This window comes from Diplotaxodon limnothrissa, linkage group LG11 (assembly GCF_057381915.1).
Source record: "Diplotaxodon limnothrissa isolate DT_005_m linkage group LG11, D_limnothrissa_male_GT1.1, whole genome shotgun sequence".
NCBI classification, from domain to species: Eukaryota; Metazoa; Chordata; class Actinopteri; order Cichliformes; family Cichlidae; genus Diplotaxodon; species Diplotaxodon limnothrissa.
Window position 1 is genome coordinate 32,651,949 of NC_140606.1, and position 139,107 is coordinate 32,791,055.

Here is a 139,107-nt window from a genome sequence, read left to right on the forward strand (position 1 = left end):
AAAGTGGGCTGAAACAGGGAAGGGAGTGGCAGTGGAGTTTGCTATGACCAGAAAGACAGCCAAAGGACCCAAAAGACATGAAAAAATACAGCGTGAGAATCACAAAGTGGACACTTTTCATTGTTTTTAACATTTAGCATCACTTCAGTTCTTTGTAAGTTATAATTTCACTCTTCATCAACAAGCAACAGTAGTCTACAGAGATGTTATTTGTGAGGCTGCCCTCTGGTTAACATGAACAGCTACAACATGTAGATCACAGTGTGCAAAGCAGTCAGTAGGCTGTGCGTAGGACCACCATATAACCATGTGCAGTGATCAATACTGTAGACCACAATAAGATTAGAGCTAAGATTAGAGCGTGTTGTAGTTGGGGCTTCTTCTTCACATGCTAAGGGTAATTATGGAGCTCCAAAGGGTTCTGTGCTCTATATATGGTTTTGTCCCTTAGGCACCTTAGAAACACGATGTCTAACCAGATACATACTCTGGATGGCATTACCTTGCGCCTTCAGTAACGATGTGAGGAATCTTGGAGTCAATTTTGACCAGGATATGTTCTTCAAAATGCATATTAAACAAATATATTGGACTGCTTTCTAACAATTTTGCAATATTTCTAAAATTAGAAACTTGCTGTCTCAGAGTAATGCTGCAAAACTAGTTCATGCATTTATCACTTCTAGGCTAGACTACTGTAATTAGCCATTATCAGGATTTCCTAAAAGCTCCCCGAAAAGCCTTCATTTTTTATTAAAAATGTTGTATTGAGAGAAATGACTGGGACTACAAAGACAGCAAATTTCGCCCATACTGGCTTCTCTTCATTGGCTGCCTGTTAAAATCGCTGAATCAAATTTAAAATCCTTCTCTTCAAATGCAAGCTCTTGAATAATCAGGCCTCATCTTATCTTTAATACCTTATAGTACCTTATCACCCCAATAGAGCTCTTTAATCTCTGACTGCTGCCTTACTTTGGGGGTCTTACGATATTTAAAACAAGAATGGGAGGCAGAGACTTCAGCCTCTTCATGCCCCTCTTCTGTGGAACCAGCTCCCAGTTGCAATTTGGGAAACAGCCACCCATTTTTTTTTAAAATTAAATTTGCACTTTCCTTTTTGATAAAGCATATATTTATAGCTAGATCGAATGATCCTGAACTCTCCCTTAGTTATGCTGCAGTAGGCGCGCTGGGGGCTTCCCATGATGAATGAATTGTTTCTTCTTTACCCACATCTTCTCACTTTCCTTGTGCTTATACACCACTTTGCATTCAGTCATTAGTTCCACTGGGTTGACACAGATGGCTGCCGCTTTCTGAGCTTGGTTCTGCCAGAGGTCTCTTCCTGTTAAAAGGGAGTTTTTCCTTCCCATTGTCACAGGGGGTCATTTGATTGTTGGGATCTTGAGGTGCTCGATATTGTTGTTTGATTTGACACTATATTAATAAAACTGAAAAGAATTTAACCAAAACGAATGAATGAATTCAATCAAAATAAGTTGATGATGATTAATGACTGAATATATGTGATGACTGTGTAACTTTTTTGGGATCACTCATTTTTTCAACGATTTGGAACAATTTATTTGAATGACAAAAGCATTACAATTGTAAGATTGCTTCTTAAATCGAAATGTAAAAACTTGCAGAAAGAATTAACTAAGAATAGATCAAACAAGAATACAAACCGATGCATTGAAGGATATAAACACACACATGCACACACACACAGCAGATCTGTGGTAATGATATAGCATTTGGTTGACGGTATCCGCTCTGTCCAGCCATCCTCCTCTATTGAGAGCTTTGACTCAGACTCACTGTGTGTGTGTGTGTGTGTGTGTGTGTGTGTGTGTGTGTGTGTGTGTGTGTGTGCATGCGCCCTTGCACTGTCTTTCAGAGAACCCGTTAGAACTTCAGATCTTTTGAGTGATGACATTTTTAGAAAGTGATGACATTTCGTCCAGTCCTAACTTCTTCAAAGGGCTGTTTGAGGTTTGGTTGAGAAGACTTGGTTATAGGGTTACGGTTTAGATTTAGGTTTAAGGTTAAGGGCTATGATGTGTTTTGTCAATGAGAGTCTCCACAACTGCAGAGGTACAAATGCGCTGCCAAGTGTATGTGTGTGTGCGTCTGTGTGGGGGTGCAGGATGTCTGAATTTTCCTTTTTCCTTTTTGCTTTGAAGTTTCAGCAAAATCATCCCACTTCTCAGCTGCACCAACACACACAAACACAAACATGCAGATGTTGTGAACATAGTCATTCATCAGGACGATCAAAAGACACAAGCACACACGCTCACACATGTACATCCACACATGCACAAAATTCATCCATCACACTGTAGAAAGCACACACAGACACACAACAAAATCTGCGTGTGTGTCTCTAATACGAAGGCCTATAAATAACATGAGAAGATGAGACACACTACATTTCTGTTGTGGTTTCATGTTTTGTCGCTGGAGGATCCTGCAGACACACAAACATCCCCAAAAGTAATTACTGACTCCATGGACAATGTTGACTGATGAAACCCCCCCCCCCCCCCCCCCCCCCCCCACACACACACACACACTTGTGCAAATCGCAGGCCTAAGAGTGGATGAAAAAATTTCTAACGTTGCCTGCCGCAGGTGGGTCTACTATCTGTCAGAGTTTACATGAATGTCAACTTAAAAAAAATCCTCGAAGTTAGTTAATACTTGTAAAGTTAATTTTGGTATCCATCAGTTAAATTACACACAACGCATGCAAGTTTTTCTTGACATGTTATCTTAATCTAACTTTCCCAGGAGAACTGGACATGCTCAAGATGATTATACTTATCACTAATTCACAAAAATCTTTACTATCAATTTCAGAAACATTAATGTAAAAAAAGTAAATCTAACACAATAGCATATACTGTTATGGTGAGAACTTAAACTTCTTCAAGCTTCTTCAGCTTAAACAGTTTCATATTTTGATAATCTGAAGGAACAAGGCCAAAGCTGTGTTAGTCCGCAGAGGTATGAGGGACAGAAATTCATGCAGGTGTACACGTGCAACCTAAAATTTGAGACCACACAGGGAGCACATTAAACACACCAACTGCCGCTTTCACCAAATCATATCGGTCTGCTAACACATCATCACATCAGCCTGGAAGGGGATGACTGATCTTAACGTAGGAGAGAGTGTCGATGGGATACAATGACCTGAGAAAGAGGGGGTTCTTTGTTTATATAGGTAAACAGGAAACACACATGCACTCGCACACAATGAAAGAAAAAATGAATTCCTTTGATTGTTAAGGGCTTGTGAGAAAAGCTGGCTTTAGAGCTTCGAGCTTTACGTGTCTGTGCTGGTATTGTTGCAATTAAGCACCTGCTGCTGTAAGTTATTAAGATGTAGTTTATGTTTTGATAGTTTGATATTTGCGAACACAGACACACATGAGCTACAAAGAGGAATGTATTTATATGTAGGGATGTGCATTTAATGTGTGTGTGTGTGAGGGGGCGAGAGAGAGTGTGTGTGCTCTGAGAATAGCTCCAAGCAGGAAGTCTAAATCTAGCCTGGACCAGGAAGAAAAGTGTGTGAGAGGAACAAACAAATCTGGATACCCTACTCCCCACCCCCCATCTATGCTGCACACACACACACACACACACACACACACACACACACACAAACAGTTATTAGTTTATTACATAAAGTAATATCTAATAACCTAATAATGTAGAATGGAAAGGTTTTTGTGATGAACATTTGTACATGTACGACAACTGTCACCAGATTGGATCTCCACAAAACGGGTAATACCTGGACCATGAATGAAACATAGTGAAACATGAAAAAGTCCAAGACAAGTTCATGGAATTTAGTGCTTGAGATCTTTGGATTTCTCAAGGTCAGTTGGAGATTTTGGGGGACTTTCCCTTTGTCCAACATCTGTGTTTTTTAGAATGATCAAGACAAAGCATATTTGCATAACAAATCAAAAGAAAGTTGCAGTGGAATGGCATGTGAATTTAAACCCAAAATTTCAGGTTCGTGTTTGTTCTGGCATTTAAAATAACTGGTGAGTTCTGACATCAGTTACTACAGTGAGTGTGTGTGTTATTAAGTGCGCCAGCCTGATTTAGCCTCGTAGTTGTTTAATATGTAAATAAATTTGGAAAAACACATATCTGTAAAATGGCCTGTATTTGTATAGCGCTTTACTAGTCCCTAAGGACCCCAAAGCACTTTACACATCCAGTCATCCACTCAGTCACACACTGGTGATGGTAAGCTACATGTAGCCACAGCCACCCTGGGGCGCACTGACAGAGGTGAGGCCGCCAGACACTGGCACCACCGGGCCAGTAGGCAACGGGTGAAGTGTCTTGCCCAAGGACACAACGACCGAGCCTGTCCAAGCCGGGGCTTGAACCGGCAACCTTCCAATTACAAGGCGAACTCCCAACTCTTGAGCCACGATCGCCCCATCTGTATCTGTAACACTAGCCTGATATTTTTAAAAATTGTGTATGCAACTAAGCTTAATCCAAACACACACACATTCACACACACACATGCACACACAGGAGGAAGTAGGATTCAATTTTTCCCTGAGGAAGCCTGCATGTGTGTATGAGACAGGTTCTCAGGCTGGCCGGTACTTCCTCCTTCTCCTCCTCCTCCACCTCTTCTTCTTCTTTTGTCGTTTGTTCCACCTCCAGCTGGACCCCAGACAGGAAACAGATGCTGTCCCCCTCTCTTCCTTCTTTCTCCCTTTTCTCTTCCTCCTCTTTTAATCTCTCTTCCTCACTTTTTCTATCGTCCGTTTTTGTTACTTTTTTCCTAGCCATTATTTATTCTCTCTCCATTTCAAAATCCCTACATATTTTTCCCCATTTTTATTATATGTTGTCTCACACTCCTTTCACTCCTTTCCTCCATTTCTTCTATACTGCGTCTTGTTTTTCCTCTTTTCCTCCTCTTTCCCTTCCTCTAACTCTTTCCTTTCCTCATCCATTTCTCCTTTTAGCACTTTTCCCCAATTTTTCTGATCTGTTTGGTCATTTACACTTTTCACGCTAAAAATTGAGATTTAATTCAGTGCTATAAATCTATAGCATTAAATAAATGTACTGAAAATGAACCAATAAAACAAATAAAGTAAATTTAAAATACTTTATGATTTTGTATATGAGTCTTTGTGTGTGTTTGAGTGAGTATTTGTGTATGTGTGAAGTAGGGAGACAATGAGAGGTTTTGTGTTTATAACTGTGTGTCACCACCTAGTGTTCATTCTGTGTCTGCTCTGTTCAAAATATGAATTTTCCCTTTCAGAAATTTTGGATTATTTATAACATACCATCAAAGCAGTATCTTTCCAACAAACCATGCTTGTGAGCCAATATCTGTCATATCAGGACTGTGCAATGATAAAAAAAAGAAAGAGATTAATGAATGCAGTTGTTCTTGATGACTTTATTGCAGTGCAATAGTGTAACCAAAAGTGAACATAGTTTAAGAAGATTCTTTCCTGGCCCTCCTTTTCTCTATCTATGTGCTGATCTTGTCATCTAAATGAACACACTTTTATATTTATACACATTTCTGGCAAATCTCGTGATATCACTTGGTTGAGCATGCAAAAAGAATATGATATGAAAAGAATGCTTACACAATTCAGTTTTAATGAGTGTAAAACAAGATATTACTTTTTTAAAATTTTAGAAACTACTAATATGCTTGAGTTAGTTTATTCATGCACGCAAATATGTAAAACATTAATCTCTTGTTTCTCTCTTTTAGAGAGTGGATACATACACATACAGTTTCTCTACTTTTGCCTTTAAGACAACATCATTAATAATAAAGATCCAGCTCAACCTTTTTTTCACATCTGTTCAAAAATTTGTTTATTTGAATAAACTCAACTTTCTTATTTTTATAGGCACACAGGTCAGGCTCTCTACTGAGCTACGCTGAGGTCATACAACCTTTGTTTACAGACACAAGTTGCCTGAAGTGAACATAGAACACAGTGTTGTGAGATGTGGGGGGTGTCTTCTGGTTTTATGATGCCATGTTACCCTTCCAGTAAAACCAGTCCACTGTAACTGCTGTAACTTCAATCTGAATGAATCAGAGTTTCCAAGCATCCTGCTCAAATGAACCCCTCCCCTTCTCTCAAAAGCACACACAGTCATGCCCTCTTCTTAAGCACCACAGCAGTGAGAGGAAGTAGCCTGTGGCTCATGGCTGTGGTGAATTATCATCTAGTGGTGACCATACTCTGTGGGATATTCTGATGGGATGCTTCTCTGTTGGTACCTTCTTTAACTTTCCTCTACCTTAATTAATTTTCTTCCTGTTCTTCCTGCCTCCTTCCCTTCTTTTTCCAACTAGTTTTTTCCACTGCACAAACACAAAAATGCTGCATGCATCAAACAAACCCTAGTGAATGTTTGTCAGTGGATGTAGTGCAGTCAAATTAGAGTAGAATAGAATAGAATAGCCTTTATTGTCATTGTACAGAGTACAACGAAATTGGAGTGCCACTCCCTTGGTGCAAGTTTCAATAATAAATATAAATTAAAATGGACACTATTATTCCATCAATTGAATTTTTTCAGCTTGTTTTGTTCATTTAAATTTCAGTTTGCTTTCATATTGCCTGCATATATATAATACAATTTTAACTTAAGCGGGGTTATTTTCTTCGTGTATTTCACCTGATCTCATGGGTTAACTGCTGGTCAGGGGCTGATCACAGAACTCATACATCACGTCTTTATTTGGAGGAAGTCATTAGGTTTCTGTGTGGTGTCCCAGCCTTGACCCTGCTGAAGCTGCATTAAAATCCCAGACTTAGAGGTCAGGGCATGGGATCGTCAGACCATGCATCAGCCAATCGCATATGATCTGGAAAGACATCCAGTACTTTCCAAGTTTTTCTGTGCATGTCTATGTGACTTTGTGTCTATACATGTCTTCTAGCGCTGTTGAAGTTTGGCAGCCAAATCTTGCATTTCATCTGGCTTAGATATTCAAGTATTTGCAGTAAGTTCCACCCCACAGTGACCAAAAATTACAGGACAGCCTGCTGAAGCACACTGAGTACATTCATTCAGTGACAGGAAAACCTTCCCAGGAAGCATTTATTCTTTCACTTTCACTGCCACAGTTCTGCTTGAATTGTGGGTAGTTCAATTCTAAGACTTTTAAAATGCTCTGCGTTCAGTTCATGATAACCTTTGATGGAAAGTTTGGCTGGGAACTGCTCAAGTCACATTTAAATCCTGTTCTTTACTAACAAGGAAAATGTCTGTTGAAAAACCTGCTGCACAAACACTGTACAAAAATACTGCAAATATTTTAAACTGGCCTTTGCCTATTATTCCTTTAAAGGTTCAGATTTCTTTGAGAAAATATTGGCTAGATAAATAACTAAATAACTGTGTGCTGAATGTGCTGAACGGTTTGTGTGTTGACAAGTTGCAAAATATACTCCTGATGATATATTCTGTCTAGACAGTCAACTAAATGTTCAACTTCTAAACTAAGCTGGTATAAAAAGATGGATGTAGCCACCATGACTTCACTCATCGGTTTTGGACATGTTGAAGCTTCAGTGTTAGTGTTTTATCTATACATGACTTTATATGAATGATGCAATGCCCTTTTATCATCTAACGCTGCCTGGCTACGTTAGCTGCATGGGGGAAACACACACACATGCAAATAGGCTAATTAGTGCTAAATAACTGACTATTAAAATAGCAAAACTGAAGCAAAAACTAATTGGATGGTCTATCACACACAGCAAGTCTTAATATTAGCCATGTAATGGTGAGGAAGTCCAGTTAAGTTTTGCTTGAAGTATTGGATGAAGCCTAGTTGCCTAAATGTTAGGACAACCTGTGAATTAGTGCAGCCACATCCCTAAATCAGTTACATAGGGAATAAGGTACAAACAAAATTGGTCCAATGCAGAGTTGTTATGAAGAAGGAAGCTATCCACATAGGACAAAAGTGCATTTTGTACCCATCTGTAAATATATCTCCACTTATTCTTAATGCTTAACTCGTCAGCTCAAGAAACTGCCCCTTGCTTTTAACATGAATGCATCTATGATCTAATCAAATTTACAATGTAAGAAATGCCTTTGTGGAAATGCTTTTTTTCATTTTTATTTTATTTTACAATTAGTTTCTACGTGACCTGAAAAAAACATTTCGGGACAGTGACCTTTAAACTCCAGTGTATTTTTTTTTAAAGCATCTTTTCTAAGGTTGGTGGTTCTCACTTTCAGTGGATGATCCCTCATGAGTGGGGCAGCAGTGGGTGTCTGTTTGACTGACAGGAGGTATAATGTGGCGCCTGGCGCCCCCTTAGCCTCCATCTCCCCTCTTCACCTCTCCCCTGAACTTCCTCTGTCCGGTTCCCCTTTCTGGTGGTCAAAGGCCATTCATTAGGATGCCCTCCATTTCTGATAATACACACACACACACACACACACACACACACACACACACACACACACACACACACACACACACATATATATATATATATATATATATATATATATATATATATATATTATATATATTATATATAATAATAATAAAAAATATTCTTTTGTGGTATACATATATATATATGGAGAGAGAGAGAGGAGAGAGAGACAGACACAGCTTGTGTGATAGTTATAACCAGCAGTGGACTCTGCCAGGGGTGGTGAGGGTAGCAAGGGGTGACAGCCACCATCAGTCTTTAAACAACTCTGCAAAACCAACTCTTTAACACACACACACACACACACACACACACACACACACACACACACACACACACACACACACACACACACACACACACGGACTTCTCCCTGAGGGGTATTAGTGTCCTCACTTTGCCCTGACCAAGAGTTGTACTGACCGGTCACAACGATGACAGAAAACGTAATGGTCCTTTGGCTTGGTGCTGCTGCTTCAAACTGCAGAACAATTTTAAGCTTAACAGCTGTTTGGTAATGTTCTTCACCTTAAATACACACAATAAATTAAAATTGAGTCCTTTAGTTAACCAAAATTCACATTCAGTTAATTTGTTGCCACAGTTAGATTGGACTCACAGCATTTCAAATTAATAGCCAAAGGGTGACAGAAGCATACTTTGAAACAGGGTGGTGCTGCTGGAAACAAGTTCAGTGTTTGTCCACAGTGAGTCTTTGCTTATTAAACAAAAGTCAGGTATTGTATGTTTACAAAATCACTTTTTTCATTACATTAGAAAAGTTTTTACTGTTTGGTAATGTGTTGCTGTAGTTACTGATTTAGCACCCACTGGTGACTCTTGGTACTGGACAAACTGGAACTCAGTAAAGTCATGGCAATGTATTTATTTATCTGTAATTATTATCCACACAAAGGAGGACACTAAAGATTAGATTTGATATTTGTCAAACAAAAGCAACTTTTCATTTCTTCTCTTTTCTTCTTCTGGTCTCTGCCTTTTTGTTTGTTTGTTTGTTTGCTTGTTTGTTTTGTTTAAGAACTTTATTTTCCTTTGATTGGTTCCACTGATTTGTCCTATCTTTACAGTACTGTGGTGCATGTTCAGCATGTTTAACATTTTCTGTAAACTCTATAAATGAGCAATTTCCTATCACCTATACTTTCCAAACCAAAGGAAAATGACAAAAAAAATCTCCTGAACCCATAAAAAAGATCTTCCTTGTTTATAATCGAGTTTTCAGTTATTTGCAGATGTATTATAATCAACCATACCATACAGTACACAGTAGGTACTAATGTAAAGGAGCTAATAGTGTACATTCATAAGGGACTGCCAGTATTTGCACATGAAACTAACTAACTAACTAACTAACTAACTAACTAACTAACTAACTAACTAACTAACTAACTAACTAACTAACTAACGAACTAACTAACGAACTAACTCACTCCATACATAAATAAATACAAATAAATAATGAATGATGCCCTTCCAGTGACTGATGACTCTTGGATGGTCTGGGAAGGTCTGATAGTCAGGCTGGAAGAACACACTCACTATATAGCTGAAAATTTTCAGTCTTTCCAACTGGGGGAGTTTGAGAAAAGCAGGCTTTAGTGACATATCTCAAGAATATGTTTCTCGAGAAATGTCTCCAGCTGGGCTACATCCTAACACAGATTTGTAATGCAGAAGGCGAGTCTGGCTTAAATGAATCTTAAATAAGACTACACAAACCCTGGTTTGTCTCCATCATCTAGGGAATATTGCCTTTATTATGATGGATATATACAGTAAGTGTGATGTTTGCACATGAAAGTTAAATGATTTGTATTAAGGAAACATTAATTTGGTCCATTGGTTCTCACAATATAAAAGTGTAAACAGATTTATATCCAAACAAACTGATCAACTTCTGCATGTAAATTCATTCTGTTCTTTCTACACAAATGTGTTTGCAATTATGAAAACTGGCCCAGGTAGTGATTCAAGTTCTACAGAGCTTCCAGTTCTATGGAAATCCTACACACAACCTCTGTGGGTACAATTTCCATGAATTATCATGCATAATACTAGTGTAAAAGGTTTTATAAGGACTCAGTAGAGGAGGAACTGCTGCATTGTTAACCTAGAAATTTTTTTTGCATTTTCTTACCTGATTATTTAACAGTTTTACTAAAATCTTCTAACTAATTTGTCGTAAACTACTTCTTTACATGATGTGAGCCCCCAGCCAAGATACTAGTATATTGTTGCAGTCTGTTTATAAGCCGAATAAAGAAGAGAAAGTTCACACTGTTGACCTTAGCTGTTTTGAATACCATCAAATGACAACCTTCATGTCCTGCAGTCAGATATCAGGAGACAAAAAATATACATTCTGTAGTGCTAGTAGAGCTTAAATTACAAAGTATAAGTTAACCAGTCAAAACATTTCAGAGCAGCACATTACTGAGGACATTTCTAAAACGAAAATAGTTTAACATAATTGTAAATGCTAAAAGATATCTTGCTAACGCAAAGCCGGCCATGACCTAAAGGGTTGTGGCCAAGGAGGTGCGACAGTCATAAATGGCTGAAAGACTATTACAAGTACAGAAGCTATTCTTATTCAGGGTTTCATTTTAAAGCTGGAGGCAATTCTCAAAGAATTTACTTAAACTTAATAAACACCTACTAAAATAATAATGTATAAAGTTCACTAGTTGATCTAAGGGGTGGAAAATGTCACCTCGATGGACCTCCTCTACTTGATAGTCACTGTAAATACATTGGATTCAGGTGCACCATCGTTATTCAATTAGAGGAAATTAAAGTATTTATGTATGTAAACTTTCTGCAAACCCAAACGAGGCTAATATCTCTACTGCAAAGAGCTTCCTCTGTTTTTGTTTTGTGCAGTCTATACATTGACACATACAGTCTTACATGTTAATCACTGAGTGAGGGAAGCCTGTACATGCTTTCTCTTTGAGCAATTCTGAGTGACACACATCCGCCAGTTTAAGTATAGTCTTCCTTTTGCTTCTGTGTTATCTTATTATTATTCTGGAGTTGGACAGTGCTGCGTGCATTGTCTTGGCTCAGCGTGACAGTTTGATGAGCCATTAGTCGACATAATTTATCTCTGTGTTCTCTCTAGCTGCAGACTCTCTGTCTGCTGTGGGATGGCATGCCTTTGTCCTGACTGCTGCATTGGCGAAGGCCAAGGTTTGTCACGCACACACACGGATCCATACACACAGAGTCACGACTGACGTAAAAAATATATTGCCATTTGGCGTGTCTGTCGACATGGTGATGTTGCAACCTATGAGTACTCAGTAGTCACAGGTCTGAGTACTCATAACTAAAGGGTTTTATGAAACACACCTTTAAACTTGGCCTTAATTTCGATCTTAGCAATGGATCTGTAGAGTTTTATGACTGTATCTCGCATAGTTGTGATACCGGTGTGGTGACAATATCTATCCATAGGGAAAATAAAGCCAGGTAACCATAAAAAGATCTACTAAAGCTCTACCAAAGAATGGCTGCCTTTGTAGTTATTCCTGCAACCACAGAAGGATCACATTTTACCATCTCTCTCTCTCTCACACACACACACACACACACACACACACACACACACACACACACACACACACACACACACACACACACACACACACACACACACACACAGTTAGAAAGAATACCATCTATGCTATTGTTCATTGTAAGAACACAGAGCAAAGACTTTGCAAACACTAAAAGAAGCAAACACTAATAAATTACCAGTCATAGTTAATAGCTACTTTCAGCTCCTCCTTGTCATAGGGGGTCAAAATGGCAGGTCACTCCACATGGTTGATTGGGAAGTCTAATATTCATGTTCATATGGTTCATATGAACATCACAGAACATAGTTTACATTAGAGTAATACATGTTTCTGGCCACCTCATGACTGCAACACACTCATCACCGCATCCTGGCTATTACCCCCAGTAGCTAATAAAAAATATCTAACTCCAGTAATCCCAAATTTGGATCATTTTCTGAGCAGTGGCAAATATGAGTGGTAATAACTGGATGCTGGTGGGCTTTGAGATCAAGCAGTTATCCAATTACAATAAATCTAATCTAAAATAATTTATGAAGTCCTGTCATTTTAGAACAACCTGTTTTCTTTTAGCTGTTTTCTTTTCTTTTGGTTTTCTCAATATATGTATGGATTTCTCTTTTGTACTAAAAAAGATAAGAAGTAAATGTTATGGATTAAGGTTAAACTCCCAGAAAAAGGTTAATAGTTGACAACACAATGCGCAATCTTTCAAGTTCATAATACACATTCTTCCACTGTGCCCTTTAGTCTGTTTTCCACCTGCCGTAGTTAAACATAAAATCACTGATATCTCCTGTTTTTGTGGTTTTGGTTCTCATATGTCTCACTGTGTTAGTGTTCTAATCACACTGTTGCTCAATAGTTGGACATGCAACGAAGAGAAGAGAGGAAAGGCTGAGGGTAGAGTCAAGGAGCTTTAAGCCTGGGTGGAGTGCAAACTTCCAGCCTGATAAGAAAGGTGAGAGGTAAACATTGACCTGAGTCATATCACTGCTTGTCCAAGTCCATCTTTTACTAGAGAAACTATGCAAACAGCAAGGATGCATTGATAATTCTCTTTCACTCCAAATAGTAAACTTTAAGTATGGTCTGATTATGAGAACTAGACCCCCAGAACCTACCTTTTTGTGTGTTTTATTATTAGGCATTCAATCAAAAAAAGTTTTGTTCAGATAAAGTGTTTCTGCTGGTGCTCTTCATGTTTCCATTTATGAATGCACAGGTGAGTAAATGGCTTGGGCTGCCAAGATACCTGAGCAGAATACAAATGTATGGGAATGGATCCTCCTCCTTTTCAATATCAAGTCCTGTGGAGGCATTTAACTGTACATAAGCACTGGAGGTGACACTCAAAGGATCCATAGATCTCTTCAGAAGAGATTTTGCACCAGCCCTGGTAACCTGGAGGAAAAGGGTTTCAGCTTTAACAGTAGTGGAAGCAATGTTCCTTCAGACATCGCAAGTCCAACATGCCAGCAGAGGATTTTGGCAGGGAACAACAGTACCACCTAGCAAAGGGCCACACCAAGTGAACTAGACCATCTGGTGTGTTGATTGGACGAGGCATCAAGATGTGCCACAACAGTTTCTCAAGCCTGACATGGTTGCAGGGGCAAGTGAGAAGGAAAGGAGGCACTTTGATTATGAGTTCCTTTATCAGGGCTGTGTGTTATTTATGTGCAACTCCAAACCGTTTATGGTAGGTAGCAAAATGATTCTAACAGAAAAAAAATTGGACCCTGGCTCACCTTGGAAATGGAGAAAGAGCATGCCAAACTCCATCTGAAAGAGGCCTACTGCAGTCAGCCAGAGATTGGGAAATGAGGGGTGATCTCAATAAAAACCTTACCTTTTCACCTGAAATCATAGTTACCAACCTCCACCCACATCTGGTGCTCTGGTTCATTTCCTGCTGGAGGAGGCATACGAAAGGATGAATACTGCAATTATAAGAGGTGAAGTAAGAAGACAGGCGAAAAAGACAGGCAAAGAAAAGTAAAAGTCTGTTCAGTGGAAATGGTCTGCAGGGGCTTTTTAGCCAGCTGTAAGGCTGCTGAAAGAGGTTGGTATCAGAGGGCATGTCCCACTGAAGGAAACAGGGTCAGCAGCTAATTTAACCCACCTAGAAGGCTTCCCCAATCCACTCAAGGCAAGTGCTGTGGTATACTGATAGGGATTGTAACATATAGATCGACTAATAAGCTGAAATAAAGTGAATGTTTCTCCTTAACTAAAAGGCACTAAAGTAAGTTGTGGTTGTTTGAATAATTTGAATAATAACCGCCCCTTTCCCTGACACAGGAAAATAATAGAGATATGGCTATGCTATATATTAAAGAGTTCATTACTGTTACTATAGCATCTATATATTATTATGACTGATTATTATGACTCATTAAAAAAGAGGGCTTCCAGTGTAATTATAAAGTCTTCCAGGTTAGAGCTGCTCCAGTGTGCAGTAAAAGGTAAGCAGCAAGCAGAGAGCACATGCAAACTAAAATGAGAGGTTGAGCAGTAAAACCAGGGGTTTACTTCAAACAAAAGAAGGAAGGTAATACAAGATGACCCAGTGTGTCTGTTAATAGGTAACTGGATCAGTACACACTCTGCCCTTCTTCATGAGCCCAATGCAAACTTGTAAGCAAATAAATGAATGTGCACATAAAAATACATTTGTACACAATTTTATCACCCAAAGAGTAAAACAGCCACAATGTAATTTTCCAATTACATGATTTACAACCAATATGTTAGGATGAATTTAGTGTTTCTCTGAAATCTCACCTTAGTTGATTTTTTTTTCCAGAGAATTGTGTTCAATCTAAATATTTCATTAGGTTCACTTTAGTAGTATTAGGTTGGACCACCTTTTGCATTCAGCACAGTCTTAAATCTTGTGGCATAGATTCAACAAGGTGCTAGAAACAATCCTCATAGAGTTTGGTCCATATTGACATGAAAGCTTCATGCAATTGCTGCATATTTGACATGGGTGCATATTCATGTTGTTCTATTCCAAGATATTCTAACAGTGCATACCTTGATTTTAATGAATGTTTATTTAAGTTATAAAACCCTTGTTTGCTCACATATACATAGAAATCCATTAGTTTTATGGAACTTTGTATTTATGTGTCTACACTGCTGCTGCACATATACAGCTCCTTGTTTTGTTTTATTGCAACCTGATGTCAGAGAGCTAGCATTCATATATGCATGTGCAAACACTTTCTAACAACCATTGCTCCACATATGCAGTCAGGATATTGAATTTTCATTGACTCTTTCTGTTAATAACGCAGCACATTTCCTGTCTTTTTCAGTTGTAAACCTGCTAGTTGTGTATAATTTAATGGCACTTGAAACAAACTGGAAGTGAATAAAAATAGACAATTTACCTAAATGCTCTTACTGTGTGTTATTGTAATATCTCTTGGATTTTGTAAAATTAGAATGCGTCGGACCAATTACACAGCAAAACTGTATTCTGTGAACTTTCAATCAGTGACAATTTGGTAACAGCCCTGTGAGCAGAGCAGATCATCATGAAGTCTTTGTCTCCATCTGCTGGTCCATCTGCAGGCTTTTTGGTTTTCCCCACTCAGTTTAAAAAGTACCCACAAAACAAACAAATTGTATTAAAATATAAGTAAATTAAAGTAAATATAATAAAAACAATATTAATAATATTAATGAATTGTCCACCTATACATTTTCTGCTCATTCAACAACAATACACAACTATATACTGACAGGTACCAATGGTCCAGAGGTTAGATGGTTGATACAAGTGGGTGTTTCAAAGGACAACATAACACCCTCTAAAACTGGTTTTGGTTTAGCTAAAGCAGACTAATGAAAGGTTGGAATAGCCTTCCCAAAGCCCTGACCTCATCTCTACTGAAAATGTGCGTGCTACAGCTAAAGGCCAGGTACAAGTAACCACAAAACAGGAAACCGATTTAAATGAAAACTTCTAATTTTTGCCAAGAACAGTGGTTTAATATCCAGGCAGAATTTTGCCAAAAGTGTCTGGTCAATGTGCAACTTCCCAAGAGACATTTAACCAAATATTAGTGAGGATGTATGTATATATTTGCGCCTGCATCTTTCTGACCCTATGTGGATTTGAAAACATGGTAAATACATTAAACTTCTGCACCCAATGCTTGTTTCTTCTTCTTTCAGTCATTAAAGACTGTGCAGTCATTCATAGAAAAAAAAAGGTAAAAGCCCTAAATGACCATGACATTAATGCCCATGATAAGTATAAACTTCTGACCTAACCTTTGGTTTCATATCTTTGTGGGGACATCTAATTGACACAATGCTTTCCCTAGCTGCTTGCCTTAACCCTAACAATCAAAAATGAATGGCTAAGCCTAACCATAATTGTAACCCCGACACTAAAACCACATTTTGAGTTTCAAAAATGCCTTCAAATTCATGGACAGGCATTTTGTCCACATAAGGACTCTTCGTTCCCACAGGTGTAGTGAAATTCCAATTTTTGGTCCCCACAAAGATATGTAAACATGGCACACACACACACACACACACACACGCAAACTTCAGTCCACCAGGCTACCCATATTCTGGGTACTATTACTGACCATAATCTTTGCTGCTGCTTAAAGGTCCCAGTTGGCCTTTATAAAAATGCAACAGTAATCAGACTACTTGCTACAAGTCGTGAGTAGACCTAATCAGAAAAAACTAAGCTATATGGTAACAGATGAACCAGAACTGCTGAACAGAACAATGCTATAAATGATTATGTCACATGTAAAAAATTTACTCCAACAGTCACTAGGTGGTGCTCATGACTATCTTGCAGGGACGTTTTTTGTTTGAAACATTACTAATATTATCAAATTATTTTTTAAAGACTTTTGTAAAATGAACCATTACATTTATTACATATACCAGTATCTTTGGGCCATAAAATGTTAGAGAACAGCTTTAGAAAGAGGATCGCTTTGAGACAATAACTTATTTCCCCTAGAAATAATGGCCCTACCTTTTAGTCAGCCTATTAGCCAGTTATAAGCAGGGCCATGCAGAGATAGTTGAAGGGGCAGGTGCTCAAAGTTAAGGGGCACTTAGAACCAGGCTGAATAACAACAACCCATATTCATCAAGAATCTAATATGTATCCGCATCATGCTATATCGTTGTTATAGGGTGAGGACAATGCAAAGCAAATGGAGCCTATGTTTTACTGATGGGGTGCAATGTTGCTGTTGAGGGGTTGCTGCTGCTCCTGCTGCTGTTAGTGCTGGAGGGCAGGGCTGTGTTGATCTGAGACTGTAGACATTAAAAAGTTCATAGGAGAGATAGTAGCTGATTAAGCAAGTATTATGAGATAATAATAAAATGCAAAGATTGGTAGCAGCGCTTGTAATCACAAGTCAAGCGATCAAATAAACTGACTCACTCTTTGCCTCTCTTCCTCCTTTCATCTCCTCATCTCATCTATTACTCTCCACTTGCTGTCCAACTGAGAACAAGGCACAATTTGCTATTGCATCAACCCCCTAGGACCTGGCGTTCATATATGTGGACATCACATTTTGGGTTATTTAGACCAAAATACTCAATTTTGCTCTACAAGGGCCTGATATCCACTTACGAGGACATTATACTGCTACTGTTCTATCAAAATTTTAAAATTCTGGCCTCACAGGCATGTCTGGCACACACATGCACATACAGTGACATTGTATACCTTCTCCAGAATACTGTATATACTGTGGTGCTGATCCAGAGTCCTTCCCTTATTACTTATTCCTCGTACTATAATAATAAAGTAAAGAGAATGAGTAATCCTCTACCAGAGGTATACTCAGGAACAACATCGGAGAGCTCCGATGTTGTTCCTGGGATCTGCTGGAACCACTCGCCTAGTTTGGGAGTCACCGCACCTAGTGCTCCGATTACCACTGGGACCACTGTTACCTTCACCCTCCACATTTTCTCGAGCTCTTCTCTGAGCCTTCGTGTGTGTGTGTGTGTGTGTGTATGTGTGTATATATATATATATATATATATATAAAACACCCAGCACGCCCCTGCGGGCGGTTTATCCTTCAAGCTCGGGTCCTCTACCAGAGGCCTGGGAGCTTGAGGGTCCTGCGCAGTATCTTAGCTGTTCCCAGGACTGCGCTCTTCTGGACAGAGATCTCCGATGTTGTTCCTGGGATCTGCTGGAGCCACTCGCCTAGCTTGGGAGTCACCGCACCTAGTGCTCCGATTACCACGGGGACCACCGTTACCTTCACCCTCCACATCCTCTCGAGCTCTTCTCTGAGCCCTTGGTATTTCTCCAGCTTCTCGTGTTCCTTCTTCCTGATATTGCTGTCATTCGGAACCGCTACATCGATCACTACGGCCATCTTCTTCTGTTTGTCTACCACCACTATGTCCGGTTGGTTAGCCACCACCATTTTGTCCGTCTGTATCTGGAAGTCCCACAGGATCTTAGCTCGGTCATTCTCCACCACCCTTGGGGGCATCTCACATTTTGACCTCGGGACTTCCAGGTTATACTCGGCACAGATGTTCCTGTACACTATGCCGGCCACTTGGTTATGGCGTTCCATGTATGCCTTGCCTGCTAGCATCTTGCACCCTGCTGTTATGTGCTGGATTGTCTCTGGGGCATCTTTACACAGCCTGCACCTGGGGTCTTGCCTGGTGTGATAGACCCCAGCCTCTATGGATCTTGTGCTCAGAGCTTGTTCTTGTGCTGCCATGATTAGTGCCTCTGTGCTGTCTTTCAGTCCAGCTTTGTCCAGCCACTGGTAGGATTTCTGGATATCAGCCACCTCCTCTATCTGCCGGTGGTACATACCGTGCAGGGGCCTGTCCTTCCATGATGGTTCCTCGTTTCCCTCCTCTTTCTTGGGTTTCTGCTGCCTGAGGTATTCACTGAGCACTCGGTCAGTTGGGGCCATCCAATGTATTCTTGGATGTTCCTTGTCTCATCCTGGACTGTGGTGCTGACACTCACCAGTCCCCGGCCCCCTTCCTTCCGCTTAGCGTACAGCCTCAGGGTGCTGGACTTGGGGTGAAACCCTCCATGCATGGTAAGGAGCTTTCTTGTCTTTATGTCAGTGGCTTCTATCTCCTCCTTTGGCCAGCCTATTACCCCAGCAGGGTACCTGATCACGGGCAGGGCGTACGTGTTGATGGCCCGGATCTTGTTCTTACCATTCAGCTGACTCCTCAGGACTTGCCTGACCCTCTGCAGGTACTTGGTGGTTGCAGCTTTTCTAGCGGCCTCTTCATGGTTCCCATTCGCCTGTGGGATCCCCAAGTACTTGTAACTGTCCTCTATGTCTGCAATGTTGCCTTCTGGTAGTTCAATCCCCTCAGTTCTGACTACCTTCCCTCTCTTTGTTACCATCCGACTACACTTCTCCAGTCCGAACGACATTCCAATGTCATTGCTGTATAGCCTGGTAGTGTGGATCAGTGAATCGATGTCTCGTTCACTCTTGGCATACAGCTTGATGTCATCCATGTACAGGAGGTGGCTGACAACTGCTCCGTTCTGTAGTCGGTATCCGTAGCCAGTCTTGTTAATGATCTCACTGAGGGGGTTCAGGCCTATGCAGAACAGCAGTGGGGACAGAGCATCTCCTTGGTAGATCCCGCACTTGATGGTGACTTGTGCTATGGGCTTGGAGTTGGCCTCTAGTGTTGTACGCCACATCCCCATTGAGTTCCTGATGAAGGCTCTTAGGGTCCCATTGATCTTGTACAATTCTAGGCATTCCAGTATCCAGCTGTGGGGCATTGAGTCATAGGCCTTCTTGTAATCAATCCAGGCAGTGCACAGGTTGGTCAGTCTGGTCTTGCAGTCTCGGCTGATTGTTCTGTCTACCAGTAGCTGGTGTTTTGCGCCTCTGGTATTCTTGCAAATTCCTTTCTGTGTCCCGCTCATGTATTGACCCATGTGCCTGTTCATCTTAGCCGATATGATGCCTGACAGGAGCTTCCATGTAGTACTGAGGCAGGTTATTGGTCGGTAGTTGGAGGGGACCGGTCCCTTCTTGGGGTCCTTGGGGATCAGGACCGTCCGGCCTTCAGTTAGCCATTCCGGGTGTCTCTCGTTAACTAGCAGCTGGTTCATTTGTGCTGCCAGACGCTCGTGGAGTGCAGTCAGCTTCTTCAGCCAGTAGGCGTGAACCATGTCGGGCCCTGGTGCTGTCCAACTCTTCATACTGGAGACCCTTTCTTGGATATCTGCCACTGTGATGGTTACTGGACCCTGTTCAGGGAGGTCGCTGTGGTCAGCCCTCAGATCCTCTAGCCACTGAGCATTGCCGTTATGGGTTGCATCCTTCTCCCATATGCTCTTCCAGTATTGCTCCGTCTCCAGCCTTGGTGGTGCTGTTCTCTTATTGTTCCCTTGCCACTGAGAGTACACCTTTGCTGGTTCTGTGGAGAACAGCTGGTTTATTCTCCTGCCTTCTATCTCTCTGGTGTACCTCCTCAAGCGGCTGGCCAAGGCTGTGAGTCTTTGCTTGGCAGTATCCAAGGCCTCAGGTATGGACAGCTTGCTGTATTTCTTAGGCACCTTATTTGTCGCACCTTTCTGCAACTCCGTTAGTTGGCTAACCTCCCTCCGTGCTACTTTGATCTTGCCCTCTAGCCTCCTTCTCCATGGAGGGTACTGCCCCTTGTCGCTGTTCAACTTGTAGCCAAGCATCTCACTGATCACTGTTGCCGTATTGTAGATCAGCTTGTTAGTGTCGGTAATCGTGGTTGTAGGTATTGCCCGTAGTGCTGCATTAACATCATCTAGCAGACCTTCTGAGGGAACTTCACGTAATCTTGGTAACCGGCTACGCGGGATCCAGGTTTCAAGCTTGGCCATGATCCTATTTTTCAGGTCAGTTCCTCTCGCACTCAACGATCCTTCTCCTATCGCACTTGGGGCTATGTACCCAATCTCGGGTGGGGGTGATGATATCTCCCCCCTGACCTGGCGTCCTGACTCCTCCTTGCCGTAGCATTTGTGTTGTACCTCGTCAATCTCTAGCTGTGAGAGCAGTCCCTTCTTTCGAATGTTGGAACACTGAGCTACTAGTTGTTTCGCCGTCATTGTGGATGTTGGGTATCGAAGAATCCATAGGTCCCTCATCCTATTCATGTAGCCCCTTCCGCCAGGGTTACTTGCGTAGTAGCATTCCAACAACGCCCTGTTTTCGTCTCTAGCCTTAGGACCCTTACTGGATACAGACGCCCCAGGCAGGAATCGAACTTGCGATCCTCTGTTCCAAAGGCGTGTAGTCTAACCACTACGCTATCTATATATATATATATATATATATAGATATATATATAAGGCTTGTGTGCATAAGGCTAAGGCTAGACCCCCTATGCTAAGCGAGCCTACCGCAGACATGAGCGAGACAGATAAATATGAAGGCATGCCGGCTCGGACGTCGCCCGGATCAACAAGGTCCGCGTCAGGTGTTGAGGAACCAGGGCACCCTGACGAAAAGTGGGCTACTGGAACAAGAAGGCATCGGTGGGCAAGAGACGAAAACAGGGCGTTGTTGGAATGCTACTACGCAAGTAACCCCGGCGGAAGGGGCTACATGAATAGGATGAGGGACCTATGGATTCTTCGATACCCAACATCCACAATGACGGCGAAACAACTAGTAGCTCACTGTTCCAACATTCGAAAGAAGGGACTGCTCTCACAGCTAGAGATTGACGAGGTACAACACAAATGCTACGGCAAGGAGGAGTCAGGACGCCAGGTCAGGGGGGCGATATCATCACCCCCACCCGAGATTGGGTACATAGCCCGAAGTGCGATAGGAGAAGGATCGTTGAGTGCGAGAGGAACTGACCTGAAAAATAGGATCATGGCCAAGCTTGAAACCTGTATCCCCCGTAGCCGGTTACCAAGATTACGTGAAGTACCCTCAGAAGGTCTGCTAGATGATGTTAATGCAGCACTACGGGCAATACCTACAACCACGATTACCGACACTAACAAGCTGATCTACAATACGGCAGCAGTGATCAGTGAGATGCTTGGCTACAAGTTGAACAGCGACAAGGGGCAGTACCCTCCATGGAGAAGGAGGCTAGAGGGCAAGATCAAAGTAGCACGGAGGGAGGTTAGCCAACTAACGGAGTTGCAGAAAGGTGCGACAAATAAGGTGCCTAAGAAATACAGCAAGCTGTCCATACCTGAGGCCTTGGAAACTGCCAAGCAAAGACTCACAGCCTTGGCCAGCCGCTTGAGGAGGTACACCAGAGAGATAGAAGGCAGGAGAATAAACCAGCTGTTCTCCACAGAACCAGCAAAGGTGTACTCTCAGTGGCAAGGGAACAATAAGAGAACAGCACCACCAAGGCTGGAGACGGAGCAATACTGGAAGAGCATATGGGAGAAGGATGCAACCCATAACGGCAATGCTCAGTGGCTAGAGGATCTGAGGGCAGACCACAGCGACCTCCCTGAACAGGGTCCAGTAACCATCACAGTGGCAGATATCCAAGAAAGGGTCTCCAGTATGAAGAGTTGGACAGCACCAGGGCCCGACATGGTTCACGCCTACTGGCTGAAGAAGCTGACTGCACTCCACGAGCGTCTGGCAGCACAAATGAACCAGCTGCTAGTTAACGAGAGACACCCGGAATGGCTAACTGAAGGCCGGACGGTCCTGATCCCCAAGGACCCCAAGAAGGGACCGGTCCCCTCCAACTACCGACCAATAACCTGCCTCAGTACTACATGGAAGCTCCTGTCAGGCATCATATCGGCTAAGATGAACAGGCACATGGGTCAATACATGAGCGGGACACAGAAAGGAATTTGCAAGAATACCAGAGGCGCAAAACACCAGCTACTGGTAGACAGAACAATCAGCCGAGACTGCAAGACCAGACTGACCAACCTGTGCACTGCCTGGATTGATTACAAGAAGGCCTATGACTCAATGCCCCACAGCTGGATACTGGAATGCCTAGAATTGTACAAGATCAATGGGACCCTAAGAGCCTTCATCAGGAACTCAATGGGGATGTGGCGTACAACACTAGAGGCCAACTCCAAGCCCATAGCACAAGTCACCATCAAGTGCGGGATCTACCAAGGAGATGCTCTGTCCCCACTGCTGTTCTGCATAGGCCTGAACCCCCTCAGTGAGATCATTAACAAGACTGGCTACGGATACCGACTACGGAACGGAGCAGTTGTCAGCCACCTCCTGTACATGGATGACATCAAGCTGTATGCCAAGAGTGAACGAGACATCGATTCACTGATCCACACTACCAGGCTATACAGCAATGACATTGGAATGTCGTTCGGACTGGAGAAGTGTAGTCGGATGGTATCAAAGAGAGGGAAGGTAGTCAGAACTGAGGGGATTGAACTACCAGAAGGCAACATTGCAGACATAGAGGACAGTTACAAGTACCTGGGGATCCCGCAGGCAAATGGGAACCATGAAGAGGCCGCTAGAAAGGCTGCAACCACCAAGTACCTGCAGAGGGTCAGGCAAGTCCTGAGGAGTCAGCTGAATGGTAAGAACAAGATCCGGGCCATCAACACGTACGCCCTGCCCGTGATCAGGTACCCTGCTGGGGTAATAGGCTGGCCAAAGGAGGAGATAGAAGCCACTGACATAAAGACAAGAAAGCTCCTTACCATGCATGGAGGGTTTCACCCCAAGTCCAGCACCCTGAGGCTGTACGCTAAGCGGAAGGAAGGGGGCCGGGGACTGGTGAGTGTCAGCACCACAGTCCAGGATGAGACAAGGAACATCCAAGAATACATTGGATGGCCCCAACTGACCGAGTGCTCAGTGAATACCTCAGGCAGCAGAAACCCAAGAAAGAGGAGGGAAACGAGGAACCATCATGGAAGGACAGGCCCCTGCACGGTATGTACCACCGGCAGATAGAGGAGGTGGCTGATATCCAGAAATCCTACCAGTGGCTGGACAAAGCTGGACTGAAAGACAGCACAGAGGCACTAATCATGGCAGCACAAGAACAAGCTCTGAGCACAAGATCCATAGAGGCTGGGGTCTATCACACCAGGCAAGACCCCAGGTGCAGGCTGTGTAAAGATGCCCCAGAGACAATCCAGCACATAACAGCAGGGTGCAAGATGCTAGCAGGCAAGGCATACATGGAACGCCATAACCAAGTGGCCGGCATAGTGTACAGGAACATCTGTGCCGAGTATAACCTGGAAGTCCCGAGGTCAAAATGTGAGATGCCCCCAAGGGTGGTGGAGAATGACCGAGCTAAGATCCTGTGGGACTTCCAGATACAGACGGACAAAATGGTGGTGGCTAACCAACCGGACATAGTGGTGGTAGACAAACAGAAGAAGACGGCCGTAGTGATCGATGTAGCGGTTCCAAATGACAGCAATATCAGGAAGAAGGAACACGAGTAGCTGGAGAAATACCAAGGGCTCAGAGAAGAGCTCGAGAGGATGTGGAGGGTGAAGGTAATGGTGGTCCCCGTGGTAATCGGAGCACTAGGTGCGGTGACTCCCAAGCTAGGCGAGTGGCTCCAGCAGATCCCGGGAATAACATCGGAGATCTCTGTCCAGAAGAGCGCAGTCCTGGGAACAGCTAAGATACTGCGCAGGACCCTCAAGCTCCCAGGCCTCTGGTAGAGGACCCGAGCTTGAAGGATAAACCGCCCGCAGGGGTGTGCTGGGTGTTTTTTTTTTATATATATATATATATATATATATATATATATATATATATATATATATATATATATAGTTATTATTATTATTATTATTTTATTTATATAAAGCGGAAACTGAAATTACAGTTTGGGAATTCTGCTGCATTCACTGTTTCAGAACACTGTATAGAAAGGGTGGGTAGATTGTGTGAAATTATATCTTGACATTTTCCAAAAAATTTGTTTAGCTTCATCAGTTATGAAGCTGCATTTGTAGCTTAATCCACTGCCACCACGTGGCAGCAGGGTGGACCTTGACAGTATAGACAAACCTGCCTTGTCTGCTAGCAGCAGTGTCATGAAACTCGAGCTTGTGCTTCCGAGGAGAATGTCAGTTAACCAACCTGCTCTTACAATATAAATGAAGCTTTACAGCTTTATAAGGAGCTGTATTGAGTTTCTTTAGACTTCATTGTGTGCAGTTTCATTGTGTTTAACCTTAAATGGTTGTCTGACCTACTTGTGTCAGTGTGAACAAAGGAGGCAAAGCTAGCTTTGCTAGGATAGGCAGGGCAAAGCAAAGCTTCTTTTTTGAGGAAAATCAGATTTAATTGTTCAGATTTACCTAAAAACGTAGGTCTATTGATCTGTATACATTTTTGGCTACGTGTCAGGCTAAACAAATCACTCAATTTATTTAAATTGAATAACATAAAAATGAAGCAATCTTGAAAGCTATTTCTTGATTCATGCTTGAAAAGAAATTTCTAGTGGAACACTGCTGTGCTGAGCCAAAGTGAAGCAGTGATTGTTTTTCTATCAAAGGGTATTATGCTAATTCAAACACTTTTTTCTGTGTGAATTTTTTTTCTACATGTTTAGTGCTTCAGCTGCAGAAGTGAGGACAAAGTCAAATTTTAGGAGTCAAACACCCATTAACCTTGCACCTGTTCAGGGACACACATGCATTCATGGATAGCACACCTTGACTTTTTGCCTAGATGAATGTTTATCAGTTTCACAATCTTCCTCATTTGAAAAGGCATGCAGCCATGTAATGAAAAGCCCCCTGGAATAATGCCATTTACTATCCCTGATCCGGATAATCCTTTCAGAACAAAAAGAGACCAGCGCTTGTAAGCCCATAGTTAAGGGCACTAAACACAAAACGGATTAAATAAACTAGAGTCAGTGTTGAGGCTAAAAACAGCAGTGTTGTTTTACGCTAAATTATCATTGGTAACTAGAGCCGCATTCCTATTGGTTTAAGTACAAGTAAGTCATGGCAGCTATCACGACCTGCCCCCCCCCCATTTACTAAACTGCACAACCTCAACTCCCCATCTCGCGTGTTTGTTGCTCCTATGATGATGAAGCGAAGAAGAGACATGAGAGTATTAAAGTACGAACCAAGATAACCTGTCATTTAGAAGCTATAACAGTTCAGTATGACATGTAACACCACTTCATTCCAAGTAGTGTCTTTATAGTCCACTTTTGGCTCAGGTGTAACAATGCTCTTGGTGTGTTTTATAAGGCCACTTTACATTCACAACATGATACAGCATCTCTTTATTCACAGAAACCTGAGCTGAGGTTACGCACAAATTTCCCCGCTGGGGGGGGATCTATGAAGTCCAAATCAAAGGGCAGAAGATTGATAATCTAAATGAAAGATGTGAATGAGAAGGACATGCTGTTAAGGAGCCCCCCTTCCCTCACAGTTCGTAGGTTTCTTTGTATTGAAGGTAGAAATACTTCTGTGCATCCTCGATAGTGCAGATTTATTTTAGGATGAGACGCACATGAAATGCTTACCCTACTGAGATGGATTCCAGATATCAGAGAGTGGAGGATAGACCCCGCCCAACACTCCAATTTAAAAGATGATAAAGCCCATTGTGGCACAGCCATTATAAGTTTTTAAACCCCGTCATAATTTCTTTCCAGGCTATTTTTTATTTTTAAATATGGGAGAGATACAAAAGCCAACTTTAAAATTACTTTCTAGGACCAATGCTTTTCCTAGCCAAGATTTAGCCATTAGGTGGTGCTTGAAGTTGCTAGAAAGCTCATGAAGCCAATTAAACCTGTTGAAAGGTTTTATTATACTTAAATTATGTGGGTAAACTTATTGAGCCATTACAAATGCTTCCCAAGGACAACACACACATTTAATTACTTTATTGGATGGAAGCATTTCCAAGGACAGAACAAAAACATTTATTAGCAGTAGTGGATCTTCTGCAACATTCTAGTGTCCAAAATGATTGAACCCTCCGAACCCCTGACCAACTCTGCCGTAAAAGTTATTTAGTAATAAGCATTTATTTCCCCCCTTTTTAAGAGGAATCACTTTTAAAGAATTCATTGCAGGCGACAGTCAGCGCAGCGACCAGACCAACAAACTCCTGGAAATCCACCACACCATCCTTATTGTCATCCAGTTCACGCATAATCTTCTCCACCACGCAAGCATCATTGGGGCCCTAAAAGGGGAGCAACAAGTTTAGTTTCCCCAAGTGCAAATCTTAATGATGGAGCTGGTCGTCTTTAATTTGCATAGTCTGGAAATAACTTCTACTTTAGACAGAGGCATGTTCTCCTCATTTGCCCAGGTATCAACTTGTTGGCCAACATTATAGAGTTAAAAAAAGCAAATAAAATACTTTTTCCTCAAAATATAGCTGAAACTGAGAAACCATCAGGTTCTTTTGGAAATTACCATGGTGATTTACCTTTGTTAAAACTTAAAATACATTAAAATTATACATTATTCAGGTCAGCTTCAGAAGGAGAAAAAAAAAATTGATTAAGCAACAGATACTTACTTCCAGAAACTCTCCAAGTTCATTCTTCAACAAATTCTTCAGCTCCAATTTAGTGAGCGTGTACTTGTCACCTTCTTTTCCAGAATACTTGTGGAACACATCAATGAGGTCCACCATTGCTCCTTTCAGATTGGCACTCATTTTGCAATTCTAAAAATCAGAAAGGGAAGGATAAATTAACCACAAAAGAGATTTATTCCAAACATGGAATATACCATTTAGATTTAGAGCAGGGTGACCAGCATCATTTGATATACAGATACAAAGAGGGACTAAAAGTCATTCAGTTTCTATAAAAGCTTAAGAGAAACCTTTCATTACAATTGTTTTAATACACTGGCACACAGATTGGGATGATTCTAGCAAAACCAAATTAGAAAAGGAATGAGGATGCAAAACTGTTTCACACACTTACCATGTATTCATAGAAAAACTCAGGTTACATGACAGTGTTTCACTTCCCTCCCTGCATTTTTATTTCTCAATGACAGAAAGATTGGCGCTGATGGTGGTATGGACAGTTTTTGGCAGAGCATGGCTTACGGTTATTTGTACAGTGGACTATAGCCAGAATCAGATTACATTTTGTAGATTAAAGGGCAAGTACTCACTTTTGCTCACTTTTCTGAAGACATTTAAATAATAATTAAAAACAAAACAAGGTAAAACACACGCGATGAGGGACCACTTCTTGGTTAGGCGTGTTGATTCTATATAATATGGCACTGCCGGGGAAGCATGTTGTCTCATGAAACAAATAGATTTCAATTGCTGAAGCCTGCTAATAATGGTGCCAAACAGAATACATAGAGGAGAATGCAGCATGGTAACCAGACAGGTCTAGTGTCTAACCTTATACCAGCCTTTCACTATCAGACACCCGAGAAGCCTATACAAGAGAGCAGTTTCATTTCACACACCCCTCCTCACAAACCAGTAGAAGACAAAAGCCAGACCCCCTCCAGGACAGGTCGCACATACAGTAAGATAAGTATAGATTTTGCTCTTTGTTGCATTACATTATATAAATACCCTTTAACCTCAGATTAATTTTAGAGTATGGTCTTATTTCCATCAAAGCTATTAGATGATAGTTTAGCCTATATGAAGAGCAACATGTATCTAATGATCTATAGTGTATGTGAGAGATTGTGTGAATATCTACAGTTTGCAAAATCACTTCTCCAAATGATGTGGCATCAGATTCCCCTAATTATTCTCAATGATTGCTGTTAATCATTTATTCCCAGCGTGATCAGGGAGCTAATTAAGTCTTTGAATGTCAAATGAGAAGCTGGTGTTAATTAACTGTGACTCCAACTACAGCACAAGTAGTTCTACCAAAAAAAAAAAAAAAAAAAATCCTTCACACTACCACTGCACATCAAAACAATGGAGGGAAAAAGAAAAGCAAAAGATCAGTAACTCACCTGGACAGTGACACCTAACCGGTTCTGTTGAAAGTAGATCAAATTGAGCTCTCACCACAGCTCTCACCTCATTACTTATAGCGACTCTCACCTGTGTGCAAATGAACCTTAATCAGATAGGCACCTCCCTCTGAACGGCATCATCAGCGCTTTCACCATTGAACTGGATTGCCATTAAAGGCAACAACCTCAGCTCTTAGAACTTTGCAGGACAAACACCACTCACTCTTTTTCCTAACCTTATATAGTTATGTTGCAACAGGGATTAGTTACAAATTAAGTAGATACTCAGATGGTTAGTGAGGGTACATGTGTTTATATGTAATTCAGGGTATGCTACATTATATATACCAGTTATGTATTAATGTTGCATTAGAAGCACAAATATTACTCAAGTGCAACTTGAAAAATCTATAGAAAAGGTTTTTCAATTTCCATTTTAAAGTGCCTACAAATATCCCTGATTTCAGCCTAAAAGCTGAAAATTTGTTAATCTGAAACAACCAAAATTAAAATCAGCAACATAAAGAATAAAGCAAATTGGCTGAAGTATTCCTCCTCTTTTCCTCTCCGAGGTCTTGTGTAAGCTTATCAAGCATGACTAATGCTTTTTTAAATATCATTTGCAAGTCAGATATTGATTGTATTTGAATGACAGCTCGACTTTTGCAGAAATACAAATTAAATGCGGGTCAGGTTGTTAAGAGTTGATTTGCATCAGTATCTCCTGGTAGCCTGTGTAATGCCAATGCTTTTTGCATGCTAGTTAAAAATTTACCAAACCGACTTGCATTTGGTATCTACAGCAACAGTTTTTAAAAAAAATGTCCTCTCTGGTCTGAGACAGCAGGTGAGACCAGACTGGCCTTTTATTTTTGGTGTGGGGAACATACTTGGAGATTAAACACTCTGTGTTTCGTGTGGGGGAATAAAACCATTCATTGTCGATTACTCATAAAAGCTGTTCTAAACAATGTGCCTATGGTGATCACTCTTTTGCCAAATGAAACTAAATATGTTTTTATTCATTCATTTCAACATCTGCACAGTATGAATTATGAATGACCAGCATTATACAAGACAATAAAATAAGGCACTGCATTATTTTAGAGAATGTATAATATGACTCTTCATGAAAAACAAACATGTCCTTCATTTGCGGTTTAATACAAAAACACTTGAAGTCTATAGACTGCATGTTAACATTACTTATACACATATGCAGAGGGAAGTAAAATATATGAGCTTACTCCCCTTACTACCAAAAACTGGTAAATGGGTGCACATCACACCTTAGCTGTGTGGTGTCACATTTCTGCCTAAGTTCAAGGGTGTCATCTACTGGCCATTTTCAAACTTTGTTATTGCCCACATATGTAAGTAAGCAAGGCTGCACACTTACCATTAATAGCAAAACCCATATCAGTTAAGTCATTTTTTAAATAAAAGTTAAATTAATTAAAAAAAACAGTTTTAAAAAAGTTAAATTTAAAATGGCCCAACATGAATCAAGTCAGAGCACAGCAAAAAGAAATAACGCTGCTTTTTTTTTATTTTATCAAAGTATTACATTACTGAATCCAAATGATTAAAAATAGTAGTAAGGTAGACATAATGACTCAATATTTAGAACAAAAACCTTCCATCACAAACAATATGTAACAAACGTACATTCACATTTATCAACTGGCAAAACCATTTTTCTTAATCATACAACAGCTTTTATTTTATTTAAAGCATGTGTAAAGACAACTAAATCTAACTTCATTCAGGCACTGGACATGTATCTGCTATCTGTCTGTATAACTCATTCTAATTCCCTTAGTTATATTATACCTGGTGACAATGATAACACTGAAAACTGAACAAATATTTGATAAACATTAACTATTATATGAAACAGTGATTCATAGAGGACCCAGTGAAAGTATGACATGTGTCAAGTGAGCAATCTCTGTGAGTGTGCTTTTGCAATGTATGCCAACAGCAAAGCTAATAGTAACTCATGAGGGATGGCTTTAGGAATAAACAAACAGCAAGCACACAAGTTCAGACTGACATTTGGCAGTAACTTAAATTGGTGACTACCTGTGTGCAGTATTCACTAAAATAGGAATAGTATTCAGCTTGAAACACATTGAATATTGCACCGAAAACTTCAAAATGACTAGTGCTGATACAAACACTGATTGATGGAGCATTACCATTCTCCAGTTTCTAAGCTTTTGCTCTACAACTTGATATCGCTTGTATTTTTACTATATGGTTTCATTTGACTCGGCTTGATCTGAGTTTGAACATTCATGATCTCATACCTCTGAGGGCCAAGAATGTAACAGTGCACAGTCCTTTCACAGTGTGGCACCTGTCACCATGGTTTGCTGGGACCTTGCTTGTTATCCAGAGTGCAACATGGGAGATCTCATGTGAGCCGGCCTTTCAGCGCCTGTCAGCAGGGCACCTGGCCTGAGACACTGAGGGAAAGTGAAGCAGAGGCCATCAGCTCAGCTGTCAGGGATGACATGACAGACTGCCTTGGGCAGACAGATTGTTGGGCAGGGGTTGTTTGTTTTTCTTTGTTATCACAATGAGATGCTGTATTTTGCTCCCTTGTTGGCATAGCCTAAACAAAAAGGTTACTTGAGGGGAGGTCTTTACTGAGAAAATACTGAGAAAGGCATTTGTTTAATAGTTCTTTTTAATTTAATGGCTAAAATGCCACCAGTGGTATCTGATTTAATGGCTCTTCATTTGCTTCGTTTGTGGGTTCTGCTTCTTTTTCCACAGTCATCTTATCTTCTTCTGGCACCCTTTCCTCAATAGGGGGACCAATCACAGATATTCTTCCCGCAGATAGGGTTCTTCTCTTAACACTGTTTGCCCGCTCTTGGGTTGTTGGCTTTCCCAGGACACTCCTCAGCTGTGCCCAGAAAAATGCCTGCTGGTTAACCTGCTGGGGCCACTCCAGGTATGTCTTTGTACTCAGCATCTTCTTGAGCTTGCAATACTTGCTGGGTAAGGAGTTTGGATCAATAGGCTCCTTAACCACTAAGATGACATCACTGAAGGTTTTTCCCATTGCTCTCTGCTGAGCAAAGTACAGCTCATAGTTGCACCACTCACTGTTAACGAAGTGCCGTGAGAGAATAAACATTACCTAGGAATAAAGAAAACAACAGAAAGGAAATTATTATAGGGTCTCTACCTTATGCTTTCCTACCAATTTCCAAACAACAATGATGAGATGCTGAATAACAGGGCAACTATATTCATCAACCATTTAGCATAACTCATATCACCATTACTTACTTTTTTAGACTTTTAAGACTCGGTATTCCAACAGTCAACAAATTGTCAGGCAAGTTTTGAGATGATGTTTTCATCATTTATAATTGCAATGTAGTTTAAAAAATGAGAAGTGCCAAGAAGAAGTGGCATCTACTGAACCAGGTGACTATAAGCTATTTTGTTTTGCCTTTGAATGAACAAAATTATGTGAAAATGACACACACTGAGTGACGTTGCTATAGATCAACTGACTAAAACTGTAGCTCCTAAAAAAAAATTGTCCAAAATAATTAGGTTTTGCTGTGTGTTGTTTCTCATTTTGCAAGACTTTAATTTACTGTAACTTTTAATGTGCTGGTGTATAGTGGGGTGCTTTTACTACATAATACATTTTAGTACCTTACGACTGCTTTCAATATTCTCAATGATGTTATCAATGATCCACTTTCCAGGCATGAAGTCCCTCTCATGAATGCATAGACGATAGGGGTTCGTGTTGTTCTCCAAACAGGGTAAGAGCTGGTGCCTCACCCAGTCAGCATCTGAGTGACTGTAGGATATGAAGGCATGGTAGGTAAAAGTTTCCAGATCACCAGCTGCTTTCTCCTTGTGAGCTCTGTATTTAGCCCTGATGATCTGGTATGTTGCTTTAGTGTACCATGGGAGGTCAAAAATATAGCAAATCAGCATAAGTATTAAGATCACTGCTGTGGTGGTTGCAACACAGATAATGATAACCAGTCTGATGTCACATGCTACATGACCCGGAAAGTATTTGGCTATGACTGTGTTGAGCAAAGCCTCTGGGTGGTAACACTTGTAGTTCTCAGGCCAGTTTGTGAGGTTTACCTTTCCTTTTGAAATTGTGTCCTGGATGAAAGCATGAAGCTCACATGTGCAATGATAAGGATTGTTCCCTGCCTGAAGTTGAGACAACTGAGGCATATCTTCAAAGGATTTTTTGCTAATTAGGCCAAATGAATTCCCATCCAAAGCTAGCGATTGCAGTGATGCACTTTCCCATTTAGATGGGATGAATTTAATTTTATTCCCACTCAGTAGAAGGGTTTTGAGGTTGGTGGTTTTCTCAAAGTAGTTCATGTCCAGCTGGTCCAGATCACAGTAGGACAGATCCAAGTACTGTACTGTGGTTGGTAGACAACTGAGAGCTTCACCTACAAAGTTATTATGGTGAGCAATAAACTTGGTGATATTTTGTTTCCAGACACAATTTTGGCTATCTTTAGCAGATCCTAATTTGTTGTAGCTGAAATCCAAAACCTTTAGCTCCTGGAATTCTTTTGTGAGGGATGATAAGTCTTTTAAGCTGGTCAACTCATTGTTGCTTGTGTTGAATGTATGAAGATTCGGCATGGTGTTCTTGTAATCGCATCGCTGGTTGAATACAAACTCATTTTTTAGTCGATTATTGGAGACATCTAGTAATTCCACACCGTTCATCTCAACCCATGAATCACAGGGTGCAGAGTTGAAATACACATGTTGAATAGACAGTTGCTTAACTTTCTTGAACCAGGTGAAACGCCAATCAAATCGTAGCACATCAGGATTGCTGATGTACCTACAAGAAACAGAGATATTTAGTTTGCGTATTTTTATATGACCTTAGTAGTGAGCTTCACATTCATGTAATTTCACTTTGTAACAAGGTATTGAATTATAACTATAACAAAATACTTGTCAAACCCACTATTTCATAGCATCATCTTCTTGTGCAGCTCTACCGTATTTAGTGCAGCTGCTGTTTTTGGATCATTAATTTAAAGCCCTGGTATGTTCCTTTATAGTCATGCCCTATGTTGCGCTGCACAACCTTGTGACTAAAATTGCTTGTTTAAGTATAACCATAATTTACAAGATGAAAATCACAAAATCACATTTTACGGTCCATTAGAATAGAATAGAATTCAACTTTATTGTCATTGCACATGTCACACGTACAAGGCAACGAAATGCAGTTTGCATTCATCCAGAAAGTGCTTAGTAATAAAATACATATATTACAAAAATGGGTCTATTATGGGTATGTTGCAATGTACACGGTATGAAGGTATGTTATGAATATGCTATAACTATAAGTATGTACAGGCTGTAGACTCAAACACAGCTGTTATCCAACTGCAATAACACATCTGAATACTACAAAAAAATGTCCATCACGCCACTCTTGTGTTAATCTATGCACGGTCTGAAGCATGTGTGTGGGAATGTATGTGAATGTTTTACTGTTATATCTTATTAGTATTTTAAGTATTCTATCTATTTTATTTATTGAATTTTATTGTTTTATTTATATGTTGATATTGCTAGGGATGATGCAATGATCGGGGACCATTCTTAATTTCGTTGTTCTCATGACAATGACAATAAAGTTTCTGATTCTGATTCTGATTAGTGAGTGTACAAGCTATGTACAGGCTACGAACAGGATATAAATATGAAACTATACAGAAATATGAACTATACAAGTTATAAACAGTTGTTAACAGTTGTAGAACTATAGTTATTATTGTACAGAATTATTCAGTAGTGCAGTTTAGATCAGTGAGATGTGTAAACTACTGTTAGAGCAATCTTGTAGGACACCAAAATACTCACCAAAGATCCAGTTTATCCAGTACAAGATCTGTGATGCTGGAACTTGCACCACTATCAACAAATGTTGGCGAACGGGCAAAGTCAATGTACTGAAGTCTTAATCTTTTGATGCTGGTTGCTTGTAAATTGATTAAAGCCATCCTTATAAGGTTCTCATTGAATTTTCCTCTGTGAAAGATGAGTTGCTTGGCTTTAATGTGTTTTAAACCCTGAAAAATGTCCTCCTGTCCCATGTAGTATGTGAATTCAAAGAGGTTACGAAATTGAATGACTGTGAATGTTTTGTTAGCTAGGTCCTGTAGCATATGAACAAGAGCATTTGGGTGTTGGTCTATAGCCATGTCAAAGCCCATCTGACTTGTCTGAATGACTTCTAAACTTCCAGGCTCATAGTAATGGAGGTGGGAGGAACATTTAATAGCAAATCCTTGGAGCTTAAGGTTCTTCAGGGGTTGGAAATCTTTTTTTTTTAGGCCCATCACCAAAGGGCCGCCCATGGAGAGAACCTGGAGTCTGGAAAGTTTGGAGAAGCAGTCAGCCAAAGTTGCATTTATATAAAGGTTATTAGACATGTAGAGCTCTTTTAGATTAACGAGAGGTGTCAGAGCTCTGGCAGGAATTTCCTGCAGGGAGTTATTGAAGATGTCAAGATACTCCAAGAGTGTGTTGTTTCTGAAGGCATCATTGTCAATGTATGAAATGTTATTGTACTGAAGCTTGAGGATACGAAGCTTAGGGAGGTGGAAAAGGTCATCAGCATAAACAGCTTGAAGTTTATTATAGGAGAGGTCTATTTCTTCAAGTGTGGGTGGAAATTGTCTCCATGGGATACTGTCAAGCTGTCTTCCCAGACAATCTGCAGATCGGTCAGAGTTGTAGATCTGACAGGGTCTTTCCTCAGTGTTGGTAGTGGGGAGTGAAGATGGAGTTGGGAGTGTGAGAGCTCCAAGAAAGACACCACTGAAATGGATCAACTTCCAAATCATTGTTTTAGACCTGGAAATGAACAAGATCAGGCAAGATTATCAAAACATTTTATTGATTTTCGTAGACAGTAAATGCCAGATACACGTAATAGTTTGATTAACATTTCATTAAACATTAACATTAATGCTCATTCAGATTTTATTCTGTGTTTGAGTGCTCTTTTAGGCTCCCTGCTTTCCCTCAATCCCCTTTCCTGTATTTCTTAGACTTCTTCTGTACTTTAAAAAAAAATCTATTTCATGGCTTCAGATCTCTTTGCAATTTTCCTTGTGTTCACTTAACTGAATTGAGGGCATAAAAAATCAAAGTAAACTGAATCCAAAAATTTTAGATGTGATTGAGTAGTAAGCATAACAAAAATGCCATCAAACTCGTGGGGACAACCGTTTCTCCCCATAAGTGACTGTTGGTCCCGACAAGTACAGTGGCATGCCAATTTTTCTGTCCTCACAAAGACGTCTAAACATTTACACACACACATGCAAGTATATAAATCAGAGAAAAATGTGTACTTTTGAAATTGCATTATCAATGTTGGGCAAAATTGTGACACGTAACAGTACACCACTTCTACAAAACAGTAAACAAAACCAATGTTTAATTCCTGTAAGATGCATGAATGCAACACTTTTTTCTGATATATTTAATTTCATAATTTCCTGTTGGGTTATAAGTGTGTCTGGTAGTCACTGATTTCTAGCTTCTTTTCAGGTTAAGTTGACCTAGAAACCGCACACATCACCGCATTTATTGAATGCACTCAGGCAGCAAACCTGCATTTAAAAAGACATTAGTTTCATCCATTTACAATATACATTTCCACTGGTCCCTCAGTAAACATCAACAACGGCAACTTTGTCATTACACAGCACTTACCCTGTGAAGTCTACCTTTCTGCTAAGGGCTGGTAATGCAGACACTTTCAAATTCTCCTCCCCTTTTATAGTAGTAGCTCAAGGTTACACATTGTTTGTGCCCTTACGTGAAAGCTTTATAACGCTCATAAAACAATGTTGTTTTATCTATTCCAGAATTGATGTGAGTCGAATAAACAATTCTGCATGGATATGGCTAGAGTAGAAAAACATTGTTGCCCTGTTTATTTTAGATAATTGTAGGTCATTATACTGTATTAGAGCACTGTCTGTTCATTTGTGACAGTCTGGATAGGAAAAAAATATATATATCATCATCCTGTCAAACATAATTTTTGTTTAATTCATTGACTCAGCTACATCTAACAGATTGATGGTACATGATAAACTGATGTGTTAATTTCTGAATTATAATTCAGAAACATAAATAAAAAATACATAAATAGATAAAAAATACAAATATATAATTTATCCACAAATATATTCATTGGGGAAATGTAATTTCTCATAACATTCCACTGACATTTGAGTCAGTTACTCATCATTTCTAATTATTCATGTGAATGAGTGAATTAACGTATTGTTCTAGGGGAAAAAGTGTCACATGACAGATGAGTTCTTTGAATCAATATCTGTGTTTGTTACTTTGGCAATCTTCTTCCTTATTTGTCAGTTAAACATTGTATGGGAAGTAACACAACAGTAATACTGTTTAGCTATATGACTTGGGCCTCAGTGGACAGCTGTTCCTGGAAATTGACAGTAGATTAGAAAAACATCAATAACATTTACTTAGTAAGACACGTCACATAAAGGCACTGTTGTAAAGTAATGTTTTCCATGTAAAGCAGCTGTGGTACTTTGCATTATCAATATTATACTAATATTATAACTAGAGATGGACCGATCCGATATTACGTATCGGTATCGGTCCGATACTGACCTAAATTACTGGATCGGATATCGGAGAAAAATAAAAAATGTAATCCAATCCATTAAATATCAGGAAAGCACCTCACAAAACTTGCAACACGCCGTAACTCACCTCAGAACGTTAGCACGTTGGAGCAGTATGCATCACGTGATAGAGCGGCTGTGGCATGCGGGACCTGTCGGTGGTCTAGATAGCATGTGGAGTTTTGCTAGCAACCCGGCATTTCATCTCCGACAAAGTTATCCCGAGAGAAGTAAAGCAAGTGTGTAAGTCCATCTCTGAATGTTTGTAAAGCATTCCTGCGTTAAGCTTAACAAACGACTGCCTCTCGCTCTCCGGCTGCTACTTCAATCATGAAACTGCTTAATGATCAGCTGATCGGCTTTTCTGTCGCGAGTCCGTGTCTCTTGTTTGCTTTTGGCCCACTTTGCACCAGACAGAGGAAACCAGCGGCTGAACAACAGCAGCACGTTTAAGCTTGATCAGCTGTTGTTAGAATGTATTTAATATTACTTTCTACTCGAGGATCTTTTTCTACGTAGCTGACGCTGGTAACTGTGCAGGGGCGCATCTAGCAAAGTTTAGCCAGGGGGGCCGATAGGGCATTAACAGGGAAAAGGGGGCACAAAGACATACTTTTCTTTCTTATTCTCATTTAAAATGTCTAGCTTTTAATTATTTAATATTTATCCGAATCTTACACCCAAAGTTTTAATCTGATGTAAAATGTATAGAAGTCCATTATTGTATATAGTGACTATTAAGTCTAATATATATACCCTAGTAAGCTATAGTACTTTTTCCTTTGGGAAGGTACCATCTGTGCAGTCTGCAATTTTGTTGAAGAAAGATGTTGAATCTATTTAATATTTCTTGAAAAATAATTGATTTCTGTGCATTTATTTTTTCACACTGCATCAAATTAAGGTTGATTACGTCGATTAAGCATCATGAGGTGGCGCGTGAGGGGTGGTTCCCTATTTTTTATTTATTTATTTTTGTTGTTGCTGGGAGTTGGAACCCTGTTAGTTAGGTTGCTTAATATTTATGCTAAGTACTCTTTAAAATACCAGTATAGGGAGGATGGTGTAGGTTTAAGTTTATTAGATTGATCAGTATTGCTGAACTATGAAATTTTTTTTGCATATAGGTATAACAGAATAGCTTTAGTGTAGTTGTTGTTTTAAACTTGAGTATGAACATATACAAAATGCAGCAAGATATTTAAAAAAAAACAGTTTTGTTGATTAAAACACACTATATCGGATTCATATCGGTATCGGCAGATATCCAAATTTATGATATCGGTATCGGTATCGGACATAAAAAAGTGGTATCGTGCCATCTCTAATTATAACAATGCTAATTTTGTCTTAAATGATTTGAAATGCAATTATATTTCAAGCCACGAGACAATGTTTTCATTTTCCATTTATTTTGGTCATTTTAGTGCCAAGTTCAAGTTTAACCCCAAGTTGGCACCAAGTCTTTCAGATCATTTGCCAGATATCACTAAAAAATATTGATAGTGTTAACATTTTCATTTCAATTTTGATCTTAATAGTGTTAAATTGTGAAATACAATTTTTACTTTAAGTGGACATGGTTAATGAATACCCATTCATGGTATGTGAACATGAAAGACCTGCCTGTTGCAGGACTATTAATAGGTAACTGTTTAACCCTGCACGGCACCGCAGACCACGCCACACCACACGGACCATGCAAGATCTTTCTTTGATCCCATGTGTTGTCTTGTGATAACTCCATCAGGGTTCAGAAGCACCTATCTGCATTCCTCTTGCTTTTTCTCTTTACATTTATATTTTGGTTTGTAGGCCTGCCTGTGTGATACATAAGTGGTGAATAGTAATGCTAAAATGTGAAAACAATGCTAATCCAGACAAAACATAAACTCATGTCATTCACCAGCTGCTCTTGTATATAATGGAGCAAAAACAAATTTTGACTGTACATGCAATTTAGTTTAGTTTAGTTACACTGGCCATACTTTATATTGATTGCCTAGATGCAGATATAGAACACAGCAGCAGAAGTCATGAGTAGATCTGATGAATCATTTCTATTGCTTATTGTAAGTTGACCTTTCAAGTTGTGGGACTGATGTTTTGTTGGTGGCAAAGATTTCATTTACACATAGCAGCAATTTAAATCTGATTGTTACCAAATATAATCTGGCTGGTGTGACTGTGTGCCAAGCATTAGGTTAAGAATTGCCCTTCCTCAGATTACTCATCCAGATACAGATCAGTGCACCAGTTGTAAAAGGGGATAAGTTTGCAAAAACATTAGAGTAGTCAGCAACTCCCACAGTGTAGTCTCAGATAGCTTTATCTTGTGGTTGTTAGGCATAAATCTAAACAACAACAGGTCATTTTGCAGTCAATAGGATGGTTTAATCAAGTTTTTTTTTAATTAGAAAAACTTAAAGGTCAAGACTTTTTGATCTGTGTGACCTGTTGTACTGTGATCTTCACACATTGCTTTGCATCATTTTCTCCCTCACAAACCTGATAAATTCACTGCTTCTTTAAGCATTTTCTTTTGGTTTCTGTCACTTCCGTAGCTATTCTGCTGTCTCCTACAGAACACTTCTGCTTTGTAAAGTTTTATTTTTTTTCTACTGCTGTTGTGTTTTATTCAGCTTCCTTTGCTTTTTATTCAACATCTATTACATTTTGTGTGCCTTTGCAGCATTTTTCTTTTTGTTAGTGTTTCCTCAAGTTCCACTGCATTTGATCTCTCAGGGCCACCACAGAAAACTAAAACCTTTTACCTCAGGCAAATTCCTCATTAATGTTTCCAACAGAGGTAAGCCAAATTGCCACATTCCTGCAAACACTGAGAGCTTTTAAGTTATGTCTATCAGATTTTATATTAACCAGCAGGTTATGAGCTTCTGTGTTTAACTCCTCTTATGAACCGTACTTTTGTTCTCTGTGACCTCTTGCTGAATTTTTTGTGGTTCTCATGAATGTACAATTCCCACAAGAGAAATGTTTTCTGTTCTGCGGTGTACAGTCTTATCGGTTAAAGGAATCTGCACAAACATGTTGGCAAAGCTGCAGACTTCTCTGTTCAAATTTTTAGTATTATTTTCATTTGTTTAACAAAGTCATGTGGTGTGTCAAAATAGAGTTGTACGTAGTGCAGTCAAAACACCTACACATAATCTCTTTTGTGTACACAGTATACTATACAAAATCTTTTCAGAGTTAATTATTCTCCCCAGGCTGGCTCACTGCCAAATTCATATAAGACAAGCTGGAATCTCCCCAAGCATGTGAGAAAAAAAAAGAAAGATAATTTGTTATCACTGTTTGTGTCACGTTTAAATTTTACAACTATGACACTGTTTGCATTCTAACTATGACCAAGTGGAAGTGCTCAAATTATCATGGATAACCAAATAAGAAATAAGATGAGTGAATGCTTTTTTCTTTTTTTTTCTTTGCTTTTGCTCCATAATTGCTGATAGAGGACACCATGTAGCTGCACTGGCTCATCCGGTATCTAAAACAGGTAACAACAGATAAGAGCATAACAAGGACAAGGTTTCCATTTGTTGTTACAAGAAGAGCAAAATTTGAATGGTCTACTTTTTAAAAGATCTTTTGGAAATACTTTAAAGACTAGGATCCAATTGTGTACAGTAATTGAAAGGAGAAATGAGGTTAGTATAAAACTCCTGGAAGAATAAAACCAACAGAAAATACACAAAGATGTGCTCACAACACGCCAAACAACTCTATTTAGGACTTGATTGATGATATAGAGGGCCTCACATCAGATGGTTGCTTCAGTGGGGTAAATAAATTTCTGATTATTAAGGTTGAGAAGCAGATCAGATATGATATATATATATATATATATATATATATATATATATATATATATATATATATATATATATATGTGTATATATATATATGTGTATATATATATATATATATATATATATATATATATATATATATATATATATATATATATATATATATATATATATATATATATATATATATATATATATATATATATATATATATATATATATATGTATATATATATATATATATATATATGTATATGTGTGTATATATATATATATATATATATATATATATATATGTATATGTGTGTATATATATATATATATATATATATATATATATATGTATATGTGTGTATATATATATATATATATATATATATATATATATATATATATATATATATATATATATATATATATATATGAATATCAACAAGTCAGTCTTCTCCTGGTAATATATAATTTCTATAATACAATGTAAGTTTTTGACAAGGGTAGCTATGCACTAAATTAGTAACCAGGTTGTGAAAGACACAGCAAACAGTTCTATCATTCATTAAGTCGCGATATCTCTCTGATATGCATGGAAAGCGTCATCCAGTAAGTGTAAAGATCTATTACTGCATCTGATATTTACCCAGCAGTCAATAGTTGGTGGCAAACAGTTCTTTCATTGACATGTGTTGGCAGTGCTGGGCCCACTGCACTGATATGACAAATGTATCTGGCAGCAGACTTTTTTCACTAATGAGTGTTCTTTACTCTGGTTTAATGAGGCTGTTTACATGCTATGCACAAACACAGCTGCACTTGGTTGATGATTCTGTTTAAGTTATCATGTTCATCCTCCGCAGGGACAGATGCTACACATGTTTATGCGCACAGGTTGTTTTTCTATCATATATCAAATGTTCTTTACCAGCACTGTTGCTGTATAGACAAAGAGCAGTAAGATAAATACATTAAATGAAATTAAGTTGCTGTTATCTAAACTATCATCAAAAGCACTTGCTTATCGTCTTCTCGCTTTGACTCTGACAGTTACTTTTTTAAAGAAACCGCTTACTGTGAAAGTTGTTTTCAAGAATCACGACTTTCCTGTAAGAATTTCCAATAAAAGCCTTCTACCATAAGGGAGACAGATAGGAAAACTTGAACAAATACCAGCAAAAACAGCTTACTAACTAGACACTTCTAGAGGGAGAAATGCCAAAGAAGGGTGAGCTGAAGAACTAAATCACAAATTATACAAACAGTGAAAAACATCCAATCCATTAACAGATGACTGGGTATAAAAATGGCAGGAATGACTCTTTCTGAAGGGAAATGTCAAGTTAAATCACAAAGCCTTTGTATATTCCCATCAGCATCCCTCAAACTAGGAAAAGAAAAGTAATAACAACAATTATTCAAACTTAATACAGCTTTGTTACAACAGACATTTAGATTTAGAAGAACAGAAAAAGCATTCTAGTAAATGTTAAATATTTGATAGTCACAATTTGATAGAAGTAACACCTGTGCTTGATGAGACAAATTCTTTCTATTACCACACGACAAGTAAAGAAAAGAAAGAGTGTGATACTATATTGGGGCGTTAGAGCAAAACAGAACAAAAGTATTCTGGAGAGTCTTGAATAATTACTAAATCATTACAGTCTGCTCTGTTCAAATCAATACTCTGGTCAGGAAAGCATTAAAGAAAACAATACGAACTTTAAATTCTGCTTCCGTGTTTCACTGCTAGTGCTCTCCAGTTGCACATGCTCACTCAATGTTGTGGTAAAATACTACATTCAAGTGGAACATAACAATTGCAGATGTTATTAGTCACACCCAACAAATCAAAGCATCCACCACGTAAAAGCTCTATTAAACAGGATAGTGTGGGTAGATTTGTGTTTTGTTTAAGTGCTTTGGTTTCAGGCATTTTAAGGAGGAGTTTACAAACAAAGAGCAAGAGGGATTTAAAATGAATTCTGTCTTATTGCAAAACCCAAAAGGAAAAACTACTCAGCAAAGAGAAATGTGTGCTGTCTCAGTGGCACTTGACTCCACCTATAAGCCCTTGTTTTGTGTCCTATTAATGCTGCCAGAGAATGAGTAATCAATGAATGGTCATATTCAGTGACTGACTAAAACCAGGCACTGAATATGACATGAAACATATGAAAAAAATATCAAAGTAATGTCACTAACTAGCAAAGGACTGATGAAAATCTTATTATTTACTAAAGAAGCTTCCTTTTAACTGAAGTAGCCCTAGAGTGATCCAGCACTCTGGGGATTCAGGGGTTCACTTTAGTTCATTGAGCAGCCTCCATTGTTGCTTTCTAAAGCCATAAATGTGTGTATATGTATGTGTGTGACAACAACACACAAGCACAGAAGGCTGCTTTGTAGTAAATGTTCCCTGTTGAGAAACATGATAATTGTGTTCTTGTCAAACATCTTGATCATATCTTTATATAAGTCATAAAATATGCAATAACATTTTAGATATTGCCATGAAAATTGACATTAATTATAAAGATAAAATAGTAGCTATGTGATAATTTTATTTTCCCCCATAGAGATAAAATCTGATTACAATGAAAAACTAATTAGATACAGTGGGAAAAGGGAGGCAGCTGCAGTAGGGCAGAGCTGCAGCACTCACATGTACTGCATTCATCGTCTCTAAGCTGCTGCAGTATCAGTGGGCACAGGTCCACTACTGCATCAACTATTATATCTGCTCAGGATGAGCTTCTCTGGACATCTTCTCAGTTAAAAGATAAGAAGATTAACTGGGTTGGCTTCTGAGCATTCAGCATTACAGTTAAATAATAACCGAAGGTTCAACATAAGTTGAAGCATTAAAGAACTAAAATAAATCACACAGGGAAAAGTAAAACTGTTTGAAAAACATTTAAGAGGGCAGAGCAGCAGGAGACATCCAGTGAGTTCAGTATACAAACAAATCCCTGAATAATCACCACATCCTGGACACTCCTTCTACTTTCTCTAAATATACCTTAAAACCTGTAATCTCAAAATGACTAAGCCGCTCAGATCTTTAGAGAAGACTTTACATACACCATCAGGCAGGCAACATAGACACCAGCAGCTGTTCAAATCTCCCCAATGTTAGCTTATTTACCACAGGGGCTTCACAGGTGCCAGCAATTAAGGAGGCTGCTTGCCTTAGGAGTGTCTCTAAGCATACAGTAAACCTGAAATCTTTATCTTTTTATAATTATCAACACAACTCATTAAAAGATGAAAAACGGATATAAGCAGAGATACTCCAAGCCATCTTACCTGTAGCCTGTGTAGTGAAAGCTGAAATAGTGAATGCCTCCAGGCCAACATACTCCAGATGTCTCAAAAACTTAATTTTCATTGTGATGAACAATTGTTCCACCCAAGAAAGTCATATTTTAATGCTATTTTGTGATTTAAATATCCTATTTGTTACAAAACAAGATGCTCTGTGTTATATCACTTCCTTCCTAACACAAGAGCTTATACACCTTTCATAGCACTGAAATACCCTTTTCATTCCTTTCTAACACAGCTGAGGTATTGGAAAGAGGGATTTTCAGTGTTTTTCTATGCTCAGTGAATAACTGGATAAATACATCTCTTTAGGATCTTTAGCCATGCTACCAGCTGTGTGAGGCTGTACATAAAAACAATAGAGGAAGTGAAAAATGCACACCTTCCTGCTTTCCTATACTAAGGAAACCTTAAGCAATGCAACCTTTAAAAAGGAAAGAAAACTCAGTTTCCAACTCCAGCATGTCGGTCTGGGTGAACAACCTGTCACATGACTTAAACAGGCTCTTCCACACTTATCTTATTCATAATGTGGTTTAAAACAATGAACATTACAGCAAACACATGGATTTTCCTGTTTGAATGCAGCTAGCCATCAAACATTAGAGCCAATTATTGCTTGACATAAAACTTATTGTTGCAGCCAGGGGCAGCCCAAAAGTGATCCCTTTAGACTGGTTTTTGGTTTTAGTGTCCTGATTTTCCTCAGAGTTATCCATTCTGTCACTAGCTAGCAAACATAAACATACTGACAGAAGATGGCACTAAACATGTTTAAAAACTTGTTTAAACGTGTTTAAAAAATTCACAGACAGTGTTACATCTATGTCAGTTTGAGTTTCATTTCCTCTTTAACCCCCATTTATCCAGGGAAGCTACTGCATGACCACTGGAAGAGATTGTTTTTGTTAGTTAGTTATTTTTGTTTGATTTATTTATTTATTTTTTGTAGTAAAGTAAAAAGTGTGCGTGTTAGTCCCCATGGGGAAATAGTTCCTCTGCATTTAACCCATTCACCCAGTGAAGCAGTGGGCAGCCACCAATGCAGCGCCCGGGGAGCAGTGTGTAGGGACGGTACCTTGCTCAGGGGTACCTCAGGGTAGCCGTTCAGTGGAGTCGAACCCCCGACCTTCCGATCATGGGGCCACTACTCTACCTACTGAACTATCCCTGAACTAGTGGACAACTACAGCTGTGTCTGGGCTCAAATATTTAAGCCAAGATAGAGTCAATATGTCAAACAACCTACAAAATGTTACTACTGGGCATTGAAACCTGCCACTTTTCCCACTTCCTGTCTAACTGGTGTACTGTTAAATGATAAGTATGGGACGCTATTTTGTCTGGAACACTGTATTGAATTAGAATTACTATCAAGTAGAGGAAGTCCATCAAGTTAACATTTTCCACCCCTTAGATCAACTAGTGAATTTTATGTGCCTCCACAATAAACTACATCTCTTTAGGATCTTGAGCCATGCTACCATTCTAATATATTCTAATTCAAATATAGCAATTAGAATTATTATTCAACATTTAGAATGTGCTGAAAGATTGGAACTACAAGTGATCCAGGTAGATTGTTTTAAATGTTAAGAGACAAAACAAGCTTGAAATAGACATGAAAACAATATGTTTACACTCACCTCATGTTGGACAGGCTCAGGTCTTCCTTAGCTGGACTTTTCATAACACATTCTAACCTGTTCTGTTGTCAGTGCTTAGTGAGAAGTGACTCACCACTGGATCTGTAAGCTTATGGGCACTCTGTTAGCTCTGCTAGTCTGTACGTGTTTTTGGCCCTCCCTCTCTGTCTGATTCTTTTTCTCTCTCACTCACTCTTCAGTCTTTGTGCATGAGCACGTGTGTGTGTGTGTGTGTGTGTGTGTGTGTGTGTGTGTGTGTGTGTCGCTCAGGAATGTGGAAAGTAGTTTTTTTTTTTGCCTCAGAGGCTCCACATATTTTTAATCATGTTTGCTATTCTGTAACACAAACATTAGAGCCAGAACTGTTGGGAAATATCAGTTTCATCATAGCCATTACTCTGGTCATGCACATACATTTGATTTTATTTTGTTAAAACCTTGAGATATTGTTTTTTTTTTTTTTTGTTTTTTTTGTTTTTTTAAATCTAACCCAATAAAACCCACTTAAAAATAAAGGTTGAGTATGTGCTAAGACTATTTTGATAGCAAAAACAAAAAAGTTAAAAATAACAACTGCTGAAAAAAGAAGAAGCATGTCCACGCTGTTCCAAGTTTCAGTGAACACCTCTGCCAAAAACTGCCTGTGTAATTAGACAGGCCCATGAAGATAATCTGTTGGGTGGAGGAATTTCAGTTCATCTCTGCCCTCGGGCCATTTTCACAGTTTGGTTGTCTTATTCATTTGTATATTTTATTAGTTATTATGTCATTTCCTCTGTGGGTTTACATCCCTATAAAACTATGAGTGAGGTTTTGTCTCTAAATACATCAACAAACTGAGAAATATAGGAAATTAGAGCGTGTCCAGAAAGTATTCACAGCACATCACTCATTCCACATCATGTTAAAGCCTTGTTCTACACTGTAAAAAAAAACGTGCTGTTTTTACAGGAAAACCCTGGCAGCTGGGGTTACCAGGGACTTCCTGTAAAAACGCTTTACAGATGCAACTTGTAAATTGATTTACAGTGAATGAATCTCAGATTAAAACTGTTAAATCTACAGGAAAAAGAAGTTAATTTCACACATAGATGTGATATATAAATACACTATTTCCTGTATCTTTTACAAGTAATAAATGCTTTTTGTGGATCCATAAACTGCAAAATTAACAGGGAAATATCGTACAAAGAACTAATTTAAAATGGTAGAACTACGGTGAAACTGTGCATATTAAATGGAGCTGCTCTGTAAATTATACATAAAATCTATGCTGAATATTATATGTTTTAATGTAAAATTTTAACCATAACCCAGCAAATTTCTTACTGCTACGCCTACACCCAAACATGCAAAAATACACATGAGAAAACACAAGAGAGGAAAATATCACTTTTGGGAAATTTATTTTGCAGCCACATTAGCAAAATGACAGCAAATGGATCCATTTTTCCAACTAACACAATATGCAAGGCACACAGCAACTACACAATTCAATCAAAATATAGGCTATAAAAGCTGTGGAACATTCCTGCAAAGCAAGAACCATGTTCATGAAACAAGCATTTGTTAGACCCTCCACCAGAAAAAGTTAAATAACCTGTTAAGACTTTAAAACAAAAAACACATATTGTGCCAAAAATGATCATAATCACCGTGCAACGCAACACGCACCCTGCTGTCACCACAACCATGGCCCTGGTCAGAAAACATCAGCAAAACCACGTGGTGAAACAAACCTACACATGTGGTCTAGAAACACTGCAGTAGCAGCATGTTGTTTTTTTCTTTTCTTATGTAAATAAAGAACATTCCTACAAAGAAAGAACATCTTCATGAATTGGCTTCATGCATTCGACCAGTAAAAGGTTCCAGTACACATTGTGGAACAAAATTAACAAAGTAAAACTAACAGTCCACAGAGAGTCAAGATTTAGGCTTAGCGCCACTCGTGGTCGGCGAGATCCTAAATCAGGGTGAGGACTCGAGGGTTCACACTGAGACGACGCTTTGAGTTTTTGTTCTCTACTTTGGTTCCTTTTTCTGGGTTTATGGAGAAGAAACACCTGTAGAATAACAATCATATAAAAGTTTATTAAGCATTTTTATAATTGATCAGTTAAAATACACATACAAAGTAAGTAAAAATTAAGTATATACATATATATACACAGTCATGGCCATGACCACGTTCAAGACAAAGTATAACCAAAATGCTGTGGGGAAGTGAACAATGCATGGTCAAAAGTATTGGCACCCTTCACGAGTGTCTTCTGCAGTGATATGTCACACTTTAGCATTGTTAAAATCCAAAGCAAAGGTTATAGGTAGTCAGACGTCAGTTGACGCTTGGTCTAGCCCTGAGTCTCGGCCAGGCTTGGACCCAGATTCAGACTGTTAATGTATTTAAAAAAACCAAACAAACAAAAAAAACAACAACAAAAAACAGAAAAAACAACTGAAACCGGCTCCAAAGCCGACCGAGACTCAGAGCCAGACCTGGACTCGAACCACATCAAAGCCAGACTCCAGATCCCAGAGTCTCAGTTATAAGAAATAACAAAGCCATATTTGTTCACCTCTGAAGAAACTCTAAAGTGGAAGCCAGCTCAGATGGATAATGGATGTTGAAATTGTAGTAGCTCCCGAACATGAGGCACAGTGCAGAAATGAAGGAGGATATGTTTGTGCTGACGAGGTTCCGATCAACACTCAGCATGTATCTTCTTGAGGAATAGCAGGACTGTCCTGTGAAGAAATTATTTAACAGGTTATATCAATAAACACGGCAGTCACATGACATTCTATAAAAAATGCACTTAAAAAAAAAAAGAGAGAGAGAGAGCTATGAAACAGACTTACCACACATGATAATAGTGGGTGTCAGAGGCACTTGCTCCAGTTGTACCTCATCTGCCAGACATGTATCTTCAACACAGAGAAGCATGGACTCCTCCTTCTCTTCAAAGTAGCTGAGTAGCTGTTTAAGGTAAAAGAGACACATGTTTCTGAGATAAGAATGACTATCCTTCTCTAGCATATCACTGGCTGAACTAGCAGATGCCATGGTTTCATGTGTGTTTTCTGAATATTCTGTACTGTCATTTGGGGGCTGAGGACGAGATTCCTTGTACATGTCATCAATACCATCTGGGGAACAAGCTTTATGCTTCCTACACATGTGAGAAGTAAATGATGACTTTTTTGTAAACATATGCTTACAACCACTTACTGGACATGACACAGACCTGCCCCCTGCAATATGATCATTTAAGTGAGACACTAGCTCTTTCACTGTTTGAAAATGGCGGGCACATAATGAAACTGCACATTTTAAATCTGCAACAAGAGCTTTAGGAGTAGCTTGAAGTGCAGGTGCATTGTGCACACGATAAACATGCCCCTTGAAAGCAGAGTACGTGGTGAATGTTTGGCTGCAATTGGCGCCAACACATTTAAAAATACAACAAGGCTCATTCTTATGCACTCTGCAATGTAGTACATAGCCTCTTAATGTGACCAATACCTTTTTACAAAAGACGCAGATGATCATTTTTAGTATTTCTAAAGTTTGCCTGTGCTTTTCAGCTGAACTAGCATGCTAGCGCTAGGTTATGAGCCTTGGTCTAAATATCAACTGGTGCTTTTATCTCGAAAAAACGTCGCCAAGATATTGAACTTACCGTGCAGACTTTCTGACGAACAAACACAGATCCTCAAAAAACACTTGAAATCGTATGTTTGTAATTTGTCCTAACAACGTAGTTGCTGAAAGTTCGATGTTTTCTTCTCCCGTCTTCTCTCTCGTGCTGGCTCTTAGCTATAGTCGTGAACTAGGCGCTCTTCTCCTCCCGCCCTCACGTCATTATCCAATCAGAGACGAGCTTCAGATGCACATTCAAAATTAGGCGCGCTCAGTGCAACTGTGAGTGGCCTGAAGTAGCTTACAGCTCTGTGGAGATGAGGCACCATAGAGATCCTATGGGAGGCACTGTAAGTTTGTTTAGCCTTTAATAATGAGACATTGCTGACCTAACCCAAAAAAGTATTCTAGTCTAAGTATCACATTGCAATTAAAAGAAACATAAAGAATACAAGCATTATGACAGAAGCATTACTTAGTCGTTAAATAATAATTTCTTATTGGTTACCCTACAATAGGCTGCAAATGATTTAAGAAAAAAACATGATGTAAACAATTTTAATTGTATATTTTTATATAGCCTATAAATGGAGAGGCAACCTCTCAGGTTCACAATGACATCTTCTGTGAAAACATTTTTATTAGTCCTATCCATGACTTTGCATCATTTCATGAATCATGTTAAAAGTAGGCCCAGTACATCCATGCAGTTGTAAAGTGACTTACATATACGTCATGTGTTTTTAAGAAAAACTGACTAAAACTGTGATTTTTACAGTATTTGCATGTCAAATTAACATGATTGTTTGGTTATGAGTATTACGGTGTTTCACTGTTTTTATTCACAGTATTTGTAGTTTTAACCAATAAATTTGATTATAATCACACATTCATGTTGTAAATATAACAGGAACATTCTGTTTAAAGGTTTACAATAATTCACTGTGATCAAAACAGGAAAGTTGTGTTTTGGGGTTTACTATACATTTCTGTAGGGGTTTTACATGGTTTTTATGTCAATTTCACTGCCCTTTTTTACAGTGTAGAATGGAAGTCACCGCACCTAGTGCTCCGATTACCATAGGGACCACCGTCACCTTCACCCTCCACATCTTTTCGAGCTCTCCTCTGAGCCCTTGGTATTTCTCGAGCTTCTCGTGTTCCTTCTTCCTGATGTTGCTGTCATTCGGAACCGCTACATCGATCACTACATCTGTCTTCTCATGTTTGTCTACCACCACTATGTCCGGTTGGTTAGCCACCACCATTTTGTCCGTCTGTATCTGGAAGTCCCACAGGATCTTAGCTCGGTCATTCTCCACCACCCTTGGGGGCGTCTCCCATTTTGACCTCGGCACTTCCAGGCCATATTCGGCACAGATGTTTCTGAATACCATGCTGGCCACTTGGTTATGGCGTTCCATGTATGCCTTGCCTGCTAGCATCTTGCACCCTGCTGTTATGTGCTGGATTGTCTCTGGGGCATCTTTACACAGCCTGCACCTGGGGTCTTGCCTGGTGTGATAGACCCCAGCCTCTATGGATCTTGTACTCAGAGCTTGTTCTTGTGCTGCCATGATTAGTGCCTCTGTGCTGTCTTTCAGTCCAGCTTTGTCCAGCCACTGGTAGGATTTCTGGATATCAGCCACCTCCTCTATCTGCCGGTGGTACATACCGTGCAGGGGCCTGTCCTTCCATGATGGTTCCTCGTTTCCCTCCTCTTTCTTGGGTTTCTGCTGCCTGAGGTATTCACTGAGCACTCGGTCAGTTGGGGCCATCCAATGTATTCTTGGATGTTCCTTGTCTCATCCTGGACTGTGGTGCTGACACTCACCAGTCCCCGGCCCCCTTCCTTCCGCTTAGCGTACAGCCTCAGGGTGCTGGACTTGGGGTGAAACCCTCCATGCATGGTAAGGAGCTTTCTTGTCTTTATGTCAGTGGCTTCTATCTCCTCCTTTGGCCAGCCTATTACCCCAGCAGGGTACCTGATCACGGGCAGGGCGTACGTGTTGATGGCCCGGATCTTGTTCTTACCATTCAGCTGACTCCTCAGGACTTGCCTGACCCTCTGCAGGTACTTGGTGGTTGCAGCCTTTCTAGCGGCCTCTTCATGGTTCCCATTTGCCTGCGGGATCCCCAGGTACTTGTAACTTGAACAATTAAATCTGATTTTCCTCAAAAAAGAAGCTTTGCTTTGCCCTGCCTATCCTAGCAAAGCTAGCTTTGCCTCCTTTTTTCACACTGACACAAGTAGGTCAGACAACCATTTAAGGTTAAACACAATGAAACTGCACACAATGAAGTCTAAAGAAACTCAATACAGCTCCTTATAAAGCTGTAAAGCTTCATTTATATTGTAAGAGCAGGTTGGTTAACTGACATTCTCCTCGGAAGCACAAGCTCGAGTTTCGTGACACTGCTGCTAGCAGACAAGGCAGGTTTGTCTATACTGTCAAGGTCCACCCTGCTGCCACATGGTGGCAGTGGATTAAGCTACAAATGCAGCTTCATAACTGATGAAGCTAAACAAATTTTTTGGAAAATGTCAAGATATAATTTCACACAATCTACCCACCCTTTCTATACAGTGTTCTGAAACAGTGAATGCAGCAGAATTCCCAAACTGTAATTTCAGTTTCCGCTTTATTGCAATGAAATGTGAAATGAAAATAATAATAATAATAATAATAAATAAATAAATAAATAAAATAATAATAATAATAATAATAACTATATATATATATATAAAACACCCAGCACACCCCTGCGGGCGGTTTATCCTTCAAGCTCGGGTCCTCTACCAGAGGCCTGGGAGCTTGAGGGTCCTGCGCAGTATCTTAGCTGTTCCCAGGACTGCGCTCTTCTGGACAGAGATCTCCGATGTTATTCCCGGGATCTGCTGGAGCCACTCGCCTAGCTTGGGAGTCACCGCACCTAGTGCTCCGATTACCACGGGGACCACCATTACCTTCACCCTCCACATCCTCTCGAGCTCTTCTCTGAGCCCTTGGTATTTCTCCAGCTACTCGTGTTCCTTCTTCCTGATATTGCTGTCATTCGGAACCGCTACATCGATCACTACGGCCGTCTTCTTCTGTTTGTCTACCACCACTATGTCCGGTTGGTTAGCCACCACCATTTTGTCCATCTGTATCTGGAAGTCCCACAGGATCTTAGCTCGGTCATTCTCCACCACCCTTGGGGGCATCTCCCATTTTGACCTCGGGACTTCCAGGTTATACTCGGCACAGATGTTCCTGTACACTATGCCGGCCACTTGGTTATGGCGTTCCATGTATGCCTTGCCTGCTAGCATCTTGCACCCTGCTGTTATGTGCTGGATTGTCTCTGGGGCATCTTTACACAGCCTGCACCTGGGGTCTTGCCTGGTGTGATAGACCCCAGCCTCTATGGATCTTGTGCTCAGAGCTTGTTCTTGTGCTGCCATGATTAGTGCCTCTGTGCTGTCTTTCAGTCCAGCTTTGTCCAGCCACTGGTAGGATTTCTGGATATCAGCCACCTCCTCTATCTGCCGGTGGTACATACCGTGCAGGGGCCTGTCCTTCCATGATGGTTCCTTGCCTTCCTCCACTTTCTTGGGTTTCTGCTGCCTGAGGTATTCACTGAGCACGCTGTCAGTTAAAGGAGGAATCCAGGCAGTGAAGAAGGAACAGTGAGGATTGAGCAAGTGAGCAGGCTGGCAATGTCACCTGAGAGGAGGAAGAGTGGGGTTGTTATTTTCTTTTCCAGTGGTAAACGATCCAGAGATGGTAAGAGATAGCTGGGCAGAGACCGACTGACTAACACAATGAGTAATAATAAAACAAGTGCTAACTCAATCACTAAGCATGGAAGATTTTTACCACAAATATGGCAGCAGTGGTGAAAAATGGATGCTATGACAAATCCTTAAATACGCTGCAAACTAGTGAGCTGGGTAGCAGGTGCACCTGTTAGAAACCTTGTTGAGACTGGTATGCAGCCACACCTTCCAGGGATCTAGGAAGGTGGTAAGAACCTGCTTACTAAAAATCAGTGGAAAGAACAGGAAGAATAGAGAAGGAAAAGAGAGAAAAAGGTGGACCTCAGAAGGACTGCAGACCATGACAGACTTATGTTTTATTTAATGGCTATTTGTGGCTATTAATGACTATTGGTTTTCCTTGTTTTATGAAATTAGAGCTTTTTATGAAAATAGGTTGTCGATGGAGAAAGATTTGCATAGCGAGTTTCTGGAATAAGACAGCAATTCATATTCAAGATTCTTGATGATAGTGTCTCTTTGTTCTCAAGTGGAAAGTCTAAAAACTAATTGACCTGTGGGAAAAAGAAAGTCCCCTTTTAGCTGTGGAAGATCTCAAGTGGTTTATATTCATTTTAAAAAGAAGACCGAAGCATGAGCCAAATTATTGCTAAAATCAAAGGTGTGCCCTTAAGGCTGCCTTAAAGGGTCTTCGGTTGAGGAGACATATGCTCATTTTACTGCACACTTAGGCCCATTATCTTTTATTATTTCACATAGCTAAGCAAGAAAAATAACTTCAGGTCAAAGGGGGTTCTGCAAAGCTTTACTCCAGCATAGGCATAGACATTATTACAAAGAATTCACCAGGGAATTCCTACAAAATTTGATGGCAATCCATCCAGTAATTGCTGAGATTCACAAAGGAAATGCCACAGTGGAAAGTTAGATAATCAAAGTCAACACCATAATTCCTCCGTGGAAGATAAATGTCTGTACACAATTTTATTGCAGTCCATCCAACATTATTTCTCTCTGGATTACAATAATGAGCTGATTGATCAGCTGATTGATGATGAGTCCTTCTTGAGCCATTCTGCTGCAGGTGTGACTTAATGTGGCACAGCTGGTTTGACAGTATTGTGTTTGGTATTAAAGCTACTTTAAAGGTATTTCCAGTAGATGCCATTTATTATGCTTTTTTAATAGCTTTGTTCATTTACTGTGCTTCCTCTCCTTTTACAAGGTCACTGCTGTATGCTGACTCATTTGCTTTCATTGTAATAACTTCTGTTTTATGGTATGACTCAGACATTGCAGACATTTTCCAGAGGTTTCAGTGAGACTGATTCAGCCCTGCTTTTGCTCTCATCATACACTACCAACTGTAGTACTGTCTGCCTGTTCAGCTCACTGAGGCTGTGCTTAGTCACAGGTTTTCTGAGCCTTTTGTGAGTTTAATGGTTTGAAGTCTGTGATGATGCACATTCCAAAAGTAATCGGGAATTGTTTGTAATGGAAAGCTCAGCTTCTCTACTGACCTAATTTTTGTTTTATAGTTAGTTTTGGCCATGGGAGGGAGTTTACTGCTTATAAAAACCTTAATTTTTGCCTTTATGTACATGCTTTAGTTAGACTTACTGTTCCTTAATGATTGCAGTCTATTAGAGAATGCAGTGTTGGAGACAATTCATCGGTGGCCTTCAGTGAGAAACCTTCGGTGAACATTTTATTTTCATCTTTCAGCACTAGACATTTATTTTTTTATCCCCTTTCCCCTCTAATATTTGTAGTAGTTCAAATATGGAGTTTAAAGCTGTATAGTAATGTAAAAGTTATATATAATTACATGTACATTTATTTTTCATAAGTCAGACTCAGAGGTCTTGAAAATTAACAATGAAACGTCATTATTTATGTGTGCCTATCATGCACATGCCAAGGTGTTAATGCAGCGCAACATCGCCTCACTGTTCATTGTTTGTTTACATAATGGCCCACTGTGATGAGGAAATGAAGTTATGAGAAATCAAAACAAAGCCTCTGTGCTCTTTTCCGGCAAATACTTTACTTCCTGACTCACCTAAATACCAGCCCACACAAACAATGAAGCACTTGAGGTTTTTATGGGAGAAATGACCTGTTTCATTGCTGATTACTGCCGAAGTCAGGTTTGACCTGCAGATTATTGTTTTGTTGATTTAAGGATTTTAGCTGAATGCTTTGAAGGTACATGGAAGCAACCTAATAAAATTAAACGGCATGGAAACAAAAAACAAAGAAGGAAATAAATACTATAGACTGGTTTTATGAATCCTTTAGGGCTGTAAAGCCTTTGTAATACTCTTGTCAATATGCCAAATATTGGGCAACAGATGACAAAACCTGCTTGTCTTGACAGGCAAATCCAAATGAGTGGCAACCTCTTGTGAACTGTAAAATGTGGTGTAAACAACAAGTAGATTTTGAATGAACTTGAACAAAATGCAAACATCTATCAAATAAGTAGTAATGGTAGCATAAAACAATTAAGACCTTTGTAAAAGAAATGTATAAAATATATGTAAAAATAATTATTATGCTTCCTACATCAATTATTTATATTTATACTTGTTGCTTTCGAATAAAAACAATACATCATTTATTTATACTTATATTTTATTAATGTTCACCACACATGTTCAGGGAAACACATGTCAAATATGGATTTGTTACATGAATATCTATTGTACTATAGATATCATTTATTTAAAAATACATGTTATGAGATGACGTTATGTAGACTGGCATGGCACCAATATAAATCTCTTTTTTATATAATAGAGTTTGGCATGTTACTTTTAAAATTAGATATATTAAGACACAGAATCATGGGCACACATCATGTACAGTACAGTGTACTCAAAACCCCAGAGCAGACAAAACAGCGACCCGCCTCGCTCATTTACAGCAAACAGCATGATCTAACCAAAAATGGTTTCCTGACGCAAATCAAGTGCTTGATTTGAAGGATATTAGCCTTGATCAAACTGGCTCCAATGACAGTTATGAGTGTGAAATAACCTAATTTCAGCATTTGTATGAGCATCCATATTAAAGCAAGACCTAAAATAAACTGCAGATGTCGTCTCAAGATGCTATTTGGGTTTAAATGCTGTACTACCTTCATTGTGGATATTTGAATAAAGGAAGCCTGAAGAGGGGAATCAGCTCCATTGAACAACAAATCACTAACCATATTTAACACAGCGTAACAAGGTAATCACTCCTGCTAGGTAAGTGAACCCTGTGTCCCAAATCCATACAAAAGCAAAGTTGTGAGCAGTCTAGTATACTCTAGAAAAACTAAAGGCTGAGAATGAGAGACTTAACAACCTCTCAGACTTGAACATAAAAGTGTGGTCAACAATCTCTTGACTTTTTTCTTTTTATCCTATTCTCAGATGCAATGATTATATATACTGAATTCCTATGTAGTCACAATTGTAGTCACCAGTCTATCAGAAGAAGTCATTGGTTAGGTAAGTAACTATTGTGAATGCATCTACTGCAGTACTGTATTTATTTTTGAGTTATTATGCTCGTTTAGAAACTGTTGTTACAATTTACCTAGCAAACTATGAGGAAAAATATCACTGCAGGATCAAAAGCTTGTATACAAGGTTTGCACCTGACTACAACAATACGAATAAAAGAAGAATACATTTAACAAAGTAGATTTTAACAGTAAAAGAGCTAGCAGTTACACATAAACCAGTCTTCACTAAGAAGATTAAAAAATTTTCATTCTCATAACGATTTTTCAGAAGTTTAATTTGACACTTTTCATCCACAACTTCCTCTGAAAATGATATCTGCCACCTTAGATCTTCACATTCATCTTAAAATTAACCACTTCTTCGCTCTCACAGTGACATGAACCATATGCCATGCTCTAGTAGCAATGTAATGCTACGTCAGTCTATGCTACTTGTAAAGGAAAGCAATTATCCATAAGGTAAGGTAAATTTGAGAATATAAACTGATTCTTAAGCATCAGAACAAATGACTAAAGCTTTTCTTTATCTGTTGCTTTCAGTAAGTAGATTGTATGGACAAGGGGCGCAGTGATGAAGCTTAAGATATCAGGATCATTTGGCTTGTTAGAACTGGACAGAATAGGCAATTCTTCTTAAAGTGTCCTGCAAAACAACTATCTGGATGAAATTACATCGACCCATACAGTACTTATTAGTCGAAATATAGATAAGGTTATCGAGGAAATTATTTTAACACATCTTTGTATGCCGAGTTAGTTTGATGCCAAAATTCTCTGGCAGGATAAAAGTTGTTAACAGCCTCTACTAACAGTTTACCAGGCTGGTGGCTGGTGTTATATTCCAAACCTGGTGTTAACACAGAGACACAACTAATATGCATGTTAGACCTGCAGTATATCTGTGTATGTTGTTTGGCTGAGAGGAAGACCGATGTTGTACATGTGCTCAGGGTTTGTCTGACAGGAAACATTATGCATGGTATGGAGCACGGGACTTCACAAATAAGCATAAGAGGAAGCGGTAAGTGCCAGGCGGATGAGGCTCAACACAGCTTTGTTTTTTTTCAATTGTTTTTTTTTCCTTTTTAGCACAGTCAATAGGCTGCATCAGTGCAAGGCATAAAATAAGCAGATCCCTGAGCAGCAACACACAACCAAGAAAAGTGAGAAATGTAAGTCTGTCTCACAATTTTCACATTTGGGAACATGTCTGCTGGCCCTATCCCTCATGATATAAAATGAGTTCTTTAATACAGGACATGACAAGCCAGCTCTATTGTCTAATTAGCTATTAATGACATTTCTGCCACTGTGGAAAGCTCGGCATGGCTAGATTTATGTACCATTAGTGAATGATAATTCTCAAAGCTCTGGAGGACATGCTAATCCACTGCATAATTCATTACCACACAAGTCTACTTCTTTAGTCAGCTGATCAGTATTCATAAGGTTGGGCATAGTTTTGGGCACTTCAGTACCGCTCAACTGCAGCTACATTGACAAATCATTCATTTTGCATTTGGCTTTAATTTGTTTTCCTTATAATTCCACCCCAATGTTATCAGAAAAAATTAAAAGACGATGCACTAGGTGCATTTCAAGTGAGACGTTTTGTTCTAAGCCCATTGTTCTCACCCTTGGTAGTGGTTGCTGCTGTACATTAGTAAAGAATACTTTTTGAATATGTCCAATAAGCCTTTTGTTTCACAGCATACAAGTGTGGAAAAATAACAGTTGTCTTGTCTGTTTGCTCTGATGTCCCTTGGAAAGAGGTAAAGCAATCAATGGTCACATTTCACATTCTAACTATGGTATAAAAACCCAAACCATCAAGACAAATTATCACATATGTAGGCAGCAATGGTAGAAATCAGCATTTGCAGAACAATAAAATATAGAACATATATCTCACATCTAAGTACAAGCCTTTATTTCTGCTGAAAAACAACTGAATGCAACTCTGTTATGCTTTCCTTTTAGCTTCATCTGCCCCTATGATAATGTAAGTATGTCATTCTTAAAGTTGCAATACTGTAACACCTTGTTCACATCTTTACACATTGCCAGGCTGGAAGATGTTGTATTTAATGTGCAGCACATTAGCTTGACTTTAGAAGAAATAGCTCTGTTTCCAAAAACCTAATGGACACAGGAGACTAATGACCTCCAGACAGCATACCCAAAACCAGCTCAATGATGATTGTTAACATAACTTTCACACAGCTTTTAGTTATTTATGCAGCTTTGCAGAGATTAATGTCTTTACTGAATACTTATATTTAAGATTTAAGATTTTTCGGTTAAAAGCTTGTAAATTGCAGTTTGCTTTGCAGTTCTCACAAAGTAACCCTTGTATGCTAGAAACAATGTTGTGATACTTCTCACATTCTGATGTTTAGGGCATCAAAAGAAAACAAACCAAAAAATGGACAAAGCTGTGAACAAGGCGTAATAATGTCTGATAAAATCTTCTTAAAAGATGCAAGAACTGCTTTGTCAGAAGAGGAGGTGCAGAGACACAGTGATGTTCGAGGGTGAGCTCGTGCTCACCCGCCTACTTCCTGTCAAAAAGCTGACACTTCCTCCCAGCAATGCTGTTAGACTCAGCTGCACTAATTATAGCGCCAAGTCCAACTGAGTCTGCAGTATTCTGCCTCAACTGCAAAATTGTGCTTAGGAGTTATGTCCCAGAAGTGTTAAGGCTTTTGAAATCTCAATACCAGACATTTTTCTAAGTACTAATGAGCTATACCAATGTATAGCTCATTACAAGTATAACAAGATGAATGATTAGATGCAAGAGCAGTATTAAAGGTTTACACATTCACAAATAAGCACAATCAATCAATTTCAAAATAAGTAGATAAATGGTAGAAAGAAGTGGCCTGGTATTGGTGTTTTTTGCCAAACTTATAAGATATGTTTATCTTTATTTGTCAGAGAGGAAAGGTTCGCAAAGCACTTTATGGTTGAATTACGTTTAAACTTGCAAAACATGTGAGTTCATGGACACTAACTCCTAATCACTTTATTTTAAATGGCATTGTATCCGTCTTCTATTTTTGATCTGATTAAGACAGCTAAAGCTGCGGCTATTTTGTTTTATTCTAAAAAATATAGAATAAACCCCGTATTCACTGATATTTTCTGGACCCTCTCTAAAAACCGAAATAGAAAACGGCAAATTGCCGCTGTACAACGCAACTGTGCACTTTAATGCTCTGCGAACCTCATCTCTGAGCAATGGCTCCTTGTCTTTCCTGTCATTGGGAGCCAGTAAGGATGAGGAGTTAGCATTAGTTTTAGCTGCAGTTAATGAAGCCACAGGGTAGCCATGGCGAGCAGGAGTGATGGCCCCAAGGTGAAGGCAAGGGAGGCAGCCAGAAGCCTCCCATCGTTTACCAGCCTGAAGGAAATGACCTCCACCTTGAATCCGTCTTCGGTAGCCATGCAGCGAAAGACACCTTCCTTTAGGGGTGTGTCAACAACTGGCCCCAGGACACAGAAGTCTCCAGAAAAAATGCAGGGGTAGTTCTTAATGCAGTTGTCCTTTTCCCAGCGATAAGTGGCATGGAAGGAGTGCACAGGGCAAGGGAGAAAGACTGATGTGTTAGACTGCACGAATACTTCTCTAGGGGAAGTTCGACGCAGCTTCAGAGCTGTCAAGGAAGAGAGATAAGGAATTTTATACCTGAAATTCACAATTTAACATTACAGCTGTAAATGCTGAGTGAAGATCTCTCCGTGGACACCTGGTAACCGAACCCACGTAACGCTTTTTCATCTTTCATATTTCCAGCTCTGAACCTTTAGCATTGTTTTATAAATTGTTGCTGAGGCAGAATAAAAAAGCAACAACAGTAAAAAAAAATCTGACAATTGTCAAATGTTCAGGCACCCAAAAATCTGAAGTCTGCATATTCATTATGCCTCCTGTTTGTTTATAATTATTTAAAATCAAGTGCAAATTTGATTGGGAACTTTTACACAGCACAATATTATTATAATTTTGGAGCCCAAGGCTAATTCTATATTATTTCCTGTCTCTTCAAGTATTCAAAATGGACCCACAGATCATTTTTGGGCTGAGGCCTCTGGTGAGTTCATCTAATAATAACTTTGCAAAAGTTCAGTTACAGTAAGCAGAATAAAATGCGACTGGTTCAACAGAAGTAAAAACCAAAAGATCTTGAAATACACATCATATTCAAGACCAATAAGTACTGGAAAATACCAAATATAGAACTCACATTACTCACATAACATCATCCAGCTTCTGGTGGTTATCAGATTTCAATATTCACTATTTTCTAATTTTTTCTTGTTGACTTGTATAATTCCATATTCAATATTTCTTACTGTTTTCCACTACACAATTCACAGTTAAAACAATTATAATGTAACCAACTGTCCAAGAAGTCACTGAAAATGATAACAAACCCCCTCATCTGAATTTTTCAACCTACTCATAAAGATGAAGGAAGCAAGGCTGCTTTGTCTTAAGACCAGAAACTAGATCTGCATTTTGAATATTATCACTGTAAACAGCATGCCCTTTGAGGCGAGAAAGCCTGGCAGGCAGTAGCGTGCTATGAGATTTGGCACTGGTTTGCATTACTGCTGTTTCTTAGATTAATCCTGATATGAGTTTAAAGGCGTTTGCTTCTCATAATCTTTGTATACTGTTTTTCAAGAAAATAGATCAACCTCTTACTGTGTTTATAGGAAGGTCATTTGACACCAGTGGCACAACTTGGAATAAATGCAATGCTAAGGTCAGATCACTTGAGTAGATCGCTTTCTCTTGAGAGACTACAAACTGCAATCATTTTATGAGGTCATAACTGGATTTGAACTCTGAAACAGGGCAAGCTATAATATGCTAAAAAAAATCTGTCCCTTTGGGTTTTTGGAATCTGCTCAATTATATGATAATCATCTTTTTTACTGTAGCTGCTCAGAAAGGTTCCTATTTTGGTTAAGATGGAGAGAAAGTGGGAGAAAGTTGATAAAGGCTCACCAGCAGCTTCCTCACAAACTGAGGAGTTTGAACCGTCCAAATTCTGAATGATTCCCCTGTTGGAAAATAAGACAGAGGACAAATTTCTTATTAGTGCCACAAATGGTTTATGAGCCACTGCATTGTTAAAAATTAAAACATGCAGACAAATGACTCCAAAATGTGGCAGAGGAAGGACAAAGGAGTTAAAGGTTTAAAACTCTATACAATTAACTTGTAATTTGTTTTCTAACTGAAAATAAACAACATGTATTAAACCAAGTGAAAACTTATTAATCATGTCAAACAGTGGAAGTAGCAGTAGCATGTCATGCCCCCCCGAAACTGAAGCTACTTTGTATTTGCAGCCATTTTTACTATCAATCAAAATATATGAAATGTAATTTTTCTGCTGGAATTGATGCTGTGTTGTTAAGATTGCTAATGAAAGCCTGTTGTCTGCTCAAATAAAAACCAACAATAGCAGTAACATCACATCTAATCATACCCAGTTGAGGAATTGTACGCGGGTGGGATGGCGACGCACTTCCTCCTGGACTTGTCCCAGCCACAGTATGGATCCCGGGAAAGGATGCACTCTCTGCAGGTGTCACCATAGCGACTGCAGTCAGCCAGAGGCAGTCGCTGGACCTCCATCGCTGTAGCAACATACAGGTGTCCCTTTGGAGGATGATGCAATATAGTAGCATCAATATTAAAGCCATAAATAGCAGACAGAGCTATCTTTATACTTAAACCACTGCAAGTAGTCATCTTGATTGACAATGAAACTAATACCCAAATTAACATAATTTCATGGGACAAACTAAGGACAAATGACTATTTAATATTAACAATTTAAGCCTCAATTATATCAAATTACAATAAGATAGCAAATAGAGAATGTATTTGTAGATTAATTATGCTTAGAAAATGAAAAAAAAGGCAATTGACATGTGGGAAACTTATTCAGGGAACAATTTTAAATGAACTATTCCTCATTGTTATTATTATAGCTCTTGTTGCATAATATCCACCCAAAAAAATCCCCCATGGAAATAAAAATGCTGATGGTGGGAAGATGTCCTTGCTATCTCTAGAAGTTTTCTGCACTGCATAGCTGATGAGGTGGCACATATATATAAATGTATTCCAGTGCGTCTTTAATCATCTTGGAGAAAAGGATGATTAATTTGTTCAACATGTATTGTATTATATATATTGTTCAAGCTACATTACATACATTACATACATAATAAAAAAAAGGATTGTGAGCTGCACAAAGCTTATATAATAATATAATATCCCAAATCTCTCAGTGTAATACACTCATTGACCACTTCAGTAGATACATCTATTCAACAGATTCTTAATTCAAATATCTAATTAGCCAATCACAATGGTGCCACTCCTGCCAGCTTAGAATAGAAAACTGAGGGTACATTTCACATGGACTCGCCAGAATTGGTCAATAGAAGATTGGAAAAAAATTACCTAGTCTGACGAGTCTCAATTTCTTCTGCAACATTTAAAAAGCAGGCTCATAATTTGGCATAAACTTTATGAAAGCATGTTTCCACCCTGGCTTGTAAAAATGGTCCCTGCTGGTTGGGGTTTAATGGTGTGTTGGATATTTCCTTTGCACACGTTGAGTACCTTAGTACTAACTGCATTGTTTGAATGCCACAGGCTACATGTTTATTGTTGCTAACTATGTTCATCCCTGTATGATCATAGCGTACCCATCGTCCGATGGCCATATCCAGAAGGATAATGCACAATTTTAAAAAGTTAAAAAAGTGGTTTATTGAACATGACCATGAGTTCACTGTATTCAAATGGACTCCAAAGTCACCAGATCTCAATTCAGTACAGGACATTTGCAGCTGACAAATCTGCAGCAGCTGTGTGATCATGTCAATATGGACCAAAATCTTTGAAGAATATTTTCAGTTACTTGTTGATCAAGTTAGTTCTGAAGGCAAACAGGATGCCCCGCCCACTACTCATAATGTGTAAAGTATTCACATTTACCATGATTCTCTGAAAAAACAAACAAACAAACAAACAAACAAACAAACAAACAAAAACCCTTAAATGCAATTTCAAAGAGAAACTAGATCCATCTTAACATACTGGGGACTGTAAATCATGTAATTTCTAAATTACTACTAGAGAGGTGTACCTAATGAAGTAGCTTGTGTGCTGTGGCAAGGATAACCAGCTCTAGTACAATTAATTTTCTTTGAATGTTTCACAGGCTGTGGCCGTTCCTAGCATAGCCCAAGCCCTAATGCATATTTATAATGACAAATGTAGCTAAAATCACATTCTACCACACAAATCAACATAATTACTCATACCTTTTGGGTATCAATAGCCATGTTTAGAACAGGGCCTTCATTGTGAAACAGAGAGTATTGAGATATGATGAAGACATCCTCACTGGTATGAAGAACTTTGAGAATTTTGCCTTGTTCTGTATAAGACAAAGGAGAAAAGAGGAAACGATTACATATGAAAAAGCCACACATTCTTTGTGGTATTTTCTTTTTCAATTTCTTTGTTAAAACTGAGTTCCAGCCCCTGTTATGCTTCTGTTGAGGTTTTATGACAGATAGGTGGTCCAAATACAAAATGGCAGATAAGAATTTCAGCTCAAAAATAGCTTTTCTTTAGTTGAACTGTGCAAAATGATTACCTGGAAAAATAACGTAATACAGGAAGTCATGTTATCAATGGTGATGTAACCTTAAATGTCTGAGTTCTATGGGCAGCAGGGGAAATCAACCCAGAGGTTTGGATTCTGAATGAATTTTGGATCGGTTTCATAACTTAGGCACTTTGTTTTGTTCTTCATAAAAATGTCACAGCTTTTAGTAACCGAGAACATTTAGTATCCCCTCTGGATACTAAATGTTCAAAAGCAAAGGATGCAGTTTCGCATTAAAAGTACATTTCTTGCAAACTGAGCTGAAACATTTTGGCCATAACACAGACTTATGGTAAATCTCAATTTATTGCCCCGGGTTTGCACAAATCAGGTTCCAAATGGTCTGTCCTTATTAATTAAACACATTACATCAACATGCATCAGTAGAACACAATGCCATTTGGCATTAATAAGGTCTTAAAAGGGCCACATGTCAACATTTTGTTTGAAGACTTGCATTATTTCAACTTTATTCTTACATATCTCATCATGCATATCTCATCCTCTATGAAACTACCACTCAGCAATCCTCATGCCAGATAGTATTCCAACATCAAAAAGAACATGGATTAAAAACAGCCAGTGGCTGTCGGAAGATTAATCCTCCAATATATAATAATAATTACTGCAAGTTTAATGAGTTCAAGAATGAGACAAGAAGTCATACTTTTAAGCAACTTTCAAATTTGAGCTTTTAGTGTGAAAATGCTTCTGCAAGCCTCGATTTATTATTGTTCTATTACTATGAGCCACCGAATTTGCTGCAAAACAACTTACTTCTACTAAACATCTGTTTTTCTCATTACTGCTGCGTACAATAACACAGAGCTCGAGTGAAAATGCACTGAATGTGTTTTTTGTATTTCATTAACTGTATCCTTGCTACTAACTGTTAGCTGCTCTCTCTTCTTTTGGATTGTCTGCATTTGTGTTTCCAACATGGAAAGGGGATTTTTATTGCTGCACAAATGAGCAAAGTCATGCTCACAGCACATCGTCCATGTAAATACTTGATCCAACTGTCACTTAGAGCGAAGGAAGCAGAGGTGTGGACTCGAGTCACATGACTTGGACTCGAGTCAGACTCGAGTCATTAATTTTATGACTTTAGACTTGACTTGAAAAAATGTTCTAAGACTTGTGACTTGACTTGGACTTTTACACCAATGACTTGGGACTTGAATTGGACTTGAACTGGTTTACTTGAAAAGACTTGATATTTTACCCCAAATATAAAATTTAACATGCATATTATATAGAGATTGAAAATGTGACGTCATTCAGGGGTAGAACCGCAAAGGATTCTGGGAACTCGTGGCAAGCGGTACTAGCGCACGCAGGCTTTCAATTAAAATCAGTTACACAGCGATAAAAAGAAACACAAAAATGTCAAGAAGCTGTTGTATTATTAACTGCAATAGCCGGTCGCATAACAGCCACGGGAAGCCGACGGGTAAAGAGATCGGTTGTTATCGGATTACGTCGTTGAAGAGAAATTGTTCGAGCCATGTTTCCGAAGTAACAAAGACGCGACGGATGGCCTGGATTGCAGCCATTCAAAGACCAAATATAACATCCCAGAACACTCCAGCTCACAGGTTAGTCTGCTCCAAGCATTTACACGAAGGTCAGTGTTTTTTAGTAGTTAATACGTCATTTTCATAACATAATTAGTGATATAGGTTACAAGCAAGTCTGGCGCTGAACAGAAATTGTCGCGCTATGCTCCTTTATTTATTGTGCATAAATAGTAAATTGTCCTGACACAATATTGCGTTTCGCTTCTGTTATTATGGTACATTGACAGAAACATGTACTTTTATTCACAGGATAAAACAGGTTTTTTGTATCACTAATTGCCCAGTACGATTACAGCATACAGTATTATTGTCACTGCTACATTTCTGTGATGGGTACCAGAAATTATTTCCATTACTAATTAATTACCGTTGAGCTCAAAGGTCCTATTAATAAACGGTTAAGGAATGTGTATTTATGACGACAATTTGTGAGACTGGTAAACTTATGATATGTACGATGGTCTTTCGTTCTACACGGTGCATTTCAAGGTCCTGCACCCATCCGTCGGTAAACTGTACCTGGGCTTGTTGCAGTGACCTGAAGTTACTAAACTTCATGAGTGTATGCACTCACTCCAAGAACCGTATGATTATAAATATGCATATAAATATGCTACGATGAGATAGCTGACTTCATCTAACTAGCAAATGTTGTACAGGCTACGTTGGTGATGCAGTTTTTTTTAATATGTATGATATTTTTGTCATGCGATTTTAAAGCCAGTCCTACAACCGCATCCAAGAATAACATGCAGCTTATCTCAGAACTGTCGGTGAAAATTATTCTTGGAGCTAGGTTTAATTGAGCTGCATTTTAAAGAGGTGCAATTTCAGAATTTGTGTATATTTTCTAAGTTCACTATTTTGTCATGTGTTGAGAAAAACACAGATTTAAAAACTACATGGTCTAATATTTACATTTAGCATATAACTGCAACATTATTTTTTCGTTGTTTTTTTTTTAAAGACTCGAAAGGACTTGAAATTCAAAGTTTCAGACTTGTGACTTGACTCGGACTTTTACACCAGTGACTTGAGACTCGACTCTGACTTGCCTGACATTACTTGAGACTTGACTTGAGACTTGAGGATAAAGACTTGAGACTTACTTGAGACTTGCAAAACAATGACTTGGTCCCACCTCTGGAAGGAAGTAAGCCCTATTTGGAGGATTTAGTACACCATTCTTTAGCTTTGCTAATTTATGTTGGTTAATAATGTTGCTTTGCATTCAGCTTGAGTTTGAAAACTGACAAGTCACTATTCTAGCTTTGAGCCACTTTGATTTGTACAATCGGGTTACACTACTAAACAGCCAAGTTTTTCATAATCTCTTCTGCATATTTTCCTTGTTTTTAGTTCTTTTTTTGCTGCAAACTGTTTCATAAAAATTGAAATGTAAATGTTCTACCCTCAGTGCAGTACATGCACTTCGATGGGCCTTTGTTGATGCCAGAAAACAAAACAGTTCAAACTTGTTTTATTCTTTTGTTGCATCTTTTTTTCCTCTCTCAATGTTTTTTCTCCCTACTGTGAAAATGTGATTACTGTGATACCTTATTTTTTTTCTCACATCCTCATTTCCTGAATGCTCCTTCTGTGAGGCTCTTTCTCATTTATAATTAGACAGGCAGGTTCTTGCTGCCGCTTGGACTTCCTTTGTCCTCAAACTGCCTCGTCTCTTTTTCATAAACTTCAAATCTTTTATCCCCTATTGTCAAAGATAACATTTCATATTTTATCTAATTTATTCTTATGTGGTTCTTTAATCCCGTCAAATGCTATTTTCAGCTCCTTTATCTAAACAGTGTATATCAGCACAAAGACAGCCGCAAGATATTCTGAGGGGGAAAAGGGTGACAGTGCTGAACTCAGTGGCATCTGCTGAGTAAATCAGTTTTTTTCTTGTTATATTTAGCTTTTTCAGATGAGGTTTGCTGACACATCATACTCATTTACTGTAAATTCTTATCCCAGTACCCTTTTAAAACTTTGCAGTTATGTGATTGATTGATTGATTGATTGGTAATTTATTTCAACATGTGAACAATATACAAGTACATTTAGAAAAGAAATGAGAGAAAAAAAATATACTATACAAATTACATACAAAAAAACATTCTGATTAATTTACATGTTGAAAGGGAGTGGGAAGAAGTATACACTTATTTAATCCCACCCCTGTCCCATAAATTATCAGTGAATATTTAGTCAGCTTCCTTACTGATATAATTTGTAATAAAAATAGTGAACAGATTTCTGATATACTATATACTATAATATCACATCATGAATTTTTTGTTTGTTTGTTTTTAAATAGAGACATTCACTTAATTTAAATATTTTCCTTTTCTTTATAGATCGAGAAGATCATATTTTTATAACTCTTTTTGAACAGTTTTATGTTTGGACATTGCTTTAATTCCATATTCAGTTTGTTCCATAGTTTCACTCCTTGAACAGAAACACAAAAGCCTTTTCTTGTAGTACGTACCTTCATTGTTTTGAAGTTACAAAAACCCCTTAAATTATAACTTCCTTCTTTCAAAAAAAACATACTCTGAATATTACCTGGCAGTTCTTTATTTTTTGCTTTGAATAGAATTTGTGCTGTTTGGAATTTCACTATATCGTCAATTTTCAATATTTCAGACTGCAAAAATAGTGAGTTTGTATGTTCCCTATAACCTGCATTGTGGATGATTCGAATTGCTTTCTTTTGAAGAGTAAAAAGTGAATGTAATGTGGTTTTATAGTTATTGCCCCAGACCTCTGCACAATAGCTTAAGTATGGTGAAACCAATGAACAGTAGAGAATATGAAGTGATGTTCTGTCGAATACCTGTTTTGCCTTGTTTAGTACTGCAATGCTTCGTGATACTTTGGAATGAATATATCTTACGTGAGCTCTCCAGTTAAGTTTTTCATCTATTATTACCCCCAGAAATTTATTTTCACTGACTCTTTCAATATCAACACCATTTATTTGAATCTTTGCATTTGTATTTAAACTACTATTTCCAAATAACATAAGTTTAGATTTATTCAAATTTAATGATAATTTGTTTTTATCAAGCCAGAACTTCACTTTACTTATTTCATTAGTCATATCCTCCAATAAATTCTGCAGATCATCACCAGAGCAAAAAATGTTTGTATCGTCAGCAAAGAGAACCATTTTTAATACTTTGGACACTTTACAGATGTCGTTAATGTACAAGTTGAAGAATTTTGGACCCAAAACTGACCCTTGGGGTACACCACAAGTGCACCTATTATATAAAAGCTTTCCAGGTATGATAACGATAATTAAAATGGGCCTGTTTTTGGTAACAAGATTGAACTCTCTTCTCTCTAAGTTACAATACATTCAGTACATTCACTTCCCCAGATTGTTTTTCTAGTCAGATAGCTCATTGGTCTGTGTCTTACCTTTAAGTTACTGACACATCGTGTGCCACTGTCTTAACAGAAAATAACATAAAGTCATCTTGAAACAGATGACATTTCTTCCATCCCTCAAGGGAGATTTCTGCTATATCACCTCGATGACTGAAATGGTCCAGGCAGTTCTGCATCTTGTAGTGTTCACTATGTCACTGAGGTAAAGCAGGAAAACAAATCTTTCACTACTGTCCTTTAGCTTTGCTCCATTTCAAGTAGTCCCCTGTAACAAAGGCTAAATGCTCCACTTTTTCCACTGCTCTCAAAGGTTGCGATCTATTTTTCCTTTGTTGCTTTTTTGGGCTATTGAACTTCAGGGGCCAATTGCAGCTCACTTTTCCTTCTCTCCCCTTTGTATACATGAATAACACTGAGTCTATATGTCTTTATAGATATCAGAATATCTCAGGAATGTTTTTCATATTGAAGAAACTTCTACGGTTTTTAGGCAGGATAAAACAAAGAGAGTTCTTTGTGAACAAATGATTCTTGGGGTAGTAATCACATCCATCATAAGCTTCCCTTGCCATAACTACAGTCTTTCTTAAACATTAACATCTTTGAATTCCCTCATTTAAAACTCATCCAAAACTGCTAACTTTTATTGTCTGCTTACATGAGCAGAAAAGGTACAGAGAGAATACTTTAAAACACTGGGCTTGGAGAGTGAAACCCGTGTTCATTCATCATTTTTCTGAATCAATTATGCAATTCGGGCATCATGGTGGAACAGTAGTTGTTGCCTCACAGCAAGAACGTCCTGGGTTCAAAACCACCAACTCTCCACGTGTTTTTGGATTAATTGGTGATTCTAAATTCCCAATAGGTGTGAATATGAGTGTGAATGATCGGGAATGATCTATCTCTCTGTGTTAGCCCTGTGACAGACTGGCAACCTGTTTAGGATGTATCCTACCTCTCGCCCTATTGGAGCTGGAATAGTTTTCAGCCCTCTTTTCCACCCTGAATTGGAGAAGTGGAAGTGTCCATCACAGAGAGAGAGAGAGACAACCATTCATTCTCACATTCACACCTTCAGCTAATTTAGAATCACTATTGGGCAGGGATAGCTCAGTAGGTAAAGTGGTCACCCCATGATCGGAAGGTCGGCGGTTCGAATCCACTTAACGGCTACCCTGAGGTACCCCTGAGCAAGGTACCGTCCCTACACACTGCTCCCCGGGCGCCTGCTTAGTGGGCTGCCCACTGCTTCACTGAGTGAATGGGTCAAATGCAGAGAAAAACAAGTAATTTCCCCATGGGGATCAATAAAGTATCCATTATTATTATTATTATCACCAATTAACCTTACATGCATGTCTGTGGATTATGGGAGGAAGCTGGAGTACCTAGAGAGAACCCAGAAAGGCACAGGGAGAACATCGAACTCTGCACAGAAAGGTCCCAGCTGGCAGCTTAGTTTGAACTGTGAACTTTCCTGCTGTGAGGTGACAGTGATAACTGTCCCAGTGTGTCTTAAAACGGTGCTATTGAATCTTACAGTGGATTCGACAGAATTTCTTTGTGTCAGTTTTCACATTTAAACTCTGGCCTTAATGTGTTTCCTTCTAAGGTGTTAGTGTTCGTGCCTTTATTAGTTTCTTTTGCCTTGTTTTCGGTTCAGAGTGTTAGTTTTCTATCATGTTTTGTTTTAGTTCCGCTTCCTACATTTCTCTGTCTGACTTCGTGTCTATTTTCATATTGACTGAGTATTTTGTTCTTCTGTGTCTTAGATTAAGTTACAATTTTTGGTTTAGTAAACAGCTTTTGCTTGACTCCTCCGCATTCTGCATTCTGGGTCTACTGTTTTACTCTCCACACAGCTATGTTGAGACAGTTTTTCTGCTGAAGGGGTTATTTGATCTCTCCTTTTACGCCTGATGCCTCAGCAACTTTCAAAGAGTCAGTTTCCGCCACCTTAGCTTTGTTTCATTCAGATTGGGATCAGGCTGCAGCTGCCCTTGGCCAAGACTTTGACTTTTATCTTAAATGCAGCCCTGGCTCTTGGTTTCTTCTCTACATGTAGCTAAGACTGTGGGATACATTTTTTAAATTCCATCAATTAGGTTACTACTAAAACGGCATCCAAATCCACACACAGGAGCTAGAGACAACATTTTGTCTATTCCAAGTAATTTTCGTCCTTGTGAAAACCCAGCACCTACTGTACATTATCAAACTCAACCCCTGGCTGAGATTTGGGTACATTATCTATACCACTCTAGCACTACAATAACTCTGCTGTATGAAAGCAGATTTGCAGCAGCTTGCAGAAAATATCCTGTTACAGTTATTGAAGTAGCCAGTTATTATATGCATAAATTTTGTTGAAATATTTGTTGGCTAGAGATCAAAAGACTAAGAAACTCACTCTGTCAAAAACTGTTGTGTTTTGTCAGTTTATATCTTATAGTGTAGTCCCACTGAGACTAGTTACATGGGTTTAAAAAGCAAAATATACAGTGCACTATTTAGCTAATTAGGAGTTGGGCACCACCCTGTCAGCTTGTTCTAGGTCAACATGTTAAAGGGAGTTCAATTAGCCTTCAAATACATCACTTTGGCAAAGAGCTGTGACTAGAATAAACAAGAGGTTGGTGCAGAAATTAGATGAGAGGAAGTTGAGTAAGTGATGTTTTCCACTTCCATAGAAACTGCCATCAAATTGGTGTTTTGCATAACAGCAACAAGAGTCTTGTCGTTCTACTTGAGCCTTTAAGTGTGAGTGGGAGTGCTAAATCCCTCCCTCTCTTCACTTTAATTCCCATGGTCTTTTAAACCCTAATTTTTGTTTCTGACCTATTGCCAACAACCTAACTGGTTGTTATTTTGTTGCTGTTGTTGCGATGTTTTCTTTTGATTGCTTCTGTACAATTTCTCTTTGTATAATTAAAAAAAACAAAAAACAAAAACTTTTCATCAGACGATCCTTTTTCTAAATACTTTAGCATATGTCTGTGTTCTCAGTCATGTCATTTTAGATTGAATCAAAGTGGTTGTTTGGTCTGCTTTGGACTTTGAATTGCAGCATTCTTATCAAACTAAATGAATTTGTCCAAACAATAGAAAATACAACATAACAGATTTAAAGCAAACTAACAAAGTGTACAACAAAGTGTAAATGCCAGCTTCAGCTGGTCTTCCGCTCACTCCTTACTGGGAGTAATTATATTGAACATTGCAGCACTCGTGGTGTTTTTTGTCCTGCCTACTAATTATTGCTTTGCTTTTCTTTTTGTTTTTTAAGCTCAGCTTTGTAAGATATTTTTAATTTAAATGATTTTTTCATTTAAGAAGAACTTTGCACATAATTAAATTAAAGCAAGGTAAATGAGGCAGAATAAGTTAAATAAGACTTACCAGGGTTTTTACCAAGAAAGACTAATGTCTGAAGAAAATGCCTCTCTATGATTCCATTGTCTGTGGTTTCGAGGTGGACATGCGCTCATCACTTGTACCCCTTTTATTAAATTAAGACTGTAACAATGCAACTACCCAACTATGCATGAGCTGCCTGTCTTCTTCACTCACTAAAGACTGAATTATTTTAAGAAGGCAGCTTCTCACCATCATTTACACAGATACAAGAGCATGTATGAAATAATTTATGCAGACTGATGAGCTTGACGGGATACACAGAATGAATATTTATCCAGCACTCTGAGGTGGAGGTGATGCAATATTAAACAGAAGGGAAAATGAACGCTCTTAAACGACAATTCAGAAGTGATCACAAAGAGAATCTGAAAATTGTAAAAGCTGAACTGTAACATATAACCTGTGTTGTAATGGATAACACAAGCTCTGTTCTGCATGCCAATTACTGTCCCTGAAAGTAAAAACAAGAAACAGGAAATATTTTGTCAGTAGGAAACAGCAGTACAATGTGTTCCCACAGCCTCAGATACCAGTGTGACTCAAACTGCTCTACTTTCTTTTTAGGCCACCATAGAGACCCATTGCTGCTCATAGCTCACCATCCTTTCCCTCCTATTACTGGCACAGTTTGTAGAGCTCATAGTGAGAGGAAATCAATCTGCCTTTTTTAATACCACCAGAAAAGCTTTATGAATGACAAGCACATATACACTGCAGCAGTCACAATTTGCACTTTGAAAGATGACACTCACTCATCTTTGGTGAACTTGAGTGGTGAGACACTCATGGACACACGAGCATATGACTTGTGATGGTTGCCATAGTGATCTCCCTTAGGCACAACACAATTTTTCCAGTAACTGCTATGGGAAGCAGCAGCTCAGAATTGCTGCTTTGATCAAATAGAAATAGTCTTGTGAAGGCTATGGATTGTTTGACTAGATTTTGAGAAGAAAATATTTTGACAGTTTGTCAGTTTTTCACATTTAATATTCACAGCTTGTATTGAGAATTTAAGAATATCTTAGCGGTAATTTTTTTTAAATCATATTTTAGTCTGTGTTTGTTTTTCGTTTCTAATCTAGTGTTGCATGTTGAACCGGGACAGTAGAGAGTGGCTAATATGCAAATGCTGCTCATCAGAAGCAGTATTTGAAGTGAAGCGCAGAATATTATATTGTAAAGAAAAACAATTCTTAAGGAAAGGACTGCAGAGGTAAATGTAAATACTACTGATGTGGGGACAGTGCAGCTAAAGAACAGAAAATAGCTACTCATTAGTTGCTTTCAGATAGCTAACAAAACCCTTTAGCATGACAAGAGACATTGTAAGCTAACAACACACATAACAACACACAAGCACATGTGCTTGTACATAAACACACACTCAGACACACACCTGTTCCAAGGTAAAGAACGCTGTAGTGTTCATCGTTAACTGCCCGTACGATGTCCGCCACTGTATGTGTGATTTGGTCATCTGAGGGCAGGTCAAGTGGAGCCACACCAACAGGCCGGATCACATCCTCAATTTCTGGGTGGTATCTCATCACCCCAAGAGTTTTCACATTGTTTTGATTCTCCGCTGCTCCGGGGGTTTTGCGGAGACACTAAGGGAAAAAGTGACGAACTCTATTCCGATGGACTCCAAATAATTTATTTTGTATTGAGTCATTCCTTTATAAATAACACCTGAATTATATTTAAAAATATGAATTAACTCATTACATTTTTTGCACTGGGCTTTAATTAAAAAAATAGCAGGATTGATGGTTGTTAGGTTTTACTTACAGTCCCAGGGCGTGTGCCAGTGAGTTGACCGCTGTAGCCCTTCAGCTTAGATGTGGAGAAGGCCTGTTCAGTATCTTCAATGGAGTAGGCACAGATCACTGTTCTGCCCCTGAACAAAAGCAAGGAAGGAGTAATTACAACCACAATAAAGGCATGGAAAATGGCTTTTAAGTAGAAGACAAGAAGTTTGAGTCTGTGTCTGAGGTCAATGTATTATAGATACAACATTTCAAGTAATTATATTAATTGTACAAAGACTTAAAATTGCTACAGTTTATGTTTTCCGACTTTTCTCCTTTGTCTCCTTTGTCTTCAGTGAATCCACATTCACTGAATTTGATAATATTTGTCACTACCACATAGTCAGTAACTGCTCCCCTATAATACCTTCCAACTCTAACTCTTTTGTTTTAAATATTGCTGTAAGTGAGCTTTAATCACGGCTATACAAATATACACACATTCAGCGCAGACTTGGGTTGAGCTTAAACTTAAGTTTGTGTTTGTTACCAAATTATTGTGTTGATGTTGTAATTAAACCTGGAACAAAAGAGGGTATTTGTGTTTGCACCTAGCTCATGGCTGTACAGGGAGTGCAGAATTATTAGGCAAGTTGTATTTTTGAGGAATAATTTTATTATTGAACAACAACCATGTTCTCAATGAACCCAAAAAACTCATTAATATCAAAGCTGAATGTTTTTGGAAGTAGTTTTTAGTTTGTTTTTAGTTTTAGCTGTTTTAGGGGGATATCTGTGTGTGCAGGTGACTATTACTGTGCATAATTATTAGGCAACTTAACAAAAAACAAATATATACCCATTTCAATTATTTATTTTTACCAGTGAAACCAATATAACAGCTCCACATTCACAAATATACATTTCTGACATTCAAAAACAAAACAAAAACAAATCAGCGACCAACATAGCCACCTTTCTTTGCAAGGACACTCAAAAGCCTGCCATCCATGGATTCTGTCAGTGTTTTGATCTGTTCACCATCAACATTGCGTGCAGCAGCAACCACAGCCTCCCAGACACTGTTCAGAGAGGTGTACTGTTTTCCCTCCTTGTAAATCTCACATTTGATGATGGACCACAGGTTCTCAATGGGGTTCAGATCAGGTGAACAAGGTGGCCATGTCATTAGTTTTTCTTCTTTTATACCCTTTCTTGCCAGCCACGCTGTGGAGTACTTGGACGCGTGTGATGGAGCATTGTCCTGCATGGAAATCGTGTTTTTCTTGAAGGATGCAGACTTCTTCCTGTACCACTGCTTGAAGAAGGTGTCTTCCAGAAACTGGCAGTAGGACTGGGAGTTGAGCTTGACTCCATCCTCAACCCGAAAAGGCCCCACAAGCTCATCTTTGATGATACCAGCCCAAACCAGTACTCCACCTCCACCTTGCTGGCGTCTGAGTCGGACTGGAGCTCTCTGCCCTTTACCAATCCAGCCACGGGCCCATCCATCTGGCCCATCAAGGCTCACTCTCATTTCATCAGTCCATAAAACCTTAGAAAAACCAGTCTTGAGATATTTCTTGGCCCAGTCTTGACGTTTCAGCTTGTGTGTCTTGTTCAGTGGTGGTCGTCTTTCAGCCTTTCTTACCTTGGCCATGTCTCTGAGTATTGCACACCTTGTGCTTTTGGGCACTCCAGTGATGTTGCAGCTCTGAAATATGGCCAAACTGGTGGCAAGTGGCATCTTGGCAGCTGCACGCTTGACTTTTCTCAGTTCATGGGCAGTTATTTTGCGCCTTGGTTTTTCCACACGCTTCTTGCGACCCTGTTGACTATTTTGAATGAAACGCTTGATTGTTCGATGATCACGCTTCAGAAGATTTGCAATTTTGAGACTGCTGCATCCCTCTGCAAGATATCTCACTATTTTTGACTTTTCTGAGCCTGTCAAGTCCTTCTTTTGACCCATTTTGCCAAAGGAAAGGAAGTTGCCTAATAATTATGCACACCTAATATAGGGTGTTGATGTCATTAGACCACACCCCTTCTCATTACAGAGATACACATCACCTAATATGCTTAATTGGTAGTAGGCTTTCGAGCCTATACAGCTTGGAGTAAGACAACATGCATGAAGAGGATGATGTGGACAAAATACTCATTTGCCTAATAATTCTGCACTCCCTGTATAGATCGGTTGTTCAGTATTATAGCCCAATCCTCACAAAGAGCTTTGTATTTCATTAGAGTGTTTAATCTAATACAGGGCATTTGTCAATTAACGATTTGATTAAATGCTTATCACATTTACACTGAGCAAGCCTATACAACTACACTTTTTATAATTAAGGTTGTAAAATGTCTATAATACTTTAAATAAGGGCAGTCACTATATATTGTTCATGTTTAGCTGATATATGGATCCATATACGTTACAGTTTGCAAACTTGTGTGCATTATTTTGAAATTTCCTTTGCACTAAATTTAATATGAGCAACAATTAATGTATGCCTCCAGCGGTTTATGATATTGTTTTGTGTATGGCAACTGATATCTCTGGAATGGAATATGCATTTACCGAAAACTATTTAACGGACTTGGAATCCAACACAAATTTTCTGTTGAAGTTAAAAGGAAAGAAAATGTTCTCTGGCAAGAACATTTCTTGCAAATGTGTGGTATGTGGTGTGTACTGTGTGGGTGGAGAAATGTAGGTTACTTTGTTATGTTATACATCTGCTTCATTTTATTTTCCCTTCATTTTTATTTTATTTTCATTTTTATTTTCCTAAAAGCTTGATCAGTACGTGATCACACGATCTTCCTCTTTTCATGGATGTATGGATGTAATAAAGGAGGACATGCAAAGGAGTGGTGTGACAGAGGATGCTAGGGATGGGTGAGATGGAGGCAGATGATCTGCTGTGGCAAACCCTAAAGAAAGCAGTGAGGAGAAGGAGGCAGAGGAGGAGGAGAAGATGATGAAGACAATCACAAAGATGAAGGAGATGATGATGCTGATGATGATTATGACTGGTCCGATACTGACCAAAAAAGCTGGATCAAATATCGGTGACAATAAGCTGATCCATAAGCTAACATCAGAGCGACAGCAGTTTGGATTACTTCATGCTGCTACACCAGCAGCTTCTATTTGTATGTTTATTTATTTATTTATTTATTACTTAACTGTAAACTGTGGTCAAAGTGAGCTGGCAAGAATAAAAAAGATCCAGTGCTGTCTCTCAAGAGCTCTTTCATTTTCACTCTATGTTCAATCAGCGAGCTTATATAAGAAGCTAGAAGGATGTTGGTTTGATATAACACTTGTTAGTTAAGATTTTAAGTTACATATGCTAACATAGGGTTCTTATCAACACCACGTTATGTAACTATTTCACTTCTGCTATCTCCTTTGATGTTATTCTACAGTGGATTCAATTGTTACATTTTATTTTATAAGATGGGAAAATTGAGCTTAATATTTCTTTGCACTTGAAAGATAAATTCCCATCTCTTCCTCACAGTGAGGGATATGCCAGATCTGGAATCAGAAAAAAGCAGGATCGGGTAATTCATACTTACCATGCATTGGAAAAGAGGCCATACAGAACCCCAGCCCTTTTATCCTGAGCAGTCAGTACTACTGCCTGCTTCAAGTTGTTGTACTGTTGCTGAGTGTTTCCTGCACCGCACATCACCCGTGCCTTCAAGAAGGTGGTCCAAGAGTCTGCCATCAGATTTTTGACACCCCCTTCATCAACCTTGAAATATAAATAAAGACGGTCATAACAATGTCCTGAAGGTGATTTTTTTCCTTTGAATTTTGGTCTGAAACCAGAACAAAATTAAAGTGTCCTCTGCAAAGATATTGTCCTCTAATCCAGGCCACCAGCAATCCTTTTCTCTTCTCTCTGTCAGTTTGGGAAAGAGTAATTTTGCTTGAATATACAGGATGGTCCTGTAACCTATAGTACACAGTACACAGGTGGGCACATCAAATCTAGCTTTTTAAAACTTGCCCTCTAACAGATTTCTTTTAACTGAATTATGTGCATTCGGCAAAGTGGGACACAAGACAGAGCCACTGAACAAGCAGTCAGCAAACACATTAATGCTGTTTATTGTAACTGAACATGCACACCAACTGATGGAGAAGGGTGGACTAGCTCTCCTAAAAGTCACCTCCACAATATTCTAAAGCTGTCTGTGGAAGGATATGACTTAATTATGAATTACTAAGCACTTGGCAGGAGTCTTTGAGCCTTTGAGTTAAAGTTTCTGCTCAGTAAAGAGAGACTGGTCAGGACTTATTATGATGTTCTAGTTTGACACACTTTCCTAACTCCTAATTGCAACGGTAATCAATGAAAGCCTCAATGTTTTTCTTTAACCATCAATAATTTCATTAAGGATTATTTATTTTGAAATTCATTTAACAATCAATTGAGTGAGTCAGTCAGGAATCACATAGGAGAGCAGAAAATTTCCAAAAATGAGCAGGATGTTTACCATGCATATTCGGCCTATGCGAGCCCTGTATGGCTCCTCGTCCACTCTGGCTGTCTTGTTGAATTCACTGAAGAAAAAGTAGATTTCCTCCTTGTATTTTTCTGAGGAGGGGATTATAGATGCTCCAGCAAACTGTGGATCTGATAATGAGGCAGATAAGCAACACTTGATTATTTTACATAATAACATATTTTATTAGTGAAAAAAAAGAATTGGGAGAATCAGTAGCTGTGTAAACGGTTAATCACAGTAGTTAGATTTCTGAGAGTGAATACACCTACATGTTTTTTCCCAAGGGAATAATAGTAGATGATTTACAGACAGAACCACCCACCATCTCCATATGCATTAGTCTAAACCTGTACGGTTTCTGCGTGACTTCCCTCCTCCTACTCACTTAACAGCCAAACGTTCTCTGTCTTCAGGAGTTTCTGGGAGCCAAACGTACGCCGTATCGAGCCGGAATGACCTTCTACCGACGACATAGCAGAATACAGACTCCCATCTAAGATGGCGAGGAAGAAAAATGGACAAGAAAATAGAGGGTGAACAGTGGGTAAAAAAAATAGAAGGCATACTGCGAGCTTGATGGATTTGTACAAGGCTCAAGGGGAGAGGAAGAGAGATTGGAGTGACACAAGAAAAAGAGTGACTGAGAAAGATACAGAGAAGAGAACATTAAACAGAAAGCAGGGGAGTCGAGAAAAAAAAGAGGATCAGGGGACAAAGACAGAATTTAAAAAAAAAACCAGGGGAGAGAAAGAAAAGCCAGAGCAAAGAAGACATCAAGCCAGAATAGCTCACTGCACTGATGAGCAGCTACCAATCACCAAACCCCAGTTAGAGCTCCGTCTCCATAGCAATGCAGAGGGGAGCATTTGAAATCATGGCACTAACATCTTAATTAGGATTGATCTTTATTTGAATGCTGCTCAGCTCAAGCAAAGGGCCGGCTCGTTGCTTCCACAATCGATCCCAATCTGAAAGAGCATCCTGCAGTGCGACCTCTCACTGATTTGAGTGTTTCTTCAAACAACCCCTCTGAAGAGTGCGGCTTAACAAATAGTGTCTCTCATCAGGCAGTATGACCAATAAAATGTTAGTTTAATTAAAAACATCTCTATTATGTTAATGTGATCCCAAATAACCGCACAACCAGGAGCTCTATTTGTTGGGGAATGAAGCGGGGCATTTAGGTCTTGTAAATCAGTCTCATGAAACGGGTGAATTATATCACCGAAATTTGCCTTTGATTTAGGAGAAATACAAATTAAGAGCATTACAGTTCATTAGCAGATCTGCATTTTCACCAAATATGAACTGGGATTGCCACTCAAGAGGGTATGTAGAAATCCATCATCGCTGCTATGAACAGAGATGAGATAATTGGAGAAAAACAATAAATAAATAAATTCACTCACATAACAGACACTCACTGGTCTGTGGATGTTTAATTATGTGCATGATCTATTAAGGCACAGGAATACACATTAAACTCTCCATTTTCAAACAATTTTGAAACCTTTTGAGCATAGTTGGTGGTAGCAAGAAGACATGAGCTTTTCAGGGTGTCAGATGCAGCACTTTACATCAATGCTTTAGTGTTTGTGTCCTCTTTTACGTGCACCTAAATGCTATAGGTATTATTGTGTAAGTAAACTCATTAAGTGATTGATGTGGTGAATGCCATGTTCATTCAACTGCCTTCCACTAAGCGTTACCTTTAACTATATAAAATTGATTGAAATGACTTATGTTGCTCAACTGTGATGGATAAAAACATACAAAAAACATTTAACAGCTTTAAGTGCTGGAGGCATTAAATTAATAAATCATTACTTTCATTACTTCCTTTATTGATTTATCATTAATTCTTTAATTAATGGATGACATATATTCTAAGGCTGGCTAATTAGTTTTACTTTTATAACCTCAAAACCAATATACTGGCCTATGGCTCCTGTCCACATATAGCATTTTATTAATGACTGGCACATGGTGACAATGATAAATTGCACAGTAAGCTTTATATAATACATTATGTGGTTGCACAAGTGGGTCTGTACTTGTTAGATTGGAGTCATTAGAAATGAGTCATGATTTATTTTTGTTCAAAAGTGTTATGCTGAAGAAACTATTTAAAATGTGAACAATAAGGAATCAACCCAGATGGTAATTATTCATTCTTAAAGTACAATAATAGTTTCAAACCTATTTGCATTTACGTCATTTTGATGGCGCAAACTGAACAGAAGACTCAGATTTAATCCAGACACCATGTGCTCTAGAAAAGTAACACATTGGCTTTTAAAATCTGCAAACACATCAGTCCTGTAAAGCACTGACTCTTTAAAACACTGTGAGGTACTTCAGATAAAAGCATTCACTCATTTGCATTACATGAATAGAGGTTGATAATAAGAGACAGATGGCTCCTGGGAGTCAGAGGCACACAAGTGTCACACTGCTGCTCCTGTCGCAAATGAGCAAAGTTAATATAAAGATTTGAAGGTGGCTTTGTTCTAAAATAAGATCTTTGGCAAAGCTGTCACTTTGCCATAGAAAGTAAGAGTCCCTCGTACAAAAATGAACCGAGTGAGATTTGAGAAAAAAAACAAAAAACAATAACATTAATTCATCATTACTACCAGTTTCTTCTTTTATTATCCCAAAAGAATGATCACTGGGGATAAGCAGTGAAGTTGCGCACCCATAGTTGTTTTAACCTTTTATTATGGTTTTTGCTGTTCTGCTCATGTTTTATGCCTTTTATTCATTTTGTTAGTTGAATTTATACCTCATGTGAGCTGGTATGTCATTGTTTTTTTTTTTTATAAATACATCTTTCATTTATTCTTCTGTACAGCACTTAGTGGTCGTGGTTGTTTTAAAGGCATTTCTAAAATCAGTTGTCAGCCACAGCCACAGCCAGGCTATTCTACTTTTAAAAAACAAAACCAAACCCAAAACAACCCACAATCTCGTTGTACATGTACAATGACAATAAAGGGCTATTCTATTCTATTCTATTCTATTCTCAAAACCAGAAGCCTCAAGATGCCCAAAGGCCAAATGATTAATCCCAAGGTCAACTTGTGATGTAAGCTATATCGAATTTTCATGAATTCTTCAGATCTTTATTAAAATTGGATTGTATTATCTTTAGGCCAACCCTCAGTGAAATTATAAGATGGATTCAAGATTTTCAAAGCCATTTGTTTCCTACTGCCAATGAAATTTGGCAGCAAAACTACCAGACAGAAAGTGAGATCAAATTTCAGCAACTGTTTGTTGGTACCAAACTTGGTCCACAGATGCAGCACTGTTCCCTGACATTCGAGATTTCTTGGGAAGTGCTGCAATGAACACAAAAATGCATTTTCTTTCTTATCACGTGCTTGCAGACACACGTTTAACAAGATCACATGAGTTGCCATGGTGACTGAACCCTGTTGAACCCCCTGCCCTCTTATTGCTGCTTGCAGATGAGTTTTTCTGTATTTCACTGTTGGTAACCATCACACCTGTAATCATCATTCAGTCTCATTCTGATTACAGGCTTCGCTGTAGCACAATTAATTTTGAGCTTTGATTGCTTTCATAAGATGCTAGATGTCCAGTTCTAACATCAATACTGACAGTAAAATGAATTGAACAGGATAGATTTTTTTACATAACTAAACTAAACGCCAGTATATTTGATTGACTGCCTTCAAAATTTGAAGATGTATTTTATTTTACAGCTATATAAATTATTTTTGTTACCTTTGCACCATTCTCAAGTCACATGCTCTTATGGGCTCAGTAATTCACAAATGTCACATGTAGTTTTGCTCTTTAAAATATAGGTGGGATTGTAGTATCATAGTAAGACACATGGAGTATATAACACCTGCGCTTCCTGTAGCCTTTGCCTATATTCTCTATGTTGATGCAGTTGAACCAAGCTCATCATAGTAAACTGTGTTAAGTGAATCCCAAGACTTTACTGTGATTTAACTAAATAAAAGACAGAACGAAATGAAGCAACAAATCCTAATTGAGGGCTAAGTTTGGATTGTGGATTTAGTTGTTAGTGTAGTTAATAGCTACCACCACTGTACTAATATTCTTATAGTTGTAAATTATATTCTTTTTGTTGCTGGTGTGGATGAGGGTCATTCTCTTCAGATCAAACCATCAAAAACTACCACAAACTCTCCTTTGGTTTGAACACTTAAGCCACATTGGACGCCAGTATGCTGTATGTTGCCTATAGCTGAGATCTGTTGGGTCTACTGAGTCTGCTTTGTCAGGCATATTTTATTGCAGTGCCTTCATTTGCTAGTATCAAAACAGTATTCTTTTCTATCATATACACATGAACTTACACTACTGCAGGTCTTTTTTGTGTTACCTGCAGGCAAGCTGATGGCCCTATGGGAAGGGAATTGCGGTGATATGTGAGAGGCTGAAGATATCTGCCCAGCACCCTGTACATCAGTCAGCACTGTGTCATTAACCTGCAGAAAGAAGGCAAAGACAATCAAGCCCAGTGGAGGTGTAGCTTTTAAACTCTATTCATTTCATTTTGTGTCTAAATGTATTACACCCAGCACCCACTTATCTTTCTACTACAACACAGAGTTTAGAACATTTCAACTTAGCCATGGGGTAACATATTCATCACGAAGTGAAAATGCCCTCTGTGGAAAGAAAAACTCCCAGCCCTTATCTAACCAACTAAGGAAATAAGAAAGAAGATAAATAAATTCTAATTACAATTGATCCATGGATTACTTAGACTCTAAGTGAAGCACTCACATCACTACAAAGGGAAGCACACGTACTTAAAGAAATCTCTTACCAGCATCCAGCACCTGGGGTTTCCAGCATTTGTCCCACATACTATGAATGTGTCATTTACTTTCTGAATGACTGTGATGAAATTATCACACTCCAGCTGTTAGAGAAAAAGGCACATGAGTGAGATAAACAGACATAGACAAAGGCAGAAAATGATTCAGAAGCAAGATGAAAATGGGAAGAAGTGCAGATAGGTAGAGGGATTACAGATTAAAATGAGAAAGGGAAAACAGAGGAGAGTATGTGAAAAAGAGATTAGAGAGAAAGGTACAGCACAAAGGGAGAAAGACAACAAAAAAACACACCAAGGGACTGAAAAAGCAAACAGGGAAAGAGCCCAATGTGGAATAGAGGGCTTGAGAGACAAAGCAAGAGCACAACACACGGCAGATTATGAGAGAAAGAGTGGATTACCAAAAGAGATTTAAGAAAAATTGGAAGCCATTCATGCGCCAAACATTTTTGGCAGACAGCACTCAGGAGGCTTAAACCTGCAGTACATCACTGCAATATTCCATATGCATGACTTATTTACTAAGCACAAAAAACAGACTCCTATCCCAAATCCACTGCTAGATGGAAGATGAAAATATATTCCTAGTATCCTCACAATTAATAGATGTTTGTTGGAATGTGCGTTTAATAAAAAATGAGATGTGTATTTTTTTCGTAAGCAATCTATCACAAATCCAAATGGGTCTCTGGAGACAGTGAAGGTGCATCGCAAAATCCAAAGACTGGGGCCAGAGCTTGTGTGAGTGTGAGTAGGTGGATATGTAGGTGGTTGGGTAGGCAATAGTGTGGGCTGACATTTATTTATTTATTTATGTTTGGTTTTCACTGAGCGTATGCAAGTTTCTATTCTTCTGTTCTACTTTCGGCAGTGATTTTCAGTTGTTCAGGCTAAAATGCAGGAGTGAAGTCAAAGTAAGTGAGTTTAAATGTCAAGTTACATGCCTGAAATGCTATAAGCTATCTGGCGGAGGAACAAGCAAGTTTTTGTTCCTCAAGAAGCAAGCAAGAGGTACTTTTGAGTAAACTACCAACCATTCTTCACATATCAGAGTCCCCAAGCCATGCTATACTAACTGATGGGAAGTGAGTCATTTCTTCAGAACTAACAAAGCTCCTCCAGAGGCACAAACCACATCATTAAACTACTTTATGGAATGAGTGGCTGTCCTTGGGTTTGGTAGATTCAAGTTTAAAATCAGAACATTTCAACATGCAGAAAATTTCTTTGTAGCTGTCCCATTCAGAACAGTGTCAAAAAAGAGTTTTAGTTTCTTCTTGTTGTGTTCAATATGGTTTGTTTCTGTTGTTGTGTGTATTTATTGTGCATAGCTTTTGTAAAATGACTGTGCTGATGACTGATGTTGAAGTGGACAGACTCTTTAAAACCTTCTCGGATATGCGATCAGTCTGTGAAATTACACTCAGTCTGCTACCTACGGATAACTTTCAACCTTCATCTCACTTGTTTTTCACACACTCAGTGGTTGTGAATTACTGAAAATTTGGCCTCTTGTCCTTCATGGGACAAGGTTTTGCTGCATGACTCAGGGTATTTCATTCTCCACCATCTGTCATTATCAGACTTTCTGTAAGCTTTAGCTCTGGTTGCCCTTTCTTCTGTGCCATAACTTCAGCTACATCTTTTTGTTATCGGTTTTTGCCTTGTGATATGAAGGGTAATTTTTTGCTTTAGTAGAATTCTAGGCTGACTAAATGTTACCATCAGATACATTCAGAAGTGCATTTTTGCACAGAGTAATCACTATAGAATTTGTAATTTACCTTCTATTTATCTCATCTAGGGAAAGAATGTAAGAGGTGCTGAACCAAAGCGCTTGTTGTGATTTCTTTGGTTGTTAGCAGATTGCTGGGGTCACAAATGGTTTGCATGGAAAACACTGACTCGTCTGTAAATATTGGCCATTTATTTTCTGGGCTATAGTGAAGCTTCTTTAAGTTTCACTTACAGCTTCACTACAGAAATCAGAAGTGGAGCACATTTGCCTTCAAACTTAACAGTGTGCCTTGCCACTGCAACCAACACGTTTCAAAAACTTTTTGAAGCCAGTAGATCTCTAGCTTGAGTCACACTTTTCACAGTTTCACTGGAACCTGGTGAGTAATTTGGCAGTGTTTGCAGACATGTAAACTTCTCCCATCTATAGTAAGGGCATCTGCAGCAATCTGCTACTGCACAAAGCTAGTGCAAGGACATTTTTGGTGCAACAATTTATATCTCGTTGTGACAAGTTTTAAACTAGCAACTGCCAGCAACCCCTACCAACCAATCACCAACCACCTATGTAATACACGCTTTTCCCTAGTGATTGCTTAAAGTGGGTCACTGATTGGTTTATAGGCCTGTGTGAATGGGGCTTTAGCAGTTGATTTCACAGAGACTGCCAGTTACCTCCTGCAACCAGTTGCAATGGGTTTTCACCGAGCTGGTGGGTGCCTCTCTCTAGACCTCTTTGACCGTCCCAAACTATACGTTGACCTTTACATTGCCTGCATAATGAAAGCTGGTAGGTGTAGGTGGTGTAAGTATTCAACTTAAGGTTTATAATCCCCTTATTTCCTTTACTTAACAAATGCAGATTTTGACCCTCAGTATTTAATGGAACGTATTGTGTCTTATTCTCAGAGTATTTAAACTCTCAATTGAAGATTTATCTTGCCACTTTTTTGTTTTAATACTGCTTTTCTCTCATTTTCTCTGTGGAGTCACAAATTATTCAATGTAATTATCCACTGCTCACTCAGCTGCACAGTGTTTGTTTATCGAGGTGACAGTGTCTCCTGTGTAATTTTATCTCATCTGCATGGATTATCATTTTCTATGCTGTTGTTTGTTAGTGCATGTTTTTACAATGCTCATTTGAATTATTTGGTGTCTTAAGTTCTTAAGATTTAACATAAGCTTTATGTGAATAATTGAATTGAAAAGTCAGACGTGAACATTCTGACATTGGACACAAACCTTGCTGCGGATGATAATAATGATGATGGTAATAAGAAAGAGGATGATATCAATTATGGATGAGGGGTGTTGCTGAAGTGATGGAGGTGCTGACGGTGAAGAGGACTTTCTACCTCGAGTGGTGCAGCCTTTGCCTTGCAGGTATCAATTGCAGTCTGATCCGATACCGCTGGGATCTGTGGGAGGAGTGATTGTTTAGTTTGTGCCAACTTACTTCAATATTCTCTGTTTCAGCATGCACTGAGCTGGCTGGAGCTTCTAAAATACAATACACACAATATTATATGACACTACGGCTTTTCAGTGCCTTCAAGAGTCACTTTATTACTTGACAGCTTCACTTTGGAGTCCTCGTCTTCCTTACCTTGCTTCCACATTTTCACAGAATATCCTTCAACAGCCCTACAGAAATGGCCATGAATTTGAAAGGAACATTCTCAGGGTAAAGTACACTGTTTTACAACAATGAAAATGTTTTAGCTCAATTCTCTGCTTTGAATTGGCAAGTTGTGGACCATCTAAAACGATACCAGTGCATATTTTATATGCATTAATTTAAACAATTTACAATCGCTACACTTACTGTACATTGTAAGTCATACTAACCTTATTGGACAAATGACCAACAGTCAACTCCCGGTATGCATGGTGATTGTTGAATATTCCCTGACTAATTTGGAGTTACGCTCTACAGAAGAATCCAGGAATAGTGCGGAGGTCGACTGTGTAGTGTAATTCCTCCACTCTTACCTGGGACAGTCCTTCCACGAATGAGCAGTGTTAAGTTGCATAGCAAAATTATCCTTTTGAAAAAAATGCTTGTGCATTGTATCTGTCAAACAAGCTTTGGTTCTTCATTGCAAAGTAAATAACTGGGTTTTTTGACCTTTTACCACAAATGTCTGACTCTACAAGTGTTGAATCTCAATAAACAATCCCTCACTGTTTCATTCTGTGTCAGTGATATTAAGATTTGATGTATAATGCTCTTAGGCATTTATTTTCTTCTGTCTATACTCTTTGTCACCATTTAGTTTTCCATCCCTGTTTCCTGTTTTATTGTGTTAGGTTTTTGTCTGTGTGCATTATGTTCATTTCTGCTTCCTGTGTTATTAGTCAGACTTAGTTCAGCTGTGTTCTCACCTGTTTTTTATCATCAGTGTATTTAAGCCCTCAGTTTCCCTCTGTTCATTGTCTTGTCATCGTCAATCTCTTGCGTGCTTCCAGGTCAGCTCATCTCACTCACTCACTCACCACTCACTCACTCACTCACTCACTCACTCAGTGTCTTATGTTCTGTTTTTCTCGTGTTTGTAATAAACACCGTCCGCATCCTTCACCAGCCTGCATTTGGGTCCTCTCTTCTCTCTCTCCACACACTGACATGACAACTCCTCTAAGCTGCACTGCATGTAACTCATCCTGTCAAACTGTCACTTACTGTGAAAATAAACGTAGAAACACACCATTTCACTTGAAAGCATCTCCTAATTGCCAAATACATCACCTCTCTCTGAGTCACAACCACCAAATAAGCCTTCGATCATTCCAAAAAGTAGGACATATTTATTTTTAGCAAACTATTTGAGTTTACAGTCAATTTCAATTTGCTTGGCTAGTCAGTGTTTATGCTGTAGTGCACACAGTGTAATCTCGTGCCTACAGTATCCTCACCTTATTAGCTCAGTGAATTATGTTTTCTATCCTCATAGAAAGAAATGAATGTATGCCTGACCTAACTGCCTTGGTCTTGACTAGATTTGCTTTAATGGGCCAGCAGCAGATTAGTGATCTCTCTCTCTCTCTGCCCTCTTTGGCTCTGTGTCGTCCTCACAGCAGGATAGCAGCTATATTTGTTTTCATCCCACAGCTCATATCAAACAGTAAGAGGGTTAGCCATACTTTCAAAAGCAAGAGACTTTTGTGAATTAAAATGCATTTACAGGGTGTCTATTTTCAGCAGGTATAGGAATTCTGGTTACATTTAATTCCCAGTGCCAAATACAGTTCATTTTCCAAGAAACACAATAAACACATCATGTAATGCTTACTAGTACCACAAACAGATTTCTTCAACAAATCTCATATGCTACCTTATAAAATAATACCATGCAATAATGTCCACCTCCTGACAACTTTGGTAAAGCAGTTCATTAATTAGACCTTCATTCATTCCAAAAAATTGAAACCAGGGATTTTAAGAATAAATACACAGTTGTCCATTAAGAATTTATCATAAAAAAGGTCAGACACCCCTGTTTTCCACTTCTTGAGTCTTTATGCAAAGTTAAGCTCACTATCTGCTAGAGTAGATGTGTAAAGAAAATGTTCCAAAGTGACTAAACAAATTTTAATAGCTCACTCCTTGTCACGGTCTGCAGAGACAGGCCGTGCGGTGGTGTGTGTGATGGACCCAGGTGCATACACAAGTGAGTAGACGGGAGTGAACTTAACAGAAAGCGAGCCTTTATTATGGCTGAAGACAAAGTGCACAAACAAAGCAGGGATGGCGTGACTAGACTATAACTAAACTGGGAAAACTAACACTGCGACAAACTAAGAAAACTCAGACTATGATGATCACTGCAAGGACTGACCGTGAAAACATGGAGGTGAGAACACAGACGACGCGACACAGACTGTACGAAACACAGAGACTAAATACACATGAGGGATGATCAGGGGAAGTGGATGCACACGGGGAACACAGGTGACACTGATAATCATAACAAGACACGGCAGGAGTGAACGTAACACTGATGGGAGATGGGCAAAGTAAAGCAGGAAGTACACAGAGGTTCAAACAGGAGGAGAGAGAGCACGGGGAGAACGCAGACATAACGGGCTGGGGAAAACATAGAATAAAGCACAAAGAGAGACGAGGGCTCATAAATACACAGAGGGGCACACAGGGGGTAAGAGTCACGAAGGGAAAACACATAAGGAACAACGTAACAGATCAACCCAGGAAGCATGGCCTAAATAAAGAACAAAATACAAAAATACATGAAAACTAAGAATACTGGGCCCACATGGCCCAGGACCATGACACCACCCCCCCCCTAAAGGGCTGGCTCCCGACAGCCCAAACCCGAGAAACAAAACACAAGCGAAACAGAAAACACCCCACCCAGGGCGGGAGGCGGGGGACCAGGACGGAGGGAACAAAACGAACCAAAAACAAGGAGCACGAGAACAAAACTGAGTCCACAAATACACAAAAGAGTCCAGAACAGGAAGGCAAATGTCCAAAGAGGCCCGAAGGCCAACCCGAGAGGCGACAACACAAAAGTCCAGTCCAACCGTTCCGGAGGCCGGCCGCGCGCAAGGCAGCGGCGGCGGCGAAGCAGTTCAGGGGGCCGGCCGCGCGCAAGGCAGCGGCGGCGGCTCTCCAGTGTCAGGCGTACTGGCTGAGGCGGGACCAGACGAAGCACAGGCTGAGGCGGGACCAGACGAAGCACAGGCTGAGGCTGCAGCAGACGAAGACCCTGAGGCTGCAGCAGACGAAGACCCTGAGGCTGCAGCAGACGAAGACCCTGAGGCTGAAGCCGGAGCCGGACCAGGCGGAGCAGGAGCAGCTGACGAAGCGCAGGCCGGAGCTGCAGCTGACGAAGCGCAGGCCGGAGCTGCAGCTGACGAAGCGCAGGCTGGACCAGGCGTAGCAGAAGGTGGCTGGATGGGCTCCTCGGGCCCTCCAGCTGATGTGGCATGGTGCTGGACGGGCTCCTCGGGCCCTCCAGCAGACGAGGCGTGAGGCCGGACGGGCTCCTCGGGCCCTCCAGCTGAGACAGGAGGCTGAACGGGCCCCTCGGACCCTCCAGCTGAGACAGGAGGCTGAACGGGCCCCTCGGACCCTCCAGCTGACGTGGCATGAGGCTGGTGCGGTTCTCCAGAACCCCCAGCTGACGAGGAAGGTTGCTGAACGGGCCCCTCGGACCCTCCAGCGGAGACAGGAGGCTGAACGGGCCCCTCGGACCCTCCAGCGGAGACAGGAGGCTGAACGGGCCCCTCGGACCCTCCAGCTGACGAGGTAGGTGGCGGCGTGGGAGCCGCGGAGTCCTGGATGAGCTCATCCGAGCTCCCAGCAGGAGCTGATGCAGAGCCAGAGAGATTTGAGACCCCTGGCTGAATGTTAAGCTGACCAGCGGACCGTACTGCTATCGGGGACTGGGCTACGGGAGCTACTGGGGCCTGGGCTACAGGCGGCACTGGAGACTGAACTGAGGGTGGCTGCGAGGGAGCTAACTGAACTGAGGGTGGCTGCGAGGGAGCTAACTGAACTGAGGGTGGCTGCGAGGGAGCTAACTGAACTGAGGGTGGCTGCGAGGGAGCTAACTGAACTGAGGGTGGCTGCGAGGGAGCTAACTGAACTGAGGGTGGCTGCGAGGGAGCTAACTGAGCTGTGGGTGGCTGCGAGGGAGCTAACTGAGCTGTGAAGGGCTGCGAGGGAGCTAACTGAGTTGTGAGAGGCTGCAGACCCTGGCGGCTCCGAGGGCCCCCGAGAGCCAGGCGTGTTCCCCGAAAGATGTGCTGACAATCGGGGGTAGGCCACGGCTTTCCCCGGAGCTCCTCCTCTACGTGGGTGCAAGCTGCTTGCTGCTGCTCACAGAGACCGGACTCCATGATTTCCTTAGTAGGTCTTTCTAAACAACTAAACACTGTACTGTCAGTCTCCGAACACGATTCAGTCATAGTGTCCGGCCCCGGCAAATCAATGCTCATCTCACTCTGCTTCATAGAGGGGACGTGAGGCACGAAAACGCAGTCACTCACCGGAGTTAATGCGGTGCCACGGCGGCGCCGGCGCCGCCCCCTTCTGGTAGCTGGCGCGATGGGCGCTGATGGCACCAATGCAGGGGGTGATGTAGCGGCGATCTCCCGGTCGTCCGCCCACATCCTTGCCAGAAATGAGGCAGGCGAAGTAAAGTCTAAGCGGGTTGGAGACGGCGAGCGGCTGGTAGGCTGTGCAGCAGGTGAGAGGTCCTCCTCCGGGATGAGCCAGGGCTTCCACCGGAGCTCGTCCTCCCGATAAGCCCGTAACACCTGCTGCCGCTCTTCCTCGCCAAAGTCTATGGCCTCCGTCGTCTCCGTGTGCCACGCCGTGCGGCCAGACCGCGGTGAAGACGCGGAAGCCGACGGGGCGCGAGCGGAGGGTGTGTCGGTGGCGAGCCTCACCGTTCCAACCGCAACTGCTTCTGGCTCGCGAAGCAGCGGGGAAACGGGACAACAGCAGGGCTCTGGCGGCATAGCCTGCGCACTAGGCAGCCGTGGCTGCGGACGGAGTTAGAGAGCGGTGACGAGAAGGTCGGTGATCAGCGGGTGTAGTGCCTCCCATAGCCAGGGAAACACAGACACGCATACTCCCACTTGGCGGGCCAACTCCTCCCGTTCCTCCTCTCCGGAGCACCGCAGCCATCTCCCACATAGCGACTCCACCGTCTGGAGGATCTCCCTCTCTTGTGTCGCTGGGTCCGACATGGTCGCGTCGTACTGTCACGGTCTGCAGAGACAGGCCGTGCGGTGGTGTGTGTGATGGACCCAGGTGCATACACAAGTGAGTAGACGGGAGTGAACTTAACAGAAAGCGAGCCTTTATTATGGCTGAAGACAAAGTGCACAAACAAAGCAGGGATGGCGTGACTAGACTATAACTAAACTGGGAAAACTAACACTGCGACAAACTAAGAAAACTCAGACTATGATGATCACTGCAAGGACTGACCGTGAAAACATGGAGGTGAGAACACAGACGACGCGACACAGACTGTACGAAACACAGAGACTAAATACACATGAGGGATGATCAGGGGAAGTGGATGCACACGGGGAACACAGGTGACACTGATAATCATAACAAGACACGGCAGGAGTGAACGTAACACTGATGGGAGATGGGCAAAGTAAAGCAGGAAGTACACAGAGGTTCAAACAGGAGGAGAGAGAGCACGGGGAGAACGCAGACATAACGGGCTGGGGAAAACATAGAATAAAGCACAAAGAGAGACGAGGGCTCATAAATACACAGAGGGGCACACAGGGGGTAAGAGTCACGAAGGGAAAACACATAAGGAACAACGTAACAGATCAACCCAGGAAGCATGGCCTAAATAAAGAACAAAATACAAAAATACATGAAAACTAAGAATACTGGGCCCACATGGCCCAGGACCATGACACTCCTATTCTATCCAGAGTAGACTGGCAGGTCTGTGCTAACATTGACTTCCCTGTTCACACCTGGAGGCTGCCCACTAACTGGTGCAGAATGTCTCTAATTTTTGGCTGTGGAAAAAAAATGATTCTTCATTTGGCTTAAAGGTCTGGATAGAGGTATTTAGAATCAGTCTCCCTAATTAAATCTCTACTTAGATCAATATTCTGCTGTGAGTCATACAACTTTTAATGACATCACGTCCAAACTCAGTTGCTGAAGTTGCTTATGAAGGTGGTGGACAGGGTCAAGGTTTGGAAGTATTTATGTGGCAGTTTGTCTTATCATTTATATTTACTTTACAGTTCCATATCTAAAATAAAATAGATAAATAAAATATACATAATAATACACCATCCTAAAAGAACCACTTTATTTAATCACCTGGGTATAAGTCAGAAAAATCAGCTAAAAGCAAACAGTACCTGCAGGTCGCGAACCCCTCTGTATGTGAACGTCAACATGTAGAGCATTGCCTTGCCGCCTACGTAAAGGGTGTCACTCCCTTCCTGGTGGTACATGCTGATATAGTTCTCTGGTCTGTTGAAATGGAACCTGGAGGGCTCTGAGGGACAAATAAAAGGGATGAGCCAACAAATGAGAGCTTTGTCAGAGTACATTGTTGTTTTTGTTATGAAAATTTATGTTTTAACATGTACAATTAAAATGCTCCCTGTGGTAAAAGATTAAAAAAAAAAAAAAACACAATGACAGCAGCAAACATTTCAGTTTTTAATAAAATCCGTTCCTACTGCTATAAACATATTTGTCAAGCTTTTGAATTCTTATTACTGCTGTCCATCATTTCCTCTCCTTTCTTGCTTGGTTAATGCTTGGTTATTATTCAGTAGTACAGTTTTGTGCACCTCTTGTTTACCCGTTGTATTTCCTTTTACCTTCAAAGGAAGGCCTTAATTCATCATAGCGTATATGGGCACACTGTGGTCATAAAGGGATAGACAATAGTCGGGTAATAAGCAAATTTGAAATAACATCTAATTCTACTGAGCCTGTCAAATTTGTTGCCTCAGTTTTTGGGTTTAGCTGAGAACAGGGAACCCAGTGTCACTCTGCTTTATTGTGTATTTAACTATGTTCGTCTGTATACCTTGGCTGTAACGAGTGGTTACTTGAGTTAATGTTACCTTCCTTTCAGCTTTGAGCAGTCTAACCATTCTCCTCTGACAACAGCAAGACAACACCATTCTCTGTAAACCCCTAGAGAAATAAGGTTCAACTGTATCAGCAGTTTCTGAAAAAGTCAAACCAACCCATCTGGCACAAACACCCACGCCACATTCAAAGTTTCTTCCCCTTTCTGTTTTCTTTGCAGAACTCTTATAAGGTTGATTTCATGTTTTTCTTGGATTTTTGTGTGAAAACATTCAACTTTTAATTCTGGACCTTCCTCCTTATGTGTGTCTTTTTACCTGTGAACTATTAAAATACCACAGCTACTACAAAATAATTAAGAATAAAAAAGAGAAGTAAGGAGATGTAGATTTTTCAAATCATACTTTAAAAGCTGTTTCCAATTCATAAGAAATCAATAGAAAAATGTATTATTGTAAGGTCAAAAACAGCAACAAAAGCTCAAGAAAGTAGTTTAGAAAGTACTGTCTAAGAATGCTTTGATTTATCAAAGCACTTGATCCAGTAGTACTGCCCTTTGTGGTTTTACATTAAACAGTGAGTCAACCCTGCTTATGTGTCAGAGGAAAAGGGCATCTGGTGGGAGCACAGAAATCTCCAGAATAATCATGTGGGCAAATCCTATCACAGATTGTTGGTTGAATCAAAAGTACATTTGGGCATCTCTGAATCACAGATCCAATCAGACTCACACTTACCTACACTGCAACTGTGCCTGTGTTTAGAAATAGATTAAAACCGCACCCACTAGTTAAAAGACAAATTTAAATAAAGAATGGCACCAAATGATTTTCCGGAGTTCTTAAAAGCTGTGTCTGATAGTGAATGCTATGGAACCAAAATATTAGAGTATAAAACATCTCATGCAGCCATCCTTTTTCATTTTGATTAGTCTTTGCTCCATGAGATATTTCAACATTTTATTTGCTTAAAAGATACTTCAGAAAAACCTCTGAAAGCGTTACATCAAAAACTATCATGCCCCCATAAATGCTTCTGAGAGACTAAATGTTCTTTTTATCCCTGAAGTGAAAAAGACATCGAGTTTGATAGCAGGAACCAGGATGCAGTAGTGGTGAGTGGTAGCAATACAGGTTGCTGGCAAGTTTCTATGGAAACAGCGGCCGCTTTTATTGGCAGTAATCTACTTGATGAGCCTGGTACTTCACAAGGAAGTGAGAAACATACAAAGAAGTGGGCTATAGAGAAACTAGAGTATAGTTTCACAGTGATAGTCTTAAGGCAGACATAAGAGCGTGCAGATTTGAATAAACACAATAGATTTGTATGAATATTTGCTTTAGCAGTTAACAGAAGCAAAACGGGTTCCTAAGGCTATGTTACTTCACTCTTTTTTCGAAAGAGGAAAAAACAGTTAAGCTTCTTGGATTGGACAACAGCAAACATTTAAAAAAAAAAAAATCAGAATAAAATTGAAAGGTGTTCACCCAAATACAGCTTTACCACATGCAGTGGCCCTAATCCTCTTCTCTAATATGGGGACTTCCAAAAATGTAAAATTAGGAACCTTTGGTCCACATCTGAGACACTGTTTCAGTAAACCCAGCTTTCTCTACTCAGCACAACAATTTTATTATTTTATTTTGTTTTTTATGAAAGCCACCAGTCAGATGATGTCATTTCCTATTAGCAGCGTAGCCGTTGTTGTTGAAGGTCACTTTGCACCCCACAAGAATAAAGAGTGTAGAAGATCTAAAACAATAATTAATCTCTCAGAGTTGTTTTCCTCCTGATTATTACGTGGCATAATCTGAATATACCATAAAACAGAACAGTAGCTTTATCAGTTTTCAGTTAAGTGTGGTTTTCCTTAGCTAATGGTCTAAAATGTTTCCCCTGAGAGTACAGTGCTAAAACTGTGGGCACGTCTTTGCTTGATTAAAAAAATAAATAAGTAATTGGACCTTATATATAATCATGCATTACAATACATCAGAGCAGTGTTTCTAAGGTTTTTGAAGTGTTTTTTTTTAATACCATATGACAAATAATATTTACACAGGCTGGATCTGTTTTATGGATTTAACCAGTCACAAATCCAGTGACCCTCACAGATCTGAATGTGTTAATCTTCTCTTTGCTGTATTGGATTGATGTACAAAAATATACATATATATTTTAAATATTATCATAAGAATATGCAATATTTATTATTACATGTTATGTTCCATCTAATAACAAGGCTTAAGTCCCAGTTTAAACCACATACTATCCACACTATCTTATTGGGTTCATATTATGTGAAGCGCTAAGAATTATGGTGTTATATTTAAATCTTTCAATATAAAGCGCCTTGAGGTGACTGTTGTTGTGATTTGTGTTGTATAAATAAAATTGAATTGAATTGAATTTAAATGACATCCACCAAGTCCAATCCAATAAAGCACCTTTTGGATGTAGTGGAATTGGATATTTGCATCATGGATGTGGAGATGACAAGTCTGCAGCAATTGTGTAATACCATCATGTCAATATGGTGAACAAATATCTGAGGAATGTTTCCATGTTAAAACTATACTACGAATCATTAAGGCAGTTCTGAAGGAAAAAGGGGGCCCAGCAAGGTACTAGCAAGGTAAACCTAATGAAGTGGCCAGTAAGTGTAGTAGTAATGGCTTGTTTGTAAAAGCCAAAATAAAATATATGATTTAGCCTTGCACATTGTACTTTTTGGGTCTCCAAATGATAATGAAAAAGATTTATTTTTAATCTTAAGTTTTTGTCCGTACAGTTGGGAATCACTTGAGAAAGTTTTGGTCTGCTTTTCTACTAATTGGGGAGATTCTGCAAAAATATGCTGACAGTCAGAGGAAAGATTTGGACATTTAGTCACAAAGTAAAAGACATTTTCCAAGTTGAAAAGAAAAATACTTGTGAATTCCATGGTTGTTCTGAGTGTAAGTATTGTTTATATGCTCAGATGATGCCTATGCTCTCCAAAGTTTGACTGTACGTAACAAAGTATAATTTCCAATAGTAAATGGAGAAAAGTGATTATTACTGTTTTATAGGTAATATATGAAGTCAGTTGAATAGTGAAATTATGCAGAAAATTACTTAAGCAGTAGTTACTTAGGCTGCTATGATATTTAAAATAATTTAAAGTACAATTTGCATCTCTTGTTGAGGATTCTTTTTTTTTCTGAGATAAAAGTGGGAGGTAGTCTCAATTCAGTCTTTAAGTATTTATTTGCCTCAAGCAGATAAATACTTAAACATGTACATGGATTCCCCCTCTGGCAGAAAACCACAGTCTACAAGCAGTTAGCTGTAGCCGACTTCCTGAAAGTGAAAACCTAACTTATCATTACACAGGATTATATATTGAATTGTGGGTTCATCTAATTGGTAAAAACTTTGGGGAGAGGCCGTGGTTAAGACTTGGCCTTCCCTTGTTGGTGGACGGGCTGGTCACAACCTCTTGTCATTCCACTTCCCATGGTCAGACGAGGTCGCATCTGGGATACTAACATCCCTCTCCTATTTCTGTATAATGACTTTTACCCTGGTTACGTGTCTACATCTCTGCACTCAATCTGACCTTCACCTTTTTTTTTCTCCTAATCTAGACAGTCTAAAGATGCATGGCCCTCAGAGATGTAGGTGTGAAATCTAACTGTGTACTTGCAGAATTAAACTAAGAGCAACGGTAACAGCGGCCTGCCCGATTTGGGCTTCATCACTGCCAACCAAGCTGCAGGCAAAATCACAAAAAATGCACATAAAGTAAGATTTATAAAAATGCTCAACCTCACACTCTTTCCCTGTAAAATACCTGGAAATTAGACAAGATTAAGTGACTCCGTAGTAAGGCCTGAACCCCAGAAAATGCATGTTACTTACAGCGTAATTGTATCCTGCAAAAACCTCAATTGTTGCCTGCAAATTACACATAAGTACGTTGTACTAGCGCCTTGTTGCCTGCAAATTTCATGCACCTTAGTCGCTCTCGAACACGTCCCACACCCCAGAAAGAACAGGGTACTTACAGTGTACTTGTTTCATTGTGTCTTGCAAAAACCTGATTTGTGGCCTGCAAATCGCACATAAGTACAGGTTACTTGCACCTTGTTGCTCGCAAATTGCATGCAAGTAGGGTATTTGCGCCTTTATTGTAGGTTTTACAGTGTAATTGTTTCACTGTTTCCTGCAAAAACCTGAGTTTTTGCCTGGAAAATGCATGTAAGTACAGGGTACTTGCACCTTATTCGTGGGTTGTGTTATAACATTTGATGGAGATATTGTCACACAAAAAGTTCTTTGGAAGGCAAATATACAAAGTATATAATAATTGAGAACATGAATTTGCACCATATTCACTACACTTAGCTTCTTTTTTTCTGTTTATTGAATAAAATTGTATTGTACAATTTTTTTAATTACACTAATGATGCAGACGTCTCAAAAGCCCACCAAAACTAATGTATTAAACACGATACACTAGACATTAAGGGGTTAACATAATTATACTACAGGTAGTCTCCTCCCCCACCTATCCTTTATTAGAAAACATTTTTGAATATGAGTGTCTGTGGCCTGCCTCGAGAGCAAAAGCAGAGCGTAGGAACATATTGTGCATTCATATTAACAGCATCTTTTTCCATGTCTCCACAGAATTTTTCAAAGAGCCAGACACATCTGGGTGTAATCTGAGCTCCTAAATGTTCTCTGCTGTTCTGTGTCAGTGTGTATCTTTCCTTTTTCTTTACTCAGACACTTAATCATTACTACTGGTTGGAAGTCGTGAATTTTCAAAAGGTCAGCTTTCCAGGAACTAAGAAAAACAACCTTTTTAGCTGGTTGCTTAAAAAAAGCTTCATTAAACTCAGTGGCTGAAGACTTAACTTCTTGGAGGAGCATGTAATACTTTTTTTTTCATATTAGTGAGTCACTTTTAAAGAAGCTAAGTTCTATTTGCACTAAAATGTGCACATTAAAGAAGAGTAGAACACAGTTGTTTATTTAACAGCGTCTTAAAATTAGCAAGACAGATAGCAGCAGAGTCAAGGTAAGGGATCTTTTGAAGCTTTTCTGTTTGCTGCTTTTTGTTTGTTTGTTTGTTTGTTTTTACTTGCATAAAAGCTTTTAATTCAGTTTTTTTTAAAAGGTGGATCTCAACGTCTCACATTATTAACATGACAAGAGAATATCCATAAGACTCATAGTTCAAGAGTATTTTGTATTGATGTGTTTAAGTCTCCAAGAGAAAGGTCAACACAAAAGATCGCTGAACTTCTGGGAAATTGTCTGATATTTAAGATGCTGTACATGTCAAATTATATTTGAGAGGAGGAGCTGTTCCTCTCTCTCGGGGTGTTTCTTTAAAATTATCTTTCTGTGTTCACTCTCTTTTGCTGCTGGCTGTCTTCCTCTCTCTTGATTTCTCTGTTTGTCCTACTTTGCCAATATATGCATTTTATGTAATTGCCAAATGTGACTGTCACTCATTAGGTATGTACACACAATATAAAGGAAAGCATGGCTTAAGCTTGCTTTAAAAAAAACAACAACTATTGTTAACCTTATTCCAAATCCTTATTATGTTTCAGTCCCTTAAGGAAGTGAGGAGAACAGAACAGTTTTTCCCCAATTAAACAAAAAAGTGCAAACAAAACAGTGGGTGAATATTGATGGTTTCTGCTTTACTGATATGATATTAAAGCTGCTGTTATGACTATTCTACATAAATATCTGGCTTAAATCTCTATGTGTAATGTGCTGTACACTCACTAGTGCATTACACACTAATGAGTGGGTACACCTGTTCACTGCTCATAATCCAATCAGCCAATCACATGGCAGTGACTCAATGCACATGGCCACGATGCCTGCTGAAGCTGAGCATCATAATTGGGAAGAACATGGCATTTTTGTTTATCCCAGATGCGCTGGTCTAAATATCTAAGAAAATTCTTATCTACTGGGACTTTCCCACACAACCATCTCTAGGGTTTATAGAGAAAGGTCCAAAAAAGAAGAAAATATCCAGTGAGCTGCAGTTCTCTGGACAAAGATTCCTTTTTAATGTCAGAGGAGGATGGTCAGAATGCAGGAAGGTAACAGGAAGTTAAACTAACAGCTATCATGAAGTGTGGAATTGGGACCCAAATAGTGACATTTGATAAGGTAGTTGAAAAAGTCCAAAAAAATACAAAATCTGCAAGGGAAAATAGAATCCAGAGTTTACAGGGAGCACACAAGTGCAGGTTAAGTGCAGACAAAAAATTAGCAAAAAGAGAGCAGTTAAGGAAAGTGAACACAGCTGGGTTATGAGACGCAGGTGTTAATAATGAAAGACAATGAGACATGAGGGGAATTAACCCAACAAAAGACACTAGAAACAAGGAACAACCAAAATAAAACAGAAAGTGAGAACCATAACCAAACATAGGGGAGATGACAAGATGTTACAAGAAATACTGAGGACAAAAAATAAACTCTAATATAATTTGGAAATAATGGTTTGAGGCTCAAAAGAACAAAGAAATACACAAGATGGAAACTTCAACAATAAGCAAACTAAGAATGAAACAGAACATATTTATCAATAAACAGAAATGACACAGTAAATTAGTTCAAAATAATAGGCAATGATGCAGGACCATGACAGGGTCAGAATTTGGCATAAACAACATGAAACCTTAAAAGTACCATTACACCACAACCACCATCATCCTGTCTAATATTAACATTTGAGGCTGCTGATGGTGGTGTCACTTTCTTGAGCATATGTTCTTGGTGCACCTTGGACCCCTTACAATCTATTTAGAATCATTTAAAGGCAACAGCCTTCCTATTGTTCCTTTGCATGTCCAGGAATGTTTCCAACACCTTGTTGAATCTATGCTTAGAGAAAACAGTGTCCAACCCTGTACGAGCAAGGTCTACCTAATAAACTGTAGTTTTTATGTACAGCTCACAAAGCATTATCATGCTACTCTGCAATTTCCCTCTGCTTTGTTTTTTGGCATATTTCAGCCAGCTGCTTTGGTTAAACTGGCCTTTAATTTGATCATTTTAACTTGTTAGTAGTTGTTGTTAAAAACAGAGGAAAACATAGAGTGACTCCTCAATTTAGAATCATCAGCTAGTCAGAAAGACCACTCTTAAGTAAAAAAGCAATCCAATTATTTTTCACACAGTTGGCATATTAACATCTTACAGCACTCTGCAAAAAAACATGTAAGTTATACTATAATTGCACTGGATATGATGATTTATTAGTCGTTTAATTCTCTGTATCATCCTTGGTAGTCCACACATCCACACAAAAAAGAGAAAGAGAACAATGGAGAACATATCGACTGACTGATTTTAGTGACTGTTCTAAAGAGGTGTTTCTTAACTTTACTTAAGAGTGTGTGGATGTGTGTGTGAATGGGTGAATGACTGAATGTAGTGTGAAGCGCTTTGGGGTCCTTAGGGACTAGAAAAGCGCTATTCAAATGCAGGCCATTTACCATTTATTTACCATTCTTCGGCCTAAAGATCCTTCTGGGTGCTGTATTTTATTGGGCAGTAGCATTGCTTTGATTCATACTGAGATATGGATATCGAAAATGTGTAGCCAAATTAAATTAATTAGGGTCAAGACTCTAAAAACCACAACTTAAAATTATGACCACCATAAAATTCAAATGTATTGTACCTGCATCCTCTTTGTCATTTGGGGGGGGGGGGAGATATTTACAGTTTGGATGACAGCTTGCTGTGCTTAGCTTGAATGCACTTATTGTAATGGACTTGGACAAAGGTGTAGTCTATACCAAATGAATGCAAAGTAATTCCAACCCTTGCTTCTATAATATCGTAATCAAAAGCACCAGCTCCTATCTTAACCACTAAAGGAAATACTATTTTAATCTATAAAAAAAAAAAAAGAAAAAGAAAGATTATAACCTTCAAACAACTCTGTGAAGGTATGAAACCCTGTTTAATGTCCTCATTTGGCAAACGCCTACAAAATGAGAATATTTTCACCATTAGAGCACCTCGGAGCTGTCCGAGGTGCTGAAGCTTCAGACTGCGCCTTTGATGGATTTCCTCTGACAGTGTTCCATGTGTAATTGTGTGTGTCTCTGGATTTGTGTGTCCTAAGGATAGGCGTTCATTGCTAACCCTGAAATTGCGTAACAATGAATTTGATTGATATGACACGCACGTCCAGGCCGTCATCTTGTGCGTTTTGTACATCCGCGGGGAGGGTTAGAGATACCAATACCTTGACACACAGCACCCATCTCTATTGATTGTTGAATATATTAGAGGACTGTGTGAGGTGTAAAAAGGCGTGAGTGGAATAGATAACAAGGAGGCGGGTTGGAATTTTCCATTCGTTGCTCCACACTCCCTGTCCTCATCTTGGCTTTTCTGTACATGTGTACACATATAGGATATATTTATTTATTTTGTCTGCTACACTAAAGCAGTTCTCTTTTTCACTGAATAGGACCCTTCCTCTGCAGTGTGAAGCAGCTGCCGTGTCCCGCATTGCAGCTCCGCAAGGACGCGGGAGGCACAGTGACTGTGCCAACCTCCAAAGAGTCATATTTCACAGTAATGATGTTTTTCGGCGGCGGCAGACGGGTGTTTAAAGGGTACAGCCTTGACGTGCGTTAGGGGGGGGGGAAGGCGCCATGTTCCCCCTCTTGGCAGAGGAAATATTGCTTTTAAGCACTTGTGGTTTTATTCCGCTCTGTGCGTCCGGAAGATGTGAAGATATGGAGGGACAGCCACTACAATAAGAGTCTATGCAAACTAGACACGAACACACCGCTAACTTGTAATGCTCTGAGATAAACGGAACACACAAGTTGGCAAAAAGACGGATAGAAAGGCACGAGTTGCACAAATTATATCCAATTTATACAGATTGGACAGACCGTGCTCACGGAGAAACCTGAAAAAATGGTAACACAAAGAAACTGATTTCAGTAGGCCTACATTAGATTAACAGTTGTTAAAACTGAGATTTATACAGGAAAAAAAAATCGCTTTCTTCTTGGTGCTCGTCTTATTATAGCCCGGGGACATGTGTGCAGGGCCTGAACGGCGGAGCTCGTAATTTACTACTTGGACATCGGGGGGGAGGGGGTGTTTTCAGAGATTAATCCAGAGGTAGCCCTGTTTTTATTGGCTTTATGTGTGCAGGGTTTTGTTTTGTTTTTCAATTAAAGGAAAACAAAAGATAATAGGAAGTACTGAAAAACGGGTGCATTACCCCATGACATAACTCACATTTGCTCATCCCTCCATCCACTCATCCGTCCATCTCTCCAGCAGTGCAAGTATTCACTCATTCATTCCGTACACAAAATAAGAACACAAAACATTCTTGACTCCTAAAAATAATTTGCTGCATGTATTAGAACATCACGATATATGAAGGTTACAGCAGTTACTTACCACGCAGAACAAATTTCAGCCGAGGTGACTTTCCGACGATAACCGTGGCGAAAAGCGACAGCAGTACGAAATAATTCATCTTTCCCGTCACTCTGTAGCGTGAAGTCGATTGTGAAATTAACTAAACCGTACGAAGCGCTCCCCCAAACCCTTCTTCTTCCTTGCAGCCGCCTGACCCCCCAGATATGCCACGTCCCAGAGCCGTGAGAACGACTGCTGGTTCCGGTCCTGTCTTGTCCGTCTGTTTCGCCGGCAATTCAGTTTGGTAAAGTCGGGGTATCAGGCTCCACCTCAGAAACAAAAGGCACAGGGGGGAGCGCAGCCTTTCAGCAGGGGCGCTGGAATGAAAACTCGGAGTGCAAAAACGAGCGCAAACACGTCGCTTTTGCTTTACAGCTGGCGCGTGTAGGCATTACACATTATACCTGTTGCTGATAAAAAATGATTTTCATAGATATTTTGAATCGTACACGGTATCTCTTAAAGGTATAATGCACATTTGTGTCATCGTACAGCCTTGAAAATGTTCTAATGCCAATTAAATATATGGCAAACTAAATTATTCAAACGTCCTTAATCATAAGCAACCTAATTTTAATTCCAGTCTATTATGCACCTATAGGCATTGTAACATGATCATTACATGTCTGCAGAGGATTTCCTTGAGGTTGATAATTCTGCAAAAGAGTCAGCATTTTCACTTAATGAGTTTTCTTTAAAAGCCTAGTGTGGACAAGAGATATTTTATTTTGTATTCTTATGGTGACAGTTTATAGTCAGAACTATCATTAATCAATCATTTAGCATTGTCGAATCAGTTGACAGAATAATCTTTGATTTATATCTATGTTAAACTGAGCAATAATAAGAGGTCTGCAGATACATGCACTACACACTCCCCACACATTCCATTGTAATGCTGTCAAAACTGAGGCCGACTAAAGACAACCCCATATTTGGTTTTGGACAACAATTGAATACACTTACACAGAGTACACACATTTAAGTCCACACTACACGCACCTACATAGTCATGTAGGATACGCACACACTTATGGAGAACTGTGAGGGCGTCTCAGGACATGCTCCCTGTTTGACATACACACACTCACAATCGAAACGAATAGATATACACACCGCACACACTGGTTTTCTCTGAGTGCTGGACTGAGTGGAAACATCTGGAGGCCATATAAGAAGAACTTCTTGAGTTCTGACAACTGACTGATACTTATCATGTGATTTGACGTCATCATTGCAATAAAAGCCTTGTGACATGGTTGTTCGGGGGAGATCAGCTTTGAAAGGTTTATGATGCTCATCTTCCCCACATGTAGATGTGTATAATAAAAACCACTATTTTGACATCTACTGAGGACCATGCAGTCGTTTGTCTCCTCCTCAAAAACTCGAACCTTGACACTATTGATATATTTTACCCAAGATACCCAGAAACCCATAGCAACCATCAGAGAGACCCCAAATGTCTGGGATTGGAAGTTTAACAGAAAAAATATCAAGTTTTACCATCAACCAATGATGATATTTCAGCAACTTCCTCACTGTAATATCTAATCAATATGTCCCCATAAATTGCCTGAGTGCCTGAATAAGAATGAATCAGCAGGTTTACTCAAATTTGAAAAACTGAACCACTCTTAATGGTGAATGCCTCTTAGTGTAGGCAACTAAACAGATGCTTCCATTTTCATAAAATCGTTCTCTGTAGGCACTATCTAAACCTTCATCTGGGCTTCTGTGAGAAATTTCTATGAGCAGTGAGCTCCTTGGAGGGAAATCAGCAGGATAGCACATTGAGAAACAAATTAGAGGCATTCCTGTGTTTCCCTCACTGAGAAAGCACGTTATGAGGCACACAGGTGGATCCTGGAAGAAACAAGCCTCTGAAATCCCGCCCACTAGGGGGGCAATTTACCATTTTTAACTTCTTTCAAAGGCCTTTACTGTCTCCTTGTGTAACCCCTTATAATCAAGGCCTTTGAGCTTAGTCAGAGAGTCACCCTCACTTGTTAATGGAAGATCAACTACACACTCATTCATAATTGGCTTTTTTTTTTTTATTGAATTCACACAGGGGCACATGGGGGATATATTCTGATCCATATGTGGATTAGTTACTTATTTATTATTTTTATGTTTATGGTTATTAAAAGCATATGGAGATTTCAGATAGACTGTACACAACATACGTAACTTAGGACACTCAGGCCACAACAGCTTACCATCAAATGGCAACATATTTTGCATTGTACGGTACTGTGTTTGGTCTGTATGTTTACTTATTATTATCCTTAATGGATCCACCAGCAATTTTTGTAAGATTAAGGTTAATAGTTAAGGTTAAATTTGCATGAAATATTTACTAAAGGTAGGGCTTGGCCCAAGCTCAAAGTGATTACTTTATGGAATTGATCCAGATCTCAGTCTTGATCTGGATTCATGGAAGAAGTCTTTAACTAGATAATACAAATTAGGCAACATCATCTTGCTTTGCATGAAAATGCCACAAACCAATTCAAATCTAGACATATTTGCAAATCCAGAGGCTCAATTCATGTATGACATGGAGGGGAAAAAAATGTCTGTTTGAGGCATGCGTTCCGCTTTGGTATCAGTAATGCACTGTATCTAGATTACAGTTAGCTAACTGGTTTCCCACTCTTTATGCTTTCACTCCTTACTGATCAAATAGCAATTTAACACAATAAACCCTTATGTGTTTGTTAAACAAATCTCCTCGCTTAACAATGAAATAATGCATGTACTCGTTTATTTGGGTGTATAATGTTCAACCTCCAGATGGCGCCAAAAGCAGGGTTTTTAGTCTTGGTTTCATTAATTCAAACTAATACTGAAGAAGTCACTTGGAAGAGTGAGGAAACGTTTCTCTCATTGAAAACGCTGAACAGAATCAACCTTTTGGGAATTACTTAAAACTAAGGATTACAACAAGGCTGTCCTGTCAGTTTTAAGACCGTCTTTCTGTCAAATTGCAGTTTACAGTTAACACAATTTACAGAAGCAAGATAAATCTGATATTTAATGATAATGAATTAACCTTTAACAGATAGTATGATTAATTTGCTTGCTCATTTTGTTTTCTCCATAGTTGGACAGACAACAAGCCTAAAACTGTCACATAGATATTTCAAACACTGTCATCTGCATCAAAGGGTCCCAGTCCATTAATGTGTGAAGCAACCAGTTAACAACACAGTTTGTAGTCGTGGTAAATAACAATGATTTCTGACTGTGACATTTTAATAACTTATTAATTATTTAAAATCTTTTTTAATTAAAATAAAATGAAAATTATTGAAAGATATTTTATTACCATTAAATAAAACTCACCAACTAAAATGAATCTAGTTAAGCACTTGTTTACATAGGTATAATGATCGGGCTTTAAAAGTAAGCATATTAAAACTTGATTTGAAAAACTTAAAGTTTCATGTAAATTAGTATTAAATTAGCAAATACCTTGTGTGAGTATGTGCATGTGCCTATGTCTTCTTTGTAATTAATTTAATTCTTCCCTTTTAGTTCAAAGGTTCTCAAGCTAAATGATGCAAAATGGTTATTTAGAGAGTGTTACGAAACACTTAAAGATTAGTGATGTAAATAACAGTATGCTTGTTATTCTATTCTGCAGTAGGAGTAACTGCAGAATAACAGTGGAAACAGGCAATACTGAATACTTTCAGTCTTGTTTGGTTATTTCATATCACAGTAATAAAGTGACATAAAATTCTGTAATGTATTATTACTGATAGCATTGCTCATTAGTTCTTTGAGCAGGTGAAATAAAAATCCTGCACACCACAGCACAGTAATGTCAGTCAGTCCAGTGTGGCGAGAAATCTAAAATATTGAATGGATTGTGATGAGATTTGGTACAAGTCTTGATGCCCTAAAGAGGATTAGGCCTGAAAGCTTTGGTGATTCCCTCACTTGACTTTATTTTCATAGTGCCACCAACATTTTTCAACTGTGTTGCGCTGGGATAAGACCAGGATAGAACATAAAATAAAAGAACATCTAAGAGTTTAGTGATCAAACAGAGTTAGTAATTGTGACTAAACAGTCAGCACAGTAATTTACTTCAGCAGCATAAAAAAGCTATGAGTTACATGGACAAAACATTAATAAACAGAGCTGATGCCTGCGTTTTGACTGCTACTCACTCAATGTTTTAACAGTTCTTTAAAGAAACGTGTGTAGAAAGCCTGAAAAAATATTCATATTGAGCATGTCAGTATTACATATAAAGCTTTGTTGTTCATTTTCTAATGAAATAGCAAATCTTGCAGTAAAATATCTGGTTGTGGTAACAGCATTTTGTTATACAATGTAGTTTTACTATTTTTTCTAGTATGCAATCATCATAAGGAGTAATCATATTAGAAATTCATTCATATCAAAAAAGCCTGCTATCTGCCTTAAGCCACCTTTTTCTGTTTGAAAATGTAGCATCATGTTCAATTTAGTTAGAGTAATACTGCCAGCGAGGTCTTTTCTTTCTTTCTCTTTCTTTTCTTTTCTGAGGGTCTTTTATCTAAAGGGCTGCAGAGACCGTTTATGTCCACACTAGGACAATTGAAACTGAGTCACACCTGATAAAACGAGAAAATTACAGCAGTTAAGGGTACAAAGCCAATTTTAAATCAAAACTGAAATAGTTAAGAATATCAGCCCCAACAAAACATCATGATAAAAGTGTTTTCTAAATTAATGGAGCTTGACTTTTCACTCTTTGAAGATAAAAATAAAGAACAATAATAATAAAAAACCAGTACTCTGCTTTGAGACTTTTGTTAGTTGGTTGTAGTTTAGATGGTCTGGGTGTTAAGCCTGTTCCCGTGTCACTAAGGGTAGTGTCAAATAAATACCAACGTCATAAATTTAAAATGCACCTTATGTTGTAAAGAAATGTTTCCATAGTTACATTAAAAATAGAGGAGTCTGAAACGAACTAAGAGCAAAGACCACGGTGTTCTCAGTGGTGTGAGCATGCCAGTCATGAGGGGAGTGACTTATAAACACCACTTTAATCTGCCTTTTTGGCTTTCTGTCCAATGGGAGCACATAGTTGTATTAAAATAGATAATATGACGGGCCAAGCTGGGCTGGAGGATAGCACCCGCCAGACAGACCTATATAACAGATTGAGACATGCAGAGGTAATCCAAAAGGGTTTAAATCTCTGCTCATACACGTGATTATCATTTTTTGTCCTCCATTTTTCTGGGTTATTCTGGGCAACTGCATTAGACAAACAAAATTATTTTCTGTCCAGTGAATTTACTGCAAGTCTCTGAAGAGTGCTAAGGTGAAACGAGGGTTCATTATTTAACATTTATCTCACACTCAGGGACAATATTGTGTTGTGAACAGAGAGTCAGCATTAAAAATTATGTATGCAGGTAAGGAGGAAGGAAAAAGACAGTAAATGTCTAACTAAATAGATTATTTGTAATTTTGTATGTGGTACACGTGGCTCTGGAAAAAAATGTAAAATAAATAAATAAATAAAAGGCAGTCATACCAGCATTCTTCTGTACACATAATCATTCAACTTCACAGAAAAGAAAAACACAAATGTACATCTGTGTGGCTGAGTGCCAGCTGTAGCTTTGCGGTCTTACAGTGAGGCAACAAGGCTACGTTTTGTATCAAACTGAAACACCCATTTCTCACAATAGACTTACCGCTTTCGTTATGTAAAAAAAGCTAAAAGCTGCCAATTTTTTCAACAATAGAATAATTTCAGGTAAAGATCTGCTGGCAGAGATAAGATGCTTTTTAAACACTCTAATTCAATAACATTGCAAATAAATCATCGTACATGGATACACACCAGAATTAAATGTAGGCTTTTAATGACATATCACTGAAAAGTCATTTTTACAAGATATCAAATAATAGACAAACATGTGGATGCTGCATCCTTAGACCTACATCCTTCTCTCATGGCATAATAAAGCTTTGTGCGTAGTGCATCTACACGGTTCAGTTTACACACAAAAAGAGTGCATTATTTGAGTGACACTAATCCGCAGAACTAGATAAAATGACAGAATGGACAGTGCACACACAAACGCCCTTGACCTAAATATTTACAAGATGAAAATGATCAGGTGAGCATTCTCTCTGTCAATGGTGAGAATGTTACTGAGGCACATGTTTTTTTAGCTTGTGTGTGTGTGTGTCTTTAAGGGGTGAGGGTGGGGTGGGATGGCTACAAAAGAAATATATATATATATATATATATATATATATATATATATATATATATATATATATATATATATATATATATATATATAAAAAGCTAAATTTTTTCCTGCTGTATATATTTATATAAAAAGCAAAATCAATGCAATTTTTGATTGAACAAAGATTCATCAAATGCAATCACATGCTAACTACATCTGTAAAAAGACTGACAGACCTGAAAAATGTGTTGTTTGAAAAGGGAAAGGATACATTCCTATGTACATTAGGGTTAGCTATCAATTCCAAAGCAGCAACCTTGAAACGTTCTAAAAAGTTCTAATGTCCAAAATGTAACAATTGAATTAAGAATAAGAAATTATTTGGCTACTCTACTCCAATAATTTATTGCATGTATCAAAAGCTTTATGGCTATATATGTACATGTTAAAGTCTTACAACCAATGCTGAATTGACAGTCTTTTACCTCAATTGTTAAGCAGAATTAACCAGAATTAGCTTGGCTTATATTGTGTTGGCAAAAGAAAACAAAAGTTAGCACATTAGTACAATAAAGATGATTAAACAAGCACCTGGTACTTTTTAAATATGATAGTTGTGAAATTCTAACTGTGGTCTCAGTCACTACATAAACCTATGAGATTTATAACTGTTTAGTAAATACATGCTTCAAAAAAGAAAAAAAGGAATTGCTTTTTCCATGTACAAGTCTTTGAAAATAAATGCACAGCAACCAGCAGACAGCTCCACCTACAATCTGCTAACATTATCCCATCCCTGGATCATAAGATATTCATTAGTTAGATAACACAGCCATGTTGGTGCTGAGATGGAACTTTCAACTCTAAAATTAGAAGAGGACTGGCACAAGTGCATCACACTGGCTCCGATTTGCCTTCTTAGGGGGTGTTTAAATAGTAGTGTTGGTTTTTGAGTGTCTCAGTGGAAATCACCAGTGATACAGAAGGACTCAAATTCTATATAAACGCTCCTTTTAATTCTAACTCAGCTTTAAATGAGTTTCATGGTAAATCTGCCGCCATCACCTCCATCCCCTCCCCCTCCACCCATGGAAGACCGAGGAACAAAGTCAATAGTTGCAGTGTGTTTAATTTGACCTTTGCTCTGGCTCCAGAAAAACATGAAGACAAAACAGATGGCAACTGAGCTAAGGAACGACAGGAAGCCCATGGTGGTTGCAATGATCAAGGTCTTTGCATCGAATGGGTATGGCTTAGCCATTTGAGCTGAGGAGTTTGCAGCTTGGGTATTTGAAGGTTCTACCAAGCCCTCCTCTGTGACGAAAGACATGTTTCGGTTGCGTGGGAGCCCCTTCACATACAAGCTGACAGTCAGACTGTCATTGCCAGCTGCATTACTTGCCAGGCACTGATACGTGCCACTATCCTGAACTTGGGCAAAACGCACTTCTAAAGTTCCATTTGGTAAAACTCTGATTCTTCCTGTTGGAGAAATCACATTTTTATGGGATGAGATCCAGGTGATAGATGGTGATGGATCCCCATCAGCCTTGCAGGAAAAGAGAACAGTAGTGCCCTCCTCTACTCTTTCCTCTTGCGGCCTACGGTGCATGATGCGAGCAGGGCGGCAGGTAAAAACCCTTGGAAGTTCCTTCTCTAAGAAGTCTTTGAATTCACGCTGTCTTACTGTATCAGGAGAGGAGCAAGTGGGCTGATGTCCATCGAAGTTCAAGCGCACTCTGCGACGAAACACCCAGAGAAGCCGGCAGTCACATGCTAGGGGATTCCCATCTAACCGCAGCACCTGAAGGTTCCCAACAGAATGGAAGGCGCTCTCTTCCAAAGTAGTGAGCTGATTGGATGTCACATTAAGCATGCGAAAATAGGCTAGTCCCCTGAAGGCTCCCGGCTCTATTCGTAGTAGGCTGCCACCTGCTAAGTGTAACTCCTGAAGTCTCAAGAGATCCCCAAGCAGGTTACCTTGGATAACAGTGATGGGGTTATAGGACAGGTCCAGGAAGCGCAGATACACCAGGTGACGAAGTGCAGAATAAGGAACTGCACTTAGGTTACAGCTACTGATAACAAGCGAGGTCAAATTTAGACCAATTAGGCTGTTGCCAGCTATAGTGTCCAGTGCTGGCCAGTTTGTGATCAGGAGGCTGCGCAGGTGTTGCAGTTTACGGAAAGAATTGTTGGGAAGTGTAGAAATGGTGAGGCGTAGCATTCGTAGACGTGTCAGGCTCTGGAGCTGGGACAATGCCTCAGTGGGAATTGAGGTCAGGTTGCTACGGTCTAAGTTGAGCTCCTGTAGATTCTGCAGACCAAAGAAAGCACGCTGGGAGATGAAGACCAAGTCATTTTCACTAGCTTCCAGTGTCTGCAGATTTACCATTTCTTTAAAGGTATAGTCCAGAAAGACCAAAATCTCATTTTGGCTCAAATCCAGAAATTTTAGACTGGACAGGCCAGAAAACACCCCAACTGGGATGATCTTGAGGCGGTTATTCTTAAGCCGAAGTGTCCTGAGATTCTGTAGGCCCAGGAAAGCCTCTACCTCAATCATGGAGATTATATTATCACTGAGGTCCAACTCTTGAAGTTTCACAAGGCCAGAAAATTGGCGGCGTCCCACAGTCTTAATCCTGTTGCGGGATAAATCCAAACGTCTGGCATCACTGGGCAAGGCCCCTGGCACTGAATTTAAGTGTTTTCCAGAGCAGATCACTTCTTTGGGCTCAGGTCGACACAGACAGCCTGGAGTACAGCCTCCTGCAGATACGCCCAGTCCAAACTGGAGCAGGATGCTCCACAAGCCCCATCGGACGACTGACTCCACAAACATCTTACGCCCGGCCTGAAAAGAGATGCACATAATTACCTTTTTTAAAAACATTTATAAAGATGTTTTTCTCTATAGGAGCTTAATGTTTCTAAGACAGAGTGTAAGCAAAATGTATTTGTATTGAATTCACTGCCCTCACAAGCTTACATTTTAATCAAAACATACCGTTTTAGTTTTGAAGTGCAGATTTTCATAACCAGTGGCAGTCAAGTTGGAGTCAAGCTTAAGTCCACTGATGATTTTCTGTCAACAACATGCCCTTTTGTGTCACCTGAGGATAAAAGAAAATCAGAAAAACCAAGGTTAACTAAGTGAAAAAATGGCAACTCCACAACAGGCTGAGTAAGTTTCAACATTTATTAGTTGTAAGATCTATTAACCCCATCTATTTAATCAGCTTAGTGTTCCTAGCAGGACAAACCAAATGGATTAAAAACCACCACAAACACAGCTTTCTCAGAAGGCAACCCAGTCCTGTGAGTTAAATGATTCATTTTGTAGCATCTGGCAACACACAGAATAGTGTCTGAGGCACCAGTGTGCACCTCACATGAGGGGAAGACAACCATTTGACCAGTGTGTTAAACCAATCACTGCCAAAGTGAAAGAAATCAAGAATTCAAGATTGTGTGAATTTTGAGTCCTGCAATCAGTATATTGCATAATTAATTCTGCTTGTCAGTAGGTGCATTGCAGCAGCATTTTTACATAAGGAAGTGAACAACAGAAAGTGCCTATTTTTATAGCCAATCTGTTCTAATTACTCACAACTATGAACAGAATATTAATGCAGTCAGTGTCAGAGCTATTGACTCCATCAAGACTTGTGCACAAATATCTTTTGTTTAAATTGTACCTTAATTTGCTCTACGGTGTTGCTTTAGAGTAAAGCACTATAATGATAAACATATTTTCATATAGATGTTTAGAAGACATGATAACACAAAGCAGCCTCCATTGTTGGTACAAATTAAGTAGGAAAATATAACAGCATAAATCTTGTATGAACATATTCTAAAATAATCAGTGAAGAAACTGAGTGATAAGTAAAAGCAACCTCCAAACTTTAGGGAACAGAGTCAAAAAAGAGCCCTGCTGTCTGTAAAATGCTGCAAAGTGAAATATCAGTAAATTACATAATGCTGCTGTCTGGCTTGCCAGTTGAATTTAAGAAAATGATGAATGTAGAATCTAATATAAATTATGCATCCCTTCTCCAACAACTACCACTAAGACCTGCTAAAATATGAAGAACAAATCTCACCTAACAGACGTTAAAAGAAACAAATCTTAATTCTTAACACTTTTCCACAGCTGCATGAAAACCTCCAAGTCCAGAAGTTGAACTGCTCTCACACAGGATATTTCCTTTCATATAAAAAAAAAGATACAATACAAAAATAATCCTCAAAATACTAAAGCCAAACTGTGTCTGACCTGCAGCAGCTGCAGCTTACTCTTCACCATCAAACAGTTTCCAGAGTGTGGACCCACCCTCGCTGCAGCCTCTCCTCTGAGTGCCTGAGTTGCCAACAGTCCCAGAGCTCTACAGTCTTTGTCTCATCCTTGTTCTTCATGCAAACAGCTCTTATACTGGCAGGCTGGGAGCGCTGACTCACAAACCCAACACTTGTGCTCTTAGACTCACAGGGCTCCTTTTAGACCAATATATTAGAGTGCAGTCACACAAGAAAGATACCAATAAATGTTGGACGTCAGCCAGGCATAGTTGGTGATTTCCCAGTTTTTACTGACCACAGCTAAAGTCAAATCGGCTGTAAAATGCTGCGTTTTATTACTGGTGTTTGTGAACTATTATTATTATTATTGTTATTATTACTATTATTATTATTTTGTTTCTGCAGGTTAATTGTTATGCTAATTTTATGTAGTATATGTGATCTCAAGCTCAAGTTCTTCAACTATTAAAAATGGCAAAAAATACATAACATGGTATTAAATTTATATTCTTTAAAAACTGTAAAAAAAATAAAAAATAAAAAATAAAAACCTAAAGAAATGGACCATGAGTAGCAAATATAGTATTTTACAAAACTGCATTGGTTTACTTTGTCCATTGATGGGGTTCACAAGTTAAATATGCTGATACCCCCCCCCCCCCCCCCCCCCGAGCTAAGTTGTGAGAGACAGAGACTGACAGCTGGGAGATATCCCAGGCCTGTACCCTGTCAGTTGCCGAGACCTTCCAGCCAATCAGCAATTGGTTTCACACCTCCCCTGTGTCTATCTGCACACCATAAAGATACAGTCCATCCAAAGGTCACGACTCCAGAGTTATACCCAGGACTGACCCATCCATCAAATTAGAAAGTGGGAAATAAATGAATTTGTTATTTCTCACCCTGTGTGGATTGTGGTCACATGAGTGTCATGTTACAGTGTTAATTGTTTTAACTATTTTCTATCATACTGAAACACTTGTTGTTTCTATTAATAATACAATTTCTCATTAGAATGAAAAACATACACAAAAAGTGCACTGTCAGTGCATTTGTCAAAGACTGGCACAAATGGAAAACTGAGTACCCCCTTAAATTTTGTAACCTTCACAAATGAAAATAAATCAGACATTATATCTGTATTTCCAGGAGAACTCCCTGCATTTAAATATGTGTTACTCTGTAGTTGCTCACACATGCACAGTAATTGACTACAGCATGGTTTTTATTGGTTTAAGACGCTAAGCTGTCAAGATAAACACAAATACACAAAAATAAAAATACTAAAAGCTTTACTGTTTTTAAAAATTTGAATATATACAGAGGTATCTATTTTTTTAAATATTACCTCAGCATTTCTTAGTGCTGCAACTTTCAATTTTGTTTTTTGTGCAAATGACTTTCCCTGTCAGTGACTGGGCTTCTTTGACAGTACAGCTGCTGCTGCATGCATGGGGGGATATTCTGGTTGTGTTCCAAATCTACCTTGATCCATGTGTGGCTTTACAATATGCCACTAAGAAACAATAGGTCATTACAGTCCAAAAGCTACACAGCTAACTGAATGAGATGAAGATGAAAAGAGTTTAGCAGATCATCATATTTTACTACAGTACTGTTTGCAGTTATGCAGGCAAACGAGGGTCAACACACTGCAGAAGACCTCCTACAGGGGGAATTAGAAAAGAAGACTGAAGATGAGGAGACTATGGGTTAAATTAATCCATTTAATAAAATAAATAAATACAAATCTGTGGTTACCTTTGGGAATACAAAAACAGGTTTAATAGTCTTGCCTACTATAGTTGCAGTTATTTTCATGGATACATTTTTTTCCAAAACAAGCTACCAATTTAAATTAATAGATTTAAAAAATCATTTATTGAAAATCACACTCTGCAAATAACTTATTTTTATTATATTTTGTTTCATTTTTGAATCACAATGAGTTGTTAATAATAAAACGTTTCCTGTATTTCTTTTCAGTCTTTCTAAGTGTTTTATTATTTCTGGTTAATTCAATTATATATGTATATTTGTATTTCTTTATTATATATTTTTCTTAGAAATACCCTGCAGTCATTTCTAAGAAGTCACTTCAGGTTCATTTCAGTTTAATTCTGTTTAGTAAGCATGCTGTTTGATCACTGTGAGAACTTGTTCCATCCAGTTCCTGGGATTTGCTTATGTTGCCAGAGTCTGGCAAGATACTGCAGACTCTGATTGACCAATATGAAGCTGCCATTTGATGACCCTGCAAAAACCTTTTTATGCATGAGTCAAAAATATCCACTCGCCTAAAGCCAAGAAGATGCCAGCTCTTACCTAATAACCCCTCACATTGCCAAAATGCAAACAATATCAGTGATGTAACATCTCATCAGACAATTCTTTGGCAGAGTATTTTGGATGGGCTCCAACTGTCGCATAATTGTTCGACATAATTCACCTTCCATACTCTGTTCAGTTTTCCCTTTCTCTGTTCTTTCATCAGACATAACTCATCAAGCCTCTCAGCTCGGGCTCTTATCACCTTACATCAGTCTGTGGTTAGTTTCCAACCCATGTTAACATTTGGACTTTCTTCTTTGCCCTAGTGTTGCTGCAGGTTCAGTCATTTCTTCACTGTCCGAAGTTGCTGTGTTCTTCCACAGGAATTAAGATTATAATGATTTAAATTAAAAGTAGCATACCATTAATGATTGCTGTGACTACTAAAGTCACTGAGATGGCTTCATGAGTATGGATGTTGTTTGTTTATGCTGATGCCAGAAATGTGAAACACAGCTTAAATGAGACATTTTTGCTGTTCCTCTTATTCATCAAACCTAACATGATCCATGTATTTACTCACTGAAAAGCAATTTGCATCATTACTTTGCTAAAACACTGCCACGAGGAAGAAAGAGGCAATGACTCTCAATTAACCTGAACTTCTCTTGTAGCCTGCACTGTGGTTTCATTAGCTTTGAGGGACGTCTTTCTGAAACTCAGCCCTTTAAAGTTCCACCTTAGCTGAGTTCTTTAATGTTCGATCGCTTTGTCACCAAAGGACTTCAAGCAAAATGTGAAGAATTGTGACAGACAGAATCCAATTACTGAGATGAAAAGAAAAGTTCTTTTAGCAACAGGTGCATGGAACAGGAACATGAGCTCACATGGGCCACAGGATGACAGTTTGGCAGTATCCACTCCACTGAATTTCGATGCCCCAAGCTTGAATCCCTGCGCCAAGCAGCCCCATCTGACACAGAATGCACAGTCTGAGCCCGGTTGAGTTTTCTGACACTTGTCAAAGGGCTATTTTTAGCTTGTCACAGTGAGAAAGACAAGAGCCTGGCTCAAATCCCCAATTAAAAAGACTGGAACAGAACAACAGTGCAGGGATCACAGAGCATGAATTTGTGTCTTCTCTGTGTGGGTGTGTGCACTCAAGTTGTTAAAAGCACGTTTGATGGGGGAGATGGTGGAGCTGTGCGTTTCCATTTTTTTTTAAGGGTTTCTGGCACCTGCTACAATGTGACGGCCCCTGAGACCTGCATGCAAGCAGCAAATATTAAAGGGTTTACTGCTGTTCAGTGCATAGAAAGAAAACACAAGTCTCCTGGTCTTTCCCCTTTGGGTGTATCTGAGGAAGTCTTTGTAAACAAGCTCATGTCAGGAGGCACATCTATAAAGAAAATATCTGAAATACAAGTGTAAAAGCTCAGAGAAAAACTGAATCACAAAAGGAGCTACAGTTGCAAAAGTACCGACTATAGTTTTACCCCATTGAGAGCAGGGTCACACATTTGGTCACTAACTTATGCTAATAAGTGAAATCTTGTTGAAACCAACAAAAACAAAGATTCAAAATAATTTGAATTTATAAAAAATCTTGATCCCAAGGTTGCCAAAGAGTATGATGGACTAAAAATATTGCAGAGATCTATCGATCTGGTGTTCAGATGTAGAAAATGCAGAATCTTGTAGCCGAAACACGTTGCACACTTGATGGAAAAAATGGCCCCAAGTGTGAAAAAACTCAAGATTTATTTTTTTTAAACTTCTGAACTGAGCTAATTTTAAATAATAAACTTGCAAAATCTATCCTGCAAAATATAACGAAAGGCAATTTGGTAAAAAGGCCTAGTTTAAAAGCATTAACATTTGTTGAAGTCCTTTGTGTGCCTTATTGTGCAGTTGTTTAAACCTGCTGATTAGCCTGCTGTACTGAGTTTAGTGTCTCACAGTGATGTAAAGTTTCAGGATGCTATTCTGGAACATGGATGTTCTTTTCTTAATGCTTCTTAGTGAGAAGGAGGAAATTAAAAAGGTTTTTAGCTGGGTGACAGGATTCTTTAGTATTCTAAATACGCCTACACTCTGAGATTTTAGCAATCCTATAAATTAAATGGACACTGTGAGACGTCATACACTACTCCCAGACATCAAGCTTAGTGCACACAAACTGTTGGATGATAAGAAATGAATTGCAGCCCACAATATAGTTCCTCCATTATTTGTTTGTATACTGTCCCACGACTGGAGCATACAAAACACTCTACTTTTAAATGTGCTGTATAAATTTAACTCAGTTTTCTTCTCCAATGAAATCTCTGAGAATTTTTTAACACATAAATATATAACACATAAAAGGCAAAAGACAAGGTGAATTGATCACTTGTATACAAAGAGATGAAAGAAGCAAAACCATAATTTATGCATCATTTATAGTGCTGTACTCAGGGGTTAAAATGCAGAGGGATGATCTGGAACTGTGGTTTTGGATTTTTTTTTTTTTTTTGGATATTTATAAGTTGTGGTTGTAATACTTCAGCACCTACAGAAGAGAAGCTAGCACAAAGGCAGAAACATTTTTTAAGTGGCAAGCAATTTCAAATGCAATATTTTTATAAGCTCAAAAAATGTCACTAACTGTTTGTGCAGTGTGCAGTTTGTCACACAATGTGTCTGCTATCTGAAGGCACACTAATGCATTTTCCAAGGACAGAAAAGAGTACAGGATAACGTCGTTGAGAAAAATGTAAGAAAGACAAGATGGGGAGAAAGAAGAGCAGTTATACTTAGCAAAGGACTTACATGTAATGCCCTAATTTTTTTAAATTGATATTGGATCTGATATAATGTGAAGTTATGTTTTTTCATGTTGTGAAACATTTTGCGAAACAACCTGAGGTACACTAACTTTGTGTTTTATCTAAAGGTTACATGAAAACACAATGCATTTTAAAATAGGGCAAACAGATTAGCATGCCTTACTGTTCTGAATTTAAAGTAAAGCACTGTGTACTGTACAACACAGTTATGCCATCCAATACTGAACTTTCTTACAGTATAACAGAGCCACAAACACAATATTGACACTATTCTTTTACATTGTCATCATTCATCGAGTACATCACAAAATTGCATAATGTTAACCCAGCATAACGCTCTGAGTTCTTGCATCTAGGCCACGCTATACTATGAATTTGTACGGTATTATTCAAGTACATACATGTTTCATTTTATTACTTTTTTCTCCTTGGTCTTAAAAACAAAAAGTTATAAAAAGGCTTAAAAAATGTTTGATATTAAAAGACTTAAATTTGGTGCTCCATAAAAAAATTCTGTTTAATGTCTTTGTGTATTTATAATGATGCTCGTAAACAAGCTTATAATGGCCATAAAATATATGCCAATGGATGTATTTTACATCAGCTAAACATTAGCAAGCTTGGCTCAGTAGCTTTGTAAATTGTATATAAACTCAACAGCATTGTGTATCTTCTAAAGAAACTAAAGTTGCTGTTGGCCGCACAACTGGTTTATGAATACTGTCCAAATAGGAGAAACCTTACACGATTATTTATTGGCTGCAGTTAGCAGCCTATCGGAGAGTCGAAGAGCAACACGTGGGTTTATAAACAGCTCCAACGGAAATGTTAAAGATATACATAACAGATGCAAAATGAAATATGGTTCATATTTTCTCATAGTTCTTTAGGTTTAAAATTACGATTAATACTACAATCATGTAGCTACTATCTATCTATATATCTATATCTATATCTATATCTATATATATATATATAATTTGCGGAACTTAAGATATGTTATGCAAATTTTAATGAATGAAACAATAATAGGCAGTTACATATCAGGTGCCAGGTGTTGTTACGTAATCCAGTTTGTGATGGTAGAATCTAATCTTCACATAATTCATGTCTACATTACGCAATCTCTGCATTCATTGCCAACATTTTACAAACTGTGTGGAGCACATGCAAGACATTTCTAATTTGATCACCTTCTAAAATGCTGGGAGGAAAGCAAAGACCTGTGAATATATGAGTATAGCAAAGGAGGATTGTTCTTGCCTGGTTGCATGTTTGAAATTGACACATCCAACTGAGACAAAGAAGAAAATATCTCAGTATGGTTATAAGCTTTTGCTTGGGACAAATAGGACTGTATAAATTGTTTGCCAAAGATCACTGATTGATTTATGAAGCTAATTTTAACATGGTAAAGATTTTTCTCAAGAACAAACTCCATTATCGCCCATCATAACAGTGTCCAAATTTTAAAAGCTCTTGGTTATAAATAATTAGCGTGTGTCTCTGTGCCTCTGTCTTCAAGAGTTGTGTATTTTTTCTGTTTCTATTATCTCTTGGTGTATGCATGTCACTATCATTGATTTTGCCAAGAGAAAAAAAGACGGAACAAAGAACAGACACATTAAGTATGGTGTGATTGAATATTGGTGTGATTACCAATTTAATGTGTGGTGGAACTGGGTCACAGTGACAGATTCACTCATATCAGCCTTGTTCCAGACTGTGTGTTGGGTAAAGCACTTTGCTGTAATTCCTCATTCCGACAAGGAGAGAGTTAAGACTCTGTGCAACGTCATGCAAAGTGCACCGTCTGCAATATTAATAATAGCACAAATAAATGAGGGAAGGGAATTAGATTCAGCGCAGCACCCTATGTGATGTGACAAATGAGGTCATCTCAGCTAACTGATATGATGCACTGGATCCATCATTATACAACAAAGAGATAATGGGAGGTCACACATTAATAGGGAGCTGAGGGCTCTTAACCTGCAACAGATCATAGATAAAAAACTCAATAATTCAGGACAACTTACATACCGAGTGCAGAATATAGCTGCAATCAGAACAGCAGAATGGGTCTTAAACTGCTTATTGATAAATTATGTTTCTATAGCGATGAAAGACAAAAGACAGGAGAACTACCTGGATCCTACACAATTCCAATGAATTAAAGATTACCAGCAAAAGTAACGTGCAAAGAAAATTATAAAAAAAAAATACACTTTAACACATTAAACATTAAAGAGAAAACTAATGTGTGAGGTAAAAAGAAGAAATATAAAGTATGAAATAAAGAAATACTGAAAAGTACGGTGAAAAGAACCAAAGGGAAGAGAAAATAGTAGAAATAAGTAACAGTAGGAGAAAAGAATGATCTGGAGGAATCTGGGAAAGGAAAACAATTAAGAGGTAAAATAGCTAAAAGGCCTAAATTGAGAAAATTGAGAACTGAAAACTAGAAAACAAATGAAATTTAAAAGTCCTTAAAAAATGTCTTAAAAAGACATTTCTGATCACATTTCCCGATATAATATTTTTTTTTTATCTAAAATAAGCCAAATTATAAAATCACTACAAACACCAAAGACAGAATGAACTTTTACTTCACAGAAATCCACCAACTCCATAATCTTCCCTTTTATGCAGGTTGAGCTTTTCTTTTTTAGAAGACCTAATGCTAATGCTAATCTGATAGCAGCCAAGGCTACTACCACAAGCCTGCCTAGGCAGTCTTAGCAACACAAAAGCAAACGGAAACAAATCAATGCTATTCAGAAAGTGACTTAGTCCCATCTCACCAGAAAAAAGGGAAAGAAAAAAAAACTTGGTCAAGTCCCCTTTCTTATTAATTTCATAAAATGGGGGTTTATTGTCAGTGCCTTGAGTGGGACTCTTCGTCATCGTCAATGACGAATTGGACATAATGAATATTTATGAACATGGTAGAATTTTGCCATCCAACTTCTGCATAATTTTTGTCCTAAATCTGTCCAAAGAGAACAAAAGTAAGAAAAAATACAAATTGACTGAGAAGAAAAAACTTTGGACCATAACATTTTTATGCAAATTGGAGATGGTCGAGTAGAAGACCCGCATAGATTTGAGATGGAATGACCCAAATTGTCTGATAAAGTTCTGATAAGAACTGCACTGCTAAATTCGAGACAGTATTCTTTTAAAGAGCTTGGTGATTTGAACAGCGTACAACACGCTCTGTCATTAGATCTTCCACCAAAACACAGTGAAGACGTCTTGATGGAGTAACAGCATTAAACAATACGGCTTTTTCTTTTTCTGAAAGAGGGAAATTTTAGGTCTAATATACATAGTTTTGTATTTTTACATTGAGAAGCAATCAATTACACCATGTAGATGGAAAGAAATACTACAATGTGAGGCCCAGCAGTAGCCATGAATGTGACAAGAAGGACATAAGCTTTTGACTACTCCAGTTCACAATACTGTATTAATTACTTTTAATTATTTCTTTGAAAATTTCTGATTGGCCACTCCATCTAGTTCTCTATTTGTTTATTTTTTGACCTAGAGCAAATATTGTCCAGCCTTTATGACTATGGCTAAATGGGGTCAGAAAAAGGACCCGGTTAATGGCCTGAAGACGTTTGCTTTTTTAAATCTTCCTAGCGGACAGGAAGTGATATTTTCAATAGCGGATAAAGCGAATAAAGATAGGGTAGGTTACTAAGAAGTTGAGTTTGCTTCAGAAAAACTAGTTCATGTTTAATGTAGCCCAAATTCTAAAGCCTAAACCCTTTATACGTGTTCACAATGTCTGCACTAAAAGGGGGAGCAAAAGCCCTGAGGTCACAGCCTTATTTATACTAACTGCATCAAACTGGATTCTCTTTATCTCTTCACAGACTGTTTTCTGTGTGCCTTTGTAGACTTGATTCAATGAATAATACAAATGAGGAAGTGCTTTTGAACAGCATGTCCTTGTAGACATTCATGAAATTGCACGCAGTTATACATACAAAAACTGATGAAAGTAGTTGTGTGAATGACAACAAAACAGCTTGATCGAGAAGCTTGAGACCTACTGTGGTTTCAATCTGTATATGACATATCGAGCTTCCAGTAACCACAACAATGGTTTGAAGCATGCTAACTTTCAGCTCTGCATGTTTGATTTGGCAGAGTTTTAGGTTGGATGACCTTCCTGCTGCAACACCCAAAGGGGATTTATGTCCTTGTCTGGAATTAAACTAGCAACTGTGTTACCACCACACTATACATTATTTTTTCTGAAGTGAGGTGCTTTGAATGGCCCCAGTGTATGACTCAACAACTACTTGATGATAAAATTAAGCACACTCACTGACTGACAACCAGTAGAATTAAGTAGATCAAAAAAACATCAGAGTCATAAAAATACACAAACAGAATAAGAGTAACATACTGTAACATGCCCCTTTTGATTTTCTCTTTCCTTGCCCTCACAATATCTTACCCTGAAAGAAACAATCCGGGACGCTTACCATAGAAAAGCTTAGGAAGTGCCTATGCTTTACTCTTTGTTGGACGTTGGGTTAGTCTTCGCATGTGAAATGGGTTAATGGCTTACAGATGAATAAAATAATAGAATAAACCGGAAAGGACGCATGCATCATGAAAATGGAAACACAACCTAGAAAAACATGTAGCATGAAAGAAATCCTCTATTACATATTTTTTTCTTTTTCATGGCCAAACAACACAAGACTGCTGCTAACACAAGCAATGGGCCAGTGGCTTTCAAGTCTTTACTCAAGCCCTGACTACATTCCTCCAGTGGCAGTAAACATCTGATGTTTCTGTTCATCTACAAAAGGACTTCAAATGACTATGTGGCCTGAATAGTGAGTGTTGTGTACTGTGAGTTCAAATGTGCTGTGCAGATTCTGCCCTGGATACAGTACACGAGTCGTTTTCATGTGCAATCCCTCCAAAACCAGGATAAGTTAAGACTGATGAAAAGGCAAACCGCACATGATTAAGAGATTTAGCTTTTGCACAAAAAGGAAAGGGGGGGGGGGGGGGGGGGGGGGCAGAAGTACTAAATGGAACTGTGATGTTAATCTCATAGCTGTTAAGATTGAAACTGCGGCTGGGGAAATGAGGATGCATTGTTCCAGGCTAAAATATACCTTCTCCCAGACAGCTCTTTGGCGGAGCCTGGTATTAAGAAGCTGCTGTTGGAAAGAAGTCAAAGCTGCAGTGAAGTAATCTCCCACCTACATGTCTCTTTTTTTCCTCATGTGATGGGTTTATATGGAAATGTGTGTCATTTTGAAGTATTGTAAAGTATTCTTTTTAAGCTGTCTTCACGGATGCTGAACAAAAAAGTTTGCTTGTAATTAACCATACAAGTTAGGAAAACACAAGTTCCATAAATACATGAGCAAAAGTTGTGCTATATAATAAATCAAATCAAAATTTACAAAAGTGCCCAATTTAATCTGTGCCTTTACAGTATGTAAAGCCAAGGATTCCCTCATAATACGTGCGTAAAAGAGTTTTTGAACTACAGATTAGTTTTAATGTGTAAATAGTCTGTCTGTCTGTCTATCTATTCCAGATCTCATGTCAAGGCACCATGTCTCAAATCACCCTCTGACCTCTGTATGATTTCTGTTCCTATATATGTTGTTTTACTGTTTCACTGTTTTTCAGATTACCCCATGATCAGTCAGTGCCTGTCTCTGTGCGATATGTGAGGAAATAATAAAGGGCTATAGGTGATGTGATGCTCTTGTTACAGTGTAAAGGTCTCTCTTGTCCTCTGTCACCAATGTCGCATAACAATATACAGTGTTACAGTTTCAAAGATCCCCTAAAACCATCATTTATTCGATTTGACCCACACTGATAGATCTAAAATCCATCTAAAAAGATATGGGTCAAATCTGCTCAAAAACAAGGAAAATGTAGAAAAAATGTATAAGAGCAATACAACAGTAAACAATTAGACTATTTTTTGACTATGTCAAAATGTGTCAAATTTGACCCAAACAGTGTGTTAGGATTAATACAAACCTAATATTATACAACAGCTTGCTTTTTCTTTGTAAAGATTTTTTCTCTTTCTACAGAATATTTATTTCCACAAATGTTTTAGGTTCAAGCTGCCAAATAACAGCTAAACATGTTTTTTTAATCGTGTAGACAGCACACTCTAATTAAGCAAAACGTTGTCTAAAATCTCTACCTCAGAAAACAAGTGGGATGGTTGACAGTGTTGACAGTTGAAGAGAAAGTATGTTTTAATTTAAATTTATAATAATTTCAGTCTTCATGTGAGTCACATATATATATATATAACTGAAGGGGTGATGATATTTCTTTCCACCAAAGAGCCAACTACACTATTTATCTGGCCAAGCTCTTCAAGATCATTTCTTTGGCAGGTATAAAATGAATGTCTGGATTCTACCTGGGAGCATATAGAAAGCAGACCAAAGCTGATTATACTCCACTTAATTTTACCTACTTTGACCTAAAGTGGGATCTGAAATTTAAATTCAAAGGTTCTGAGTTTCCCGCAGTACAAAAAAGCCCTTAATATTCATCATCAAAGTTTTTTTAACATTAAAACAAAGGAGAAAAATTTCATTCTTTATGATATCATGCAAGCAATAATACAGATAAATGTATAAACTCACCACAACATTAGCATGCAAAGTCACTGTCTAACCAACATACCTCAAGACCCAGCTGCATATATCTGCCACTGAAGCTGTGCAATAAAAGTGAAAAACAATTAAAAACTTGTCTTGTACTTCTTTGCCTAAGGCTCCAATCAACTGAGGTCTGGAGTGGCTGCCCAATATAACAGTCCAGATAAATCAGTTTCTAACAAGGAGACTGACATACTTCCTGTGCATAAAATGCCCTCTGATTAAATTGCCATTTGGCAGAATCCCAAGTGTCAAATCCTTGGTTCTCCCTTGATGGTGATCTGCTCCTCCTGAGCCACAACCGATATGATGTGTGTCCTCATTATGACAGGAGGGGGGGACAAAGAGTTGGCTGCTGGTCTGAGTTCATATCTGTACCTTCACTGAAATGTGGATCCTGACTACAGGTGAGGTGATGATCATATCTTTAATAATAGCAAACTGACAAACATATCTTTCAGCGACAGTACTGAAAATACTGTGGCGTATACTACAAAGTAGTATAGAGTATAAAGACAAACAGAGGGACTTGCACTGCCCCAGGGGAAATGAGGCTGCAGTTACAGCTGTCAGTAATCCTGCCTAAACGCTGTTAAAACAAAGTCTGCTGTGGCCCTTTTTTAGGTTTATGGAACAAACTATCCTGAGGATTACTGTTCCCATGGACACTCGGCTGAACATTAAAGTGACATTAAAGGTATGTTTATCTTTGTGGTTTCAAGTAATAAAATAAATAAACGCATACAGGAAAAAAAGGAATAATAGCATGAATATAGGTCAGTGTTTAAACTCAGCCCTGGCAATCTCCAGACAACTCACAATAAATGGCACAAAAGTTCTTCACATTATAACTGTTATGATATTTTTACTATCTGTTTTGCAATTCTACAGACTTGGTTTGGACTAAATGTTATAGAAACACGGTGTAGGCTACAAATACATAAATAATATAAATGTTTGGTTCATTTTTTTTTTTCAATTTTGTTTAAGTTCTCACAGAACTGCGACTAGTGGTAAGAATGCGAACTTTAGCGATTCCACATAAAAATAAAATATAAAGTAAACACTGGCTCGTTTTAGAGTCACCTACCCTAAGATGAAGACCAAACCTAAGCTCAACTCGTGCTTTAAATAAATATAGTGTGGCCTATTTCTGTTATGACTGGTTCATGGAACCCTACAAAGTAGTTTGTAGGAAAATAAAGAAACTCACCTGAATCATCGCATTAAAGCCTTCAGCGCTTAAACTCTCACTGCCCATCTCCCACAGAAAGGCGTACTCATCTCTGTTAAGGACGGTTTCCCTCTCCCTCCTCTCCCTTTTCGGTTGGTCTACATTCAGCCAGACTTTTCCAACATCTGTCACGCTAGAGTCGCGCAATTTACTTCGCCCTCCTTCTTCATTAATTTCCTTTTCCAACTGCCGAATACCTCCGGGAGTTTTCCAATAATTGCGCTACTAAAGTAATTTAGGTCGGCTGTGTCTCTGTCTGTGTTGTTGGGAGTGGTTGATTCTGTGGAGAAGCTCCTGCGCTCAAACCGCGGTGCTACTGATGCTGCGCTCTCCGCATCTCCATCCCTCTGCTCAGCTCACGGAGCAAAAGTCACACAGATTTAAGGCTGGAGCGGTGCCATGCGTCGGAGCTGCAAATCCGCACGTAACGAAGAATGAGTCTATTAGTCCTCAACCTTTACGTGCGCTACTGCTCCCTGTCTATAACAACGACTCAAAAATACATCTATAAATAGAAATTAATATATCACTATAATGATATATTTTGTATATGAGGTCATCTGATTCAGATTGAAACTCAATGTAATGACGAAATAAGTTAAGTCTTGAAACCAAGAGTACTACATTTACCCTAAACTTGTACCTGCTCATATCTACATGGTCAAAGTTTTGTCATGAGTCTGAAGTGCTAAAAAGAACATAAAAAACAAGATAGGAAAACCGAAAATGCAGTCACATTTCTGTAATAGAGAAATTTTAGCCTTCTGAGAGTGTCATGGGTTAAAATTGATTATCAGAATGTTTTTATTAAGTTAGGGTGTTCTGCTGGGTTATACTTAGACCCTTTTTAGTCTCAACATTACAGACAAATCAACAAAATATCCCCGAGGACCTGGCAGAGTGAAGTTACTATGCATGCATACTGAACTACTTCAAAGTGTTTTCTTAATTAAATAATTTGGGTGTAACACAATGCAAAGCTGATATCTATATTTCAGTGCTACCATGGTACATGGATATTGATGCACATTACCTATATAAGCATACACCTCTCTCTGTACAGTTTAACCTATATCTGTATTTATTGTTGGCTTGGAGGACAAATTGGATTTGGAATTTTGGCTAATGTAAACACTTTTCATTTCAAGGAGATTTGTTTAGGTTCAGTTATTTGAAAAAGTGGTCAAGGAAAGTTTTATGGTCTATTTGATCATCTGACAGTTCTTGTCTCCAGTCCTGTCAGGCTCTTCACTAACAGTGTTGCAGTGTATTAAGTTTTTATGCACCATACAATTAGTTATACCTACTTTATCCTCTGTAGGGTTTCAAGTGGGGAGTGGAGCCTATTAAAATACCTGCCTGACTCTCTTTGCATCAGAACCTGGGACCTTGACAGCTCAACAGTATTAGTTATTCATTTATTTGGTGTTTCTGCTTTTAACCAGTTAAAATACATGGAAATACAATTTAAGACTTCTTACTTTCATTGAAATTAAAAAAAGAAAAAAACAATACAGTGTTTTACTAAGACCACAGCTGTACTCACAACAGGTTGATGTGAATAAAACTAGCTTTCTGTCACAAAAGTAACTGTTAGAACACATCCAGCGTGATAGAGATGTGCAAATAATAATAATATGGGTGGAAAAATCCCCAAGCTGTCAGCTCTGAGGGGATTTGTGATTTTTTTTTTCCTTTTTTTTATCCTCTACTCTGAGTGAGGCCTGGCACGCTTCCAGGACAGTACATTACTATCAAAGCTTGTAGGGAGAAATGTGCAGATATGTATGGGACAGCTAAATCTTCAGATTAAAGAAACAGCTGGATATTAAAGACAAGGAAAGCCCCTACTGTCTCTCCCACAAACACCAGTATACATGACAGCCACCATAAACACTTATTAATGATGTTTTCAAGTGTAATCTGAGAAAAAAAAAGGTTTTAATGGCCTTAATGACATCCTTTTAACTTCTCATTTCAGTTCACCTCGGTTCAGTTTTCCTGTGAGGTCATAATCTTTCAAAACCTAGATTATCATAATTATACAGATGTATTTTTCAAGCTCACACAGAGAAGTCAGTGGACTGACTGTGTGCAGTTCTTGTTTATTAGCATGAGGCAGACTGACCTTCCCTCTCCGTTCAGAACAGAGATGCTCCATACCGCAGGCTAAAAACCTGTTTAATAGGGACCTCACATTCTAAACACATACACACACATCATGCACTCACACACACTTATACTTACTGTGAGACCTGGTGGTATGCAACCAATTCAAGGAGCAAGTATTTAAAGCTGTTCTTAATGGAAGCCTTCTGTCATAAAGAGATACAACATAAAAGGACTGTACAAAATAAAGTTAATGGATTCCCCACTCCCCACAAATGCACACATATGCATACACATACACACATATTTCCCATGTGTAACAAATTTCCCACTGGGAAACAGACGTCAAATTAAAAGCCAAGAATTATTTTTTCAATTGTAAGATATAGAGAAACACACAATAATAACGCGGTAGGTTGGAAATCTTATCAAAATACATCTTCAATTAAGTTTCGTCTATAAATTACCTAATAATTATTAAGAAATTTGGTGCTGAAAAATGAAGATGAGAATTTTCTCAAGTGGCCAACCTTCAAATACAAACCAGTTCCAAAGACTGCCACGATAAAATGTGCAGCGAAATTCAAATTTTTTACTTTGATGTTACTCAGTACTCATAAGCAGGTATCTGCAACAGTGCAGTGCACATATATCTCTACAATTCATGGATACATCTTTATAATCAAGCTTGCTAATCTTAGATGATAACTTAATATGCCACCCCCTTATAGTGAGTACTCAGGGGTACGGTTTTGGTCACTTCAGTATCTGTGATACTTTGCATAAAAGGAACATGCAGGACTGAGAGCTTCTTCTAAATGGATTTATTTGCAAGGATCTATATACAACAGGAACAAGAAAGCATTAAATAAAGATGTGACCAGATGTTACCAGGATCAGAACTGATGAACGGAAGAATAGCACATGAAATGCTAAAGATAAAAGGACAGATCTGGGTTTAACTATCGAGTTACCAATGAACAGTGAAAAGCTAATTAAACTTCTTTAAGATTTAATGAAAAATTCATTCATTCTAAATGTGTATTTCATGGAACAACCTCTCCGCTGTGTTGCAGACTGACCATGAGCACCTAGTCAGGGGCTGATGGTTTCAAGCTGTAGCATCCTTTCGCACAGTTTTAAGAGTTCCTAAAAAAATCATATAGCAGGTGAACAGCACTTGAACATCACTGGATTGCAGATTCTGTTTAACAGCCTTACGCCTGAGTTTTTGTTTGTGACATGAAGCTGTTTTGGCCTTTAATGCTACATCCTCACCCTCACATAGTGCTTTATTCCACTGTGTAATTGTGCCAGGTGCACACTAAACTCTAAGCCAGACTCATGGCAGTTCATGAACTCAGATCATGACTGTATCACAAACTGCCATGAGACCAGGTCAACAGATGCGGTCTCCTCTGGTTCCAAAAAAAGGGAAAGAAAACAAAATGTTAACACTGAGGCTTCAAAAAGGAGATAAAAAGCAGTGGGTGATATTGCAGTGGCTATTTCAACTTCTTAGTCTATGACTACAGTCCATCATAGTCTCCGTGTAGTTTACTATTCAAATAACAGCATTGTCAGATGATAGACATGAAAGATCTAATGCTGTGTTTGAGAATTTTTTTGGCTCAACCATAGCCAGAAGGCATTTTTTTAAATTCTTTTTATTCTTTATTCTTTCATAATGCTAAAGTACCAACTCCAAGTCAAGCTCAAATATGGAAACATTTCAGTGATTTTGTAAGTGTGACATAAACTTTGACAGACTGAAGTGGTTTCTACAGAATAGATACACTTGTGTTTGCCCTCTTGCAAAAAAAAGAAAAAAAAGAAGAAGATAATAATTGAACATTTAAATCAATTTTCAATAAAACTGTTTAAATGTTTCATTTTCATTTGGTACACTGTGTTTTCAAACATGACTGATTCTTTGGGTGTTTGTCGCAGCTGCAGTGGTTTTCAGTCTCAAAGCACCCATCAAATGGGAGCAAACATTTCTCAAAGGCCGTTGCTAAACTATTCAAGCATTCAGCTGTTGCAAACAGGTGCAGAAAACTTTTCACAGTTAATGCATCCCAGGCTGAAATGGAAAGTCACCCATCCAAAGAGACCTTCCCTCTGGATTTTACCATGTGTGCCTGTCAGAGCTCCCTTCGGGAGCAATAGAAACAGACGAGGAAACCCACTAAAAGCAAATGGAATCCAAGAGAGACCAAGAGAGCTGAGACTGTCTTCAGAAATGGACAGAATTTATAAAAGATTTCATTTTTAAAAAGTTTCGCTTTGAAACACTCGATTTTTCTAAAGTAAACATTGCCAGGAGAAGACTGACCAGGAATGAAACTGGGAGTGGGGAGCTAATTTTCACTGATATGATATGCAACCATAAGGTCATCTGGGCAGTTAAACTTTTGTGTGAAATGTAGTAAATGTAGTAATTCTGCAACTAATCACTCTTTTGTGTGTGTGTGTGTGTGTGTGTGTGTGTGTGTGTGTGTGTGTGTGTGTGTGTGTACCTAAATAAAAAAATACAGTTAGCTCATATACTTTATGAACTCAATATAACTTTTATTTGATTTTTCATTATAAAGTCATTTAAAGGCCACTATAAACTGTATATTTTACACTTTTTCTTATTTATAACAGTAGACTTTCATTTGTTGACAGTAAAGAACACAAGACAAACAGCTGAAGTTTGATTTAATAGTCTTTGGGCTTTTAATTTAGTGCCATAAACGTTGCTTTTATGTAAGCATAAAAAAACAAAAATACAGAAACAGATGCCTTTAACTTTTAAGGTATACTTGGTGTCATTGTGTAGACACTTTATCATACTGATTAAGACATATCAAGAAATAATCTGACCAATTTATGTAGCAGATTATTAGCAATAGAACAGCTGTATCAAAGTTTTGAATAAAGTCTGTGCTTTAGTTTCCTCGAAGCACTAAAATTGTTTTTTCAGACAGTAAGCAGATTTTCAGGAAGCTTGAAGATCTCAGTTTTAGCTCCCAAAAGGAGTCTGACTGGGGCTTAACCTCACTTTCCATTTTAATTAATCCTCATCCATTGGCCTCCGGCTCAGTGATTAGAGCAGGGCATCCTTCCTCAGTTCCCTGCAGCAGAAGACAGACCATCTGCCAGACAGGTGGCTGCTCTTGATGGACAAGTCAGCAGTTCATATCCAGGTAGGTTTAAGAGAAGTCTTACAACACTCAGCATACAGGAATGTTTGATATGTGCTGTTGAAATAATCGAAGGGAGCTTGTAGACGCAAGCAATCTAGAGAGGATGTGGACAAAACAATGAGAGCATCATTGCCGGAGCGCTCAGCTAACTATTATTCTAGAGATTGTTTTGGACGCCGTAATCCAAGAAGACAGCTCATCAATAATGGTATATTGAAGGGACAGTGTTGCCTGAAGGTGAACTCGCATTCTACAAATGAAGACACATCCATCTGTGTTTTCGAATGGCGGTGGTATTCTGTTCACCGGGGTTTAATTTGAATAAAACCCCCAAGAAGGCTCAACATCAGATGAGATGAGCAATGGAAAGTAGAGCTAATTAGGAGAGAGGAATCATGAAGCCTGACCTTTGGCCCCTCGGGGCAAACTTCTGTGGAAATCCTGCAAATAACAGCAACACTGATAAAGAAAGGCATGTGACTGTTCAATAGATACACACATTCCTCTTTAGACAGTCAATTCTAAATGCACGTTATTATAAATATCAACAGAAAATTGTACATCAGTTCCTTGGCGCCGAATTGTACCTATAAACCCAATTTGCTCTCACCCCTAGTCCTCTATATTAGGGTAATTTGTCAAGAGCAGGTTCTGGATGATTAAGCAGAAACGTGACCAGATTCTCAACAGCATGTGGTTTACCAGACAAAAACAAATAGCTGACGTCCATCGTGTCCATTTGCATGTGAGGAGAATAATTTGTAGGGCTGGTTACCCCTGATTGCCCTTCTCTGTTTTCCTTTCTGTTGCGAGCTTGTTTGTGTATGAGAGCAGTCATCTCAGTTTGATTTGTTGGTACACACTGGATTGGAAGATCAATGAAGTAACTAATAACATTAAAAATCCTTAGGAGGGTGACCCATGTGCTTATTAAAGCTTCATCCACAGTGCTGACTGGCTGATATGATGCTTAATTAAATGCCTCAGCACAGTTAGCCAACAGGAACCTCTATCAGGTTGTTGAAGAGGAAGCAAGGCTTCTCAAGTGATTATCCTTTTTATAATGGCTGCCAGCGACATCTGGTCTCCCTGCTGCCATCCACAGACTGCGTCTCATCTTATAACCATGGATACTATGTGAGGATCATTTATTTATTCCTTAATGGGTCATCTTTATAATAAATGGGTCTTTTTTTGAAAAAGGCTAAGGCAAATGCAGCGTATTTCTTATCACTACCCTTACACATGTTCACGATCTACATTCAAAACCTTCAACAAGCAAACTGTTTATTTTTCCAGACGGTCTCTCACAAAGGGTGGCGTTTTAAATGGAGTTTTAAATCCCCTTTTTCTGATATTCAATGAAACCTTTTCAAAAATGCATCTTTTTGAAGTCTTGATGCTTTTTTTTCATTAACCTCTCTAAACCTTTCATTTAAATCTGTCTTTAAATGAAAGCTGTGATGAACTAGCAACTGATTTCAAAGGTGACACTTATGCTGTTTCACAGACCAAAGTAAACAAGCACAAATAGATCTTTTAGTATTTTAATCCATGTTGAGGCATCAGCTGAGAGTCCGACTAATGCTGAGTGCTCAAACATTCTTCAGGGTTAACATATTGGCACTACTATAAAGAGGGTGTCACTTAAGCTAGACGCTTTGAGCACATTTAATTTCTGCACATTAGCAATTTTTGCCTAACCCTACCCTAAAAATATAAATTAAAGGACAGAAGTGTAAGCCACTGCAGCACTTTAAAGCCTCGTGTGGGCTGCTAATCCCTGAAGAGCGAACTTGGAGATGGATTGGCACGTGACAGATCAACCATTGGAAAAATTATGAATGTGTGCTGGCAGGTTGTTTGTGAAATGGGCTTTCAATTCCGTGTGTGTGATATGGGGGGGTTTCTCTGCTTAGAATAAATACTAATCCTTTAAACATCAGAGCACATGTGTGCATCAACGGACTGCACAGATGCACAGCAACCAGGCCATGTAAAGAGATTAGATGCCAGGAATCGTGAATGACTTTGTTTTTCTGCCAGCTTATGGTGAGATTCGTTGATAATTTACTCATGGGTATATGATGAAGATGCAGAAAGGAAAGCTTCAAAGCGAGGTGATGCTTTAAAAATAAAGCAAACACTGTTCTGCAATTTATTTTATTAATTTTTTTATTGAATTTTATATGGATTTCAAATTTGTAAAAGGGGAATGAATAAATTAAGACAGTCAAAGTTTTCTAGAAGTTGACATAAGATGAAATCTTTTTGTTTATATTTTATTACAAGTTTTTGGCAAAATGTAACTTCCCTTAAATTTAGCTGTTATCCTTGACATTTCTTATTATAATTGGCTCTTTCACCACTTAGTGTTGTTTATAAGCTCAAATGATGGCATTAGGAAATAAATCCATGATCTTTTGTTCTTTGTTTTTGGGTTAATGGTCCATACAGGTATAAAGCTGCCATTATTTATCAAACCTATCACCACATTGCCCCATGATTTGCAGTCTTTACTGAGTTGTGCTTATTGATGATGCTTTAAAATGCCAACCATTAACATGAAAAATTAGTCTAGAAGTGCAAAACTGCAATTTCTTATTTCAAGGCAATGGGGAAGTGCAATGTAGCCCTTCCCCATAGACTCTAATCTCAAAGTGCCTAACTCTAGAGCACAAATTAAGCCTTACACAATAAACTGTTTGCCTGGTTGCTTTGAGTAACTGGTAGCTACAGCTGCTAGCTACCTGCTTGTCACATTAATTGGAATCACTGACCCAATTAAAGTGCTCTTGTTCTTGCATCTTTACTGCAATAGTTAACTATTAACCCTCTGATGCATAGTGGTCACTGGAGTGGACAGCTACTAAAACGTACATATCTCTTTAATGCATTGGTTTCTATGGTGGAACTGCATATTAGCCTCTAGAGTGCTCTCTGCTGCCATGCTCCATTGAGGTCAATTCAGTGTTCAGTTAGTGCAACTGCAAGTAAATTTCCTCTGAATCAAAGATGGCAGACAAACTGTCACCCCTGCCGACCACTGCTGGCATATCCTGTCAATCCTTCTATGCTAAAAGAGCCCAACAGGTAAAAAAAATATGATGATATGCAGTAACATCTAGGGAAGGATATTATCTGTTTGGAATAAGAAATTGTTATGTCTAATATGTAGAAAACTACAATTAACCATGTGTCCACTGTAGTGGACATCATGCATTACCCACTATATTTTTTTAACATAAGTCATAAATTGTCTCACTGTTTTTTGGGACTGTTTTGGTTATTATTAAGCATATAATTGCTACATTTATAAGCTACTCATTTAAAATATATATTTCTGTGCAGATCAGCTGTAGTTTGAGTTACTATAATAATTATTTTATCATATTTTGTAGACTTCAAATGCAGCAAAGAATAAGGCAGCGTACAGAATAGTCCAGGAAATTCCATCCAGCTCCAGTGATGATGATTTCATTGATGAGTGCAGTGATGAGGAGTTCAGTGATAAGTCCAGTGATGATGAGAGTGGCTGCCAGAGCAGAACAGAGACATAGGAACTACGGATGATGAAGACACAGACAGTCAGGATGCAGAAAGTGAGAACGATGAGGGGCAGGATGAAGAGGAAGGTCAGTATGATCAGGGAGCTGTGGGAGATGGGTACATGGCACCTGACCATACTCAAGCCCGCAAAAATATTTGGAAAGTCCAAGACAATGACTTGGTTGGAGACTTGCCTCCTTTTCTAGGAGAGTGGAAATTGAATGTGGAGGGGAAGGATCCCATAGATTTCTTCAGACATCTGTTTCCAGCAGATCTAATTGATAATATAACATACAACACCAACTTGTATGGGAAAGAACTGTCAGTAACAAGAGAAGAGATTCACCCTCCAGCAATGCAAAAGAGGAAGACCCAGTGGGACCCCACAACCCGTGAAATGGAGAGCAGTCATCAAAGTAGCCTGTGAGGTCAGGTTTGCCACAGGATATCACTGGCCCCAACTGACCGAGGTGAAAAATGCAAACAGGTGCCATGATGTTGCGTGCACACGGAAGACCAAATACATCTGCATGCAATGCTGTGTGCCATTGTGCCCTGGATGCGTTGCAAACTTTCGCACAGCCTAGGTGTGATGAACATAGAACTGTTTGGAGATGCAGAGACTAAGATGTCAGTTTGTGTTTTCTTCCAGCATGCTACTAAGGGCTTGGTAATACTGTCCTGCATCATTATAGAACTGTGTAGACTCAAAAATGTTTCTCTTGTTGGAGATAGTTTGCCATATTCAGGTGTAGGATTCACAGCTAGGACTGTTGATTGGTTTTGTTATTTACGTCTAAACATTGGGGCCTTATGAGTTGAAAGTTCCAAAAAAATTGCTGAGATGTTTTTCAAAGGATACAAGCAAACAAGTGTTTGTATATTTACAATAGAACACGAGGTAATTAATTTTTACAGTAAATTCACAGTATTTCATGCTAAGTGCTCAGGCGCATGTAGTCCACTGGAGTGGACAAGTTTATAACTTTATAAAAAAACATATTTTTGGAAAAAAAAAGAGTTAAACATTTTTTTTCATGTCCTGAGAAGAATAAAAGCACTTAAGAAAAAAATCTTGACCAAGGCTTTCATAATTCATGCATCAGAGGGTTAATATGTATTTTGTGTGCATCCAGTAAGTGGGTAGTGACTAAAACTCTTGTATTAGCAGAATTTGTTTGTTTTTGTGTGTGTGAAATGCACCATGTGGACAGTGGTAGTGACTTTCTAACCAATATCAGGCGAGCAAAGTTGGCTAAATCCATTCACCTGTCATGAAACAAAGTTGTGGATTTCATCAGTTTATACAATTCTACCTCAGCCACAGTAACTTCACAACAGTTTTATGAAGACCATTTTTTTTAAGACATGGCCAAAAACCACCCCCGGGGAATCTATCCGTGATTCAGTGAATCGTGTAGTTCTACTGTGTGTTTTTGTCTGTTTTCTGTTGCTTGTTCTGTTTTCTTTTCCACACTGACTTTGCTGCCAAAACAACCCCTAGAGCTCCTCTAGGGCAATTCATCTAATTAACCTACTGAATACATGTTGGTCAGCTCAACCTCATTTTGCATTCTACACAAGTTCTTTGGGGACCTTTTTAACCTTGCTGATGATACAGGTTGTTACTACATATTTGTATTTGAACAGCAGAGGCAGTAGTTTATTCAAATTCTGTGCTGATTGCATGTTGATTCTTCTGACAACAGTGCTGAGTTTATCTTGATATAATTACGAAGCTACAAAAACAGGTCCAAAAACCATTTTAGAGTTTCTTAGAACACTGCAGCAAACAAGAGCAACATTTTCTACCAGAATAGATATTAAATAATGATTCTGGCATACGATCTGAGCTGAAATCAAAAAGTTGAAATTTGATCTGATTTATTTCATGGAAGAGAATATTTATTTTATACTCTGAAATGAACTCAGTCAAATGAGCTGACGAGAGGGCGTAACAGAGTTCAGATCAGAAATGATCAGATAAATGTGCTAAACTCAGTCATCAGTGAACCAGCATCACTGCTGGCCGAGTGTGAGCTCTGTTTTATAAACTGTGAGATTTTTTGTTTTTTGATTTATTGGTCATTTTGTTTCTAAATTTGCCAAATATCCATCTTGAATGTTGATACTAACAAAAAGGATTATCCTAGAAGAAATAGTGACAAATAACAATAGTAAAA

The 139,107-nt window shown here is 38.9% G+C and overlaps 5 protein-coding genes and 1 pseudogene across 5 annotated transcripts; 1 reads left to right on the forward strand and 5 right to left on the reverse strand.

Moving 5' to 3' along the window:
• Positions 1-27,141: 27,141 nt before the first annotated feature.
• LOC146623280 (protein S100-A1-like) lies at positions 27,142-27,771 on the reverse strand. Its single transcript, XM_085366644.1, has 2 exons — positions 27,631-27,771; positions 27,142-27,288 (listed from the first exon to the last, which is right to left on the reverse strand). Exons 1-2 carry the CDS (start codon positions 27,769-27,771, stop codon positions 27,142-27,144), a joined length of 288 nt encoding a protein of 95 aa, XP_085222770.1.
• A 3,999-nt stretch (positions 27,772-31,770) lies between these two features.
• Positions 31,771-46,677, reverse strand: tlr18 (toll-like receptor 18). The gene is made up of 4 exons (XM_085366640.1): positions 46,587-46,677; positions 34,968-35,963; positions 32,748-33,930; positions 31,771-32,217 (listed from the first exon to the last, which is right to left on the reverse strand). Exons 1-4 carry the CDS (start codon positions 46,628-46,630, stop codon positions 31,771-31,773), a joined length of 2,670 nt encoding a protein of 889 aa, XP_085222766.1. The 5' UTR covers positions 46,631-46,677.
• A 1,875-nt stretch (positions 46,678-48,552) lies between these two features.
• Positions 48,553-50,162, reverse strand: LOC146623282 (uncharacterized). The gene is made up of 3 exons (XM_085366643.1): positions 49,449-50,162; positions 49,166-49,334; positions 48,553-48,652 (listed from the first exon to the last, which is right to left on the reverse strand). The coding sequence occupies exons 1-3, from the start codon at positions 50,137-50,139 to the stop codon at positions 48,553-48,555; spliced, it is 960 nt and encodes a 319-aa protein (XP_085222769.1). The 5' UTR covers positions 50,140-50,162.
• A 10,659-nt stretch (positions 50,163-60,821) lies between these two features.
• Positions 60,822-104,597, reverse strand: LOC146623283 (semaphorin-7A). Its single transcript, XM_085366642.1, has 14 exons — positions 104,519-104,597; positions 94,366-94,505; positions 87,843-87,905; positions 84,736-84,831; positions 84,286-84,391; positions 80,287-80,394; positions 79,890-80,029; positions 78,963-79,141; positions 75,415-75,523; positions 75,023-75,233; positions 64,872-64,987; positions 63,017-63,189; positions 62,530-62,585; positions 60,822-61,168 (listed from the first exon to the last, which is right to left on the reverse strand). Exons 1-14 carry the CDS (start codon positions 104,595-104,597, stop codon positions 60,822-60,824), a joined length of 1,923 nt encoding a protein of 640 aa, XP_085222768.1.
• Positions 104,598-111,784: 7,187 nt separating this feature from the next.
• Positions 111,785-113,804, reverse strand: lingo4b (leucine rich repeat and Ig domain containing 4b). Its single transcript, XM_085366641.1, has 2 exons — positions 113,765-113,804; positions 111,785-113,611 (listed from the first exon to the last, which is right to left on the reverse strand). The coding sequence occupies exon 2, from the start codon at positions 113,597-113,599 to the stop codon at positions 111,785-111,787; it is 1,815 nt and encodes a 604-aa protein (XP_085222767.1). The 5' UTR covers positions 113,600-113,611; positions 113,765-113,804.
• A 22,586-nt stretch (positions 113,805-136,390) lies between these two features.
• On the forward strand, positions 136,391-137,351 carry LOC146623285 (uncharacterized; annotated as a pseudogene).
• Positions 137,352-139,107: the final 1,756 nt, after the last annotated feature.

Excerpts from the sequence above, each read along its gene's own strand:
- LOC146623282 (XM_085366643.1), bottom strand. The coding sequence starts at position 50,139 with ATGATCATCTGCGTCTTTTGTAAAAAGGTATTGGTCACATTAAGAGGC. Across the intron at positions 49,335-49,448 it reads ACCCACTATTATCATGTGTG|GACAGTCCTGCTATTCCTCA; the intron begins GTAAGTCTGTTT and ends ATTTCTTCACAG. Across the intron at positions 48,653-49,165 it reads ACTTTAGAGTTTCTTCAGAG|GTGTTTCTTCTCCATAAACC; the intron begins GTGAACAAATAT and ends GTTATTCTACAG.
- LOC146623280 (XM_085366644.1), bottom strand. The coding sequence starts at position 27,771 with ATGAGTGCCAATCTGAAAGGAGCAATGGTGGACCTCATTGATGTGTTC. Across the intron at positions 27,289-27,630 it reads AACTTGGAGAGTTTCTGGAA|GGCCCCAATGATGCTTGCGT; the intron begins GTAAGTATCTGT and ends CTCCCCTTTTAG.
- tlr18 (XM_085366640.1), bottom strand. The coding sequence starts at position 46,630 with ATGAAAAGTCCAGCTAAGGAAGACCTGAGCCTGTCCAACATGAG. Across the intron at positions 35,964-46,586 it reads CTGAGCCTGTCCAACATGAG|GTCTAAAACAATGATTTGGA; the intron begins GTGAGTGTAAAC and ends GTTCATTTCCAG. Across the intron at positions 33,931-34,967 it reads CTGGATAAACTGGATCTTTG|GTACATCAGCAATCCTGATG; the intron begins GTGAGTATTTTG and ends TGTTTCTTGTAG.
- LOC146623283 (XM_085366642.1), bottom strand. The coding sequence starts at position 104,597 with ATGAATTATTTCGTACTGCTGTCGCTTTTCGCCACGGTTATCGTCGGA. Across the intron at positions 64,988-75,022 it reads CGTTCTTTACCTTGGAACAG|AACAAGGCAAAATTCTCAAA; the intron begins GTGTGTGTCTGA and ends TGTCTTATACAG. Across the intron at positions 63,190-64,871 it reads TGGCTATTGATACCCAAAAG|GGACACCTGTATGTTGCTAC; the intron begins GTATGAGTAATT and ends CATCCTCCAAAG.
- lingo4b (XM_085366641.1), bottom strand. The coding sequence starts at position 113,599 with ATGTTTGTGGAGTCAGTCGTCCGATGGGGCTTGTGGAGCATCCTGCTC.